This window comes from Euprymna scolopes, chromosome 46 (genome assembly GCF_053919585.1).
Source record: "Euprymna scolopes isolate OS-2025 chromosome 46, ASM5391958v1, whole genome shotgun sequence".
Classification (NCBI taxonomy): Eukaryota; Metazoa; Mollusca; class Cephalopoda; order Sepiida; family Sepiolidae; genus Euprymna; species Euprymna scolopes.
This window is the reverse complement of record NC_136527.1, coordinates 475,295-619,473: the sequence shown is the minus strand read 5'-3', so window position 1 is coordinate 619,473 and position 144,179 is coordinate 475,295. Positions and strand designations below refer to the sequence as shown.

Genomic DNA, 144,179 nt, shown 5'->3' with positions numbered 1-144,179 from the left:
AGCAGGCCAGAGGATTGGTTGGCCGAAACATGGTGAGACGACAACTGCTATGGAAGGCAGTAATTACTGAGGATGCAGTTAAGAGATTCAGCATTCCTATCCTGTCATGGTTAACCAACTGCAGAAGGCCAGAGGATTGGTTAGTATATTCTGACTGAGAAACAAATGTTTACTGTTATAGGAGCCAGATTTGTAGGGGAGAGGGCAATCTGGGTAGGGGAGTTGGACAGCAAGATGTTCGCTTACATTGCATGTAAATTTCTGCAAGTTAGTAATGTCAGGAAACGGGAAGCAGTTCAGGGAATTCCAAAAGTAAGCAGTTCAGGGAAAAGAAGCTCTATTAGTAGCATCTACAGGTGTCTACACTGGAGGGGTGAGATTTTGCTGCTAGTCGGGTGGATCAGGAGTATTTCAAGATCCGATTCAAACGAATGCTAAAATGCAAATTCAATCCTACCCAAAACCGACCAGAAGATTAGTTGTGAGACGATAACAACGATGGAAGGCAGTAATTACTGTGGATACAATTAAGAGACTCGGCATTTCTATCCCATGAAAGTAACAAATATTTGTTTAAAATTAATATTTCGGAGATAAACTCCATCCTCAGAATTTTAATCATTTTTTTTCCTTGCTATGATATGAAATTAGAAATTATTTATTTGTCGATTGTTATCCTCATCTTCATAGACGGAAGACCACATAAGAATGAAAACTTTGATTTATAAAACCAAAACATCCAACCTTGATCGCCTTTCAGGGCCCATATTACAGTAGATAGAAGCATTGAATCTCTATGGTTCCAGATGAGAATTGTCTGAAGATAGCAGTTTCAATCCTACCCAAAGCCGACCAGAGGATTAGTTGGCCAAAACGTGGTGAGACGACAACAACTATGGAAAGCAGTAATTACTGAGGATACAGTTAAGGGACTGAGCATTTCTATCCCATCGCGGTTAACCACGTGACGAAGGCCAGGTGAATAGTTGGCCGAAACGTGGTGAGACAACAATATTTATGAAGATGAGGATAACAGTCTGCAAATAAATAAATAAACATCTCCAAGGATTCCAATAAAAAATTAATAAATAACTTAACTGTTTTTTTTTTCAATTTCATATCATAGCGAGGAAAAAAAAATGAATAAAATTCTGAGGATGGAGTTTATCTCCGAAATATTAATTTTAGACAAATATTTGTTTAATTTCATAATATTGTGCTGTAATTTGCAAATGAATAAATAAAAAATATCGCGTTTACTCGTCACTAACTTCTGTATTTGATTTTCTTTTTCAGGTACATACTATGGTCGCAAGTTACGACGGAAAATTTCTCTTCACAACGAGCCGTCATGAATCATCTGTTCATATGTGGCACATCAACGCCAGGTATGCTGAAATTTGTATTTTTACTTTCTCACTACTATATATTGGGTACAATATAATAATCAATAAAGTTTTCTAATACAAAATCTTCACAAATAAAAATATATTTAAGCATATTTTATGACGAGACAACGCTGGGCGGCCAGCTAGTTAGTTTTTTTTTTTACACAGTGGTCACTACTTATCAAGGCCCGGAAGCCACTCAGGGATAAGGGTTATTGCAAGTACATTACGTTAGTGTGGAGATTTGATGAAGTGTTTACTTAAGGGGGCGGTTCATTAGGAATTTGTTAACGTTGGACTTGAAGACATCCAAGTTGTAGTCCGGTGGGAAGCAGGCAGACGGAACAGAGTTCCACAGGCGTGCAGTTCTAAAAAAGAAGCTTTGTTCATGGAATCCGCGTTTCGATTTAGGCACAGATATAGAGTGGGTGAAATTTTTCACAGTGGATTCAGCTAGACGGGTGTTTTTTGTGAAAGATTGGCGAAGGGGGAGCAGAGATTGGAGTTCAGACGAGCACCTGCCATGGAAATAACGATAGAATAAGAGTATGAATACATTAAGGAGTATAAATACATTAAGGAGTATGAATACAGTAAGAAGTATGAATACATTAAGGAGTATGAATACAACAAGGAGTATGAATACACTAAGGAGTATGAATACATTAAGGAGTATGAATACATTAAGGAGTATAAATATACTAAGGAGTATGAATGCAGTAAGGAGTATGAGTACACTAAGGAGTATAAATACATTAAGGAGTATGAATACATTAAGGAGTATGAATACATTAAGGAGTATGAATACACTAAGGAGTATGAATACATTAAGGAGTATGAATATACTAAAGAGTATGAATACAGTAAGGAGTATGAATATTCTAAGGAGCATGAATACAGTAAGGAGTATGAATACACTAAGGAGTATGAATACACTAAGGAGTATGAATACATTATAGAGTATGAATACATTAAGGAGTATGAATACATTAAGGAGTATGAATACAGTAAGGAGTATGAATACACTAAGGAGTATGAATACATTAAGGAGTATGAATACATTAAGGAGTATGAATACAGTAAGGAGTATGAATACACTAAGGAGTATGAATACATTATAGAGTATGAATACATTAAGGAGTATGAATACATTAAGGAGTATGAATACAGTAAGGAGTATGAATACACTAAGGAGTATGAATACAGTAAGGAGTATGAATACATTAAGGAGTATGAATACACTAAGGAGTATGAATACATTAAGAAGTATGAATACAGTAAGGAGTATGAATACATTAAGAAGTATGAATACATTAAGGAGTATGAATACAGTAAGGAGTATGAATACATTAAGGAGTATGAATAAAGTAAGGAGTATGAATACAGTAAGGAGTATGAATACAGTAAGAAGTATGAATACATTAAGGAGTATGAATACAACAAGGAGTATGAATACATTAAGGAGTATGAATACAACAAGGAGTATGAATACACTAAGGAGTATGAATACATTAAGGAGTATGAATACATTAAGGAGTATAAATATACTAAGGAGTATGAATGCAGTAAGGAGTATGAGTACACTAAGGAGTATGAATACATTAAGGAGTATGAATACATTAAGGAGTATGAATACACTAAGGAGTATGAATACATTAAGGAGTATGAATATACTAAAGAGTATGAATACATTAAGGAGTATGAATATTCTAAGGAGCATGAATACAGTAAGGAGTATGAATACATTAAGGAGTATGAATACAACAAGGAGTATGAATACACTAAGGAGTATGAATACATTAAGGAGTATGAATACATTAAGGAGTATAAATATACTAAGGAGTATGAATGCAGTAAGGAGTATGAGTACACTAAGGAGTATGAATACATTAAGGAGTATGAATACATTAAGGAGTATGAATACACTAAGGAGTATGAATACATTAAGGAGTATGAATATACTAAAGAGTATGAATACATTAAGGAGTATGAATATTCTAAGGAGCATGAATACAGTAAGGAGTATGAATACACTAAGGAGTATGAATACATTATAGAGTATGAATACATTAAGGAGTATGAATACACTAAGGAGTATGAATACACTAAGGAGTATGAATACATTAAGGAGTATGAATACACTAAGGAGTATGAATACATTAAGAAGTATGAATACAGTAAGGAGTATGAATACATTAAGAAGTATGAATACAGTAAGGAGTATTAATACATTAAGGAGTATGAATACAGTAAGGAGTATGAATACATTAAGGAGTATGAATAAAGTAAGGAGTATGAATACAGTAAGGAGTATGAATACAGTAAGAAGTATGAATACATTAAGGAGTATGAATACAACAAGGAGTATGAATACATTAAGGAGTATGAATACAACAAGGAGTATGAATACACTAAGGAGTATGAATACATTAAGGAGTATGAATACATTAAGGAGTATGAATACATTAAGGAGTATGAATACAGTAAGGAGTATGAGTACACTAAGGAGTATGAATACATTATAGAGTATGAATGCATTAAGGAGTATGAATACATTAAGGAGTATGAATACAGTAAGGAGTATGAATACACTAAGGAGTATGAATACAGTAAGGAGTATGAATACAGTAAGAAGTATGAATACATTAAGGAGTATGAATACAACAAGGAGTATGAATACATTAAGGAGTATGAATACAACAAGGAGTATGAATACACTAAGGAGTATGAATACATTAAGGAGTATGAATACATTAAGGAGTATAAATATACTAAGGAGTATGAATGCAGTAAGGAGTATGAGTACACTAAGGAGTATGAATACATTAAGGAGTATGAATACATTAAGGAGTATGAATACACTAAGGAGTATGAATACATTAAGGAGTATGAATATACTAAAGAGTATGAATACATTAAGGAGTATGAATATTCTAAGGAGCATGAATACAGTAAGGAGTATGAATACATTAAGGAGTATGAATACACTAAGGAGTATGAATACACTAAGGAGTATGAATACATTATAGAGTATGAATACATTAAGGAGTATGAATACATTAAGGAGTATGAATACAGTAAGGAGTATGAATACACTAAGGAGTATGAATACAGTAAGGAGTATGAATACATTAAGGAGTATGAATACACTAAGGAGTATGAATACATTAAGAAGTATGAATACAGTAAGGAGTATGAATACATTAAGAAGTATGAATACATTAAGGAGTATGAATACAGTAAGGAGTATGAATACATTAAGGAGTATGGATAAAGTAAGGAGTATGAATACAGTAAGGAGTATGAATACAGTAAGAAGTATGAATACATTAAGGAGTATGAATACAACAAGGAGTATGAATACATTAAGGAGTATGAATACAGTAAGGAGTATGAATACACTAAGGAGTATGAATACAGTAAGGAGTATGAATACATTAAGGAGTATGAATACACTAAGGAGTATGAATGCAGTAAGGAGTATGAGTACACTAAGGAGTATGAATACATTAAGGAGTATGAATACATTAAGGAGTATGAATACACTAAGGAGTATGAATACATTAAGGAGTATGAATATACTAAAGAGTATGAATACATTAAGGAGTATGAATATTCTAAGGAGCATGAATACAGTAAGGAGTATGAATACATTAAGGAGTATGAATACACTAAGGAGTACGAATACACTAAGGAGTATGAATACATTATAGAGTATGAATACATTAAGGAGTATGAATACATTAAGGAGTATGAATACAGTAAGGAGTATGAATACACTAAGGAGTATGAATACAGTAAGGAGTATGAATACATTAAGGAGTATGAATACATTAAGGAGTATGAATACACTAAGGAGTATGAATACATTATAGAGTATGAATACATTAAGGAGTATGAATACATTAAGGAGTATGAATACAGTAAGGAGTATGAATACACTAAGGAGTATGAATACAGTAAGGAGTATGAATACATTAAGGAGTATGAATACACTAAGGAGTATGAATACATTAAGAAGTATGAATACAGTAAGGAGTATGAATACATTAAGAAGTATGAATACATTAAGGAGTATGAATACAGTAAGGAGTATGAATACATTAAGGAGTATGAATAAAGTAAGGAGTATGAATACAGTAAGGAGTATGAATACATTAAGGAGTATGAATACAGTAAGGAGTATGAATACACTAAGGAGTATGAATACATTAAGGAGTATGAATACATTAAGGAGTATGAATACACTAAGGAGTATGAATACATTAAGAAGTATGAATACATTAAGGAGTATGAATACAGTAAGGAGTATGAATACAGTAAGGAGTATGAACACATTAAGGAGTATGAATACAGTAAGGAGTATGAATACAGTAAGGAGTATGAATACAGTAAGGAGTATGAATACACTAAGGAGTATGAATACATTAAGGAGTATGAATACAGTAAGGAGTATGAATACATTAAGAAGTATGAATACATTAAGGAGTATGAATACAGTAAGGAGTATGAATACATTAAGGAGTATGAATATACTAAAGAGTATGAATATATTAAGGAATATGAATATACTAAGGAGCATGAGGGTCACTTTGTGTGTGTGTGTGTGTGTGTGTGTGTGTGTGAGTGAGAATTCTTTCCTCATAGATTCCAAAACAGCTGAGCCTATTTTTTACAAATTATACACATAGTTAATTTATATGTCTGGCAGTGTTCTTAGATATGTTTTGTACAGAAATTCATCTGGTGAGTATCGAAAATCGAAAAAACCGATCTTTAAAATAGCTTTTCTCTCTAAAGATAAAAAAGAATAATTTTTACAGGGGAATAGTTTATGTTACACAGGCAAGGGAGATAATAAATTTTCAGCAAATCATGTTTTTTTAAAAGAACCGATTTATTATAATTTGGAGATTTTCCTAATGCCCTAAACTCTAAGGCCAAAACTGAAGAGCCATTGCTCACAACAACGAGATATTATAAAAAGGCTGAACAGTGCGCAAATGAGACCACTGAATGGTTCAAAATGACAATTGAAGCACATGTTCCTATGCAAAAATTTTATAGCAAGCCCCACTCTCCCCAATGGTTTATTTCTACTTGTGCAGCTGCCATTGCGCAAAGACAGCATGCGTACCAAAGATTTAACCGACATAAGTCCAGTTCAAACAGACAAAAGTATATAGAAGCCAGAAGTAACTGTAAGAAAAAAATAGTGATAGCTAAGAGAGAATTTACTGAAACCACCAAAAAACGCATCGAAGCACAGAAATTAGGAACTCATGACTTCTGGAAAATCTACAACAGTGCAGTAAATAATGGGCAATCAACAATTCCCCCACTATCCAACAATCGTGAGGTTGTTTGCTCAGCAACCAACAAGGCTAACATGCTTGCCAGTCGGTTTGCCTCCAACTCTACACTGGACCCTGCTAATCACCCCCTCCCTGACTTTCCTTTGTGGACAGATGCCACACTAGACGATCTGAAAATCACCCCTGCTCAGGTGCATGCTATCATAAGAAATCTTGACACTGCAAAAGCATGTGGGCCTGATCTCATCCCGGCTGTGCTATTAAAAAGGTGCTCCACCGAAGTAGCTTCAGTTCTATCCAAACTTTACAACAAATACCTTAATGAATCTTGCTTTCCTGTCTGCTGGAAAACTGCTTCTGTGGTATCAGTTTTCAAGAATTCTGGCGAAAGAACTGACCCATCAAATTATCGCCCCATTAGCCTCCTCCCACTTTTTGCCTCAATATTTGAGACCATAATTAATCAAGTTCTAGTTCATCACCTTACAGATGCTAAACTTCTGACTGAACAACAATATGGATTTAGGCAAGCGCGTTCCACAGCAGACATTCTAACTGTAATCTCTGAATGTATATACCATTCACTGGATAAAGCAGGGGAGGGTAGAGCGGTAGCTCTAGATATATGTAAGGCTTTTGACAGAGTATGGCATGAAGGTCTTCTCAGGAAAATCAGATCATACGGTATCACTGAAAGAATACTTAACATAATTAAATCCTTCTTAGATAAGAGAAAAATCCAGGTTGCAGGTTGTCCTCACCGGTCATACATCTAAACAATATGATATAAATGCGGGAGTGCCTAAGGGGTCTATCCTTGGACCTCTATTATTCCTAATATTCATAAATGACCTCCTTCTGTGAGATGGGTATATATGCTGATGACACCACGCTCTATAACAGACATGACAGGAAAACAAATGAACACATATCTAAAGAAATGGCAGAAACACTAGAGGATGACCTCTGACAGAATGTGGACAAAAATGGATGGTCACATTCAATGCTTGTTTCCTTCAATAATTACAAGAAACCTTCTCTACCACCAATAGCAATGGCCAATGACTCTTTATCTGAAAGTACATCTTTTAAACTCCTCGGCCTAACGTTCACAGGAAACATGAGTTGGAACAATTACATTGAGAGTATCACCAGAACCGCTGCAAAGAAGGTAGGTTCCCTCTACCGTGCTAGAAAGCTACTAACACCTGAAAGTATCCTGTACCTCTACAAGGCCACCATTCACCCATGTATGGAGTATTGTTATCATATTTGGGCTGGTGCATCTGTTACTAGTCTCTCGCTTCTAGACAGGGTTCAAAAGAGAGTCGCCAACCTAATAAGTCCTGAACTGTCATCTAAGCTTCAGCCTCTGTCTCATCGACGAAATGTTGCATTCTTCTGCCTATTCTACAAGTACTTTAATGGCGCTTGCTCTGACGAACTGCAAGCACTTGTACCCCCTTGATGTAAATATCCCCGACAAACCCAACAAGCAGCTAAATCCCACCCCTTCACAGTAGAAATCCCTAGATGTAAGGAAGCCTTCTACTCCAGTAGTTTCTTCCCCAGAACTGCTAGACTTTGGAATTCCCTTCCGGGTCCCTGCTTCCCCAACTGTACTGACATGCAGAAGTTCAAGTGTAACGTGAACAGACATCTTGCTGCCCAACACCCTACATAGTACCCTTGTAGCTTATGTCCCTGATAGTAGCCCCCTACATGAATGATCCCGTGTTCAAGCCCGGGTGTACCTCACCATTTAATTTTAATTTTTTCTTATTAATGAGTTTAATTTACAATAAAAGAAGAGATACCATTTAAAATCACTGCGAATCATTTCTTTGTTAGCATATTTTAAAATTAAACATTAATCAGAAGTGACTTTTCCAGGGCATTCATCGTCAAACCCAAATATCAGCTGACATGATATTGTAAACAAACACAGACGGAATTTGATGAACGACATTATCATTATTATTTTTTCATTTATTTATTTTTTTTGTGATTAGTCCATCGGGCAAATTATTCCTCATAATATAAAAAAATCAATAGAGGATTGATTCTATAATAATACATATGCAATCTGCATGAATTAAAATATCATGTTTAAGCGTATTGTACGACCGGGCAACGCTGGTTAACAGGTCCTGCTAGTATATAATAATCAATAGAGAATTGATTCTATAATAATACATAGGCAATCTGCATGAATTAAAATATCATGTTTAAGCGTATTGTACGACCGGGCAACGCCGGTTAACAGGTCCTGCTAGTATATAATAATCAATAGAGAATTGATTCTATAATAATACATGTGCAATCTGCATGAATTAAAATATCATGTTTAAGCGTATTGTATGACCAGGCAACGCCGGTTAACAGGTCCTGCTAGTATATAATATTCAATAGAGGATTGATTCTATAATAATACATATGCAATCTGCATGAATTAAAATATCATGTTTAAGCATATTGTACGACCGGGCAACGCCGGTTAACAGGTCCTGCTAGTATATAATAATCAATAGAGGATTGATTCTATAATAATACATAGGCAATCTGCATGAATTAAAATATCATGTTTAAGCGTATTATACGACCGGGCAACGCCGGTTAACAGGTCCTGCTAGTATATAATAATCAATAGAGAATTGATTCTATAATAATACATGTGCAATCTGCATGAATTAAAATATCATGTTTAAGCGTATTGTATGACCAGGCAACGCCGGTTAACAGGTCCTGCTAGTATATAATATTCAATAGAGGATTGATTCTATAATAATACATATGAAATCTGCATAAATTAAAATATCATCTTTAAGCGTAATGTACGACCGGGCAACGCCGGGCTGCCAGCTAGTTTATTTTAATTTTTTTTTTTTTAAGCTCTCTTTGCTTTGTTGGCCATTCTGTTTAATCTGCAGAAATTCCTCTTTTTCTACAGCTATTTGGAGGCTCAATTACGTCTTGGAGGAGAAGATCTGATTCCTTTTTATCAACTTTTAGAAGGAGGACGTGAAGGTGCGTTCATGGAAGAGTTAAAAGAATATTTTTACTACTGCCAACTGCAAAGGTAAGAATAATCAGGGTGCATCTGCAGTATTTCATGGGGTTTCAAATAAGTGCATTTTAGGTAAACATACTTACATGTCATGTCGAAATTAGTAAAACTTCCAAAAATTATGAAAAATGATTCCATAAAAAATCTGCTAGAATTATTTTTACAAAAGAAAATACAAGGTTCCTTCAATAATTTTCCAGACGTTTTTTGTACAAGCATTTAAAATTGTTGTAGATTCTTAAAAATTTAGTATTTCATTGCTATGCATCTTATGAGATGACCAATTTTTTATAATTTTAGGTTCAGATGAACGGCTACAGCAGGAATTGGAATACACCCTACTAAAGCCTGATTGTCACAGCTGGTGAATTTCAAAAATGCAATCTGGATGTGAGGACACTGTAGAAGAATGATTTGCAATAAAATTCTGTTTTAAACCTTGGAAAATACCATAGAAACAATTGTCCGAAGAATTCAAATAATCATCGCTCATCTCAAAAACTATGTTGATGTTTTGCTTATCAGCTATACTGACACGACGTTGTTCAGGATGCTATAAAGCAATTTTAGTCATATACTAGCAGGCCGCCTGACGTTGCCTGATCGTAAAATCTGCCTAATTCTTATAGTTCAATTAATCTGCAAACGAGCATTATGTTTTTCCTAAACAGTTCACTTCCTGTAAGTAAAAAAAAAATACTCGAGTTGAGATCAAAGCCTAAAGACAGTGACTCAAGTATGATAACCATTAGACCAGCTTGACACAGCATTTACAAAGTGATTTTAAAAAATCTAATTCTTAGCATAAAGAAGCTGTTATGTTTCTCAACCACGCGTGCACAGTCGTGAAACAGTTGACAAACAGATAAAAATTCGACGACCCCCAATCTTAAATCGCCAATCTTTCACGAAAAACACCCGTCTAGCTGAATCCACTGTGAAAAATTTCCCCCACTCTTTATCTGTGCCTAAATCAAAACGTGGATTCCATGAACAAAGCTTCTTTCTTAGAACTGCACGCCTGTGGAACTCTGTTCCGTCTGCCTGCTTCCCACCTGACTACAACTTGGATGTGTTCAAGTCCAACGTTAACAAATTCCTAATGAACCACTCCCTTAAGTAAACACTTCATCAAATCTCCACACTAACGTACTGTACTTGCAATAACCCTTATCCCTGAGTGGCTTCTGGGCCTTGATAAGTGGTGACCACTGTGTAAAAAAAAAAAAAAAAAAAAAAACCCACGTACCAATTTTCTAATTTTGACTGCTTAGTAGCCCTTTTTATTGATAAAACCTGAATAAAATGTTTTTCACATGTCTGAATATTCTATATACCAATTTTCAAGTTTTGTAGATCAAAAATTTGTTGAGTACATAGGTTGAGAAGTGTCCTCATATACATATTCTCACTTTTATAGATATACTAGTGAGGGGTACCCGGCGTTGCCCGGGTGTTTGGAGGTGTGTGTGAAAACTCCGAGGGGGGAGGGGTTAAAATAAAAATATGTTTTGGTAGGTAAGTATAAGGATCAAACCCGAACCGTTGAGGCAAAGTTGTAAATTAAAGTGTGAAAAAAAACGTGCGAGATGCTAACGGAAACACGTTTGAATTTATTCAATTTCTTAAATTAGCAAGTGCGCGTTTTAATGACTTAATGAGATCAACTTTTGACTGCGGGGTAGCATTTCATTTAGTGCGGGAATACTTTTTTTCTTTTTCCTCAAGACATTGGAGGTAGGGGGAAACATTATAGGAAAAGGCCTAACCTACATGCGGCGAGCAAAAACTGTTGAATATTTATCTTCCCGAAGTCGAACAAATTAAATAGACAGGCGAGCTCCGTTGTTAACTGTGAGATATTACGATTTACATGTGATATAAAACGTTTTAAAAAGTTGTGAACCGACTGACCGCTTCTCTGAAAAAAGCCTTTCTTGGACATACGCAAAAAGCGAGCACACATACAAATATTTTCGCTTTTATATATATAGGCTAGCAGGGCTACCCGGCGTTGCTCGGGACCGTATAAACAATGAAAAAACAAAAGCAGATATTGAACATATGTTTTATTCTTAGGGGAGAGGAATCTTTCATCTCAAGTTTTAGCGTTACAAACAAACATTTGTCTTTTATATATATAAATAACTAGCAGGGCTACCCGGCGTTGCTCGGGACCGTATAAACAATGAAAAAAAAAAAGCAGATATTGAACATATGTTTTATTCTTAGGGGAGAGGAATCTTTCATCTCAAGTTTTAGCGTTACAAACAAACATTTGTCTTTTATATATATAGATAATGACAGGTTTTTTGGGGGCCCCCCTCGAAGATAACTGATCAGTTGACCAACTTCTAGTGGTCTGTTTGACGTGAAATTTCGATATTTGTCATCCGGGTGATGGGGCTTCGATATGATACCAAATTTGTCAAGTTTGGTTCCGTCTTTCAAAAGTTTTAGCGTTACAAACAAACATACATACACACAGACGTTTGGCTTTTATATATATAGACTAGCAGGGCTACCCGGCGTTGCTCGGGACCGTATAAACAATGAAAAAACAAAAGCAGATATTGAACATATGTTTTATTCTTAGGGGAGAGGAATCTTTCATCTCAAGTTTTAGCGTTAATGACAGGTTTTTTGGGGGCCCCCCTCGAAGATAACTGATCAGTTGACCAACTTCTAGTGGTCCGTTTGACGTGAAATTTCGATATTTGTCATCCGGGTGATGGGGCTTCGATATGATACCAAATTTGTCAAGTTTGGTTCCGTCTTTCAAAAGTTTTAGCGTTACAAACAAACATACATACACACAGACGTTTGGCTTTTATATATATAGACTAGCAGGGCTACCCGGCGTTGCTCGGGACTGTATAAACAATGAAAAAACAAAAGCAGATATTGAACATATGTTTTATTCTTAGGGGAGAGGAATCTTTCATCTCAAGTTTTAGCGTTAATGACAGGTTTTTTGAGGGCCCCCCTCGAAGATAACTGATCAGTTGACCAACTTCTAGTGGTCCGTTTGACGTGAAATTTCGATATTTGTCATCCGGGTGATGGGGCTTCGATATGATACCAAATTTGTCAAGTTTGGTTCCGTCTTTCAAAAGTTTTAGCGTTACAAACAAACATACATACATACACACAGACGTTTGGCTTTTATATATATAGAAGACTAGCAGGGCTACCCGGCGTTGCTCGGGACCGTATAAACAATGAAAAAACAAAAGCAGATATTGAACATATGTTTTATTCTTAGGGGAGAGGAATCTTTCATCTCTATGTATTATTTGTTTTATCTACCCTAGGACTGGTATTGTTCATGTTTTATCCCTAGCATAGGTAATTTACAGCATGTATATGAAATTGTTTTACCTTAGGGAGAAGAGAACAGGTAATATACAACATAATGTGTCTATATAGGACAGGGTTTTTGGGGGCCCCCCTTGAAGAAAACTGATCAGTTGACCCACTTCTAGTGGTCCGTTTGACGTGAAATTTCGATATTTGTCATCCGGGTGATGGGGCTTCGATATGATACCAAATTTGTCAAGTTTGGTTCCGTCTGTCAAAAGTTTTAGCGTTACAAACAAACATACATACACACAGATTTTTGTTTGGCTTTTATATGTATAGATGGATTTCTATCAAATTTCCAAAACATATACAGAAGAATAAATAAAGTTTTAGTTGAAAGGTAAACTAGTATTATATTTGATATATTTAGGCAGCATTTTCTCGTTGAGGCAGATGTTATTGAAAAACCACCTAATTTTCTTGTTTGCTTATTGTCCTTTTTACCTTAATGCATTTTTGCCGGCAATGAACGATGGCTGTGCATGGGCGTCTGGAGCATACTTTGCCATATGAACATTATTCCAAAAGTTAAGCTTCCTATTTTTTTTTTTTTTTTACTCAAAAGTTGAAAAGCTATGAAGACGGGAGGGATACACTTAAAACGAGTGACCTTTTCTGCTCCAAAAATTATTTTTCTACATAGTCACCAGTATTCTTAATGCATTTTTACCAGTGATGAACACTGGCTGTCTATGGGCATATGGAGTGGGCTTTGTCATACAATGGTTATTCCAAAAGTAAAGCCTCCTATTTTTTCACTCAAAAGGTTGAAAAGCTACGAAGACAGTAGTGGTACACTTAAAATGAGCAACTTTTTCTGCTCCAGAAATTATTTTTCTACATATTTTTTTCTACATAGTCAACAGCATTCTTAATGCAGTGATGTACAATGGCTGTGCATGCTTTGTTCTGTGTTCCAAATATATAGCTTCCTATTTTTCTTTTTTGTTTTTTTTTTCAAAAAGTTGAAAATCCACAAAGACATAAGTGGTAAACTTAAAACGAGTGAGGGTCACCAGTAATGCATTTTTGCCAACGATGAACTGGAGTGCGCTTTGTCATACAATGGTCATCCCAAAAGTATATGCTCCTATTTTTTTTAACTCCAAAAGTTGAAGAGTTACAAAGACAGGAGTGGTACTATTAAAACGAGCAAGCTTTTAATGCTTAAAAATATATTTTTCTACATAGTCACCTGCATTCTTAATGTATTTCTGCCAGCGATTAACAATGGCTGTGCATGGGCGTTTTACATTTTTATATGAGTTTTACATTTTCATTTTTTACTTGACAATTTTGTTATTGCAGTTCCGACATTAACTTAACATCCGCGGAAATTATATCGAAAACCATTCCAGTGACGGAAATTCCAAACATGATGAGAGCGCTCGGATTCTATCCATCGGAACAAGAGGTAACGTTATATAATCCGGTCTGTATAACGAGTTTATTTAATGTGACAGATGCGGATGTGTTCGTCTCTAGTGTTCATGATCATACTCGTAATCTTTGTTGAAGGTGTGTGTTTTTTGTTTGTTTTTTTTTTTACACGATGGTCACCACTTATCAAGGCCCGGAAGCCACTCAGGGATAAGGGTTATTGCAAGTACATTACGTTAGTGTGGAGATTTGATGAAGTGTTTACTTAAGGGGGCGGTTCATTAGGAATTTGTTAACGTTGGACTTGAAGACATCCAAGTTGTAGTCAAGTGGGAAGCAGGCAGACGGAACAGAGTTCCACAGGCGTGCAGTTCTAAGAAAGAAGCTTTGTTCATGGAATCCACATTTTGATTTAGGCACAGATAAAGAGTGGGGAAAAAAAGTCTATTTTGTACTCTGTCAAGGCAGGATAGACTGTTTTTAGCAGTTCCTGCCCAGATATGGCAGCAGTATTCCATCCTTGGACGTACGTGGCTTTTATATATGTGTGTAGGTACATATTAACACGTATAATCCTTACTACCATATAAAAGTCACTTTGTGTGTGTGTGTGTGTGTGTGTGTGTGTGTGTGAGTTCCTCATAGGTTCCGAAACGGCTAAGCCTATCTTTTTGCAAACTTCACACAAAGCTAATTTAAATGTCTGGCAGTGTTCTTAGATATGTTTTGTACTGGCATCAATTGAAATAGATGGCTCTCGTCTAGAAGAAGCCCCATGTTTTGACAAGCTTCTGGGCTTGACCTTAACTCCTGATCTGAAATAGAACACGTACATCAAGTCTGTTGCCAAGGTCGCTGGAAAGATGGTGGGATCCTTCTACTGCTCAAGAAGATATCTCACTACTGATGCAATTCTCTATCTATATAAAAGCCAAGTACGTCCAAGGATGGAATACTGCTGCCATATCTGGGCAGGAGCTGCTAAAAACAGCCTATCCTGCCTTGACAGAGTACAAAATAGACTTTGTGGCTTAGTGGGGGATGCCCTTTTCTCTTCCCTGCAACCTCTCTCCCACAGAAGAGACGTTGCAAGCCTATCTTTGTTTTATCATTACTTCCATGGCAAGTGCTCGTCTGAACTCCAATCTCTGCCCCCCCCTTGCCAATCTTTTACAAAAAACATCCGTCTAGCTGAATCCACTGTCAAAAACTTTCCCCACTATTTATCTATACCTAAATCAAAACGTAGATTCCATGAACAAAGCTTCTTTCTTAGAACTGCACACACGCCTGTGGAACTCTGTTCCGTCTGTCTGCTTTCCTCCTGACTACAACTTGGATGTCTTCAAGTCCAATGTAAACAAATTCTGGATGACCCGCCCCCTTAAGTAGACACTTTAAATATCCACACTAACATACTGTACTTACAATAACCCTTATCCTTGAGTGGCTTCCGGGCCTTGATAAGTGGTGACCACCTTGTAAAAAAAAAATAAATAAACAGAAATTTATCTGATAAGTATCGAAAATCGAAAAAATCTGATCTAAAAAAAATCTTTTCTTTCTTATAGAAAAAAAGGGTTAGGGTTAGGGTTAGGGTTAATATTAATATCGATACACAAAAAACACAAATTATTTGGAGTTTAGATATATATATCTACTATTATATAAACGTCACTTTGTGTGTGTGTGTGTGTGTGTGTGTGTGTGTGTGTGTGTGTGTGTGTGTGTGTTCCTTTCTCATAGGTTCCGAAACGGCTGAAACTACCTTTTGCAAATTTCACACAAAGCTAATTTATATGTCTGGTAGTGTTCTTAGATATGTTTTGTACAGAAATTGACTGTAACATATATACGAGCATCGTTCCAAAAGTAAAGCTTTTTTTTTAAATCCAGAAAGTTGAAGAGCTACGAAGACAGGACTGGTACTATTAAAACAAGTTACCTTTTCTACTACGAAATTTATTTATTTCTGTAGACACTTTGAAATCGACAAGCCCATCTCCTAACTAAGCTGACATCAACTGCATCGACTTCATAAACGTTGAATGTTGATCGGGTCAAATTTTTTTCTGCATGAAGGAATTCAATGACACATCTTTGCTTGTGATGCACGTCCATGGCAAGGGTTGCTTTCTTGGAGTCTCACTTCGTCAATATCTGCAACAGAGAGATGAAACTTTCAGGTCATGAATGCATAAGTTCAGTCATCAAAACAATGCAATTTGGAATTCCCTTGGATCCATTTGGCTGAAATTAAAAAAAAAAAGGAGGCGCTACTTTTGGAACATCTCTCGTGTTTTGGGACATTTTGTATATATGAGTTAGGGTTAGAGTTAGGGTTAGGGTTAGGGTTAGGTTCTGAACTCAATTTATATTTTCTTTGTCTTCAATTTTCTTTTGTTTCAGTTGACGGACATGGTAAATGAAGTAAAATACAGTGAGTATGTCGACCGGGGTGAATTCAAGGAGAAGATAAATCTGGCAGAATTCCTAAAATGTAAGTTGGCATGTCACTGATTAGTTATTTTAAATATATATATATATATATATATATATATATATATATATATATATATATATATACATATATATATAGTAATTTATAAAATATATATATATATATATATATATATATATATATATATATATATATATATATATATATATAGTAATTTATAAAATATATATGGCGATTAAGCTACACTGAATATTCTGCGTTTCATCCACTCTAGGATTCGTCAGGCTTATGCGCGAATTCTGTGGTTGTTTCTCGGAAAAGGAAAATGTCTGCCTTAAACCACTAACCAGTGTTTCATGGTAAACAACTGATGATCCCTTGAAAAATAAATTATTGGTATTATAGTAAATTCGAGAGCGAGTTGATGCAGTGATTGCAGGTGATTAAATGACTTACTGAATAGATGGTTTTCTAACGAATGATAAAAAATATTTTTTTGTATAGTTTTAAAGGTTAAAAACTTCAACGACTATATATATATATATATATATATATATATATATATATATATATATATATATATATATATAACTACTTCATTTACTCACATAAAATTAATATACGAAAGTATAGATTTATGCGTAAACTTTAAGTATTTACTTCAAAAGTGCTCAATACGTAGGTAGAGCTAGTTAGTAATTTATAAAATATAAAATATATATGGCGATTAAGCTACACTGAATATTCACCATATATATTTTATAAATTACTATAGTTTTAAAGGTTAAAAACTTCCAAGACTATATATATATATATATATATATATAATTATTTTTTTACTATAATAATTAAATACCTACAGACACTAGTGTTTCATCCTTCCAGGAATATTCAGGGTCACGATTAATACCAGTCGAACGATTCAAACTCGGCAACACGAGACATCTCTGGCTCGATTAGCAAAGACCGTATCCATTCGGCTACCATTAACCGCGTGAAATAACATTGAATTTAAACATTTTAATTTTAAATGTTCTTTACATCAGTCAGACAGTGATCTAATCCTTATACGATGATATATATATAAGAACAAGTAGTTAATAAAACATGTTAAAAAACACTTTGAAAAGAGTTAAAAACATATTTAATTTTAAAAAGGAAGCACAAAATAAGTGGATAGTTTCAAAGAAATAATTTCCTTCTCATTAAATAGGATTTAGCAAAACGCGGGATCAGATTTTGCTTGCAAAAGTATTTGATGAAACTACAAGTAAGCCATAGATCTTACTTGGTAACAAATAGTGAAGGAGAAAGAATATGGTGAAGAAAAAGGTGATTTCACGTGAATGGATAGTCTGGTGAAGGGTAAAATGTCCAATAACGGTAAAATCCAAAAATCCAAATATATATATATATATATATATATATATAAGTAGGTTGTAGTTTGCTTGAAGCATTGTTGAAGAAAATTATAAGGTAAAATTAAAAGCCAAGAACAATGCGAGATTTTTTTTTTTATATAGAGTAAAATTAAATGCAAACAAAAGAAATAAAGTTCTTTTTTTTTGTTGTTTGTTTTTTCTTTTTCACACAAATTTTAACTCTAAACAACAGTAATTTTTTTTTCTGTTGTATTCAATGGTGATATATTATATATATTATATATATTATATCACCATTGAATACAACAGAAAAAAAAAATTACTGTTGTTTAGAGTTAAAATTTGTGTGAAAAAGAAAAAACAAACAACAAAAAAAAAGAACTTTATTTCTTTTGTTTGCATTTAATTTTACTCTATATAAAAAAAAAATCTCGCATTTTACTCTATATAAAAAAAATCTCGCATTGTTCTTGGCTTTTAATTTTACCTTATATATATATATATATATATATATATATATATATATATATATATATATATATATATATATATGTATATATATATATATATATATATATATGTATAGATAGATAGATAGATGGACATATACATATATAAAAAAAATTAAAGAAAAGTGGGATTCCCTTTCCCCGGAGTATTGCTGCAGTCTAATTCAAGGAATTCCCCCAGGCTGTCAAATTGCAGAAGGGCTATGCTACAAAATATTAACTTGCGTTCCTGTTGTATTTGTGTTGCATTAATGTCCTAAAGTTACATTTAAATAACAATTTTCCATTGTGCAGGCTTTCTTTTGGCCTTTCAATTTAGAATCCCACCCCCACACTGTAGAGATCCCTAGATGTAAAAGATCTTTCTACTCCAGTAGTTTCTTCCCCAGAACTGCTAGACTTTGGAATTCCATTCCAGGTCACTGCTTCCCCAACTGTACTGACATGCATAAGTTCAAGTGCAACGTGAACCAACATCTCGCTGCCCTAATCCCTACATAGTACCCCAGTAGATGTTTCCCCTGATAGTAGCCCCCTACACCAAAGTGGCAATGTGCCTTGTTTGGGGTGAAAATGTAATAAAAAAAAAAAAAAAAAAAAAAAAAGAATATTTCGATTAAAAGTGAAATATGAACAGGTAAAATTATAGAAGAATAAAAGGCGAATGAAATGAGGTATAGTTTGTTTAAACTTTTGACTACATGAACAAAGCTTCTTTCTTAGAACTGCACGCCTGTGGAACTCTGTTCCGTCTGCCTGCTTCCCAACTGACTACAACTTGGATGTGTTCAAGTCCAACGTTAACAAATTCCTAATGAACCGCCCCCTTAAGTAAACACTTCATCAAATCTCCACACTAACATAATGTACTTGCAATAACCCGTATCCCTGAGTGGCTTCCGGGCCTTGATAAGTGGTGACCACTGTGTAAAAAAAACAAAAAAAAAACAGTTACATTACATTTAGCTTAAATTTGCAGTTTCTGAAAAAATTACAAGTGAGGACTTTCTTTTTGCTGCCTGTGTGTATATATATAAATATATGATTAGTCTTTTTTTTGGAAAAAGAAATCCAGCAGAGTGCTCAATTAAAAGGAAAATCCGAAAAATAAGCGCGTATTTATGGATATCTAAAACAGTCCTAATTATCGGGCTTGAAACCGACGGTACCAATGACTTATCTCATCTAACAACTTTCTGTACACAAAATACAAAATATATATATATATATATATATATATATATATATATAGATAGATAGATAGATGGATATATATATATATATATATATATATATATATATATATATATATATATATATATATATAATACTTGTTTATTGTTATATAAACATGGTCACATCCTGCTGCTACAAATAGCCACTTGTTTCAATCAAACAACAGATATCATCAGGCAGCAACTTGACTATTCAAAAGTTCAATGAAATAGTCAAGTCGCTGCCTGATGATATCTGTTGTTTGATTGAAACAAGTGGCTATTTGTAGCAGCAGGATGTGACCATGTTTATATAACAATAAAGAAGTATTATCAGCTCTTTTTATTGAGCACTATCTAACAACCTCGTTGAATTCATTGGTCCATTACTGTTGAATAAAAAACCCCGAGTATATATATATATATATATATATATATATATATATATATATATATATATATATATATATATATATATATATGGATATTGATATCTTCTATCATATAAAAGTTACTTTGTGTGTGAGTTCTTTCCTAAGCTAAATGTCACACTTACCTATATCTATAACGTAGCTCCTTTCTCCTCTTCTGATGAGAAGCATAAGGCTTCAAAATGCCAAGGTATAAAAGCGTTTATAGCCCCTCCTCCCAATGATGTTTCTTATTGAACTGACAAATAAGTTCATATATACCTATATTTTATGTTGTCATTAACATATATATATATATATATATATATATATATATATATATATATATATATTTAAAGGAGATTAGAACAATAGTCTAAAGAGCTGAGTGTATTTTAATGTAACAGTGAAATTACTAGTTTAATTAAAATACAGGAAATATAGAAAGTGCCCGTTGTAATTTAGATATATAATAAGCTCGATAGTTAAATGTCCTAGAGCTAATACAATATTAAGTAATGTGATTGATAATTTAAAAACCCTTCAAAATTTGCTGATGAGGAGACCTTGCTTATCAAAAATCTATATATAATTATTGTACATAACTTGATGTATACCACAATAAAAAGCATTGTTTTCCGAAACGATCGTACAGATAATTGATTTTGTTGTTGTTCCTTCTTATGAAACGGATTTTTAATTTAATTATAATTTGATTTTTAAATTTTAAATTATCAATCACATTACTTAATATTATATATATATATATATATATATATATATATATATATATATATATATATATATAGAGAGAGAGAGAGAGAGAGAGAGAGAGAAGTTGCACTAATATACCATCGATGTGCATTTCAAGACGAAAATTATGTCATTTTAGGTATTGCCTGTGTATAAGTCGACTGTAGATTCTAGACAAGTTAAATGGTTCAACTTATGGATCTTTGTTGCACAGATAATTTCCTTCGTTGTGTTTTTTTTTTTTTGTAAGAAATATTATAAATTGTTTCTTGGTATCTGTGAGCGATAATATGTGCATTTATGCAAGTGTGGTCTTTTCGATTTTCGTATTTAGAAACAACCCACTGCACATTTACATGTAATGAACGTAAATGTTGCTAATCAAACATTCTGATCAATGATATGCTGTATATTTCAATTTATGTCATGTATACGTATAATAATGTAAACGCATACATAGCACAAGCCGTAATGTGAACGCATACATTGTGCCATTAAATGGTTTCATTAAATACCGTAAGAAGAAGTTGCACTAATGTACCATATATACTTGTGTATAAGTCAATCTTGTGTTTTTAAAGTCGATGTGCATTACAGGACCAAACATTGTGCCATTTTAGGTATTACCTGTATATAAGTCGATTGTACATTTTAAACAAGTTAAATGGTCTGTCTCATGGCTCTTTCTTGCACAGATAATTTCTATTTTGGTTGGTTGGTTGGTTGTTTTTGTTTTATGGCATATCAACCCTTTTCGGGTTATTTAATGCCGAATCCAAAGATTTTGAAGAAAAAATTTTTTAATAGAATATATTTGTTGTTTTCAAGTCGGTTTCTATTTAACCCATAGTTGGGACCCTAACAGGTACTATCACTCCGGGTCAGAGTGGACCTGGGAGCAATGGTAATTAAATGGTGGCTCCACACTCCCCAAAGCCCACAAGCTGGGGCTTCACCACTGGATATAGTTTAAGGTCATATCCAGGACCCCCATTGAGGGACTTTTACCCTCTGCAGGGGGGCAGTCGGTGTATTCTAATGCCCCACCAACATGGGGGTCACCACTTATCAAGGCCCGAAGGCCACTCAGGGATAAGGGTTATTGTGTGTACAGTAATCAATGAGATAGTATTGTAGTAATCATTAGTATTAGGGGTTTTGATAGAGTGTCTTACTTAAGGGGGCGGTTTGTCAGGAGTTTGTTTATATTGGACTTGAAGACGACCAAGTTGTAGTCAGGTGGGAAACAGGCAAGCGGCAGAGAGTTCCACTGGTGTGCAGTTCTAAGAAAGAAGCTTTGCTCATGGAATCTACGTTTGGATTTAGGCACAGATAAAGAGTGGGGAAAATTATTGGCAGTAGTTTCAGCCAGACGGGTGTTTCTTGTGAAAAATTGGCGAGAGGGGATGAGGGATTGGAGCTCAGATGAGCACCTGCCATGGAAATAGCGATAAAACAAAGACAGGCTTGTAACGTCTCTTCTGTGGGAGAGAGGTTGCAGGGAAGAGAAAAGGGCATCCCCCACTAAACCACAAAGTCTATTTTGTACTCTGTCAAGGCAGGATAGGCTGTTTTTAGTAGCTCCTGCCCAGATGTGACAGCAGTTAAAGATGGGGAGGGAGTGTCAGCGCTTTACATGGAGTTATCTCCCCATGGCGTTTCTAACATCCAAAACAAAATTTTTAAAAATCCAAAATGACTGCCTTCAACGTGCTGTCATAAAAACGTGATTTTTCACTGTAAAAAAAAAAAACTACTCAATCAATAACCCTTATCCCTGAGTGGCTTCAAGGTCTTGATAAGTGGTGACCACTGTGTAAAAAAAAAGAAAAGAAAAAAATCAAGAGATCTTCAGTCCATAACAGATACATGCAATATAAACCGTTTTCGATATTTTGATTTTTTTATGTCTTGATTAAACTGTACAAGTACCTTATATTATCTCTATATAAATAAAATGAACTCATTTTTTCCCGTCTGATTTTGACCTTAATAGGACTAAAAATCAAGATATTTCATGCAAATATAATATGCACAAACGGCAGAACAATATCTGAGGTGTGTTATAGGCTTATTATTTCTCAAATTCCTCGATAATCTTAGATTTCTATACTTTTTCTGCTGAGAAGTCACGGCCAAAATCGGTTAAGATCAATGGAAGTGGTAAAATATTTTTTCTCCTATAAATTCCTCCTCCCCCTGCCACCACTTAACACCATTTGGGGATCGTTCACAAGGAACAGTTGAGAAGAGAACACCGGTTTGGCTTCGTAGTTCTTTCATGTGAAGTTATTTAAAATCACTAAACTAAGCTGCAGTGCTCTGTGGCATAGTGGTTAGCGTGCTGGACAATTCACATTATATTTTCACGTTCGCGCCGACCTACCGTAGTCGTTTTTTTTTTTTGTTTTTTTTTCCTAAACAACTGGAATGGACTTTTCTTGGTGGCCGAACTGTTAACGTTGCAGATGTTTTTTTTTTGTTTTTTTTCACACTTTATTTTCCTACTTTTACTCATGACTCCGGGTTTGATCCTTCCTACTTACCTACCATAACATTTTTTAAAACTCCCCCCCCCGTCCCGGAAACAAATACTCGGGCAATGCCGGGTACCCCCGCTAGTCCAAAATATAAAATAGATATGAAAACATAAATGCAAATAATAATATAATGTATAATATAATATATAATAATATGAAACTTTTACTGTTAAAATACATTAATATGCTCATAATATTGCTGAAATTATTATTGTCCATCCAATTCGTCTCTTCGTAACTGCGCAATGCCACTTTAAATTCACTGAAATTTATGGGGTTGTCTTTTGCGTTATAACAGTTGTAAATGGTTTAAAATCGGCTGGAAGTCCCTTGAGGGTCATTGATATCAACAAGCTATCGCTTATTATTTCACCTGAGAGTTTAACATTTTTTAAAACTCCCCCTCCCCCCCGTCCCGGAAACAAACACTCGGGCAACGCCGGGTACCCCCGCTAGTATATTATATTATAGATTTTTAATAATATTTGCTATTTTTTTTCTGTCATTTTATTTTTGGTATCCTCTCAGTATACATCAACCATCGTCCGTACCGCAGCATGATGGTTGAAAAGCTGCAGTGGGCATTTAATGTGCTGGGAGAGGGGAAAGACGACTTAGAAGTTGACTCTCTTCGCACCGATGATCTCATGAACCTGATTCGGGCCAAAGGTAAGATGTTATGACATATATAAATTCTATATACTCTTTGAAAAACTCTGCTTGCTCATGCGAGCATCTACTGTATTAATTACTAGCAAGCCATCCTAGTGTCACTAGAAACTAAATCTAACCCTGAGTCCAATTCTCATTATCTATATATCTATAAAAGTTAACGTGGCTGTGTGTCTGTGTACATTTCCCTACGCAATAACTCTGTCAATTTTTAGTCTATAGACTCGAAATTTGATATACAGGTTACTGAGATTTGGGAAAATTGATGTGATCGGTTTTTGGCCAGAAATTTGGCGATTAAGGGGTCAAAGTTCAACGATTTGATCTTTGAGAACTCTACCAAACTCCTCCAGCAATTTTGGGTCTACACACTTGAAATTTTAGATATAGGTTCCTTGGACATGGATCTAACTTAATAACTTGATTTGAGCCCAAAATAATAAATTTTAAAGGGTCATAATAGGCGTCAAAGTTAAAAAACAATTGACCTCTGCGGTCACTTCCAAATTACTCAGACAATTTCTGGTTTAAATATTTGAAATTTTACATAAAGGGTGTTCAAAGATAGGGCAAGCTTTTTCATCAGTTTGGGTCGAAAATTGTTAGTTACCAATATATAAATGTATGTATGTATGTCTGTTTGTATGTCTGCCTTAAACTTTCAAAAGAGGCGACAGATTTTGCCAAGATCAGTATCATTTTAAAGTTCGATCTTTCATATGACAAATATCGAAAAATTGGCTAAAAATATTAATATCTTCCCATTCAACTAGGCATTTTTCTACAGGGGAGGGGGGGGCTCACTTTTTTCAATGATATTTTTTTAAAGTTATCCTCTCCTTTAGATTGTCTAGCCTAAATTTTAAAAAATGTCACTTCCGGTTTGGCGGTGGTCGTAACAGCATAAACGTTAGGTTTTTACCCCGTTCTTTTCCTCCTTTGCGGTACGGGTTCGAGCCTGCCTTCCTACTACCACTTTTTTTTTTTTTTTGCTCAACATACACATCCAAACACCCGAGCAACGCCAGGCGCCCATGCTAGTATATATATATATAATGAAATAAGTATTACAGTTAAGTTTACCAAAATAATCCAAGATGGCAAAACTAAAGTATATTATAAATACTGAAGAGTTAATATTTATAAAATTATCTCAACCAGATGTAAAAGCTCGATAAAACCAAATAGGAAATAGAGCTTATAATATGAACAAGTAGTTAATAAAACATGTTAAAAAAACACTTTGAAAAAGAGTTAAAAACATATTTAATTTTAAAAAAGGAAACACAGAATAAGTGGATAGTCCTTAATCCACAGAGTTTCGAAGAAATACTTTCCTTCTCAATGAGTGATCTTTAATGACCTGTGTGAAAGCTCCTTGTGAGTCAATAATAATAATAATAATAATAATAATAATAATAATAATAATAATAATAATAATGATAATAATATTAATAATAATAATGATAATAATATTAATATTAATAATAATAATAAAAATGATAATAATAATAATGATAATAATAATGATAATAATAATAATAATAATAATGATAATAATAATGATAATAATAATAATGATAATAATGATAATAATAATAATAATGATAATAATAATGATAATAATAATAATGATAATAATGATAATAATAATAATAATAATGATAATAATAATAATAATGATAATAATAATAATAATGATGATAATAATAATAATAATAATAATAATAATAATAATGATAATAATAATAATAATAATATTAATATTAATAATAATAATAATATTAATATTAATAATAATAATAATAATAAAAATGATAATAATAATAATGATAATAATAATGATAATAATAATAATAATAATAATGATAATAATAATAATGATAATAATGATAATAATAATAATAATGATAATAATAATGATAATAATAATAATGATAATAATGATAATAATAATGATAATAATGATAATAATAATAATAATGATAATAATAATAATAATGATGATAATAATAATAATAATGATAATAATAATAATAATAATAATAATAATAATAATAATAATGATAATAATAATAATAATAATAATAATAATAATAATAATAATGATAATAATAATAATATGCAGGGTGTTCCAAAAGTCAAGGGTAAAGTTTGAATCTCAAGTTTTTTTTGAAATGTCCAAAGATGTTCAAGGTGAGCACCATTGGTTACACAACACATGTCAAGTCGATAGTCTAATTCTTGCCAAAAGCGTCCCAGCATTGCGTTGTCAATGGTTGCTTCTGTTATTCGGACCTTCAGCTCATCCATGTCTCTTGGAATGGGAGACACATAGACCAATCCTTTCAGCCCCCCACTCTCCCAAAAAAATCGCAGAGTGTGAAATGCATATTGAACAAGTGTTTATAATAATAATAAATATAATAAAAAAATGCTCTGCTGAGGTTGCTCCAGTTCTGTCCAAACTTTACAATAAATGCCTTAACGAATCTTGTTTTCCCGACTGCTGGAAAACCGCCTCTGTGGTACCAGTCTTCAAGAATTCTGGTGAAAGAACTGACCCACTAAATTATCGCCCCATTAGCCTCCTCCCGCTTTTCGCCAAAATATTTGAGTCCTTAGTTAATCAAGCCCTAGTCCAGCACCTAACAGCTGCTAAACTCCTGACTGACAAACAATATGGATTCAGGCAAGCCCGTTCAACAGCAGATATCTTAACTGTAGTTTCTGAACGTATATACCGTTCATTGGATAAAACAGGGGAGGGTAGAGCGGTGGTCCTTGATATATCTAAGGCTTTTGACAGGGTATGGCACGATGGTCTTCTAAGGAAAATTAGACCATATGGAATCACTGGAAGAATTCATAATGTAATTAAATCCTTCTTAAGTAATAGAAAAATCAAAGTTGTCCTCGACGGACATACATCCAAACAATATGACATAAATGCGGGAGTACCTCAGGGGTCTATCCTTGGACCTCTATTATTCCTGATATTCATAAACGACCTCCCTAATAATATTGTTTCGGAGATGGGTATATTTGCCGATGACACCACTCTCTATAACAGATATGAGGGGAAAACAAATGAACACATATCCAAGGAAATGGCAGAAACACTAGAGGATGACCTCCAATCCGTAGTGGAATGGGGACAAAAATGGTTGGTCACATTCAATGCTGCTAAGACTAAGCTTGTTTCCTTCAATAATTACAAGAAACCTTCTCCACCACCAATAGCAATGGCCAAGAACACATTGCCTGAAAGTACTTCTTTTAGACTCCTCGGCCTAACGTTTACAGGGAATATGAACTGGAATAAATACATTGAGAGCATTGCCAAGGCTGCTGCAAGGAAGGTTAGCTCCCTCTACCGTGCTAGAAAACTACTTATGCCTGCCAGTATCCTATACCTCTATAAGGCAACCATTCGCCCATGTATGCAGCACTGTTGTCACATCTGGGCTGGTGCATCTGCTGCTTGTCTCTCGCTCCTGGACAGGGTTCAAAAAAGAGTCGCCAACCTGATAGGTCCTGAACTGTCATCTAGGCTACAACCTCTGTCCCATCGACGAGATGTTGCATCCCTCTGCCTGTTCTACAAATACTTTAATGGTGAATGCTCTGACGAACTGCAAACACTTGTACCTCCCCGACGTAACTACCCCCGACAAACCCGACAAGCTACTAAGTCTCATCCCTTTACAGTAGAGATCCCTAGGTGCAAGAAAGCCTTTTACTCCAATAGTTTCTTCCCCAGAACTGCGGGTCTTTGGAACTCCCTTCCGGGATTCTGCTTTCCCAACTGCAATGATATGCAGAAGTTCAAGTGTAATGTGAACAAACATCTTTCTACTCTTCTCCCTTCATAATTACCCCGCAGATTAATTCCCTAATAGTAGCACCCTGCTTCAAAGTGGCACTGTGCCTTGTTTGGGGTGAAAATTAAATAAAAAAAAAAATAAATAAAAAAATTTAGTTTTTGCAAATTCAAGCAAGCAAAACGCTTTTTTTCTGGTTGAGTGAACGCCATTACTGGATTTGAAAAGAAAAGAAATGAAAAAAAAAAAACAATAGCATTACAAAAAACTTACTGCATTTAGCTTTAAAATGACACCGTTTTCATCTTATTACCATTAATAGTTAAGCAGGTATGAGGACTTGAAATGTGACCAAGACTTTTGGAACCTATATATATTAGAATCTTACCATATACTAATATCAAAAGAAAAATTATTAAACAAACGACTAGATGTAATCAACGGAAACAAATATTTAATTTCACACACTAGAGCAGATTAGGAAAACAGAATACAAGGGAGGTAATCCTAGATATAAAAAATGATACCACGAGAGTGACCTCCCCTGCATTGGATAATATAATATGAATTCAAACAACAAGCAAAAAATAATATATGAATTCAAACAACAAGCAAAAAAAACAATATTAAAATAAACACGCATAAATATGAGAATAAAATTATATGATAATTGGTAAAAACAAATAGGAAAAAAAGGGAAAATTAAAACAAAAATAAATAATTAATAAATAAAAAATAAAAATACAAAAGTATGGGTTAAAACGGAAAACTATCTTTACATAACACCAAAAGATAGAGGAAGTGAGGAAGCATGGCTGTGGAAATCTTAATATATGGAATATATAAACCCATCAAAGCAAGAAGACTGGATATCATAATTGTTAATATTTGTTTCTGTTCAAACACCCGTGGATTACATCTAGTCTTTTGTAATCCATGGGGGTTTGCAAAGAAACAAATATTTAATTTCACGCATTAGAGCAGATTAAGGGGGGGGGGAAATGCAAGGGAAGTAATCTAGATAAAAAATGATACCACGAGAGTTACCTCCCCGGCATCAGGTAATATAATACGAATTCAAACACCAAGCAAAAAAACAATTTTAAAATAAACACGCATAAATATAGGAATAAAATTATATAAAATTATATGATAATTGGATAAAAACAAGTAGGAAAAAAAAGGGAAAATTAAAACAAAAATAAATAATCTATATATAAATTAAAAGCGAAAATGTATGTATGTGTGTTTGCTTTTTCTGTATGTCAACAAAAGGCTTTTTTCAGAGAAGCGGTCACTCGCTTCAGAACTTCTTAAAACTTTTTATATCACATATAAATCGTAATATCTCACAGTTAACAACGAAGCTCGCCTGTCTATTTAATTTGTTCGATTTCAGGAAGATAAATATTCAATATTTGTCGCTCGTTGCATGTGGGTTAGTCTTTTTCCTATAACCTCTTGGGGGGGGGCGTTCAACAGTAAATGAATACAATCCCGTAGTCAAACTTGACCTCATTAACTCATTAAAACGGGCACCTGCTAAATCCAAGTAATTAAATAAATTCAAACGTGTTTCCGTTAGCATGTCGCGGTGGGGCAATGGTTAACATCGCACATTTTTTTTTTCACACTTTAATTTACAACTTTGCCTCAAGGTTTCGGGTTCGATCCTCATACTTACTTTTTTTTTAAACCCCGCCCCCCCCCACACACACCTCCAAACACCCGGGCAACGCCGGATACCCCTCGCTAGTTAATAAATAAAAAATAAAAATACAAAAGTATGGGTTAAACCGGAAAACTATTTTACATAACACCAAAAGATGGAGGAAGTGAGGAAGCATGGCTTTGGAAATCCTTGTACCCGAATACGATGTCGAGCATGTTAAAAATATACCTTTTGTTATCAAAATCTAATGGATAAACATCTGTCTGTCTGCTTCCCACCTGACTACAACTTGGATGTGTTCAAGTCCAACGTTAACAAATTCCTAATGAACCGCCCTCTTAAGTAAACACTGCATTAAATCTCCACACTAACGTACTGCACTTGCAATAATCCTTATCCCTGAGTGGCTTCTGGGCCTTGATAAGTGGTGACCACCGTGTAAAAAAAATATATATAAATGTTTGAATAAAATACATATCAGATACGTTTGAAAGCCAAATCACAATGCAAATTACGAAAATAAACAAATATTTTACAATTTCTTAATTTGCGTTGTGATTTGGCTTTCAAACGTATCTGATATGTATTTTATTTTATTCAAATTAAATCAATGCTGCTATCAAGGAACTCACACCCTTGATATAAATGTTTTGTGTATTTATTTCCTATTTGTTGACGTGTAGGAATAAAAATGTCTTTTGAAAAAAAAAAAAAACGAAAACGTTTCTTTCAAAAGCACAAAATTTTCAATCGATCCTTCGGTCTACTTCAATGTGAATGTTAGAAACATGAGTATATAGTGGGCAGGAGAAGAACGGGAAGTGTAAGCCATGTTTAGCTCCAGAACAGTTTCTGATGGTTCGTTGTTCCACAGTAGACAGTTCCACAGAGTAAAAGATTCTTACTGTGTCGAGACGGAAAAAACATATACAAAATTGCTACAGAAAAGGTTTAATATTTATGGAGCAATTCTGGTTTCTGATTGGTTGGTAGCAGAACGTGAATTAATTCAGTTCATCAGGTCCTAGCAGCAGCGTTTATAAATAGAATCCCCCGACTGTGTGGTGATTATACCCCATTATTAAATGCGGCTTCAGCTGCAGGGAGACTGGGTGGAAGTACTCATCAAGGATCCGTTCTTGACACTCAGCCCGACAGATGAGGGGCCGGGAACTGGCCCAGCATCTGTCGGATTGAGATACACTTTTGAGATGCGAATTTCGATATTTCTCTCTGTGGAAACTATGTTGCTGCCCAGATACGTAAACTTAGCGACTTCTTTCAGTGTTGTTCCAACCAAAGCCCTGATCTCTCCTTTCACAAAAAAAAAATTTGAATTATGTTTAAATGATTTCGATTTTTCATTACAAAAAGGGGCCAACCTGTAGAAGCACATTATCGCTCACTCGACAACCACCAGCTCCCAATGCTGTTTCTGTTATTCTTTCTTTTGTCTTCTTTTTTGGCCATGATGTCATATTGGCATAATTATTCACTTCAATTCAACCACTTGTCCAGCACTTCTCACCTTAACTGAAACTTTAAATAAAATAAAATGACAGTTCAATCAAAAATTACGATTAAACCAGGCTTAAACTCAAATAATAAAAAATTTTCCTCCTCCCTTGAGGCTTGCATTTACGAATATCCGCAGGCTTAGAACTAACTTAGATGATGTTGAATCATTATTATTAATTAAATTAATTATTATTAGTAAATGATGGGATGTGTCTCCTAGCGGCTTCAGCTGCAGGGAGACAGGGTAGAAGTACTCATCAAGGATACGTTCTTGACACTCAGCCCGACAGATGAGGGGCCGGGAACTGGCTCAGCATCTGTCGGATTGAGATACACCGCCTGGGTAATACCTAGGAGGTCCACCCTCCCAGGCCTTGCCACCGGGCTTTCCGGTGGAGTAAGTTCATTGCTTACTGCCTGAGGCGCCTCCTTTAGAGGAGCCTGCTTAGTTCCCCACTTTTCCGGCCTTGTGCCAAATATTGCTGAGGTGGGCAGCAATTTAAATAACTACCCCATTATTAAATCAAAAATATTGTAGCAAGAAAAATTGGTATAGCCAATGAGGTTAAGATGTATCTGAATACGACCATCCCAATATTTTTTACTTAGATGATTTAGTGTATTTTTTTTTTACCTAAAAGTTATGCAAAACTTTTTGAATTGTCTCCCCCTGATAGTAGTTCTTCAAAAATGTAAGTACAAAAAAAAAAACACATCCAAAATAGCAGAAATGCATAAGTGCCTATAATTCTATTGTAAAGTTAACGTTCCTAATTAAAATTTATTATTAAAACAATGTTGGTACCTTAACCAAATTTGGGCATTTTAAAAAGAGCGCACACAACTAAAAAGGGGGAAAAATAGGTATAGAACAAATAAACGTTACCAAAGGCAAGCTAAGTTATTCTTTTACTTACATGGATAAGTATTTGTGTATTATTTTAAAGTGTAATAGCCAGCAGAACAAAAAAGGTTGAAAAAAAATTTATATATAACAAATAAATGTTGCCAAAGGCAAGCTAAGTTACTCTTCTACCTACCTGGATAATTTTTTAAAAATCTTTTATCTGTTTTTAATGCGAAAATGTTTTTTTCTCATGCAGGTGAACACATCACAAATGAAGAACTGAACGACATTCTCATGGACATCTGCTACATCGATGAAGAAAAAGATGACGTGCAATTGCCCGAAGTGTTAACAGCTTCATCGTTTGCCTACAATTTCCTCGGATTTCCAGAAGATCCTTAGCGGACAAATAACAAAAACAATTAAAAAAAGAAATAGAAGTTATTTCGTGGGTGAAGCAATAAAAGAAAATTTGAATTATGTTTTAATGATTTCGATTTTTCATTACAAAAAGGGGGCAATCTGTAGTGGTACACTATCGACAACTCAACAACCACCAGCTCCAATCATCATCATCATCATCATCATCATCATCATCATCAGGATGGGCTCCTTGCCCGGACCAATGTGACTCTTCCTCTCCAAAGTTTCCTGTCTTCCATCAGCTGCCTCAGATCTTCAGGTTCACAGTTGGCGTCGTGTGCTATTTGCTGGATGTACATGGACTTACGTCATCCTTTTCTTGCGTGTCCGTGTTGTGGAGTCCATAGCAATACATCACTCACCAATTCATGCTTGCTGCTCAGACAGTGACCAGCAAATCGTAGGCGTCTTTCTCTGATGGTATTAGATATGGCAGGTATGTTGCCATAAAGTTGCTGCTTCATGGGATGATTTTGCCAAGATATATTTAATATTGTTCTTAGCATACAGGTGTATGTGCCATCTAGTTTTCTTTCCAATCTTTTGGTGAGTGTCCAGGCTGTAGCACCATAAAAAGGGCAAACTCTACCACTGCACTGAAGAACTGCCTTTTCAGTTTGTCAGTTAACCCCGAAGTCCATACTGAATGCAGCCCATCTAGTGCAACCCATGCTTTTGAGATGCGAATTTCGATATTTTTCTCTGTGGAAACTATGTTGCTGCCCAGATATGTAAACTTAGCGACTTCTTTCAGTGTTGTTCCAACCAGAGCCCTGATCTCTCCTTTCACAAAAAAAAAATTTGAATTATGTTTAAATGATTTCGATTTTTCATTACAAAAAGGGGCCAACCTGTAGAGGCACATTATTGCTCACTCGACAACCACCAGCCCCCAATGCTGTTTCTGTTATTCTTTCTTTTGTCTTCTTTTTTGGCCATGATGTCATATAATTATTCACTTCAATTCAACCACTTGTCCAGCACTTCTCACGTTAACTGAAACTTTAAATAAAATAAAATGACAGTTCAATCAAAAATTACGATTAAACCAGGCTTAAACTCAAATAAAAAAAATTTTCCTCCTCCCTTGAGGCTTGCATTTACGAATATCCGCAGGCTTAGAACTAACTTAGATGATGTTGAATCATTTCTCCTAGCAAACAACCCAGATATCTTAGCGCTAAGTGAAACTAACCTACACTCCTTCATCTCCTCTAACCACTTTTATCTCCCTCTTTGCCATAAGGACTCAGACAGACATATGCAGGGATTTGGAGTCTATATTTAAAACACTCTTCCTTTGACTAGAGAAACAAAACTAGAATCAGACGACCAGGCCTTTATGTGCTTCAGACTTAACATGCAACATAATATTAGTTACTTTTATTTATGTGCTTCAGACTTAACATGCAACATAATATTAGTTACTTTTATTTATGTGCTTCAGACTTAACATGCAACATAATATTAGTTACTTTTATTTATGTGCTTCAGACTTAACATGCAACATAATATTAGCTACTTTTATTTATGTGCTTCAGACTTAACATGCAACATAATATTAGTTACTTTTATTTATGTGCTTCAGACTTAACATGCAACATAATATTAGTTACTTTTATTTATGTGCTTCAGACTTAACATGCAACATAATATTAGTTACTTTTATTTATGTGCTTCAGACTTAACATGCAACATAATATTAGTTACTTTTATTTATGTGCTTCAGACTTAACATGCAACATAATATTAGTTACTTTTATTTATGTGCTTCAGACTTAACATGCAACATAATATTAGCTACTTTTATTTATGTGCTTCAGACTTAACATGCAACATAATATTAGTTACTTTTATTTATGTGCTTCAGACTTAACATGCAACATAATATTAGCTACTTTTATTTATGTGCTTCAGACTTAACATGCAACATAATATTAGTTACTTTTATTTATGTGCTTCAGACTTAACATGCAACATAATATTAGCTACTTTTATTTATGTGCTTCAGACTTAACATGCAACATAATATTAGCTACTTTTATTTATGTGCTTCAGACTTAACATGCAACATAATATTAGCTACTTTTATTTATGTGCTTCAGACTTAACATGCAACATAATATTAGTTACTTTTATTTATGTGCTTCAGACTTAACATGCAACATAATATTAGCTACTTTTATTTATGTGCTTCAGACTTAACATGCAACATAATATTAGCTACTTTTATTTATGTGCTTCAGACTTAACATGCAACATAATATTAGTTACTTTTATTTATGTGCTTCAGACTTAACATGCAACATAATATTAGCTACTTTTATTTATGTGCTTCAGACTTAACATGCAACATAATATTAGTTACTTTTATTTATGTGCTTCAGACTTAACATGCAACATAATATTAGCTACTTTTATTTATGTGCTTCAGACTTAACATGCAACATAATATTAGTTACTTTTATTTATGTGCTTCAGACTTAACATGCAACATAATATTAGCTACTTTTATTTATGTGCTTCAGACTTAACATGCAACATAATATTAGCTACTTTTATTTATGTGCTTCAGACTTAACATGCAACATAATATTAGTTACTTTTATTTATGTGCTTCAGACTTAACATGCAACATAATATTAGCTACTTTTATTTATGTGCTTCAGACTTAACATGCAACATAATATTAGTTACTTTTATTTATGTGCTTCAGACTTAACATGCAACATAATATTAGCTACTTTTATTTATGTGCTTCAGACTTAACATGCAACATAATATTAGTTACTTTTATTTATGTGCTTCAGACTTAACATGCAACATAATATTAGTTACTTTTATTTATGTGCTTCAGACTTAACATGCAACATAATATTAGTTACTTTTATTTATGTGCTTCAGACTTAACATGCAACATAATATTAGTTACTTTTATTTATGTGCTTCAGACTTAACATGCAACATAATATTAGTTACTTTTATTTATGTGCTTCAGACTTAACATGCAACATAATATTAGCTACTTTTATTTATGTGCTTCAGACTTAACATGCAACATAATATTAGTTACTTTTATTTATGTGCTTCAGACTTAACATGCAACATAATATTAGCTACTTTTATTTATGTGCTTCAGACTTAACATGCAACATAATATTAGTTACTTTTATTTATGTGCTTCAGACTTAACATGCAACATAATATTAGCTACTTTTATTTATGTGCTTCAGACTTAACATGCAACATAATATTAGCTACTTTTATTTATGTGCTTCAGACTTAACATGCAACATAATATTAGCTACTTTTATTTATGTGCTTCAGACTTAACATGCAACATAATATTAGTTACTTTTATTTATGTGCTTCAGACTTAACATGCAACATAATATTACTTTTATTTATGTGCTTCAGACTTAACATGCAACATAATATTACTTTTATTTATGTGCTTCAGACTTAACATGCAACATAATATTAGTTACTTTTATTTATGTGCTTCAGACTTAACATGCAACATAATATTAGCTACTTTTATTTATGTGCTTCAGACTTAACATGCAACATAATATTAGTTACTTTTATTTATGTGCTTCAGACTTAACATGCAACATAATATTAGTTACTTTTATTTATGTGCTTCAGACTTAACATGCAACATAATATTAGCTACTTTTATTTATGTGCTTCAGACTTAACATGCAACATAATATTAGTTACTTTTATTTATGTGCTTCAGACTTAACATGCAACATAATATTAGCTACTTTTATTTATGTGCTTCAGACTTAACATGCAACATAATATTAGTTACTTTTATTTATGTGCTTCAGACTTAACATGCAACATAATATTAGCTACTTTTATTTATGTGCTTCAGACTTAACATGCAACATAATATTAGCTACTTTTATTTATGTGCTTCAGACTTAACATGCAACATAATATTAGTTACTTTTATTTATGTGCTTCAGACTTAACATGCAACATAATATTAGTTACTTTTATTTATGTGCTTCAGACTTAACATGCAACATAATATTACTTTTATTTATGTGCTTCAGACTTAACATGCAACATAATATTACTTTTATTTATGTGCTTCAGACTTAACATGCAACATAATATTAGTTACTTTTATTTATGTGCTTCAGACTTAACATGCAACATAATATTAGTTACTTTTATTTATGTGCTTCAGACTTAACATGCAACATAATATTACTTTTATTTATGTGCTTCAGACTTAACATGCAACATAATATTACTTTTATTTATGTGCTTCAGACTTAACATGCAACATAATATTAGTTACTTTTATTTATGTGCTTCAGACTTAACATGCAACATAATATTAGCTACTTTTATTTATGTGCTTCAGACTTAACATGCAACATAATATTAGCTACTTTTATTTATGTGCTTTGGACTTAACATGCAACATAATATTAGTTACTTTTATTTATGTGCTTCAGACTTAACATGCAACATAATATTAGTTACTTTTATTTATGTGCTTCAGACTTAACATACAACATAATATTAGCTACTTTTATTTATGTGCTTTGGACTTAACATGCAACATAATATTAGTTACTTTTATTTATGTGCTTCAGACTTAACATGCAACATAATATTAGTTACTTTTATTTATGTGCTTCAGACTTAACATGCAACATAATATTAGTTACTTTTATTTATGTGCTTCAGACTTAACATACAACATAATATTAGCTACTTTTATTTATGTGCTTTGGACTTAACATGCAACATAATATTAGTTACTTTTATTTATGTGCTTCAGACTTAACATGCAACATAATATTAGTTACTTTTATTTATGTGCTTCAGACTTAACATGCAACATAATATTAGCTACTTTTATTTATGTGCTTCAGACTTAACATGCAACATAATATTAGTTACTTTTATTTATGTGCTTCAGACTTAACATGCAACATAATATTAGTTTTATTTATGTGCTTCAGACTTAACATGCAACATAATATTACTTTTATTTATGTGCTTCAGACTTAACATGCAACATAATATTAGTTACTTTTATTTATGTGCTTCAGACTTAACATGCAACATAATATTAGTTACTTTTATTTATGTGCTTCAGACTTAACATGCAACATAATATTAGTTACTTTTATTTATGTGCTTTGGACTTAACATGCAACATAATATTAGTTACTTTTATTTATGTGCTTCAGACTTAACATGCAACATAATATTAGCTACTTTTATTTATGTGCTTCAGACTTAACATGCAACATAATATTAGCTACTTTTATTTATGTGCTTTAGACTTAACATGCAACATAATATTAGTTACTTTTATTTATGTGCTTCAGACTTAACATGCAACATAATATTAGTTACTTTTATTTATGTGCTTCAGACTTAACATGCAACATAATATTAGCTACTTTTATTTATGTGCTTCAGACTTAACATGCAACATAATATTAGTTACTTTTATTTATGTGCTTCAGACTTAACATGCAACATAATATTAGCTACTTTTATTTATGTGCTTCAGACTTAACATGCAACATAATATTAGTTACTTTTATTTATGTGCTTTAGACTTAACATGCAACATAATATTAGTTACTTTTATTTATGTGCTTCAGACTTAACATGCAACATAATATTAGCTACTTTTATTTATGTTCTTCAGACTTAACATGCAACATAATATTAGCTACTTTTATTTATGTGCTTCAGACTTAACATGCAACATAATATTAGCTACTTTTATTTATGTTCTTCAGACTTAACATGCAACATAATATTAGTTACTTTTATTTATGTGCTTCAGACTTAACATGCAACATAATATTAGCTACTTTTATTTATGTGCTTCAGACTTGACATGCAACATAATATTAGCTACTTTTATTTATGTGCTTCAGACTTAACATGCAACATAATATTAGTTACTTTTATTTATGTGCTTCAGACTTAACATGCAACATAATATTAGTTACTTTTATTTATGTGCTTCAGACTTAACATGCAACATAATATTAGCTACTTTTATTTATGTGCTTCAGACTTAACATGCAACATAATATTAGCTACTTTTATTTATGTGCTTCAGACTTAACATGCAACATAATATTAGTTACTTTTATTTATGTGCTTCAGACTTAACATGCAACATAATATTAGTTACTTTTATTTATGTGCTTCAGACTTAACATGCAACATAATATTAGCTACTTTTATTTATGTGCTTCAGACTTAACATGCAACATAATATTAGCTACTTTTATTTATGTGCTTCAGACTTAACATGCAACATAATATTAGTTACTTTTATTTATGTGCTTCAGACTTAACATGCAACATAATATTAGTTACTTTTATTTATGTGCTTCAGACTTAACATGCAACATAATATTAGCTACTTTTATTTATGTGCTTCAGACTTAACATGCAACATAATATTAGCTACTTTTATTTATGTGCTTCAGACTTAACATGCAACATAATATTAGTTACTTTTATTTATGTGCTTCAGACTTAACATGCAACATAATATTAGTTACTTTTATTTATGTGCTTCAGACTTAACATGCAACATAATATTAGCTACTTTTATTTATGTGCTTCAGACTTAACATGCAACATAATATTAGCTACTTTTATTTATGTGCTTCAGACTTAACATGCAACATAATATTAGTTACTTTTATTTATGTGCTTCAGACTTAACATGCAACATAATATTAGTTACTTTTATTTATGTGCTTCAGACTTAACATGCAACATAATATTAGCTACTTTTATTTATGTGCTTCAGACTTAACATGCAACATAATATTAGCTACTTTTATTTATGTGCTTCAGACTTAACATGCAACATAATATTAGTTACTTTTATTTATGTGCTTCAGACTTAACATGCAACATAATATTAGCTACTTTTATTTATGTGCTTCAGACTTAACATGCAACATAATATTAGCTACTTTTATTTATGTGCTTCAGACTTAACATGCAACATAATATTAGTTACTTTTATTTATGTGCTTCAGACTTAACATGCAACATAATATTAGTTACTTTTATTTATGTGCTTCAGACTTAACATGCAACATAATATTAGTTACTTTTATTTATGTGCTTCAGACTTAACATGCAACATAATATTAGCTACTTTTATTTATGTGCTTCAGACTTAACATGCAACATAATATTAGTTACTTTTATTTATGTGCTTCAGACTTAAAATGCAACATAATATTAGTTACTTTTATTTATGTGCTTCAGACTTAACATGCAACATAATATTAGCTACTTTTATTTATGTGCTTCAGACTTAACATGCAACATAATATTAGTTACTTTTATTTATGTGCTTTAGACTTAACATGCAACATAATATTAGTTACTTTTATTTATGTGCTTCAGACTTAACATGCAACATAATATTAGCTACTTTTATTTATGTTCTTCAGACTTAACATGCAACATAATATTAGCTACTTTTATTTATGTGCTTCAGACTTAACATGCAACATAATATTAGCTACTTTTATTTATGTGCTTCAGACTTAACATGCAACATAATATTAGTTACTTTTATTTATGTGCTTCAGACTTAACATGCAACATAATATTAGCTACTTTTATTTATGTGCTTCAGACTTGACATGCAACATAATATTAGCTACTTTTATTTATGTGCTTCAGACTTAACATGCAACATAATATTAGTTACTTTTATTTATGTGCTTCAGACTTAACATGCAACATAATATTAGTTACTTTTATTTATGTGCTTCAGACTTAACATGCAACATAATATTAGCTACTTTTATTTATGTGCTTCAGACTTAACATGCAACATAATATTAGCTACTTTTATTTATGTGCTTCAGACTTAACATGCAACATAATATTAGTTACTTTTATTTATGTGCTTCAGACTTAACATGCAACATAATATTAGTTACTTTTATTTATGTGCTTCAGACTTAACATGCAACATAATATTAGCTACTTTTATTTATGTGCTTCAGACTTAACATGCAACATAACATTAGCTACTTTTATTTATGTGCTTCAGACTTAACATGCAACATAATATTAGTTACTTTTATTTATGTGCTTCAGACTTAACATGCAACATAATATTAGTTACTTTTATTTATGTGCTTCAGACTTAACATGCAACATAATATTAGCTACTTTTATTTATGTGCTTCAGACTTAACATGCAACATAATATTAGTTACTTTTATTTATGTGCTTCAGACTTAACATGCAACATAATATTAGCTACTTTTATTTATGTGCTTCAGACTTAACATGCAACATAATATTAGCTACTTTTATTTATGTGCTTCAGACTTAACATGCAACATAATATTAGTTACTTTTATTTATGTGCTTCAGACTTAACATGCAACATAATATTAGCTACTTTTATTTATGTGCTTTAGACTTAACATGCAACATAATATTAGTTACTTTTATTTATGTGCTTCAGACTTAACATGCAACATAATATTAGCTACTTTTATTTATGTGCTTCAGACTTAACATGCAACATAATATTAGCTACTTTTATTTATGTGCTTCAGACTTAACATGCAACATAATATTAGTTACTTTTATTTATGTGCTTCAGACTTAACATGCAACATAATATTAGTTACTTTTATTTATGTGCTTCAGACTTAACATGCAACATAATATTAGCTACTTTTATTTATGTGCTTCAGACTTAACATGCAACATAATATTAGTTACTTTTATTTATGTGCTTCAGACTTAACATGCAACATAATATTAGCTACTTTTATTTATGTGCTTCAGACTTAACATGCAACATAATATTAGTTACTTTTATTTATGTGCTTCAGACTTAACATGCAACATAATATTAGCTACTTTTATTTATGTGCTTCAGACTTAACATGCAACATAATATTAGTTACTTTTATTTATGTGCTTCAGACTTAACATGCAACATAATATTAGTTACTTTTATTTATGTGCTTCAGACTTAACATGCAACATAATATTAGTTACTTTTATTTATGTGCTTCAGACTTAACATGCAACATAATATTAGCTACTTTTATTTATGTGCTTCAGACTTAACATGCAACATAATATTAGCTACTTTTATTTATGTGCTTCAGACTTGACATGCAACATAATATTAGCTACTTTTATTTATGTGCTTCAGACTTAACATGCAACATAATATTAGTTACTTTTATTTATGTGCTTCAGACTTAACATGCAACATAATATTAGTTACTTTTATTTATGTGCTTCAGACTTAACATGCAACATAATATTAGCTACTTTTATTTATGTGCTTCAGACTTAACATGCAACATAATATTAGTTACTTTTATTTATGTGCTTCAGACTTAACATGCAACATAATATTAGCTACTTTTATTTATGTGCTTCAGACTTGACATGCAACATAATATTAGCTACTTTTATTTATGTGCTTCAGACTTAACATGCAACATAATATTAGTTACTTTTATTTATGTGCTTCAGACTTAACATGCAACATAATATTAGCTACTTTTATTTATGTGCTTCAGACTTAACATGCAACATAATATTAGTTACTTTTATTTATGTGCTTCAGACTTAACATGCAACATAATATTAGCTACTTTTATTTATGTGCTTCAGACTTGACATGCAACATAATATTAGTTACTTTTATTTATGTGCTTTAGACTTAACATGCAACATAATATTAGTTACTTTTATTTATGTGCTTCAGACTTAACATGCAACATAATATTAGTTACTTTTATTTATGTGCTTCAGACTTAACATGCAACATAATATTAGCTACTTTTATTTATGTGCTTCAGACTTAACATGCAACATAATATTAGTTACTTTTATTTATGTGCTTCAGACTTAACATGCAACATAATATTAGCTACTTTTATTTATGTGCTTCAGACTTAACATGCAACATAATATTAGCTACTTTTATTTATGTGCTTCAGACTTAACATGCAACATAATATTAGCTACTTTTATTTATGTGCTTCAGACTTAACATGCAACATAATATTAGTTACTTTTATTTATGTGCTTCAGACTTAACATGCAACATAATATCAGTTACTTTTATTTATGTGCTTCAGACTTAACATGCAACATAATATTAGCTACTTTTATTTATGTGCTTCAGACTTAACATGCAACATAATATTAGTTACTTTTATTTATGTGCTTCAGACTTAACATGCAACATAATATTAGCTACTTTTATTTATGTGCTTCAGACTTAACATGCAACATAATATTAGTTACTTTTATTTATGTGCTTCAGACTTAACATGCAACATAATATTAGCTACTTTTATTTATGTGCTTCAGACTTAACATGCAACATAATATTAGTTACTTTTATTTATGTGCTTCAGACTTAACATGCAACATAATATTAGTTACTTTTATTTATGTGCTTCAGACTTAACATGCAACATAATATTAGCTACTTTTATTTATGTGCTTCAGACTTGACATGCAACATAATATTAGTTACTTTTATTTATGTGCTTTAGACTTAACATGCAACATAATATTAGTTACTTTTATTTATGTGCTTCAGACTTAACATGCAACATAATATTAGTTACTTTTATTTATGTGCTTCAGACTTAACATGCAACATAATATTAGCTACTTTTATTTATGTGCTTCAGACTTAACATGCAACATAATATTAGTTACTTTTATTTATGTGCTTCAGACTTAACATGCAACATAATATTAGCTACTTTTATTTATGTGCTTCAGACTTAACATGCAACATAATATTAGTTACTTTTATTTATGTGCTTCAGACTTAACATGCAACATAATATTAGCTACTTTTATTTATGTGCTTCAGACTTGACATGCAACATAATATTAGTTACTTTTATTTATGTGCTTTAGACTTAACATGCAACATAATATTAGTTACTTTTATTTATGTGCTTCAGACTTAACATGCAACATAATATTAGTTACTTTTATTTATGTGCTTCAGACTTAACATGCAACATAATATTAGCTACTTTTATTTATGTGCTTCAGACTTAACATGCAACATAATATTAGTTACTTTTATTTATGTGCTTCAGACTTAACATGCAACATAATATTAGCTACTTTTATTTATGTGCTTCAGACTTAACATGCAACATAATATTAGTTACTTTTATTTATGTGCTTCAGACTTAACATGCAACATAATATTAGCTACTTTTATTTATGTGCTTCAGACTTGACATGCAACATAATATTAGTTACTTTTATTTATGTGCTTTAAACTTAACATGCAACATAATATTAGTTACTTTTATTTATGTGCTTCAGACTTAACATGCAACATAATATTAGCTACTTTTATTTATGTGCTTCAGACTTAACATGCAACATAATATTAGCTACTTTTATTTATGTGCTTCAGACTTAACATGCAACATAATATTAGTTACTTTTATTTATGTGCTTCAGACTTAACATGCAACATAATATCAGTTACTTTTATTTATGTGCTTCAGACTTAACATGCAACATAATATTAGCTACTTTTATTTATGTGCTTCAGACTTAACATGCAACATAATATTAGTTACTTTTATTTATGTGCTTCAGACTTAACATGCAACATAATATTAGTTACTTTTATTTATGTGCTTCAGACTTAACATGCAACATAATATTAGCTACTTTTATTTATGTGCTTCAGACTTAACATGCAACATAATATTAGCTACTTTTATTTATGTGCTTCAGACTTAACATGCAACATAATATTAGCTACTTTAATTTATGTGCTTCAGACTTAACATGCAACATAATATTAGTTACTTTTATTTATGTGCTTCAGACTTAACATGCAACATAATATTAGTTACTTTAATTTATGTGCTTCAGACTTAACATGCAACATAATATTAGCTACTTTTATTTATGTGCTTCAGACTTAACATGCAACATAATATTAGTTACTTTTATTTATGTGCTTCAGACTTAACATGCAACATAATATTAGTTACTTTTATTTATGTGCTTCAGACTTAACATGCAACATAATACTAGCTACTTTTATTTATGTGCTTCAGACTTAACATGCAACATAATATTAGTTACTTTTATTTATGTGCTTCAGACTTAACATGCAACATAATATTAGTTACTTTTATTTATGTGCTTCAGACTTAACATGCAACATAATACTAGCTACTTTTATTTATGTGCTTCAGACTTAACATGCAACATAATATTAGTTACTTTAATTTATGTGCTTCAGACTTAACATGCAACATAATATTAGTTACTTTTATTTATGTGCTTCAGACTTAACATGCAACATAATATTAGCTACTTTTATTTATGTGCTTCAGACTTAACATGCAACATAATATTAGCTACTTTTATTTATGTGCTTCAGACTTAACATGCAACATAATATTAGTTACTTTTATTTATGTGCTTCAGACTTAACATGCAACATAATATTAGTTACTTTTATTTATGTGCTTCAGACTTAACATGCAACATAATACTAGCTACTTTTATTTATGTGCTTCAGACTTAACATGCAACATAATACTAGCTACTTTTATTTATGTGCTTCAGACTTAACATGCAACATAATATTAGCTACTTTTATTTATGTGCTTCAGACTTAACATACAACATAATATTAGTTACTTTTATTTATGTGCTTCAGACTTAACATGCAACATAATATTAGTTACTTTTATTTATGTGCTTCAGACTTAACATGCAACATAATATTAGCTACTTTTAATTATGTGCTTCAGGCTTAACATGCAACATAATATTAGTTACTTTTATTTATGTGCTTCAGACTTAACATGCAACATAATATTAGTTACTTTTATTTATGTGCTTCAGACTTAACATGCAACATAATACTAGCTACTTTTATTTATGTGCTTCAGACTTAACATACAACATAATATTAGCTACTTTTATTTATGTGCTTCAGACTTAACATGCAACATAATATTAGTTACTTTTATTTATGTGCTTCAGACTTAACATGCAACATAATACTAGCTACTTTTATTTATGTGCTTCAGACTTAACATGCAACATAATATTAGCTACTTTTATTTATGTGCTTCAGACTTAACATGCAACATAATATTAGTTACTTTTATTTATGTGCTTCAGACTTAACATGCAACATAATATTAGTTACTTTTATTTATGTGCTTCAGACTTAACATGCAACATAATATTAGTTACTTTTATTTATGTGCTTCAGACTTAACATGCAACATAATATTAGTTACTTTTATTTATGTGCTTCAGACTTAACATGCAACATAATACTAGCTACTTTTATTTATGTGCTTCAGACTTAACATGCAACATAACATTAGCTACTTTTATTTATGTGCTTCAGACTTAACATGCAACATAATATTAGTTACTTTTATTTATGTGCTTCAGACTTAACATGCAACATATTAGTTACTTTTATTTATGTGCTTCAGACTTAACATGCAACATAATATTAGTTACTTTTATTTATGTGCTTCAGACTTAACATGCAACATAATATTAGTTACTTTTATTTATATGCTTCAGACTTAACATGCAACATAATATTAGCTACTTTTATTTATGTGCTTCAGACTTAACATACAACATAATATTAGTTACTTTTATTTATGTGCTTCAGACTTAACATGCAACATATTAGTTACTTTTATTTATGTGCTTCAGACTTAACATGCAACATAATATTAGTTACTTTTATTTATATGCTTCAGACTTAACATGCAACATAATATTAGTTACTTTTATTTATGTGCTTCAGACTTAACATGCAACATAATATTAGTTACTTTTATTTATATGCTTCAGACTTAACATGCAACATAATATTAGCTACTTTTATTTATGTGCTTCAGACTTAACATACAACATAATATTAGTTACTTTTATTTATGTGCTTCAGACTTAACATGCAACATATTAGTTACTTTTATTTATGTGCTTCAGACTTAACATGCAACATAATATTAGTTACTTTTATTTATGTGCTTCAGACTTAACATGCAACATATTAGTTACTTTTATTTATATGCTTCAGACTTAACATGCAACATAATATTAGCTACTTTTATTTATGTGCTTCAGACTTAACATACAACATAATATTAGCTACTTTTATTTATGTGCTTCAGACTTAACATGCAACATAATATTAGTTACTTTTATTTATGTGCTTCAGACTTAACATGCAACATAATATTAGTTACTTTTATTTATGTGCTTCAGACTTAACATGCAACATAATATTAGTTACTTTTATTTATGTGCTTCAGACTTAACATGCAACATAATATTAGCTACTTTTATTTTCTCTACTGCTGTACCTCAACCCAGGATTGTACCCTAATAAACAAAGTCTCTGACATCATAGATACAGCACTCTCCTTCGATACTAGCGCACAAGTACATGTATTTGGTGACATTAACTGGCTTTGATTCTCTACTTACACAAATGCAATCCTAACTGTAATCTCTGAACGTATATACCATTCACTGGACAAAATTGGGGAGGGCAAAGCGGTAGCTCTAGATATATCTAAGGCATTGGACAGGGTATGGCATGGGGGTCTCCTCAGGAAAATTAGATCATACGGTATCACTGGTAGAATACTTAACATAATTAAATCCTTCTAAGATAAGAGAAAAATCTAGGTTGTCCTCGATGGTCGTACATCTAAACAATATGATATAAATGCGGGAGTGCCCCAGGGGTCTATCCTTGGACCTCTACTGTTCCTGATATTCATAAATGACCTCCCCGACAAAATTGCCTCTGAGATGGGTATATATGCTGATGACACCACACTCTATAACAGGCATGACAGGAAAACAAATGGAAACATATCTAAACAAATGGCAGAAACACTAGAGGATGACCTCCAATCTGTAGTGGAATGGGGATAAAAATGGATGGTCACATTCAATGCCGCCAAGACTAAACTAGTTTCATTCAATAATTACAAGAAACCTTCTCTACCACCTATAGCAATTGCCAACGACTCTTTATCTGAGAGTACATCTTTCAAACTCCTTGACCTAACGTTCACAGGAAACATGAGTTGGAACAATTACATTGAAGGCATTGCCAGGGCCGCTGCAGGAAAGGTGGGCTCTCTCTACCATGCTAGAAGACTACTAACACCCGAAAGTATCTTGTACCTCTATAAGGCCACCATTCGCCCATGTATGGAGTATTGCTGTCATATTTGGACTGGTGCATCGGCTACTAGTCTCTCGCTCCTTGCCAAGGTTCAAAAGAGAGTCGCAAATCTGATAGGCCCTGAACTGTCGTCTAAGCTTCAGCCTCTGTCCCATTGACGAAACGTTGCATGCCTCTGCCTGTTCTACAAGTATTTTAATGGTGAATGCTCTGAAGAACTGCAAGCACTTGTGCCCCCACGACGTGAACACCCTCAACAAACCTGACAGGCTGCAAAATCCCACCCCCAAACTCTAAAGATCCCTAGATGTAAAAGATATTTCTACTCCAATAGTTTCTTTCCCAGAACCGCTAGACTTTGGAATTCCATTCCAGGATCCTGCTTCCCCAACTGTACTGACGTGCAGAAGTTCAAGTGCAACGTGAACCGACATCTTGCTGCCCAAATCCCTACATAGTACCCCAGTAGTTGTTGCTCCTGATAGTAGCCCCCTACACCAAAGTGGCAATGTGCCTTGTTTGGGGTGAAAAAAATGAAAATGTCATAAAAAAAAAATTAAAAAATGTAATAAAATGTAGCTTCTTTATATTTCATTCTCTAATCTCAGACGATTAGGTTTCCCAGACTAAGTATTCAGTCCGATCCAATTTAATTTATTCAGCACAAGCAAAAGAAAAAAAAACAAAGCAACTCCAAGAATACAAAACCATCTACGGAATCATTAACTTTTTTCCTTTCTTTTCCAAGATGACGACCAATCAAAACAGGTAATACAAACAATGTAATGTTTTAACTGTTTGCATTACCTGTTTTGATTGGATCATTATTCTTATCTTGAGTGTTATTTGTGCAACGTTTCTGTCAGTGTAGTCTCCAACCTTTGTTACGCACACACACATACATACATACTCTTGAGTTGTATGCCATGTTTAGTTTCTGATGGTTAGTTATTCTATACAAGTCCTGGAGATGACGAATTCTCAGTGGACAGCTGTTGTACAGGTCCGGACTTTATAATTTTGCAGCGAAAGAGCAAAAAATTCTTCTCGTGTTGAGAAGAAAAAAAAATATGTGCAAGGTTGCTAAAAAAGGTTTAATTTTTATAGAGCAATTCTGGTTTCTGATTGGTTGATAGCAGAACGTGAATTACTTTGATTCGTCAGTTCCTAGCAGCAGCGTTTATAAATAGAATCTCCCAACTCGGAGGGACCATATCCCCATTGTGAGTCAAAAATACTGCCCCCCCACACACACACACATACATACGTATATGATGATTGCAACATCTTGTCAGACGAGCGCCACTCCCTCAGACACTTAAAGTCCATGAGCCTAAAAATGATTTTTTTTAGTCCTACCGGTGAATTCACACACTCAAGCAGGCATGACACTGAAGACTGTCATTGAGATCAATTATTACATGCTTCCAGCATTTCAAGCCTCCACACGTCACAACTTTTCCATTGCCACAGGACCATTTTAATAGACAAATGCCTGAGGGAGTATCTATACACAGATGATGTTACAGAGTCTTAGCTTTGTACGACAGCTAAGTCTCTCTCTCTCTCGGTTCAAAATGTTGAGATCCAGCAACAAGCAAGAGCAAGATAGTCAGCAACAAGTTAAACTGCAGAAAAGCTTAATGCTGGTACAAGTCTCCTGCTTTACGGTTTTTTAAATCAGAGATTTGCTTCTCCTAGAAAGGTTGCCTTCACCACAGCTTACGGGAGCCCTCTCCACCCCAGCACACACATGCATACACACCAGCACACACGGTGTTAGTTGGCCGTTGACCCTGAAGAACGATTCATTCGCCCTTTGGAAGGTCTTGTTTTTAATCCTTCAGGGAGACTAGCCACCCTCCTCACCAAACAAGTCTGGTGGGGGAACCAGTTTAGTCGCCGGTGACCCGACCATGAGGCAGGTAGTACTGGGTTACATGGTACCAATAGCATATGACATGACCTGACACTAACATACATATATACATACATACATACATCTACTGCTGTATTTATATCAATTGGAATCCTATTCTCGAGTGGCCTTCGGGCCTTGATAAGTGGTGACTCCTTTGTAGTATATATATAATGATAATATTTTATCTGTGCCTAAATCAAAACGTAGATTCCATGAGCAAAGCTTCTTTCTTAGAACTGCACGCCAGTGGAACTCTCTGCCACTTGCCTGTTTCCCACCTGACTACAACTTGGACGTCTTCAAGTCCAACATAAACAAACTCCTGACAAACCGCCCCTTTAAGTAAGACACTCTATCAAAACCCCCAATACTATCTCATTGATTACTGTACACGCAATAACCCTTATCCCTGAGTGGCCTTCGGGCCTTGATAAGTGGTGACCTCCATGTAAAAAAATAAAAATAAATAAAAAAATAAGTATTAATAGTTATTTTTGTAACTACCGACACTAGTATTTGATGCTTATTTTTAGGGGTTAATGAGACAGCAGTGTAGTGATTGTTAGAAATTTGATTATCTTAGAGGATAGCTTAACAAAAACTTGTTTTTTTTTAAATTTTTTTTTACATAGGTGTCACCGCTTATCAAGGTCCATACGCCACTCGAGGATAAGGGTTAATAGGTATACATTAGTCATTGTGATTTTAGCATAGTAAACAGTGGGAATTTTGTAACTTGGATTACTTGGGGGACGATTCAATTAGAACTTGTTCACATTGGACTTTTTCTTTTTTTTTTTTTTTTTTCATAGGCATCAACACATTATCAAGGCCAAGAGGCCACTCAAGGATAAGGGTTAAAGAGTGTACAGTAGAAATTGGACAATATAATAATCATTAGTAATGAAAATTTGTTAAGTTTGATAACTTATATGGAACGGCTCATTAAGAACTTATTTACGTTAGACTTGAAGACAACCATATTGTAGTCAGCCGGAAAGCAGGAAAATGGAAGACAATTCCACAGGCGTGCAGTTCTAATAAAAAAGCTTTGTTCATGGAATCTATGTTTAGGTTTAGGCACAGATAAAGAGTGAGGGGAATTATTGATAGTGTTTACAGCTAGACGAGTGTTTCTTGTGAAAGTTTGGCGAGGGGGGACCATAGATTGAAGCTCAGTCGAACACTTTCCATGAAAATAACGATACATCAGAGACAGACTCGCAACATCTCTTCTGTGAGATAGAGGTTACAAGAAAGAGAAAAGGACATCTCCTACGGGGCTACGAAGTCTATTTTGAACTCTATCAAGGCAGGACAAGTTGACTTGAGGATAAGCGGGTGTTTGGAGGAGTAAAAGAAAAATAAAACGTGTAGGGAGGGAGGCTAGAACCCGTGATGAACCTGAAGGCGGAAAAAAAAGTGAAAGAAAACGTGAGATGCTACGCTACAAAGGAAGTGAAAAGCGTTCAAATTTAGCAATCAAAAAGTTCACTTGCTAGCAGGTGCAGAAACGAACGTTGGCTGAAGGCCAGTTCAGTTTTCTGCTGTTTCATTTATTTGTTTCGCTCTGACGAACTACAAGCCCTTGTAACCCTTCAACGAAAACGCCCCCGACAAACCAAACAAGCAGCAAAGTCCCACCCCTACACAGTTGAGATCCCTAGATGTAAGAAAGCCTTTTATTCTAATAACTTCTTCCCCAGAACTGCAGGACTTTGGAATTCTCTTCCGGTTTTCTGCTTCCCCAACTGTACTGACATACAGAAGTTCAAGTGTAATGTGAACAAACATCTTGCTGCTAAACTCCCTACATAGTACCCCTGCAACTTAGGTCCCTGATAGTAGCCCTCTACATCAAAGTATCAACATGCCTTGTTTGGGGTGAAAAAAAAACAAAAAGGGAGTGTCCAAATGAATATCAATTGTCTGATATGATTGTTTTCCTCCACAATGATCAAAGCTGATTGTTTTCCTCCACAATGATCAAAGCTGATTGTTTTCTGGACATCCCAGCATGAAAGGCCAGGAAGCTGCCTTCGCTTTCAATTAATTTCACTTTTATACGAAAAAGTTGAACAAACCCGCGAGAGGAAGGAATAGCATGAATTTTAAAAAAAGTCTATGTACATAAATGTAGATATAATGTCCGTTTGTAAATCATAGATATTATAATCTAGGAAGTATATAAAAAGTTCTAAAGAATAGTAACCCTCCCTCCCCCCGAGAAGTCTGGACACACAAAAACACACGCGCCACTTTTGCCTTTTATATATATAGATGATTTTTGGAACATGCAAATTCCCCCCACTCTCTATCTGTGCCTAAATCTATATGCAAATTCCGTGAACAAAGCTTACTACAAGTCGTACATACACAATTTCTACCCAGTTTTCACCACAGACGATCACTATGCTGTTTAAGACATTAAAATAAAGCAGGTTAACGTCTTAAAACGGTTGAAATATTAAGGAAAATCCTTGAGTGCAGAAATTAATGCTTATGGCGTGAAACACAAAGAAACACCACATGGAAGCAAGAAAATTAAAACTATAATTTTAAGTTAAAAAAAATGTCGACATCAATTGGCACCATACCAAATAGTTGAGGAGGGTCATGAAGGATGGAAAAATCGAAGAGAGAAAGCACTAATCAGACCTCCACTGGATGAGTGCAAAGAGGATTGGGACCTTGAGGAGGCTTATTGCTATTCAAATTCCAGTGAAGACCAATGATCATGGGAATGAGAGGGATGGCTGAAAAGATACGATGATTAACAATAATAAAAATGTCTGAAATATTAAGAAAATCTTTGAATGCGGAAACTAACGCACATGAACAACAGGCACAAACTGGACCTACAGAAAATGCTACAGATGTAAAGCACAAAGGAACATCACAGTGAATCATAAAAACTGAAACTGTATTATTGTTAACTCCCTGTACCCCTACCTTACCCCTGTAGCATCTACCCCGGAACTAAAATTTGACGGGCCACTTTTTGATGTGTCACCATTTCCAGAGAGCTCCCATAAAGAGGACAAAAAACATGTAGCACAAAATTTGAGTTGTCACTCTTCCTCTTTTTCTACCAGACCGTCGATGAGGTGAGACGTGCTTTTCACTGCTGCGGACTTTCGCACGCACTTGATATACACCAAAAATTTACCCAGTCAATAAGGTTGGTTGGTTGTTTTTGTTTTACGGCATATCAACCCTTTTCGGGTTATTTAATGCCGAATCCAAAGATTTTGAAGAAAAATTTTTTAATAGAATATATTTGTTGTTTTCACGTCGGTTTCTATTTAACCCATAGTTGGAACCCTAACAGGTACTACCACTCTGGGTCAGAGTGGACCTGGGAGCAATGGTAAATCAAAACGGTAAATAAATTTACTCTTCCTTTAATAAGCCAAGTCTGAATATTTGTTTTTATTAATTTTTCTAAAACTTATTTTAAGGGAGCCAAGTACATCCAAGGATGAAATACTGCTGCCATATCTGGGCAGGAGCTGCTAAAAACAGCCTATCCTGCCTTGACAGAGTACAAAATAGACTTCGTGGCTTAGTGGGGGATGCCCTTTTCTCTACCCTGCAACCTCTCTCCCACAGAGGAGATGTTGCGAGCCTATCCTTATTTTATCGTTATTTCTATGGCAGGTGCTCATCTGAACTCCAATCTCTGGTCCCCCCACGCCAATCTTTCACGAAAAACACCCGTCTAGCTGAATCCACTGTGAAAAATTTCCCCCACTCTTTATCTATGTCTAAATCAAAACGTGGATTCCATGAACAAAGCTTCTTTGTTAGAACTGCACGCCTGTGGAACTCTGTTCCGTCTGCCTGCTTCCCACTTGACTACAACTTGGATGTCTTCAAGTCCAACGTTAACAAATTCCTAATGAACCGCCCCCTTAAGTAAACACTTCATCAAATCTCCACACTAACGTAATGTACTTGCAATAACCCTTATCCCTGAGTGGCTTCAAGGCCTTGATAAGTGGTGACCACTGTGTAAAAAAAAAAGAAAGAAAAGCTGCTTGTCATTTTTGTCTGGCGAGCAGCTCGCTTCACCCCATTTATTTTTTTTTGTGTGTGTGTCACCAAAAACTGACGCCACACCAAATAAGTGAGGTGGTCAAGGAGGATGGAAAGACCAAGGAGAGAAAGCACTAGCCAGACTTCCGTTAGATGAATGCAAAGAGAACTGGAACCTTGGGGAGGCTTATTGCCACCCAAATTCCAACGAAGACCAATGGTCGCCGACAGCAAGAAACCAATGGTAAGCAGCTGTTACAATAATGTAAATTGATTTGCAATGGTTATCGAAAGAGGTAGAGAGTACTGGAAATCTGGGGAGACTTGTTGTCACTTAGACTCCAGAGAATGCCACAAATTGTTCTAAAAGAGAAATCTTTGATGTCGGCCTGTGTGACTACTCCTAGTGAGTAAAAATAATACATGGAACCGGGCAGGTAGGTGAAAGGAATAAAGAAAGTCAACACTAATAATATAGGATCAACGAAAACAATCTCTTCGGAAAACATGGGAGAGATTGGAATCAGAGGGATGGCTGAGAAGATACAACGGATAACAATAATGAAAATGCTTGCATATTAAGGAAAATCCTGGAATGTAGAAACTAATACACATGAATTACAAGCAATAATCAGCTGTATAGAAACTGAAAAACACAAAAAAAAAAAAGGAATCTAGAAAACCGAAACCATATAATTGCAAGCTACACCCCCAAATAAATTGTACTGTCAATATCAATTGTGAGAGTGTACAAATACAGATGATGATGATGATGATGATGATGATGATAACAACAACAACAGTATTTTTTTTATTGCTAAGGATCCACCATTTTTTTATACAACACTTTATTTAAATCTCACCTGTATGTATGTATGTATGTATGTATGTATGTATTATTTGTGTGTGTGTATATTTGTGTGTGTGTATGTGTATTGTATTTGTGTGTGTGTATATTTGTGTGCGTATGTGTATTGGGGTGGAGAGGGCTCCCGTAAGCCGTGGTGAAGGAATACCTAATGGAATCTAGAAAACCGAAACCATATAATTGCAAGCTACACCCCCAAATAAATTGTACTGTCAACATCAATTGTGAAAACTCCTAGAGAGTTCAAATACAGATAATAATAACAACAACAACAGCAACAACAACAACAACAATAATAATAATAATAATAATATCAGTAATAATAATAATAATAATAATAACAACAACAGTATTTTTTTTATTGCTAAGGACCCACCATTTTTTATACAACACTTTATTTAAATCTCACCTGTATGTATGTATGTATGTATGTATGTATGTATGTATGTATGTCAGGTCATGTCATGTGCTACTGGTACCATGTAACCAAGTACTACCTGCCTCATGGTCGGGTCACCGGCGACTAAACTGGTTCCCCCACCAGACTTGTTTGGTGAGGAGGGCGGCTAGTCTCCCTGAAGGATTAAAAATAAGACCTTCCAAAGGGCGAATGAACTCCTTTTCTGGGTCAACGGCCAACTAGCACCGTGTATATTTGTGTATGTGTATATGTGTATTGGGGTGGAGAGGGCTCCCGTAAGCCGTGGTGAAGGCAACCTTTCTAGGAGAAGCAAATCTCTGATTTAAAAAACCATAAAGCAGAAGACCAGTACCCGCATTAAGCTGGTCTGCAGTTTAATTTGTTGCTGGCTATCTTGCTCTTGCTTGTTGCTGAATCTCAACATTTTGAACCGAGAGAGAGAGACTTAGCTGTCGTACAAAGCTAAGACTCTGTAACATCATCTGTGTATAGATACTCCCTCAGGCATTTGTCTATTAAAATGGTCCTGTGGCAATGGAAAAGTTGTGACGTGCGGAGGTTAGAAATGATGGAAGCATGTAATAATTGATCTCAATGACAGTCTTCAGTGACATTTGGGCTCATGGATTTTAAATGTCTGAGGGAGTGGCACTCGTCTGACAAGACGTTGCAATCATCATGTATGTATGTATGCTGAAAACTTTTGACAGAGGCGACGGATTTTCATGAGATTGGTATCATTTTGAAGCTCCGCCCTTTGGACAACAAATATTGAAAAACTAGTTAAAACATTAATTTCTTCACTCTCAACTGGGCTGTTTTCTACAAGGAGGGGGTTGCTTTTTTTCGTCGATATTTTCGAAAGTCATCCCTCTTTTTCGATTGTACTAGCCTTAATTTAAACGTTCACCACTTCCAGTTTGGCGATAGATTTAACAGCAAAGCCGTCACAATTTTTTTCACATTCTTTTCCTCCTTCGAGCCTGCCTGCCTACTATCACTTTTTTTTTTTTGGACAACACACACCTTTTCGGGTCAAGATCAAAGTGTAGTATCTGTTCTTCAGATACTGCACTTAAGATAATTTGTACCAGTCAATGGAGGGGAAACCCTCTATACTGGGACAATTATTATTTTTGGTAACCAGAGTGCCCCCTTTTTGCCTACTTTTAGGGGAGCTGGTTTTTACCTCACATTAAAAACGGCCTTGTGCCTAATTTGCTCAGTGGGGGAGCAAATAAATACCATCTGTTCTTCGGATGCTGCAAGCTATGACTAGCTATGACTAGCAAAGACCAGATGTGGGGGCAACCCCACATGCCTGACCATTAACCAGCTCCCATTTCCCACCTCTCGGGAGCTGGTCCCCTTTTTCCCTTCCCCCTCCCTTCACTTCTCACATTAAAAATCGGCCTTGTGCCTAATTTGCTCGGTGGGGGAGCAAATAAATACCATCTGTTCTTCGGATGCTGCACTTCAATTTCTTGTTCTCTGTCAGTGGAGGAGAAATCCTTCACGACTGAGACAATTTTAATTTTTGTTCCTTTTCTCCACATTAAAAAACGACCCTGGTGTCTAACTCTGTCCCGTGGGGAGGCATTGTAAATAGGAACACACACCTCCAAACACCCGGGCGACGCCGGGCAACACCAGGCACCCAGGCTAGTTTTATATAAAGAATGAAATTTTATACATTTTATAAAAGATTAGGGAGGAGAGAATGGGTGTCATCCACTTTGTCTATTCCCTGTGGTCGGGCGCCTGGAGCGGTGAATCTACGCTTCCGGGCAAATTCACGTTCTCGGTGTCTGGTTTGGACCGGGTCTACAGCTGAATAAAAACTGGTCAGAAGTACTGACAAAGGTCGAATCGTCAGTGGAGACTTGGATTTGAAGGAGATCGTCCTTGAAGGGTCGCGTGGAGGCATGCGCTACTTATGTCTTCCTGCTCCTCTATCTGTTGTCTGCACTATTCCTTCCTTTTGTGGGAGAAGGGAGAGTATTATGTTCACAGGAAGGTCTGTACTCAAAATCTGAGCGAGGGAGGCCTGGGACTGCCTAATCTCAAATGTCATAGACATGCCGAGAGGTTGGCTTTCCTAGGTCAGTCACTAGAGGAGGACATTCCATGGGTCCTTACAGTTGGAAGCGCTTTTCCCAACCTTAAACCCGACCCCTCAGTCGAAGGTTATTGTAGACTGAGGAGGGAATCAAAGTTCTTTGCCAAATGGCAAGGTGTGCTTAGAGCTGTGCCAGAGATTAGTGTCCTCTCGGAGCCTAGGAAGAAACTTTATTGGGTATTAATGGTGGGTATTGCTTTCGATCCTCCCAGGGAGCAGCTGAGATGGTCAAAGAAGATCTACTCACAGTGGAATTGGGCCCTGGCATGGGACTTTCTTAATAATTCTGATTTTCTTAATAATTCTGACTTTCTTAATAATTCTGACTTTCTTAATAATTCTGACTTTCTTAATAATTCTGACTTTCTTAATAATTCTGACTTTCTTAATAATTCTGACTTTCTTAATAATTCTGACTTTCTTAATAATTCTGAGTTTTCCCTTATCTGGCAACTGGTCCGGAACGCACTACCCTCTTTGCCAAACTTTGCAAAGAAGACAGAGCATCGCTTTCTGGTGTCTGTGCTGCAATGACCATGAAATTGAAATGGATGAACACGCTTTTTTCTATCGCGGTTGACTTCGAGGACTCATGGAGTATGTCAAAGAGGTAACAGCTCATATCGATGCCACTTTTCCTTGATGCAACATACCTTATTGACAACATAGATCTGCCGCTGTCCAGGGAGAAAAGAATGGTTTTCATAGCTGTAGCGAGAATGGTGATTTGGATCACCCGCCTCAAAAAGGTCTACGAGGGAACATCTGTTCCAGATCAGGATTTGATTTTTCACTTTAAACATTTGCTTAAAGCGAAAATCAGATGTGATTGGAGGAGGTTGCCTTTTTTTAGGTGTTTTTTAGCTCCTCCCCACTCCCCACCACACACTTTTAAAAAAACAAATTCAAAGACTTTTTAAAATGAACTCTTCCCCAAATTTCTTATAGGGCTTCATATCAAAGTTTATTGTTTGCAATCTTAATTTTTTTGTATAAAGTCAATTGTAATTTTTCATCCCCTCTTTCCCTTCCTAATTTTTTTTCCCCACATTATTTAGTAAATAACCCAAATCTCAACTAGAGATCGTCCTGTTTGTTTTTGGTTTTCCAGAAAACAGTGGGCGATCTAAAATTTAGATTAGGGTCGCGCGGGGGGGGGGTATACTAATACACCCCAATAGGCATTTCATTTGTTTCAAACTTTTCTTTTTTTAGGTGTTTTTTAGCTCCTCCCCACTCCCCACCACAAACTTTTAAAAAAACAAATTCAAAGACTTTTTAAAATGAACTCTTCCCCAAATTTCTTATAGGGCTTCATATCAAAGTTTATTGTTTGCAATCTTAATTTTTTTGTATAAAGTCAATTGTAATTTTTCAGATCAATAAACTATATAAACAAGATCACAGTGTAGTATCTGTCCTGATGCTGCACTTCACCTTTTCTGTCCTCGGTCAGTGGAGGAGAAATCCTTCATGACTGAGACAATTTTAATTTTTTCTTCCTATCCAGAGTGTCCCGTTTTGGGGAGATGGATTTTCCTCACATTAAAAACTGACCTTGTGTCTAACTCGGCCTTCGTCGGAGGGGGGGAGCACATAAATAGGAATTAAAAAAAAAAATGAACTAAACAAAATGCTAACTATATTATGTATCTGTTAGTGGGGGGGGGCTCACAATCTATTCCAGTTGTTGAAGTGCTCGTTGTTTTCCGGCTATTGCCGAAAACAAGAAAGAATCATAACAGTAATTTGTAAATTTTTAATTTACACGAATTACATAAAGGGATGTTAGAAATTTATTATAAAAGTTGTCGGACCTTTTTTCAAGAGGGGACACTTTCTACTTTGTCACCGCCGGACCTTGTGCTTAGTTTTTCATCATGGCGAACATAGGAGACGCTTTTCGTCACTCGTTCCATTATTTGCTGTTTCCTTTCGTTTGTCTGAGTTTATTTCTGTATTTCCTCCTGTCACACTTTCACCTGGATCAATGGAGGAAACGATCCGACAAGAAATGGAATCATTTGTTGGTCGTCTCGGCCCATCCCGACGACGAGTCCATGTTTTTCGCACCAAGTATCTTACATTTCCGGCGGAAAAAGAAAAACATTTCGATTCTGTGTCTTTCTACCGGTAAAAACAAGCAAACAAATTTTCCTTTTAATCTTTTTAGGGTTTGTACCTATTTACTACGCCTCCCCACGGGACAGAGTTAGACACCAGGGTCGTTTTTTTAAAGTGGAGAAAAGGTACAAAAAATAAAAATTGTCTCAGTCGTGAAGGATTTCTCCTCCACCGAGAACAAGAAAATGAGGTAAAACTATACAAACACCGTGACAGCGAATTACCCCTACCCCTAACCCTAACCCTAAACCTAACCCTAACCCTAACCCTAATCCTAACCCTAACCCTAACGCTGTCACGGTGTTTGTATAATAATACCGAAAATGAAGTGCAGCAGTGCAGCTGCAGCACTGCAGCATCTGAAGAACAGATACTACACTTTGATCTTTATATTTAATTTATTTTGTTTAAAGAAAAAATTACAGTTAAAAAAAAATCCAATATAAAATTAAAACATTTAAAAAAGTAAATTCTCCAAGAGACAAAACAAATTTAGGCACAAGCCCCTGGGGAGGGGAGTGTTGCAGGGTCTTTGTAACTAAAGTAAGAATGGCGTCTGTGGCGACTTTACTCTTGACTGGCAACATTTACCACAATACCTCATTCACTCTGTGGAATCTAAAGCTAACTAATGAAAACCCCAGCGTTTTTACAAAAAGGATATATACTACACTCTGATCTTGACCAAGCTCTTTTTTCATTTTAGGGTTTGTATTGTGCACATATATTCGAAAAAGTTGTCAAAAAAAAACAAATATATAACAAATAAATGCTATCAAAGACAAGATAAGTTACTTTTCTACCTAACTGGATAATTTTCTAGTGTTTTTATTTAATGTAACATGCTTATAAAAAAAAAAAGCTAGGCAGAATATGGTTAAAAACTCGCTCAATATATGTTACCGTGACATAGGCTGACATATATTCGGTGGGTTTTTAATAGTATTTTGCATATTTTTTTTAATTTTTAACTCTTTTTCCTAAACTTACCGTGCCAAAGAGACAGTCGGGCGCCATTTTAATTTTTCCAATACATCGGTAAACATTGTGTATTTTTCGAGCTGAATAAATATGTTACATTGAATAAAAACGCTAAAAACATATCCAGTTGGGTAGAAAAGTAACTTGTCTTTATTTGTTATATATTTGTTTTATGACAACTTTTTCAGATCTATGTGTACAGTAATACAAACCCTCATTTTGATTCCTTGGTACGTTTAGAATAAATGAACAATAATACTTGAGGGCATTTGGTAAATTTTTACCTGTTTTTTTTTTTTTTTTTTTTTTTTTACATAGGCATCAGGCATCACTAGGTGTATCAGAATTTTTTTGTAGGAATTTTTGACACCCCTAACACGAAACTGCGAATAAAATATAAAAATCTTGTAATTTCTCTTTTAAAAGTGGGTTGTTTATTTTCTTTATGGATTATACTTCCAAAATAAACTATTAAAGTAGTTTTAAAAGTAATAGAAATATTTTTTTTTTTTTTAAACAGTAATGAATTTTCCCAACTCAATATTTTTCAATTTTTAAACTTTAAAAATCTATCAATTTTTCTATTGATTCTATTTTTACAATATTTTCAGGGTCAATGTGAAATTTTATGTTCTTTCCAATAAACCGAATATAATATTTTAGACAAACGTTTTTTTTTAATTCACGTTCCCCCCCCCCATTTTCAAGTGCCTATTAAAAAGTAAATAATTAATTTACTCACAAATTGAAGAGAAAAGGTCAATAAATAATATATTCAAATTTAAAACAAAACAAAAACGTACTGTTTTTTAGAATTTTACCTGTAAAGTTTGAAGTTTAAAACCTTTTTTTTAACCACGTTATTTGTTTTTTCTTTTTTTTTTTTTTAAATGGAACCTTGATCCTTGCTCCTTTAATTGAAAAAAAAATTAGGGCTTGAATTACATTTTTCGAGTAGTTATAAGCTTGGAAAGACAGGGGGTCGAATAATTCACGCCTCACATTTTGAAATGTCTATTAAAAAGTAAATAATTAATTTATGTACCAAAGTCTTATATATCACAAATTGAAGAGAAAAGGTCAATAAATAATATATTCAAATTTAAAACAAAAAAAGTACTGTTTTTTAGAAATTTACCTGTAAAGTCCGAAGTTTAAAACCTTTTTAAAAAAAAAAAAACACGTTTTTTTTTTGTTTTTTTTAATGAAACCTTGGTCCTTGCGCCTTTAATTGAAAAAAAATTAGGGCTTGAATTACATTTTTCGTGGAGTTATAAGCTTCGAAAGATGGGGTGGAATTATTCACTATTTTTACGAAATTTCTGACACACCTAAGGCATCACTACTTATCAACGCCAAGAGGCCACTCGAGGATAAGGGTTAAAGAGTGTAGAGTAGTCAAAAGGACAATATAGTAATCGATAGTAATGGAAGTTCGGTAAATTTGTTAACTTAAGTGGAACGGCTCATCAGAAACTTGTTCACGTTGGACTTGAAGACAACCATATTATAGACAGCTGGAAAACGGAAGACAATTCCACAGGCGTGCAGTTCTAAGAAAGAAGCTTTGATCATGGAATCTACACTTGTTCAGATAAAGTGGGGGAAACTAGTGATAGTGTTTTCTGCTAGACGGGTGTTTCGTGAGGGGGGACCATAGGATGGAGCTCAGTTGAGCATCTGCCATGAAAATAACGATAAAGCAGAGACAAACTCGCAACATCTCTTCTGTGAGGAAGAGGTTGCAGGGAAGAGAAAAGGACATCCCCCACAAAGCTACGAAGTCTATTTTGTACTTTGTCAAGGCAGGAAAGCCGTTCTTAACATGGGGGATGTTTATTCTGAAAGTTGTTCTTAACATAGGGAGGTAGGGGCTGTTTATTCCGAAAGAAATGACGTTGAACAAACGTTTGCATCTCGTAGACTTAACTACACACATCGCATGCTCACTACCCCATTTCATTGAAACAATAAAGATGGCGGCCAATTTAAACTACTAGAAATTACGATGCGTAACACAGGTATTTATATCTCGAAAACTATTTGTCTGCGCTAATTTTCCCTGCGATATTTGTGTTCAGCATAGTCAAAAACCTTTTAAAAGTTATGGATTTATCGAAAAATGTTGAGGCGCCTTCAGCTGAACATTAACCCTTTAATTAAACTTGAAAATACGATTTAAAAAAATAGCGTGGATCAATAAGTGCACTAGCACCCAAAAAAGACGTTTTGGCTGGGGGTTCTCGCGTCGGTTCGCATACTTTCCAGATTGTAATATTTTGGATTCTCAAATGGACATTGTCTCTATTTTTTTTTTTTTGGATTGAGTTAAACAAAATTCCCACCATGCTGTCATATCAGCTGTTTGTCTTTTTTGTGTAGATAAAGACAAACTATTTGAACGCCAACACCTGGCCTTTGCCCGGCTAGTATCTGTTCTGTAATTGGTCCTTGGTCAATATAGGGGAAACCCTTCATATTGAAACGATTACTATTTATTCGAATACTGCCAGAGTGCCCCCTTTTTGTGGCAGCTGGTTTCCGACACCATTAAAAACGACTTTGTGTCTAATTTGCTTTCATGGGAGTTTTAAAATCAACGCCATCTTCTGTTTTTGATTGACTACGTTAAATTTGAACGCTTTACACTTCCTGTTGCGTCATGGCGTAGCGGTGAGACGTCATATTTTCTTTCACTTTCGTGTCACAGGTTTCGAGCCTGCCTGCCTACTACCACATTTTTTTTTTTTTTTTTTGCTCAACACACACCTACAAACACCCGGGCAACGCTAGGCTAGTCTTCACATATATTAAAGGCTGGTTTGTCTTTTTTATTCTGAACTAGCATGGATACCTGGCGTTGCCTGGGTGGACATGAACTTCCGTTTGGACACGGCTGCTATACTAAGGATATCGAGAAACCCCCACAAAAGAATGGAATCCTCCAAAGGAAAGAAATAGATGACAACTTCCCCTCCAGATATTTCAACAGCCTGTGCGTTGCACTCCCCCCACCACCACCACCACCAATAATTGAATCAAATTTAAACATTATTTAAAAATGTTCCAAAAATAGTTACTCTTTTGTTGTCTTGATTTGTGAAAAAAAAAAAAAATATATATATATATATATATATATATATATATATATCAAATTTTAGTCGTTCAATAAATTTAAAAATTTATGACGTGAAATGGTTAAATTTCAAATCAAAATTTTTTTATTATTATATGTAAGACAAAGAATACATTTGAAATATTATAACTCCTTATCCTATAGGATTTCGATGTCTACCATCTCTTCAGAGGAGAAAATATTAGCAAATAATTATAATGGTTTACACCTTATTTGCTAAAGTCAGTGAGACATGGAAAATCACTATTAAAAGTTGTTTAAGTATTTAAATGTCATAGAGTAAGGGAAGTTAATGAAAAGGATATAAAAGTTCACATCCAAATTGCATGGCAAAATCCAAAGTGAATGTCTTTGATAGCAATGAGGTAAAGTGATCCAATCTGTATTTTGAGTAATCCGCATCATAAGGTAAAAGTCCGAAGTAGGCATTTCCCGGGAGAAATTTTCTTTGTTTATATAATGAGTCCGGTAAAAAAAATTTTTATATAGGATCTGTTTATTAATAAACATATAATTTTATATATTTAATATTTTTATAAGTCTAGAACATGAGTTGCAAATTCCACTCGAAAATAACTTCAAATTGTTAATAAATAAAATAAAACCACTTTCAGTCGACAGACTACGGAAATTAAGAGAAACTGAACTAATATGAAAAATGAAAAATTGCTCTATCTTGTATATCGAGCAATTTTTATTTAGATGGGATAGTACTTATAGAATATTACTGCCAATAATATTTTGTAAGACCTATAATCACAGGTTTCCATACCAGTTGATTGTTAGATAATTTTATTCTGAAGTATATATATACAGTCCTGGTCAAAATCATAAGACCACTTAAGAAAGTAAGCGTTTACACATATTATCGAATTTTTAATCAAACAAATGGTTGAAACCATTGCCAAAAGGGAAAATATGATGGAAGAAAATGAACTCTGTTTCATTCGAAACCTTAACCATACTCTAATAATGTTTTTTTAAAATGTCAACAAATATTTCACTCTCATATTTTTTTTTTTTTTTATTCAATTTTCACCCCAAACAAGGCACAGTGCCACTTTGAAGCAGGGGGCTACTATCAGGGACTTAATTAGCAGGGTCATTATGAAGGGAGATGAGTAGAAAGATGTTTGTTAACATTACACTTGAACTTCTGCATATCAGTTATTGAAGGAAACAAGCTTAGTCTTAGTAGCATTAAATGTGAGCATCCATGATACAGGTCCAAGGATAGACCCCTGAGGTACTCCCGCATTTATGTCATATTGTTTAGATGTACGACCGTCGAGGACAACTTGGATTTTTCTCTTACTTAAGAAGGATTTAATTACATTATAAATTCTTCCAGTGATTCCATATGATCTAACCCGGACCTCTATTATTCCTGATATTCATAAATGACCTCCCTGATAAAATTGTTTCGGAGATGGGTATATTTGCCAATGACACCACTCTCTATAACAGATTTGAGGGGAAAACAAATGAACACATATCCAAGGAAATGGCAGAAACACTAGAGGATGACCTCCAATCTGTAGTGGAATGGGGGACAAAAATGGATGGTCACATTCAATGCTGCTAAGACTAAGCTTGTTTCTTTCAATAACTACAAGAAACCTTTTCCACCACCAATAGCAATGGCCAAGAACACATTGCCTAAAAGTACTTCTTTTAAACTCCTCAGCCTAACGTTTACAGGGAATATGAACTGGAATAGATACATTGAGAGCATTGCCAAGGCTGCTGCAAAGAAGGTGGGCTCCCTCTACCGTGCTAGAAAACTACTTACGCCTGAAAGTATCCTATACCTCTATAAGGCCACCATTCGCCCATGTACGGAGTACTGTTGTCACATCTGGGCTGGTGCATCTGCTGCTTGTCTCTCTCTTTCCTGGACAGGGTTCAAAAGAGAGTCGCCAACCTGATAGGTCCTGAACTGTCATCTAGGCTTCAGCCTCTGTCCCATCGACGAGATATTGCATCCCTCTGTCTGTTCTACAAATACTTTAATCGTGAATGCTCTGACGAACTACAAACACTTGTACCTCCTCGACGTAACTACCCCTGAGACACCCGACAAGCTACTAAGTCTCATCCCTTTACAGTAGAGATCCTTAAGTGCAAGAAAGCCTTTTACTCCAATAGTTTCTTCCCCAGAACTGCAGGTCTTTGGAACTCCCTTCCGGGATTCTGTTTTCCCAACTGTACTGATATGCAGAAGTTCAAGTGTAATGTGAACAAACATCTTTCTACTCATCTCCCTTCATAATGCCCCTGCAACTTATGTCCTTGATAGTAGCCCCCTAATTCAAAGTGGCACTGTGCCTTGTTTAGGGTGAAAATTGAATAATAAAAAAATAAATTTAAAAAAATTATCGGTAATTATCGGGGGTATACTGAGATAAAACTTAACTAACATCACTCCCAGACTTAGACACTAAAGTTCTGTAAATTTTAAAGAAAATCTGTTCAGCTGTTTCAGAGTCTATAAGGAACGAACTCACACGCAAACAAAGTTGCATTTATATAATTGTAGAGATTAATAAAAGGTGAATCTGCTTCTTTAATCGTTACGTCTGCTGAATCATCTTTAATTTCTCCAAAACTCATGGTGCCGGGATGTGGGGATGAAAAATAACACAATAATGTTGAATTATATCGTGACGCAAGAATTGCCTAATTTCTAATATACTCAACGAATTTTTGATCTACGGATTTGAAATTTGGTATCCAGAGTATTCAAGCATGTGAACATTTTTTTATCCAGAAAAAGAGGGCAGCTAAGGGGTCAGAATTGGTACGTGGGGGTGATGGGATTTTTCTCTCTCAACTGTTTCATGAATGCGCATGTGCGGCTGTAAAACCTGACAGTTTCTTTATGTAAAGAATAAGTAGGTTGGAAAACACTTCGAAAAGATCATGTCAAGCTGCTCGAAAGGTTATTGTGCCTGACCTGACTCACTGTCTTAAGGTTTTGGTTTCAATCTCAGCTTGGGTAGTTTTTTTTTTAGTTTTTAGTTGTTTTTTTTTACTTGCAAGAAGTGAACTGTTTAGAAAAACATAATACTCGAATGCACATGTCTCATTTTCTGTATTAATTGAAATATGATATTTATGCATATTTTATGACCAGGTAATGCCGAATGGCCTGCTAGTTTTTGTATAAATTACACTATATATACACTAAACAATGCTTCAAGCAAACTATATTCACTTCTTATGTGTATTTTTTCTCTTTCTCTAGGAAATTATTATCATCTTGGAAGTCAGCGTAAGTTGGAATTAGTCAACAGTTGCAACATTCTTGGCATACCTGAGAAGAATGTAAAAATAATTGACGATAGGTAAGTTTATTTCTCACCTTTTCACGGGTGTTTTTTTTCTTTTAGATCTAGAGTTAACTCCCCTATTCTGAGTTCAAGGCTAGTGTTACCAGATTTGGTTGTCTGGAGATACTCGCTTCCTGGCCTAAAATGCACCAAATATTGTTTTCGTTTCCCTTTGCAAAACTCAATCATGTTCTGTACAACCAAAAACAAAAATGCAGTTTAGCAAAAAAAAAAAAAAGATGCCGATAAAGAATAATCTCTATTTCTATGCAGGTTGGAACGATAAAAGTTTGTCATCCTAAAACAACACTACTGCTTTATTTTAAAACTTTTATTGAAAAAAATCAATTCAGTCGCCTTCAGCCTCAATCACTACCTCAATACGGGTCTGGAACTGGAAGCATACCTTTTCCATAAGTTCCGGTGGGAGCGTGGTGAATACTCAGTGAATGGCGGCGATCAGACTGCCTTTGGTGTTGTGGGAGGTCGTGTTGGTGATGTTCTCGACGTATGACCAAACAAAGTAGTCCAACAGATTTAGGTCAGGAAGGAAGGAGGTGCAGTGTATAAAGTTTTAGCTGAAGCCAAGCCTGAATCTTTCTGGCTTTGGTGTTGTGGGAGGTCGTGTTGGTGATGTTTCTGGATTTGTGGGCCGGTGCCAAGTCCTGCTGCCACACCCAGTGTCTGCCAGCAGCCACCTGATTGCATCAGAGGATCACCACACTCTTCAGCACATCCAGGTACACTTTGGTGTTGATTTTCAAGCCAACTTTGAAGCTGAAGATGGTTACATTTAATAGATGTCAGCCATACAACATAATCTAGTTACCTAAATTTACTTTTTTCAATAAAAGTTTTTAAATAAATCTGTAGTGTTGTTTTTTTAGGGCAACACTTTTATCATTCCACCCTGCATTATGGTATGTTATGATTTATTTGTGCAAATTTCTGGATACCTATTCCAAAAAAGCAGCAAAATTCTTGTAATATGAAGTCTTAGTTACCATATATTTTGACGTATAAGGCGACCGTCAGATAAGACACAATACAAAGTTGGATCAAATTTTAATAAATCTTATCATATATCGGTTGTATAAGACGACTGCTAAACCACAAAATCATGTTTGTTTAGCCTTGGCTAGAGATTGCAACACCTGGTATCTTATGAAATATTGGTTTTTAAGATGATTTTTTTTAACTTTAAGGGCCGTCTTATACGCCGAAATATACAGTACTAATTTTATTTTCATTTCAGACTATTATTCTCATCTTTATTAGTTGTTGTTTTTCATCTTTTATTGGTTATTGGTTTTTCACAACGTTTCGGCTACTATTCGTTTGGCCTTCGTCAGGTGGTAACTGCGACGGATAGGAACCTCGAATCTCCTAACTAAATTCTCGGCCCTGTCGGTGAGGCATTAGAATACGCCGACTGCCCCCCTGCAGAGGGTAAAAGTCCCACAATGGGGGTCCTGAATATGACCTTAAACTATATCCAGTGGTGAGGCCCCAGCTTGTGGGCTTTGGGGAATGTGGAGCCACCCTTTAATTACCATTGCTCCTAGATCCACTCTGACCCGTTAGGGTCCCAACTATGGGTTAAATAGAAACCGACTTGAAAACAACAAATATACTCTATTAAAAAAATTTTTCTTCAAAATCTTTGGATTTGGCATTAAATAACCCGAAAAGGGTTGATATGCCGTAAAACAAAACCAACCAACCAACCAACCAACCAACCAACCAACCAACCAACCTAACTACATTCTCAGCAATCGCTGCCATCTGTAGTTGTTGAATAATAATAAATAAAATTAGTATATATAATGCTAATCTCAAAAATGAATTCCAATTAAGGAATAATATGAACGATACAGTATTTATTTTTTATTGATTTATTTATATTTTTTTTTCAGTTGCTTTGCAGATGACCCATCTCGGATTTGGAATGAAGAACTTGTGGCACGGACAATTCTACAACATATTGGAAATATCAATCCCGACGTGGTACGTGTTGTTTTTAAGATTTAAAAAAAAAACATGCATTTTATTTTTATTTTTTTTATCTTTTTGTTAATGGAAATCGCTCCAGACAAAGCGTAAAGCCACTTGATGTAAGGAGCTAACAAGGACGGAGGATGATTAGCGAAAAGACAGGAGATGCCTATTGACCTTAGAAATGGAACTGTGGTGGAGGATGCTTGTTCGCTTCGACCTGAGAAATGGAACTGTGGTGGAGGAGGCTTGTTCTCTGCGATCTGAGAAATGGAACTGTGGTGGAGGATGCTTTTTCGCTGCGACCTGAGAAAAGGAAGAAAACGGTCAGCAGGAAGAGAGTTCCAAAAGTTTGCAGTTCTTGTGATGAAGCGACGAATAAGAAGTTGTATCAAAATAGTGAATTGATGAAGACCACTAGACAAATGAGTCAAACGAACTGGAACAAAGGAAGCAGAGACTAGATCAGATAATTCTGAAGAACACATGCTTTACAAGTCACCACTTAACAAGGCCCGAAGGCCATTTGAGGATAAAGGGTTAACGAATATAAGGTGGTAGTGTAGTAATCATTAATGTGGTGTAAGTTGGGTAGAATTTTCTTATTTAAAGAGACGGTTCAACAAAAACTTGTTTACATTAGACTTGAAGGCTACCATGTTGTAATCATCCAGGAGTATTTATAGAAACGACTGAGATTAGCAGGAAGGGGCCAATTAAATTGGAGATATATTTTGGTACTTTATCAAGAACTCTCAAATGGTACAGAGATTTACTAACCTAAATATGATGATGATACTGATGCTGATGTGTTGGCCGTGTTGATGATTTTGTTGGTGGTATTGTTAGTGATGATGATGATAGTAATAATGATTTTAGTGGTGGTATTGTTAGTGGTGATAGTGATGATGGTGGTAGTATAGTTGATGGTGGTGGTGATGGTAGTATATTTGATGGTGATGATGGCCTGCCTGTTCTACAAGTATTTTAATGGTGGATGCTCCGACAAACTATAAGCCCTTGTGTCTCCTCAATGAAAATACCCCCGACAAGCAGCAAAGTCCCACCCCTACACAGTAGAGATCCTTAGATGTAAGAAAGTTTTCTACTCCAATAGTTTCTTCCCCAGAACTGCTAGACTTTGGAATTCCCTTCCGAGTTCCTGCTTTCCCAACTGTACTGACATGCAGAAGTTCAAGTGTAATATGAACAGACATTTTGCTGCTCAACTCCCTACATAGTATCCCTTCAAATTATGTCCCTGATAGTAGCCCCGTACATCAAAATGGCACTGTGCCTTGTTTGGGGTGAAAGCGAAATAAAAAATAAACAAAAAAATGGAAGAAGTACCTTGATTTGTGAGTAATTTGATTGGACTAAAATGAAACAGAAAACTATTTAAAAAAAAACGTCACAAATTCTTATTCTTTTTTTTTTTTTTTATTCCAGGTTTTAACATTCGACCAATTTGGCATCACTGGACATAATAACCACATTTCGGTTTATTCTGGTTGCAGGTATGTTGTTTTTTCTATTTGTTTGTAGGCGCGTGTTGAGCAAAAAAAGAAAAAATTGTAGTAGGCAGGCAGGCAGGCTCGAACCCGTACCGTAAAGGTGGAAAAGAAAGTGGAAAAAAAAAAAAAATGTGATGTGTTTGCTGTTGCGTCCATCACCAAACTGGAAGTGACATAGGTTTAAATTAAGGCCAGACCATCAAAAAGAGGCAATGACTTTTGAAAATATTGTCAAAAAAAGCGATCCCACCCTGTGGAAAGTTCTTAGTTGAAAGTGAAGGAATAAATGTTTTTGGCCAATTTTTCGATATTTGTCATCCAAAGGGTCGACCTTCAAAATGATACCGATCTCATGAAAATCCGTTGCCTCTGTCAAAAGTTTTAGGTGGACATACAAGCATGCATACATTCATATATTTAAACAGATTGTTGCTCTTTATATTATAGACTAGCAGAGGGTACCCGGTGTTGCCCGAGTATTTGGAGGTGTGTGTGGTTTTGGGTGAATCAAAACACCCGGGTGTTTGTTTGTGTTGGGGGGGGGCAAAATAAAAAAAAAAAGTTTTGGTAGTTAAGTATGAGAATCAAACCCGAACCCTTAAGGTAAAGTTGGAAATTAAAGTGTGAAAAAAAACGTGCGACGTTAACCACTCGGCCACCACGAAATACTAACGGAAACATGTTTTAATTTATTTAATTATTTAGAATTGGCAGGTGCACGTTTTAATGACTTAATGAGGTCAACTTTGACCGCGGGGTAGTATTTTATTTTCTGCGGGAACGCTTTTTTTATTTTTATTTTCCCAAGATGTTGGGTGGGAGGGGGAACCAACTCCCCATAACAAGGGGATTGTCCAAATTGAATAGCAATTGTCTGATATAAGGAAAATTTCCACATTGATCAAAGCTGATTGCTTTCGGACATTTCTGACGATCTTAACCCGGAAAAATACCGCCAGAATTAGTGTCGCTTTTATTATACGAAAAAGCCTAATCCACATGTGGCAAGCGAAAAATGTTAAATATTTATCTTTTTAAAGTCGAGCAAATTAAACAGATAGGCGACCTCCGTTGTTAACTCGTAGATGTTATGATTTATATGTGATATAAAAAGTTTTAAGAAGTTGTGTGCCGACCGACCGCTTCTCGGAAAACAGCCTTTCTTGGACATACACAAAATGCGAACATACATACACATATTTTCGCTTTTATATATATAGATATATAGACTAGTAGGGGTACCCGGCGTTGCCCGGGTGTTTGTAGGTGTGTGTGGTGTTAAATAAAAATGAATCCGGGGGGGGGGGATCGAACCCGAAGCCCTGAGGCGAAGTTTGAAAATAAAATCGGCCAGCCAGAATGAGTTACTGAAAGATGTTTGAATTTATTTAAGTAAGAACCAAATTGACAGGTGGTGCCCGGAAGTCGTCGAGCGTTACGACGACGACATAGGTTTGTTTGTTATAAGCGAAGTAAAAGAAGAAAACAACGTCTTAATTAAGCGGCGGGGGGGGGGGGTAGTAAAAAAATCGAAAAAAAAAAAACTAACGTAAGGCAAACGAACAATGAAAACAGAAAAACGAACATGTGAAAAATGGCTTAAATAAGCCTGTTTCGATATTAAAATTTAAAAAATTGGTGCGTACCCGGGTATTTTTGGGTGTGTGTTCGGGGGTGGATAAGCAAAGTAAAAAAAAAACAGAAAAACGAACGTTACGTGAAAAATGGCGTAAATAACACTGGTTCAATATTTGAATTTAAAAAAGTCATAAAAAAAAAGAAGACATCTTACACCACGATTCGAACCCTAAACGTTTAGATAATGAACCAACGCACTAATCGACTGAGCTAACGCGACGTACATGAATGAAATTTGTTCAGTTTTTCGACTATTTAAAGTAAATCAGGTCATGACGTCATCTGGCGCATGCATAGAACTGTACGTCGTCATGAGAAGACCGTTTTTGTTGATCCCTTCCTGTCGAAAATTGTCGATTTCAGGGTGAAGAAAAATGAACGATTTTGGCCAATTTTTCGAGCGAAGGAAGGGGCTTCGATATGATACCGAGTTTGTGAATTTTCGTTGTGTCTGTCAAAAGTTTTTAGCAGACACACAAACATACACGCACACATACATACATACATTTTCGCATCTATATATATAGACTAGCTCTCAACCATCTGTATATGTGTGTTTGTATGTCTGCTAAAAACATTTGTCATTCACATCGTACAGGCGCGAATGCAGCATCATTCGAAAGAACTTCTCTCAGACAAAAAACATCGAAAAATTGGAAAAAATCATCAGTTACTTAAAAAGTTAGATTTGTGACAAAGCCACCTCTTCTCCCACTGTACCAGGCGCTCAAGATCAGAGGAGAGAGAATCAGAGAGAACTTTGTCATTTACGGCCTTTGATGTGTTGCCGTAGATGGTCGTGTCATCAGCATAGATGTCAACAAATGATTTAAGTATGTGTTTAGGGAGATCATTGATGTAGATCAAGAAGAGAGTTGGGCCCAGGATGGACCTCTGGTGGACTCCAGCATTAATACTTTGGATCAAATTTTGTTCCTGTTGTTAGTTTTAGAAAAAATATTCAAATTTTATTCACGCACGTGTACATAGTGTTGTCTTAAGTTAAGGAAACAGAAGTCTTATTACGTGTATGAGTCGATGTTGTGCGATAAAGATAGAGATTAATGATTGCGTCTGTGGTTTTATAGGCTGTGGTCTCGCGAAATCTCATCACACACACATACTTAAATCATTCGTTGCCATCTATGCCGATATAAAGTTTCGCATGGGTTTGAAAACTCTATGTATGAAGTTCCATGTTTGTAGACCTAAAACTGAGTTTGGTAGGCAAAATTTTTTAACAAAATATATATATATATATATATATATATATATATAAAAAGATGTTTGTGTTTACTGTAACCTTTTTACGCAAGTATAAATCATATAGAATATCTGCATGAATATAATTACACGTAATAGTTAACTAAAGATGATCATTCCATAAGAAACGGTATAACTGGAAATGTTTTCTCAATCATTAAATCATTTCTCTCCGATAGGCTCATAAGAGTAGTGGTAGATGGACAAAAATCGGAGGCCTGCAATATAAATGCTGGAGTCCCTCAGGGATCAATCCTAGGCCCAACTCTCTTCCTGATCTACATCAATGACCTCCCTAAACACATACTTAAATCATTCGTTGACATCTATGCTGATGACACGACCATCTACGGCAACACATCAAAGGCTGTAAATGACAAAGTTCTCTCTGATTCTCTCTCCTCTGATCTGGTAGTTCAGTGGGGGAAGACGTGGCTGGTTACCTTTAATGCATCCAAAACCAAGCTCCTATCTTTACACCATCAACGCTCTGATTCCCATCTGGCATCAATTGTAATGGATGGCTTTCGTCTTGGGGGGGGGGCTCCATGTTTTGACAAGCTTCTGGGTTTGACCTTTACTTCTGATCTGAAATGGAACACGTACATCAAGTCTGTTGCCAAGGATGCGGGGAAGATGATGGGATCCTTCTACTGCTCCAGAAGATATCTCACTACTGATGTACAATTCTCTATCTATATAAAAGCCAAGTATGTCCAAGGATGGAGTACTGCTGCCATATCTGGGCAGAAGCTGCTAAAAACAGCCTATCCTGCCTTGACAGAGTACAAAACAGACTTCGTGTCTTAGTGGGGGATGCCCTTTTCTCTTCCTTTCAACATCTCTCCCACAGAAGAGACTTGCGAGCCTGTCTTTTTCTTATCATTATTTCCATGGCAAGTGCTCATCTGAGCTCCAATCTCTGGTTCCCCTTCGCCAATCTTTCATGATAAACACCCGTCTAGCTGAAACCACTGTCATTAATTTCCCCATTCTTTATCTGTGTCTAAATCAAAACATAGATTCCATGAACAAAGCTTCTTTCTTAGAAGTGCATGCCTGTGAAACTCTGTTCCGTTTGCCTATTTCCCACCTGACTACAACTTGGATGTCTTCAAGTCCAACATAAACAAATTTCTGATAAACCATCCACTTAAGTAAGACACTATCAAATCTCCAATACTAACGATTACTACGATACTATCCCATTGATTACTGTACATGCAATAATCCTTATCCTCAAGCCTTGATAAGTGGTGACCTCCACGTAAAAAAACAAAACAAAAAAAAAACAGTTGAACGTTAAAAAACATTATTTTTGTACCAACCTAATATATAAATATGTAACCCATTTTGACTTATTTCAATGCTTCTTTAAATATTCTTTGGTTGTAATTATAATACCGGCATATTTTGCGTCTTTTTTCAGAGAAGCAGTCGCTCGCTTCACAACTTTTTATATCACATGTAAATCGTAATATCTCAGTTAACAACGAAGCGCGCCTGTCTATTCAATTTGCTCGATTTCGGGAAGATAAATATTCAAGATTTGTCGCTCGCCGCATGTGGGTTAGTCTTTTTCCTATAACATCTTGGGGAGGGGGGGAAATAAAGCGTTCAGCAGTAAATGAAATCCCGCAGTCAAACTTGACCTCATTAACTCATTAAAACGGGCACCTGCTAAATCCAAGTAATTAAATAAATTCAAACGTGTGTCCGTTAGCATCTCGCGGTGGAGCAATGGTTAACATTGCACGTTTTTTTTTCCCACTTTAATTTACAACTTTGCCTCAACGGTTCGGGTTCGATCCTCATACTTACTTTTTTTTTTTTAAAAACCCCCCTACCCCTCCAAACACCCGGGCAACGCCGGGTACCCCTCGCTAGTGAAAAAATAAACCTGTGATGGAAAGAAAATACTATACACTAAAAATCACGAAAATGGATCAGGTATTTTATTAATTTTATTGATACTACTTTTGCAAATAGTTTGAAGAGCAAGGGAGATAATTCGAAATAATTCAAACTTTTGTTAGATTTTAGAAAATCATTCGGTGCTTTTTAAGCTATAGTTGACAGATCGAATTTTTAAATATATTGTTTTAAGCAAAAATAATATTACAATTTATTGTCATATCGAGAAAAAAAAAAAAAAGGCAGATTTGATGTTTAGTTGTACAAATATCCTTGAACCATGTAATCATTAAAAGGGAGTCTTTGTGTTCGACACTGGTATCGCTTAATGTAAACAGAAGTTTGTTTATGGCTATATTAGAAATGTTTCACAAACTTTAAATGGATAAAATTTATTTCAAATGTAAGGATGTGGTTAAAATTTGTTTAACAAATAAAAAATAATGCAAGATGAAGTTTTAAAATGATTAAATGTGCTTTATTTCATAATTTAAAATTAAAAACATTGAAGTACAAATTAAAATTTTGGGTGCTTATGTATTTTTGGTACCGTGCTCAAATAATGCTATTATTCTGAAAGTCATTCTTAACACGGGGAGAATTTTTTGTAACTAATATATCCAAAAATTATGATAATTCATCAAGGAGTACAACTGCTATTGTGTTTTTGTAAAAATAAGTCTATTGCTATCGAGGAAACATAACGGCAGCCATTAAGAATAGGAAAAGCTGGCAGAAAGGGAGATAAGCCAAGTCAGTTTAGGCGGAAAGGAGATAAGCCAAGTCAGTTTAGGCGGAAAGGGAGATAAGGCAGTTAGAAATGGTGTCAGTCGCTGGATTGAACTTATTTCCCCCCTATTATTTGCATATATTTATGTAGTGAAAATTGTTTGAATAAAATTAATTCATTAGTTAGTTAGTTAGTAGATGGAATTAATATTTTTATAATTTACATAAACATTGATAATTTTATTATATCATAATTAGGATCATTTAATTCTTTCTAACTCAACAATAAACAACAACATATGCAAATAATAAATAAAATATTTATCAATATTCAAATTTTATTTTTAGCTGCAATATTTTAAGTCTAAAAAATTCTTATTTTTTACTTTACTAGAATATCTTGTTCTTTACTTTTCCAGGTTGAATTTTTTGTCCTTTACTTTTCCAGGTTTAATAAAATCTTAAGAATATTACTTTTCATGCGCGCATTTTTCCATATAATCCATGATCTTTCCAGGCATTGCTATTGTATTAATATATAAATTTATAATATTTATTAATGATTGTCAAAAAAAATTAGCTCTCAAACACACATTTATGCAATATTTATCATTCAATCACAGTAGTTCCGAGCCAGGGTCTCTACCGAGACTGCGGTTCATGAATTTGTGATCTGTATAGAGCGTAAACTAACAAAAAAGAAGATGGCACTCGGTGTCTTTTTAGATATCGTTGGAGCTTTTGACAACATACCCTTCAGTAGTATGTTCAAGTCGCTACGACCACCAGTACTCATCCACCAGTACTCATCCGATGGATTGAGTATATGGTGAGGCACAGAACAGTTCAAGTAGAACTACTGAGGGCAACTGTTAAAAGGGAAGTAGTTAAATGAAACCCCCAAAGTGGGATTTTATCACCTTTACTATGGAACTGTATGCTGAATCCTCTTTTAAAGGAGTTTAAAAATAGGAATATTTATGCCCAGGCTGCTGCTGATGACATCGCAGTGCTGGTCGCGGGTTCAAAAGCATCATTGGTCAGACGCATTGCCAAAATGGGACTACATTTTTCATCAAATGTGATAACGAAAAATTTGAGTTCATTCAAAGAATATGTATATCATAGAATTCACTAATGTTTTTAATCGATAAATTCACCATTTTTTGCTATTTTTTGCTATAAAATCATAAGGAGAGTTAAAAAAAGTAGTTATTAAAAAAAAAGTTCGGTTTTTTAATTATAAAACAAAACGATACACGGGATTGAACCTAAAATCTTTCCACCAACCCCCGGTACTCTAACTGTTACGCTAACATGTCATATTGGCAAAATCGCAGTAAAAAATATTTATATACAAAAAAAGTTATGCAAAATAAAAAAAAGCGTTAGTCACTTATGTACTTACTCTCCTGTTTGTGAACCCACATATTTAGTTGTAACTTTTTTTCTACTGAACCAATTTTCGAAATTTTTTTTTCAAAATGTAGCTAATGAGGTGTTCTATCCAACTATATAACCTGTTTGAAATTTGGTTGCGAACGGAATTAGTGGTGGGGGTTTGAATGTGTCTCGATTCATTCAATTTTGGACTTAAGCATATATTCAACCACTACCGTGGTTGAATGATATATATATATACATATATATATAGTGTGGCCCACTTAAAAGTAGCCCAGAACATGTAGTAGAGAGGAGAAACATTCTTTTATTGTTTAAATTACATTTAATTTTATAAAAGATGCTGGAAGTGCAACCCATTGTCATCTATGCATTTCTCGGCATTTAACGACAGTTGCAGATACTGACTGTAGATCTTCTCTGGTGATTCTCCTGATAGCGTTGGTAATGTTCTCCTTTAGTTGTGAGGGTTATTTGCATAAACTTTTTGTTTTAAAGTCCCCCAACGATAAAAATCACATGACAAGTCTGGGGAACGTGGTAGCCATAATTCTTTGCTTATTGTTCTCTCTTCCGTAAACATGTCATGAACTCGTGTCAGTGATCTGTGAGACGTGTGGCATGTACCGCCATCTTGTTGGAAAAAGAATTGCATTTTGTCTTGTGGTGTCAGTTGGTCAACAAGAGAAAGATTAGATAGATTGGGCTATTTTTAAGTGGGCTGTCATGTATATATATATATATATATTATTTTTAAAATGTAATTATCCACTATAATATATATATATATATATATATATATATATATATATATATATATATACCGCTCCCCATGTGGGCGTACCAAATTGGTTAAAAGGGAAAATTATTCTCAACTCGCATTTAGGTAAAAATGCACTTTCGTAAATGGTTGAATTCATTCAAAACATATCGTTAAAACAAAAACAAAAACAACATATATATATATATATATATATATATATATATATATATATATATATATATATATGAATATGTTGGATGTGATAACTAATGGTTACACATATGCAAACAAGTTTCAGTGACCACCCTGCCAGGGAAAATCACCATCAGAATATCCACGATATATATATATATATATATATATATATATATATATATATATATATATATAAAATAAAATAAAACTAGGACTATCCACTTATCTAGTGTTTCCTTTTCAGATTAAATATGTTTTTAACTCATTTCAAAATGTTTTTTAACATGGTTTATTAACTGTTTGCTTGTATATATATATATATATATCAGTTGAACTCTGGTGCATGTGTGACACCATCAGTGGAACAACTTTCTAAGCGCAAAGGTCCACACTTACGTCTTCTGTGAAGGTTGTGTTCTCAGTTGATGTTAGCTTATTTCAATCTGCTAAACTTTCCCAATCTTATCCAAGATGCAACCTGTTGTCAATAGTTTTTACTAGCAACCATCACAAACCCTAGGCTGTTCGTAAACTGTTCCTAACTGTTGCAAAACTCGTTGTCACTGCTAAAATTGTTTGTAAACTAACTCTAAATATATTGACCTCTATTGTCTGGCAATTTTATCCCAATCATTGTCACACCTTGATTAACAATCCCATTTCAGCTTTTTTTTGTGTGTGTGCTTCGGTGAACAACTTCTTATACCTTTGTTCGGCTGATAAACTTATTTCTTTGATTTTTTGATTTTTACTTTTTAACACTTGCTACTAAAATCGATGGTGATGCAGCAATTTGCTTCATTTAATTTTTTTTTTATTTTTATTTTTTAATTTAAAAAATTTTTTTATTTTAATTTTTCTTCCAGAAAAATCCTTCAAGAGGGAAGAGTGCCCAATGGTAGGTCCATATTTTTTGCATTTTTTAGGCCAGATGGACCATAAATTGGTTATGGCCCGGCTGAAGCTAGGAAATAGGCCTAAGTTAGCGGGGTACTGGAAGTTAAACACCTCCCTTCTGGAGATACAAAACTTCCGAGATCAGTTAAGAGAATTGATTAAAAAGGCACTAGTGGGGGCGGTTACCAGGAGTAAATGATGGTTAGGTCTCAAAGCCAAGGTCAGAAGCTTCTCCGTCAAGTATGCCCAGCGCCTCACACTAGATAAGGCCAAGACGAAGAAGCAGCTAGAGCAGAAACTAGCCCGGGCTACGGGGGAGGGTGATAGGGTTAGTCAGGAACTAGCTAAGCAGGACCTTCTATGCAAGACTAGCAAACGTTACAAAGGCCAAGTAGTTAGAGCTAGGCTTAGAAAGATAGGCAACGAAGCAGTCAATTCCGATGCAGACGTGCGCCGTGAGGTTTCTAGGCGTGGCTCGGACAAATACATTGCGAAAGTTAGACATCCGGATGGACGCACCCTGGAATCGACTAACCTATTTCTGCCAGGTCTTTACTTATCCCTCTTTCCTTTGTTCCATTTTTATCTCCCCCCCCCCCATGTTTTCCTTGGCCTTACCCTGTGAGCTGAACCATCTACCTCAACTGTTGTACATTTACCAACATAAGAACTCTTGTTCATTCTTTCAATGTGGCTAAACTATCTAAGGTGCTTGTCTATAAATGGGCCGAAAAAAAATTTTTTACAAAAAAAATCCGAAAAAAAATCTTTATAATGTACATACTTGTCGCTGCATGAAGATGTCATATTCCAAAAATCACGTAAATCAATCAAGTAGTTTTTTTTTTTTAATTTAAGAAAATCAAAGATTATCACACATTTTAGCGAAGATTTGCTTCACGCCATCTTGTTTGAGACCTAACGATACTAACGACACTTGTCGGAAATATGGGATCAACAAGGGCAGACAATCGACTTTTTTTTTTTCTTAAATGTTGAAAACACTTTTTTTTATAATACAAATACAAAATAATAAATTAAGTTATTTAATAAATAAATGAATTGACTTCTTTTAATAAAGAATCAATGACCTCCCTAAACACATGCTTAAATCATTCGTTGACATCTATGCTGATGACACGACCATCTACGGCAACACATCAAAGGCTGTAAATGACAAAGTTCTCTCTGATTCTCTCTCCTCTGATCTCGAGCGCGTGGTTCAGTGGGAGAAGACGTGGCTGGTTACCTTTTAATGCATCTAAAACAAAACTCCTATCTTTACATCATCAACGCTCTGATCCCCATCTGGCATCAATTGTGATGGATGGCTCTCGTCTGGAAGAGGCCCCGTGTTTTGACAAGCTTCTGGGTTTGACCTTTACTCCTGATCTGAAATGGAACACGTACATCAAGTCTGTTGCCAAGGTCGCTGGAAAGATGGTGGGATCCTTCTACCGCTCCACAAGATATCTAACTACTGATGCAATTCTCTATCTATATAAAAGCCAAGTACGTCCAAGGATGGAATACTGTTGTCATATCTGGGCAGGAGCTGCTAAAAACAGCCTATCCTGCCTTGACAGAGTACAAAATAGGCTTAGTGGGGGATGCCCTTTTCTCTACCCTGCAACCTCTCTCCCACAGAAGAGACGTTGCGAGCCTATCCTTGTTTTATCGTTATTTCCATGGCCGGTGCTCGTCTGAACTCCAATCTCTGGTCCCCCCTCGCCAATCTTTCATGAAAAACACCCGTCTAGCTGAATCCACTGTGAAAAATTTCCCCCACTCTTTATCTGTGCCTAAATCAAAACATAGATTCCATGAACAAAGCTTCTTTCTTAGAACTGCACGCCTGTGGAATTCTGTTCTGTCTGCCTGCTTCCCACCGGACTACAACTTGGATGTGTTCAAGTCCAACGTTAACAAATTCCTAATGAACCCCCCCTTAAGTAAACACTTCATCAAATCTCCACACTAACGTAATGCACTTGCAATAACCCTTATCCCTGAGTGGCTTCTGGGCCTTGATAAGCGGTGACCACCGTGTAAAAAAAAAGAGAATGTCGAAAATACTGGGCTTTTTTTTTTCGTTTGAAAACAGATTTAATAAGCGAACATGAAAAACGTGTTAATTTATTTTTTTGTATTTGTATTATATAAAAAAAAAAGTGTTTTTGACATTTAAGAAAAAAAAAAAAAATTTAAAAAGTCGATTGTCTGCCCTTGGGATCCCATATTTCTGCCAGGTGTGGTTAGGTCTCAAACAAGATGGCGTGAAGCAAATCTTCGCTAAAACGTATGATAATATTTGATTTTCTTCAATAAAAGGAAAAAAACTACTTGATTGATTTACGTGATTTTTGGAATATGACCTCTTCATGCAGTGACAAGTACGTACATTATAAAGATTTTTTCAGATTTTTCTTGTAAAAATTTTTTTTCCGCCCATTTGTAGACAAGCACCCTATCTAAGTCTCCTGTTCTTCCTATATCTCTTTATACTGTTCAAATTTAATTTACATCAGAGATAATCGGCTCCAAGCCTGCCTCATCGCACTACATATACTCTTTTCTTGGTTGACACTGGTAATGTGCTGCTAGTTAATAATGGCAGAAGTTTCCTGAATTTCACTCATTCTTAATTCTTACAGTCACACTAGCACCTTCATATATATATATATATATATATATATATATATATATATATATATTGTATTTTGTGTACAGAAAGTTGTTAGTTGAGACAGATCATTGGTACCGTCGGTTTCAAGTCCAATAATAAGGCCCGTTTAAGGTATCCTTATTTAAACGGGCCTTATTATCAAGCTTGAAACCGACGGTACCAATGATCTGTCTCAACTAACAACTTTCTGTACACAAAATATAAATACGCTCTTACAATTTGGATTTTCCTTTTTAATTGAGCACTCTGCTGGAATTCTTTTTCCAAAAAAAACTAATCATATATATATATATATATATATATATATATATATATATATATATATATATACACATCTATATGGTAAAACTGGTAATTAGTAAAAGATCTTAAGAGAGTGCTCAATACTATTGCAGAGCAAATATGTGTTTTATTTTTTTATTACCGTTTTATCTGTTTGGTTACATATGTTTCGGATGTTGGATCATGTTTACGGTCCAACAGCCTCGTCAGACCTTACAGAAACCTAATCGAGGCTGTTGGATCGTAAACATGATCCAACATCCGAAGCATATGTAACCAAAATGATAAATTGGTAATAAAAAAATAAAACATTATAGATATATATATATATATATATATATATATATTGGATGGTTACATACCCAGGCACTTCAAAATGTTACTATTTTCAAAATTTACATTGTTTATTTTTTTGGTTGCTTACTTTTTTTTATATATAGTGCTTCCAGTATTTTAAATCTTTTAACATTTGAATCCATATGCATAAGTTTTGTATTTTCAACTAAGACCTTTCTAAATTATAATATATATATATATATATATATATATATATATATATTTTATATATATATATATATATATATATATATATATATATTTTATATTGTTGTAGTCTTTTGTTTCTTAAGTTTGTGTTTTGGATTGTTTTATCTTTTATACTCGTGGGCTAGCTAGTTCACGCCCACGGGGTAGTCATTAAGAAAAAATGAAACAGAACACCATGGAAAGAGTGTTTGGAATCGGCGATTACTGTAGAATGGGGGAGGGTGTGGTCTCACAGTATCAGATGGTAGCAGCAGACTGAAGTTGCTGGCTCAGTAGCCTTCACAAAGGAAATACTTAATTATACTAATAATAATAAAAAAAAGAAAGAGTGTTTGGAATGTTGATTGGTTTTCTGTTTAAATCTAATACTTAATTATACTAATAATAATAAAAAAAAGAAATATTGTTTGGAATCTGCGATTACTGTAGAATGGGGGAGGGTGTATCAGATGTTGATTGGTTTTCTGTTTAAATCTAATACTTAATTATACTAATAATAATAAAAAAAAGAAAGAGTGTTTGGAATCTGCGATTACTGTAGAATGGGGGAGGGTGTATCAGATGTTGATTGGTTTTCTGTTTAAATCTAATACTTAATTATACTAATAATAATAAAAAAAAGAAAGAGTGTTTGGAATCTGCGATTACTGTAGAATGGGGGAGGGTGTATCAGATGTTGATTGGTTTTCTGTTTAAATCTAATACTTAATTATACTAATAATAATAAAAAAAAGAAATATTGTTTGGAATCTGCGATTACTGTAGAATGGGGGAGGGTGTATCAGATGTTGATTGGTTTTCTGTTTAAATCTAATACTTAATTATACTAATAATAATAAAAAAAAGAAAGAGTGTTTGGAATCTGCGATTACTGTAGAATGGGGGAGGGTGTATCAGATGTTGATTGGTTTTCTGTTTAAATCTAATACTTAATTATACTAATAATAATAAAAAAAAGAAAGAGTGTTTGGAATCTGCGATTACTGTAGAATGGGGGAGGGTGTATCAGATGTTGATTGGTTTTCTGTTTAAATCTAATACTTAATTATACTAATAATAATAAAAAAAAGAAATATTGTTTGGAATCTGCGATTACTGTAGAATGGGGGAGGGTGTATCAGATGTTGATTGGTTTTCTGTTTAAATCTAATACTTAATTATACTAATAATAATAAAAAAAAGAAATATTGTTTGGAATCTGCGATTACTGTAGAATGGGGGAGGGTGTATCAGATGTTGATTGGTTTTCTGTTTAAATCTAATACTTAATTATACTAATAATAATAAAAAAAAGAAATATTGTTTGGAATCTGCGATTACTGTAGAATGGGGGAGGGTGTATCAGATGTTGATTGGTTTTCTGTTTAAATCTAATACTTAATTATACTAATAATAATAAAAAAAAGAAATATTGTTTGGAATCTGCGATTACTGTAGAATGGGGGAGGGTGTATCAGATGTTGATTGGTTTTCTGTTTAAATCTAATACTTAATTATACTAATAATAATAAAAAAAAAGAAAGAGTGTTTGGAATCTGCGATTACTGTAGAATGGGGGAGGGTGTATCAGATGTTGATTGGTTTTCTGTTTAAATCTAATACTTAATTATACTAATAATAATAAAAAAAAGAAATATTGTTTGGAATCTGCGATTACTGTAGAATGGGGGAGGGTGTATCAGATGTTGATTGGTTTTCTGTTTAAATCTAATACTTAATTATACTAATAATAATAAAAAAAAGAAATATTGTTTGGAATCTGCGATTACTGTAGAATGGGGGAGGGTGTATCAGATGTTGATTGGTTTTCTGTTTAAATCTAATACTTAATTATACTAATAATAATAAAAAAAAAGAAAGAGTGTTTGGAATCTGCGATTACTGTAGAATGGGGGAGGGTGTATCAGATGTTGATTGGTTTTCTGTTTAAATCTAATACTTAATTATACTAATAATAATAAAAAAAAGAAATATTGTTTGGAATCTGCGATTACTGTAGAATGGGGGAGGGTGTATCAGATGTTGATTGGTTTTCTGTTTAAATCTAATACTTAATTATACTAATAATAATAAAAAAAAGAAATATTGTTTGGAATCTGCGATTACTGTAGAATGGGGGAGGGTGTATCAGATGTTGATTGGTTTTCTGTTTAAATCTAATACTTAATTATACTAATAATAATAAAAAAAAAGAAAGAGTGTTTGGAATCTGCGATTACTGTAGAATGGGGGAGGGTGTATCAGATGTTGATTGGTTTTCTGTTTAAATCTAATACTTAATTATACTAATAATAATAAAAAAAAGAAAGAGTGTTTGGAATCTGCGATTACTGTAGAATGGGGGAGGGTGTATCAGATGTTGATTGGTTTTCTGTTTAAATCTAATACTTAATTATACTAATAATAATAAAAAAAAGAAAGAGTGTTTGGAATCTGCGATTACTGTAGAATGGGGGAGGGTGTATCAGATGTTGATTGGTTTTCTGTTTAAATCTAATACTTAATTATACTAATAATAATAAAAAAAAGAAATATTGTTTGGAATCTGCGATTACTGTAGAATGGGGGAGGGTGTATCAGATGTTGATTGGTTTTCTGTTTAAATCTAATACTTAATTATACTAATAATAATAAAAAAAAGAAATATTGTTTGGAATCTGCGATTACTGTAGAATGGGGGAGGGTGTATCAGATGTTGATTGGTTTTCTGTTTAAATCTAATACTTAATTATACTAATAATAATAAAAAAAAGAAATATTGTTTGGAATCTGCGATTACTGTAGAATGGGGGAGGGTGTATCAGATGTTGATTGGTTTTCTGTTTAAATCTAATACTTAATTATACTAATAATAATAAAAAAAAGAAATATTGTTTGGAATCTGCGATTACTGTAGAATGGGGGAGGGTGTATCAGATGTTGATTGGTTTTCTGTTTAAATCTAATACTTAATTATACTAATAATAATAAAAAAAAAGAAAGAGTGTTTGGAATCTGCGATTACTGTAGAATGGGGGAGGGTGTATCAGATGTTGATTGGTTTTCTGTTTAAATCTAATACTTAATTATACTAATAATAATAAAAAAAAGAAATATTGTTTGGAATCTGCGATTACTGTAGAATGGGGGAGGGTGTATCAGATGTTGATTGGTTTTCTGTTTAAATCTAATACTTAATTATACTAATAATAATAAAAAAAAGAAATATTGTTTGGAATCTGCGATTACTGTAGAATGGGGGAGGGTGTATCAGATGTTGATTGGTTTTCTGTTTAAATCTAATACTTAATTATACTAATAATAATAAAAAAAAAGAAAGAGTGTTTGGAATCTGCGATTACTGTAGAATGGGGGAGGGTGTATCAGATGTTGATTGGTTTTCTGTTTAAATCTAATACTTAATTATACTAATAATAATAAAAAAAAGAAAGAGTGTTTGGAATCTGCGATTACTGTAGAATGGGGGAGGGTGTATCAGATGTTGATTGGTTTTCTGTTTAAATCTAATACTTAATTATACTAATAATAATAAAAAAAAGAAAGAGTGTTTGGAATCTGCGATTACTGTAGAATGGGGGAGGGTGTATCAGATGTTGATTGGTTTTCTGTTTAAATCTAATACTTAATTATACTAATAATAATAAAAAAAAGAAATATTGTTTGGAATCTGCGATTACTGTAGAATGGGGGAGGGTGTATCAGATGTTGATTGGTTTTCTGTTTAAATCTAATACTTAATTATACTAATAATAATAAAAAAAAAGAAATATTGTTTGGAATCTGCGATTACTGTAGAATGGGGGAGGGTGTATCAGATGTTGATTGGTTTTCTGTTTAAATCTAATACTTATACTAATAATAATAAAAAAAAGAAATATTGTTTGGAATCTGCGATTACTGTAGAATGGGGGAGGGTGTATCAGATGTTGATTGGTTTTCTGTTTAAATCTAATACTTAATTATACTAATAATAATAAAAAAAAGAAATATTGTTTGGAATCTGCGATTACTGTAGAATGGGGGAGGGTGTATCAGATGTTGATTGGTTTTCTGTTTAAATCTAATACTTAATTATACTAATAATAATAAAAAAAAAGAAAGAGTGTTTGGAATCTGCGATTACTGTAGAATGGGGGAGGGTGTATCAGATGTTGATTGGTTTTCTGTTTAAATCTAATACTTAATTATACTAATAATAATAAAAAAAAGAAATATTGTTTGGAATCTGCGATTACTGTAGAATGGGGGAGGGTGTATCAGATGTTGATTGGTTTTCTGTTTAAATCTAATACTTAATTATACTAATAATAATAAAAAAAAGAAATATTGTTTGGAATCTGCGATTACTGTAGAATGGGGGAGGGTGTATCAGATGTTGATTGGTTTTCTGTTTAAATCTAATACTTAATTATACTAATAATAATAAAAAAAAAGAAAGAGTGTTTGGAATCTGCGATTACTGTAGAATGGGGGAGGGTGTATCAGATGTTGATTGGTTTTCTGTTTAAATCTAATACTTAATTATACTAATAATAATAAAAAAAAGAAATATTGTTTGGAATCTGCGATTACTGTAGAATGGGGGAGGGTGTATCAGATGTTGATTGGTTTTCTGTTTAAATCTAATACTTAATTATACTAATAATAATAAAAAAATTAAATAAAAAAATACTTAATTATACTAATAATAAAAAAAATTAAATAAAAAATACTTAATTATACTAATAATAAAAAAATTAAATAAAAAATACTTAATTATACTAATAATAAGAAAAATTAAATAAAAAATACTTAAGTAGACTAATAATAATAAAAAAATTAAATAAAAAAATACTTAATTATACTAATAATAATAAAAAATTAAATAAAAAATACTTAATTATACTAATAATAATAAAAAAATTAAATAAAAAAATACTTAATTATACTAATAATAATAAAAAATTAAATAAAAAATACTTAATTATACTAATAATAATAAAAAAATTAAATAAAAAATACTTAATTATACTAATAATAAAAAAAAATTAAATAAAAAAATACTTAATTAGACTAATAATAATAAAAAAATTAAATAAAAAATACTTAATTATACTACTAATAATAAAAAAATTAAATAAAAAAATACTTAATTATACTAATAATAATAAAAAATTAAATAAAAAAATACTTAATTATACTAATAATAATAAAAAAATTAAATAAAAAAATACTTAGACTAATAATAAAAAAAATTAAATAAAAAATACTTAATTATACTAATAACAATAAAAAATTAAATAAAAAATACTTAATTATACTAATAATAATAAAAAATTAAATAAAAATTACTTAATTATACTACTAATAATAAAAAAATTAAATAAAAAATACTTAATTATACTAATAATAATAAAAAATTAAATAAAAAATATGTATTATACTAATAATAATAAAAAAATTAAATAAAAAATATGTATTATCCTAATAATAATAAAAAAATTAAATAAAAAATACTTAATTATACTAATAATAAAAAGAAATTAAATAAAAAAATACTTAATTATACTAATAATAATAAAAAAATTAAATAAAAAATACTTAATTATACTAATAATAATAAAAAAATTAAATAAAAAATACTTAATTATACTAATAATAATAAAAAATTAAATAAAAAATACTTAATTATACTAATAATAATAAAAAAATTAAATAAAAAATATGTATTATACTAATAATAATAAAAAAATTAAATAAAAAATACTTAATTATACTAATAATAAAAAAAAATTAAATAAAAAAATACTTAATTAGACTAATAATAATAAAAGAATTAAATAAAAAATACTAAATTATACTAATAAACTTAAAAAAAATTAAATAAAAAATACTAAATTATACTAATAAACTTAAAAAAAATTAAATAAAAAAATACTTAATTATACTAATAATAATAAAAAATTAAATAGAAAATACTTAATTATACTAATAATAATAAGAAATTAAATAAAAAATACTTAATTATACTAATAATAAAAAATAATTAATTAAAAAATACTTAATTAGACTACTAATAATAAAAAATACTTAATTATACTAATAATAAAAAAAATTAAATAAAAAATGCTTAATTATACTACTAATAATAAAAAATTAAATAAAAAATACTTAATTATACTAATAATAAAAAAAATTAAATAAAAAAATACTTAATTATGCTAATAATAATAAAAACATTAAATAAAAAATACTTAATTATACTAATAATAATAAAAAAAATTAAATAAAAAATACTTAATTATACTAATAATAATAAAAAAAATTAAATAAAAAATACTTAATTATACTAATAATAATAAAAACATTAAATAAAAAAATACTTAATTATACTTATAATAAAAAAAAATTAAATAAAAAAAATACTTAATTATACTAATAATAATAAAAAATTAAATAAAAAATACTTAATTATACTAATAATAATAAAAAAATTAAATAAAAAATACTTAATTATACTAATAATAATAAAAAAATTAAATAAAAAATACTTAATTATACTAATAATAATAAAAAAATTAAATAAAAAATACTTAATTATACTAATAATAATAAAAAAATTAAATAAAAAAATACTTAATTAGACTAATAATAATACAAAAATTAAATAAAAAATACTTAATTATACTAATAATAATAAAAAAAATTAAATAAAAAATACTTAATTATACTAATAATAATAAAAAAATTAAATAAAAAATACTTAATTATACTAATTATAATAAAAAAAAATTAAATAAAAATTCTAAATTATACTAATAATAATAAAAAAATTAAATAAAAAATACTTAATTATACTACTAATAATAAAAAAATTAAATAAAAAATACTTAATTATACTAATAATAATAAAAAATTAAATAAAAAACTTAATTATACTAATAATAATAAAAAAATTAAATAAAAAATACTTAATTATACTAATAATAATAAAAAAATTAAATAAAAAATACTTAATTATACTAATAATAATAAAAAAAATTAAATAAAAAATACTTAATTATACTAATAATAATAAAAAAATTAAATAAAAAATACTTAATTATACTAATAATAATAAAAAAATTAAATAAAAAAATACTTAATTATACTAATAATAAAAAAAAAAAATAAATACTTAATCATACTAATAATAATAAAAAATTAAATAAAAAAATACTTAATCATACTAATAATAAAAAAAATTAAATAAAAAAATACTTAATTATACTAATAATAAAAAAAATTAAATAAAAAATACTTAATCATACTAATAATAAAAAAATTAAATAAAAAAATACTTAATCATACTAATAATAAAAAAATTAAATAAAAAAATACTTAATCATACTAATAATAAAAAAAATTAAATAAAATAATACTTAATTGTACTAATAATAATAAAAAAAACTAAATAAAAAATACTTAATTATACTAATAATAATAAAAAAATTAAATAAAAAATACTTAGTTATATTAATAATAATAAAAAAATTAAATAAAAAATACTTAATTATACTAATAATAATAAAAAAATTAAATAAAAAATACTTAATTATACTAATAATAATAAAAAAATTAAATTAAAAATACTTAATTATACTAATAATAATAAAAAAATTAAATAAAAAATACTTAATTATACTAATAATAATAAAAAAAAAATAAATAAAACATACTTAATTATACTAATAATAAAAAAAATAAAAAAAATACTTAATTATACTAATAATAAAAAAAATTAAATAAAAAATACTTAAGTATACTAATAATAATAAAAAAAATTAAATAAAAAATACTTAATTATACTAATAATAATAAAAAAATTAAATAAAAAATACTTAATTATACTAATAATAATAAAAAAAATTAAATAAAAAAATACTTAATTATACTAATAATAAAAAAATTAAATAAAAAAATACTTAATTATACTAATAATAAAAAAATTAAATAAAAAAATACTAAATTATACTAATAATAATAAAAAAATTAAATAAAAAATACTTAATTATACTAATAATAATAAAAAAATTAAATAAAAATTAAATAAAAAAATACTAAATTATACTAATAATAAAAAAATTAAATAAAAAATACTTAATTATACTAATAATAATAAAAAAATTAAATAAAAAATACTTAGTTATACTAATAATAATAAAAAAATTAAATAAAAAATACTTAATTATACTAATAATAATAAAAAAATTAAATAAATACTTTATTATACTAATAATAATAAAAAAATTAAATAAAAAATACTTAATTATACTAATAATAATAAAAAAAATAAATAAAAAATACTTAATTATACTAATAATAAAAAAAAAAATAAAAAAATACTTAATTATACTAATAATAAAAAAATTAAATAAAAAATACTTAAGTATACTAATTATAATAAAAAAAATTAAATAAAAAATACTTAATTATACTAATAATAAAAAAAATTAAATAAAAAAATACTTAATTATACTAATAATAAAAAAATTAAATAAAAAAATACTTAATTATACTAATAATAAAAAAAAATTAAATAAAAAAATACTTAATTATACTAATAATAATAAAAAAAATTAAATAAATAAATAATTAATTAGACTAATAATAATAAAAAAAATTAAATAAAAAAATACTTAATTATACTAATAATAAAAAAAATTAAATAAAAAAAATACTTAATTATACTAATAATAAAAAAAATTAAATAAAAAAATACTCAATTATACTAATAATAATAAAAAAATTAAATAAAAAAATACTTAATCATACTAATAATAAAAAAAATTAAATAAAAAAATACTTAATTAGACTAATAATAAAAAAAAATTAAATAAAAAAAATACTTAATTATACTAATAATAAAAATAAAATTAAATAAAAAAATACTTAATTATACTAATAATAAAAAAATTAAATAAAAAAATACTTAATTATACTAATAATAAAAAAATTAAATAAAAAATACTTAATCATACTAATAATAAAAAAATTAAATAAAAAATACTTTATTAGACTAATAATAAAAAAATTAAATAAAAAAAATACTTAATTATACTACTAATAATAAAAAATTTAATAAAAAAATACTTAATCATACTAATAATAAAAAAATTAAATAAAAAAATACTTAATTATACTAATAATAAAAAAATTAAATAAAAAAAATACTTAATTATACTAATAATAATAAAAAATTAAATAAAAAAATACTTAATCATACTAATAATAAAAAAATTAAATAAAATATACTTAATTATACTAATAATAATAAAAAAATTAAATAAAAAAAATACTTAATTATACTAATAATAAAAAAAAAATTAAAAAAATACTTAATCATGCTAATAATAAAAAAAAATTAAATAAAAAAATACTTAGTTATACTAATAATAAAAAAAATAAATAAAAAAATACTTAATCATACTAATAATAAAAAAATTAAATAAAAAAAATACTTAATTATACTAATAATAATAAAAAAAATTAAATAAAAAATACTTAATTATACTAATAATAAAAAAATTAAATAAAAAAATACTTAATTAGACTAATAATAATAAAAAAATTAAATAAAAAAATACTTAATTATACTAATAATAATAAAAAAAATTAAATAAAAAATACTTAATTATACTAATAATAAAAAAATTAAATAAAAAAATACTTAATTAGACTAATAATAATAAAAAAATTAAATAAAAAAATACTTAATTAGACTAATAATAATAAAAAAATTAAATAAAAAAATACTTAATTATACTAATAATAAAAAAATTAAATAAAAAATACTTAATCATACTAATAATAAAAAAAATTAAATAAAAAAATACTTAATTAGACTAATAATAAAAAAAAATTAAATAAAAAAAATACTTAATTATACTAATAATAAAAAAAAAATTAAATAAAAAAATACTTAATTATACTAATAATAAAAAAATTAAATAAAAAATACTTAATTATACTAATAATAAAAAAATTAAATAAAAAATACTTAATCATACTAATAATAAAAAAAATTAAATAAAAAAATACTTAATTATACTAATAATAATAAAAAAATTAAATAAAAAAATACTTAATTAGACTAATAATAAAAAAAAATTAAATAAAAAAAATACTTAATTATACTAATAATAAAAAAAAAATTAAATAAAAAAATACTTAATTATACTAATAATAAAAAAATTAAATAAAAAAATACTTAATTATACTAATAATAATAAAAAATTAAATAAAAAAATACTTAATCATACTAATAATAAAAAAAATTAAATAAAAAATACTTAATTATACTAATAATAATAAAAAAATTAAATAAAAAATACTTAATTATACTAATAATAATAAAAAAATTAAATAAAAATTAAATAAAAAAATACTAAATTATACTAATAATAAAAAAATTAAATAAAAAATACTTAATTATACTAATAATAATAAAAAAAATTAAATAAAAAATACTTAATTATACTAATAATAATAAAAAAAAATTAAATAAAAAAATACTTAATTATACTAATAATAAAAAAATTAAATAAAAAAATACTCAATTATACTAATAATAATAAAAAAATTAAATAAAAAATACTTAATTATACTAATAATAAAAAAAAATTAAATAAAAAAATACTTAATCATACTGATAATAAAAAAATTAAATAAAAAAATACTTAATCATACTAATAATAAAAAAATTAAATAAAAAAATACTTAATTATACTAATAATAATAAAAAAAATTAAAATAAAAAATACTTAATTATACTAATAATAAAAAAATTAAATAAAAAATACTTAATTATACTAATAATAAAAAAATTAAATAAAAAAATACTTAATTAGACTAATAATAATAAAAAAAAACTGTCTGAATGAATTAAACAAATTTTGTTCCTGAACCATTATTTATTGGCAGAAGTTTCCTGAATTTTACTCATTCTTAATTCTTAAAGTCACACTAGCACCTCCTCCACTCTGTGCTCCATTTGTAAAATTCAGTTGTAAGTTGTTAAACCTTCGGTGCGTACAAAATTCAAAATACAATTGCTGGTTATTTAGGACTTTTACCCGGTCGTGGTTGATGGAACAAGAATATATTAAAACCCACGGATTAAATAAATGGTTTCATTTGAAATTTTGTGCAAATTCGTCTGGATTAAACCAGAGGTTTGTCCTTGTTTAAACAAGTACGATTCGTTCAGATTGGACAAAATACACCCGAAGAAGGTCGGAGGTTCCATTGATCGAAAAATTGTGAAAATAATGTTCAAGATGAGAACAGTAGTTCAAATAATACAGATTACCATTCCCCATCTCAAAAAATTTAGAAACATAAATTTTTCTCAATAACTACTCCTTGAATATTTTTTTTAATTTTGCACAAACGTAAGTCATGGTGAAAGTAAATTTTTCTCTTGTAGAGAGGGACCTTGCATGCTTGGTTTGTTTAAAAGTTAAATGTGATAGATGAATTAATAGTCGAAGTTTGTTAAAGAAATATTTCGTAAGGATCACAATTGTAAGTTGTTTTTATTCAGAAAAAGATCTAAAATCAATTTCCAGGGAAAGATTTTATTTTTTTACGCAGGTGTCACCTTTATGACTTTGGAAACCAGCAGTTTGTTTAAAAGTAAAATGTGATAGATGAATTAATAGTCAAAGTTTGTTAAAGAAATTGGAGAAGTGTAAGCCATTTTGAGCTTCAGACGGTTCGCTGTTCCACACAAGTCCTGGTAGGTGACTTGTTTGTAGTAGACAGTTCCACAGAACAAAATATTCTTACCATGTCGAAACCCGGGAAAGAACATGTGAAATTGCGCCAGAAAAGGTTTAATATTTATGAAGCAATTCTGGTTTCTGATTGGTTTGTAGCAGAACGTGAACTAATTTGATTCGTCAGTTCTTAGCAGCATCGTCGTCCGACTGTGTGAGATCATACCCCATTATATCTCCAAAATATTGCAACATCCTCCCTATTTTTTTTGGTGAAGTCCCTTGTGTTTTTTCTGCTCAAAAATAAATATATATTTTTATATTTACTTAGACATAACAAAAATTAGAAATCATTTGGATCTTAGAATTTTAGCATTTAAAAAGACGCCATTTTTAATTGTGTTCAAATGTCAAAAAGGAAAATTACAAAGATTTTTTTTTTTTTTTCTTCTAAGCAAAAGTATTAGTAGGTTAAAGTGTTAATACAAAATAAAATGGATACAGTTTAATGTCTTGTCCAGGACTATTTTTTTTTTTTTTTTTTTTTTTTTATATATAGAAAAATCTATATACTGAGCATTATCCCTAGGGTTTTCCGCTGATATTCATGCAAAAAAGTAATAGCCTTCTCATAAGTGGAACTTCGCTGGTCTGTATTTTTAATATATAGAAATCTATATACATACAGGGCAGTGAAAAAAAAATATTCAGTCGAATTCACCAACAAGTTTTGAGAAAAACCTTGTAGCTTTATCTCGTTTTCTACGAAATGGCATTTTATATCCATATGCCTAGATCTCTCGTTTTCTACGAAATGGCATTTTATATCCATATGCCTAGATCTTTGATTGATCATCCGTGCTCTGTGCTAAGACTATACTGGCTTGATTATCACAATTAATTACCAGGGGGCTTGTAATCAATTCTGGCTCTAAAATAGTCTTCAGGATATTTTTAAGGTAGAGTGCTTCCTGGGTCGTGTGTGTGATCGTGATAAATTCTGCTTCACACGTAGAGAGAGATACAATCTGTTGCTTTTTAGATTTTCATGAAATAATAGGCCCATTTTCTGAGAGTCTGAAACAATATCCAGATACACTCTTGCGATCCTCGTCGCTTGCCCAGTCTGAATCCGAAAAACCTTCTAATTTTAGGGGATTTCTTGATTTTCTAAATACTAACTCCTGCTCCTTAGTTCCTTTTAAATAAAATAGGACTTGTTTAGCTCTGTCCAAATCCTTCATTGTCGGTCGTGATAATCTCTGTGACAGTTTTGTTACTGTATAGCATACGTCGGGCTTGGTTGCAGTCATCAAATATATAAGACTACCCATAATTTCGCGATATTGTGTGTCATTCATTATTTCAGACTGTGTGTATACTTTTTATTAATATCATTTTCGACCGGTGCAGAGCGTTTCTTGCACTCTCCCATTCCAAATTTTAATAGTATTTTGTCGATGTATCTCGATTGAGTCATCGTAACAAGTCCTTTGCTTTGAATAAATTCTATCCCCAGAAACCAGGATATTTTGCCAAGATCGGTCATTTTGAATCTTTTACTCAATTTGTTCTTAACATCAGTCAACATTATGTCACAATTTGATGCGATTAAAATATCCTCGACCCACAAAACCAAAATCAGTAGTTTATCGTCTTTGTGTTGGGTATATAAACAGGGGTCTACAGCGCATTGTCTAAATTGTTGTTTAATAATATAATCATGGAACACTGTGTTCCAACACTGAGCACTCTGCTTTAGACCATATAATGACTTGTTAAGTCGCCACACGCTATTTTTATTTTTCATTATAAATCCCTCTGGAGGGGTCATATAAATTTCACAGTATTGGGGCATTTTCCACTGAATAGCAATAGTCGATTTGATAATCTTTTATATTGTCGACCCCCAAAAAATCGGGTCGTCTTCTATTTCTTTTTGGGATATCTCTCGACTTTATCATCATCATCATCGACACTCGTCTCCGTCATTTTTATTGTTTTTGTTTGTTCTAATTATTTGAGGTAATATAATTCCATCCTCTTCATATGACGGGTTTTCGTCTTTACAATTAAACGTGTCTGTGCATTTTACACACCGGATTCTTTTTATTTTATTTTTTTGGGGAAAAAATATTAAATTGGCTGGACTGTTTTTATCGTATCCAAGAAATATACCTTTGTCAGCTTTAATATTCAATTTACTCTTTTTCTCTATATATGCGAAGCAAGTTGAACTAAATATATGCATTCTGCTTAAATTTGGGTTTTTTTTTTACCGCAGAAAGATTCATATGGAGTTTTAGATAGTGTTTTGTTAAAACACCTGTTGCGTATACATAAGTGCATACGTCCAGAGGTTTTTAGGGAGTTTTGATTCAATGAGTAGGCATCTTGCCATTTCAAAAAGTGTTCGCCACACACGTTCAGCAGTCCCGTTTTGGTGTAGCAATCTAGGAGCTGATGTTTCATGCCTGATATGATGGTTAATTAGTAAAAGTTCAAAGTCTTTATTGGTGAATTCCGTACCGTTGTCAGAGCGAATACACTTGATTTCACCGTAGGGGGCCATGTCGGCTAGATATTTCTTAGTTGCTAGCAGGGTATCAGATTTGTTCTTTAAAAAGTAAACCATTATTAAACCTGAATGGTCATCTACGAAATTCAACACATATCTATAATGTTCTCTGGCCATCGGTTCTACGGGACCGTTCAAGTCACAATGCACCATTGATAGGATTTTTTTGGCCTTTTTGTCTGGTATCTTGTTTTGATAGTTTGTCATTTTTCCTTGCGTACAGACGTCGCAGTTGAAGGTTTTTGATGTTTGTATTCTCATTCCATCAACTACAGTCGGCAACTTTTTGATATCAGGAATATTGCAGTGTCCAAGAATTTTATGCCATGTCTGTAGATCATGGCAGGCGATTTTTGATGGGACTACGCTATTTAAATAATATAGTCTTCCATTTTCTTTAATGTCGAATACAGTTCCATTCGGGTATACCAGTTTTGATTTATTGGGGCTAAAGTTTATATTTGCACCTTGTTTTGTGGCAACTTGTACAGAAAATATGTTTTGTTTAAATTTTGGGATTAGAAGAGCGTTTTCTAGAATACAGAAACACTGTTCACCTTTATTGTTCTTTCGCAAGATTTTCGCATTGCCTCTTTTCAAAACGATATCATTGACTCGACTCCCGTCAGCTAGTTCTACAAAATGATTTTGTGGCTTAAAGTTGGGGTCAAAATTGATAAAATCAGATTCCTTTGTAATCACATGTGCCGTGGCCCCACAATCGACAAGAAAATTATTATTGTTTGTTGAAGCATCAAATGTACACGAAAATAAAAATGTATGTTCGCTAACAGAGCTCTCTACATTTTTAATGTAGTCGCCATTTTGAGTCCTGTATCTACATTGGAAACTCTTGTGATTAGGCCGTCCACAATTATAATAAATAACTTTTGTACTTTTCTTAGGAAAAAACCTGCTTCTGGCAAAGTTGCGTTTTTTATTCCTGGCATGGGTATAATTCGATTTTGGTGTTTTTATGTGCGTATTTTTAAATTTCATGATATTTGTGGATTCGTTTTTTTTTGTGATCATTTTTTCAGTTTCTTCGTAACTTCTGAGTGCCACCTTGAATTGGCTAAAAGTCATGGGTTTTTCTTTCTGGGTTATCACGGTGGTAAATGGCTTGAAATCACTCGGTAATCCCTTAAGGACTATGGAAATTCAGACATTTTTAAAGAATTTGCAGTTGTCTCGGCTCTTATAATATAAACAGTAATAGTTTCAGCTTCTATTCGTTTTAGAGAGGTCAGTTCAGTGTATAAAGAAATAATTTTGGGTTTTCCTTTCGATCAATAATGCTCTCTCAATATGTTTAATGGTTTGCAGCCGTCGTCCAGGGCTTCTCTCATTACCAGTGATAGACTTCGGTCATCTAAACACTGTATTAATTCCGCAAAGACAGTTGCGTTCTTTTCAATGAAGTCGGGGTCATTTCTGTTTTCTAGTACTTTGTGTAGCTTTTGGATTCGTAGATATCCCAGAAATTTAACTTGCCACAATTCTAATTTTGATTCGGATCCATCGAAATAAAGACGCACGCTGGGCCCATAACCTGTAGAAGTGTAAGCCATTTTGAGCTTCAGATGGTTCACTGTTCCACACAAGTCCTGGTAGGTGACTTGTTTGTAGTAGACAGTTCCACAGAACAAAATATTCTTACCGTGTCGAAACCCGGGAAAGAACATGTGAAATTGCACCAGAAAAGGTTTAATATTTATGAAGCAATTCTGGTTTCTGATTGGTTTGTAGCAGAACGTGAATTAATTTGATTCGTCAGTTCTTAGCAACATCGTTTATAAATAGAATCGTCCAACTGTGTGGGATCATACCCCATTATATCTCCAAAATATTGCAACAGAAATATTTCGTAAGGATCACAATTGTAAGTTGGTTTTATTCAGAAAAAGATCTAAAATCAATTTCCAGGGAAAGATTTTATTTTTTTTTTATTTTTTTACGCAGGTGTCACCTTTATGACTTTGGAAACCACCAGTTTGTTGCGCAAATACATCTCCTTCTTGGATATACCGTTATCGATTACTCTGGCATCAAATTTCTACATTGCTCCACTCGCGGACGTTATTTGTGCACAGGTAGGTGTATCAGAATTTTTGTATGAATTTTTGACACCCCTAACACGAAACTGCAAATAAAATATAAAAAAACTCGTAATTTCTCTTTTAAAAGTGGGTTGTTTATTTTCTTTGCCAATTGATGACTTTCGTAAAAGAAAAATTTGTTACCATTTCTCTGTCTACTGTATCGTAATATTGACTGAAGAGACATAATACAAGGATTAATCTATTTATGCTTATAATAATCCAAGGGAGATAACTTTCTTATGATGATCCAACTCTGAGTAACTGCCATTAATATATTTATTTAAAAAAGGTTTCATTTTGTCTTCTCTGTATTCATAGGTGTATCAGAATTTGTGTAGGAATTTTTGACACCCCTAACACGAAACTGCGAATAAAATATAAAAAAACTCGTAATTTCTCTTGGGTTGTTTATTTTCTTTATGGATTATACTTAAAAAATAAACATTTAAAATTGTATAAAAAAGTAATAGAAATAATTTTTTTTTATTTTTTAAAAAAACAGTAATGAATTTTACAAACTCAATATTTTTTAAACTTTAAAAATCTATCAATTTTTTCTATTGATTCTATCTTTACGATATTTTCAGGGTCAATGTGAAATTTTATGCTCTTTCCAATAAACCGAATACAATATTTTAGACAAACGGCTTTTTTTTTAATTCACGCCCCCCCCCATTTTCAAGTGTCTATTAAAAAGTAAATAATTAATTTACTCACCAAAGTTTTCAATAAATAATATATTCAAATTTAAAACAAAAAAAAGTAGTGTTTTTTAGAAATTTACCTGTAAAGTTCGAAGTTTTAAACCTTTTTTTTTTAAACCACGTTATTTGTTTTTTTCTTTTGTTTTTTTTTAATGAAACCTTGGTCCTTGCTCCTTTAATCGAAAAAAAAAATTAGGGCTTGAATTACATTTTTCGAGTAGTTATAAGCTTGGAAAGACAGGGGGTCGAATAATGCACGCCTCCCATTTTGAAATGTCTATTAAAAAGTAAATAATTAATTTACTCACCAAAGTTTTATATATCACAAATTGAAGAGAAAATGTCAATAAATAATATATTAAAATTTAAAACAAAAAAAGTAGTCTTTTTTAGAAATTTACCTATAAAGTCCTAAGTTTAAAACCTTTTTTAAAAAAAAAAACACGTTTTTTTTTGTTTTTTTTTTAATGAAACCTTGGTCCTTGCTCCCTCCTTTAATCGAAAAAAAAAATTAGGGCTTGAATTACATTTTTCGAGGAGTTATAAGCTTGGAAAGATGGGGTGGAATTATTCACTATTTTTCACAAAATTTCTGACACACCTAGTACACAGGTGAGGAAAAATCAAATATTTTATTAACTTTATCGCAATGGGTATTTATTTCTACTTTACATCAACGAAGTCTATTTTGTACTCTCTCAAGGCAGGATAGGCTGTTTTTAGCAGCTCCTACCCAGATATGGCAGCAGTATTCCATCCTTGGACGTACTTGGGTTTTATATAGATAGAGAATTGCATCAGTAGTAAGATATCTTCTGGAGCGGTAGAAGGATCCCACCATCTTTCCAGCGACCTTGGCAACAGACTTGATGTACGTGTTCCATTTCAGATCAGGAGTAAAGGACAAACCCAGAAGCTTGTCAAAACACGGGGCTTCTCCTAGACGAGAGCCATCCATCCCAATTGATGCCAGATGGGGATCAGAGCGTTGATGATGCAAGGATAGGAGTTTGGTTTTAGATGCATTTATTTCTACTTTATATCAAGTGACTTTTTATAAATTATTTCAAGTCAATGTTTTATTTTGAGAGACATTACAATGATGCTAGTTTTCTTTGGCTGAACATAAAATTTGTTGTATATTTAGAATTACACTTATTTAAAAATATACAGAAAAATCTTTATGATGTACATATTCGCCAGAGAACTAAGATGTCATATTCTAAAAATCATGTAGCTAAGTTAATTTAACAAATCCTAATATTACCAAAATGGCAACTGCTTTTTTTTTTTTTTTTTTCTAAATTTTGACTAATGTATTTTAACTATATGCGCATATATTGTCTTTAACTCTTTGCTTCCATGCGAGTCGTTTCTTATTACTTTATTTTTTATTTATTTATTCACTTTGTTTATTTCTTTCTCTTTTTGCTTTTACCAACTGTGTATACCTTCTCTTTAAATGTATTTATTTAATGCATTTTAATTACATATGCGTAAAAATGGTCTCTAACACTTAGTCCCACGCGAGCCGTTTTTAAGGTCAGAAGAACTCTACTCGAAAACGAATAGCCTATGCAAGAATATAGAAGAGCTAGGACCACCTTTCTTTCTACTATAGAAGACAGAAGATTAACCTAAATAAAAAAAAATAAAAAAAAATAAAGAATAAAAGAAAAAAAGAAAAAAGTAAAATTACCATACACATGTGCGCACTATAAACTATAAATAGATATAAAATCCGGGGAAAGGAAGTGAAGCCGTCACACTAACAGGGTTCGCTCGCTGACAGACGCGAAAATTTTGAAAATGGGCAAACAATATAAGCTAAGTTAATTTAACAAATCCTAATATTACCAAAATGGCAACTGCTTTTTTTTTTTTTTTTTTTTTTTTCTAAATTTTGACTAATGTATTTTAACTATATGCGCATATATTGTCTTTAACTCTTTGCTTCCATACGAGTCGTTTCTTATTACTTTATTTTTTATTTATTTATTCACTTTGTTTATTTATTTCTCTTTTTGCTTTTACCAACTGTGTATACCTTCTCTTTAAATGTATTTATTTAATGCATTTTAATTACATATGCGTAAAAATGGTCTCTAACACTTAGTCCCACGCGAGCCGTTTTTAAGGTCAGAAGAACTCTACTCGAAAACGAATAGCCTATGCAAGAATATAGAAGAGCTAGGACCACCTTTCTTTCTACTATAGAAGACAGAAGAACTTTTATTTAAGTAGTATACTTAATATATGCAATCACCGTACGCTTGCTTGTATGTAAGTGTCCTCCATGATACCCATACCATACCAAACCACTGCACGTGGCTCATAATTTGACTGGCACTATATTTTTAACTGCAATATACATAATCCCAGCTGTGATACTAGGGCTAATTTTCTGAATAGATGCAACACTCTGCGCCTGACCTTAATGACTACAATTCCAAATCCCAACGAATTAGCTGTCCCTATAACTGGGAGGGAAAAACCTAATAGCTAGCTACGAAATCCTATACATTTTACCTCCAAGACGATTGCGTTTGTCTTACCTGCATGCATAAAAAAAAAAAAAAAAAAAAAAAAAAATTTCCTCCCTTCTTCAGACTAAACCTTACCTGTAACTCAAAAATCCTAATGGAAATCCATCTGTAAATAAATAACCCCTCTTCTCTTGAACGCTAACAATCTACTCCTTCCAACCTATCCGCCACTAAACTCCCACATTGCTCCGCATCTGTAGTTGAATCGCTAACTTCCAGCCCCTAATCCCTCACATGCAAACTGTTTTAATAACCATCACTAAACATCTATACATTTCTACCTCTAAGGCATGCATTACAGCTCATTCCTATCCAGTAAGGGACTTAACAGCCTATGCACACAAAGGCAGGTACTTAACAGCCAAAGTACCCAGAAACAAAGCGATATGCACTTCACAACTGTCTCGAGTTTTGCAACGATTAATTACGTTATTGAAACGACACTCCTTGTTATGCAAAACGCCCCATGACTCTTACTAAAAAATACCTACAACTCCAACTCTATTCGCACCTACTGAAAACCTGCCCATATATATCTATTCACCTAATTACGCATGACTCAATACTTGCTGTCTTATCCATGCTATATTGCACTTACATCTTAACCCTCCTATCATCTAAAATAGCTCGGGCACAACTCGTAGCTCAATTCTTAATACCTACTCATACTGTAACACTATACTAGACCTAAGCTAACATTAATAAAATAAAAAAAAAGGGTACGACTAAAATCACATTATGTCCTCCCTAACAAGCCCTCTTACAAACATAGACGCTTACACTGCATGAACTTCACCCACCCCCTTTATCCATTAACAAGTAAATAGCATGTCCCTAAATCACTTTGAGGAGTGTAACTAATCAGTAGATATAATCCCCCACAAACTAACCCAGTAACACTAACAACGCGGGGTCACAGAAATACCTGGATTAGAACCTAGGCGCGGAGAAAACCCTCTCAGGGCTGACGGACCCAGTAGGTCTTCCCAGATCATCCGTCTAGGAGAAGGAAAACTCTGAAACTAAACCAAAGGGGAGAGAGGCCTCTTCAGTCTTGGATGACAACCTTCCTAGAGCTGGTGACTCAAACAAATTCACCGGTTTGCAAACCTAAATTGCTTAAGGAGTAGATAGGCTCTGTCTATCGCCCGGCTTCCATACTCCTTCTTTGCCTATTAGTCAAGCGCAGAGACACTATCTTAGTGATTCGACAGAAACACCCAGCGGTAGATCTTGTTTCCTGGCTAGGGCAATGAACGCCGTTCTTCCCCATTCCCAGCATGCCCCACCCCTAAAACTGAACATTTGGGAGTGCTTGAGTATAAGATATGCCTGAGCGGTTAGATTGGGTTGACCTTCTTCTAAAGGGTTGAGGGTACCGGATTGACAGTTCCTGGCTGCTGTTCCCGACTGGTAGTACAGGAGCCCTAACTCTTTGGTAGCGCTTAGAGCGGCTGCTCCATCAACAGTTGAATAATATCGGGTTGTTTGCAGTGCCATGACGCGCATGGAAAGGGACCCTGCACTCATCCCCGGTGGGCTTTCCTGAGGCCACAATCCTAATTGGAGAAAGGTCAGCTGATGGTCTACTTGTGATGCATGTCTGAAGCTCCGCATAACCTCTTGTTTAGCTCCCCCTTACCGAAACTCTTAAAAAAAATATGACGACAGTACAATCTAAAAATAAGCTTAAACCAGGATTAGGGACAAACAAATTCAACTTGCCTCCTCCCTTGAGGCTCTCATTCACAAATATCCGTGGGCTTAGAACTAACTTAGCTGATGTTGAAGCATTTCTCTTAACAAATACCCCGGATATCTTAGCACTAAGTGAGACTAACCTACACTCCTCCATTCCCTCTAACCACTTTAACATGCCTGGATATCTCCCACTCTGCCGTAAGGACTCTGACAGACATATGCACGGACTTGGAGTTTACATTCGTAATACCCTTCCCTTGACTAGAGAAACAAACCTAGAAACAGATGATCAAGCCTTTATGTGCTTTAGACTAAACGTGCAACACAGTATTAGCTACTATTATTTTCTCTACCGCTCTCCCTCGACTCAGGACTGCTCCATAATAAACAAAGTATCTGACAGCATAGACACGGCACTGTCCCTCGACACTAGCGCACAAATACATGTGTTTGGTGACTTTAATGTCCACCACAAAAACTGGCTTGGATTCTCTACTCACACAGATGCAGCGGGCAGCACAACCCATAGCTTCGCTATATCTCACTCCCTATCACAAATTGTTACGTTTCCAACCCGTTTCCCTGACCAGGAAGAACAACACGCATCACTTCTAGATCTGTTTTTGACCACAGTTCCCGATGACTGCATAGCGAAGGTTTGGCTAGTAACTTTTCTAATTGGCTAGTAAACGAAAATATTTAGTTGTCAAAAGTCACCTACAGATAAATGTGTCCATAGAGCCCTGAATGCCTGTTATGTGAAGTTCTAGAAGGTTCACCCTCCCAGGCATTTTTTTTTGTCCCCCGATCCTGTAATTCACTCCCATTCGTTTGTTTGCACTTTTTTTTAATAATCACGCCTTGGATTTTAGTCATGGTGAAAATATTAAGTTGTCCAAGGTCAACCAAAGATAAATTTGTCCATTGGTTTCTCAAGTTTAGTAGCAATAAAGACAAAGGCCAGAAACTACTTGAAAACCAATAATGAAAGTAACCTTGTCGGAAACGGCTCTTCACATAAAGTTTAACTTGCAAATCGAGACAATCCATTGGTTTAGGCACACAAAACCCAACTGACTGTGAAATTTTCAAATGAACAGCTACAGTAGGAATTGGAATACACTCTACTAAAGCCTAACTGTGAAAGCCAACTGATTTCCCTTGAACTTGTGCCTTCGATAAGTTTCCAGACTTTTTTTGTACAGGCATTTAAAATTGTCATAGACTCTTGAAAATTCAGTATGTTGTTGCTATAGATCGGTGGTTCCCAACCTATTTTGGGCCATGCCCCACCCAGGCATTTCTAAAATCCTGATGCCTCCCCTTTGTGATATTTAATTTTTGTTATTAAAAATCCCTCTGTTATTCAGTGAAGTAAGCTTAAAAGGCCATTAAGATTCACTATAAAACAATTCACTGTTAATATAATAATAATAATAATAATTAATAGTAATAATAATAATAATAATGAAACAAATAACTCATTCTCAAATTGCCCTATAGTCTTTGGTATAGTAAGCCCAAGGGTGCATGTTCTTCCCATGCCCCACCAAAATATTGCCATGCCCCACGGGTGGGGCATGCGCCCCACGTTGGGAATGACTGCTATAGATCTTATGAGATGACTGATCAATTTTCAAATGAACAGCTACAGTAGGAATTGGAATACACGCTACTAAAGCCTGATTGTCACAGCTGGTGAATTTCAAAATGCAATTAGGACGTAAGGACACTTTAGAAGAACGATATGCAATAAAATTCAGTTTTAAACTTGGAAAAAAAAATGTCACAGGAACGTATGGAATGCTTCAAACTGCTTTTGGACAATCTTGCATGAATCGAGTGTTTTTGAGTGGCATAAGAGATTTAAGGAAGGCAGGAAGTTTGTGGGGTATGATGAGAGGTGTGGTAGGAGTAAAGAAGTGAGAATACCAGAGTTGATTGGTCAAATAAAGAATTTCATAGATAAGGACTGTTGTGTTTCGGGTTTGTATTACTGTACACACAGATTCGAAAAAGTTGTTAAAAAACAAATATATAACAAATAAATGTTATCAAAGGCAAGATAAGTTACTTTTCTACCAAAATGGATATATTTGTCGTGTTTTTATTCAATGTAACATGCTTATTCAGTTCGAAAAGCATACAGTGTTTAACGATGCATTGGAAAATTCAAAATGACGCCCGACACTCTCTTTAACACGGTAAGTTCAGGAAAAGATGTTATAAATAATAAATTAGACAAAATACTGTTAGAAATTCGCTCGTTATATATTACCGTGACATAAGTTGACATATATTCAGTGTTTTTTAATAGTATTTTGTCTAGTTTATTATTTATAACACTTTTCCCAAACTTAACCATGTTAAAGAAAGTGTAGGGCGCCATTTTGAATTTTCCAATACATCAGTAAACACTGCATGTTTTTCGAGCTGAATAAACATGTTACATTGAATAAAAACAAAAAAAAATGTATCCAGTTTGGTAAAAAAGTAACTTGTCTTTGATAATATTTATTTGTTATATATTTGTTTTTTTGACAACTTTTTCGAATCTGTGTGTACAGTAATACAAACCCTGTGTTTCTATAGAGATAATATGTGCACAGTTTGGTGTCAGTGTGGGAACTGTACACAAAATTATTCACTATGAACTGAAGATACGGAAGATTTGTACAAAGTTTGTTCCAAAGGTGCTCAGAGAAGATCAGACTATTTGACCAAGATGAGCATCAAGACAGTTCTTCACCATAGGGTTAAGATCTGTCTTCTTGTGTCTTTTGGTTAATCCCTAAGCTCAAGGAAAACCTTAGAGGCTGTTGTTATGAAACAATTGGGGAGATGAAAAAGGCTGTGACAAGTGTTATTGACACTCTCCCACAAAAGGACTTCTTTCTGTGGAGCCTTCAAAAAGTTGCAGCTGGAGTAGATTTTTTTTTTTTGCACAGTGATCACCACTTATCAAGGCCCGGAAGCCACTCAGGGATAAGGGTTATTGCAAGTACATTACGTTAGTGTGGAGATTTGCTGAAGTGTTTACTTAAGGGAGCGGTTCATTAGGAATTTGTTAAAGTTGGACTTGAACACATCCAAGTTGTAGTCCGGTGGGAAGCAGGCAGACGGAACAGAGTTCCACAGGCGTGCAGTTCTAAGAAAGAAGCTTTGTTCGTGGAATCCGCGTTTTGATTTAGGCACAGATATAGAGTGGGGGAAATTTTTCACAGTGGATTCAGCTAGACGGGTGTTTTTCGTGAAAGATTGGCGAGGGGGGGGACCAGAGATTGGAGTTCAGACGAGCACCTGCCATGGAAATAACGATAAAACAAGGATAGGCTCGCAACGTCTCTTCTGTGGGAGAGAGGTTGCAGGGTAGAGAAAAGGCCATCCCCCACTAAGCCACAAAGTCTATTTTGTACTCTGTCAAGGCAGGATAGGCTGTTTTTAGCAGCTCCTGCCCAGATATGGCAACAGTATTCCATCCTTGGACATACTTGGCTTTTATATAGATAGAGAATTGCATCAGTAGTGAGATATCTTCTGGAGCGGTAGAAGGATCCCACCATCTTTCCAGCGACCTTGGCAACAGACTTGATGTACGTGTTCCATTTCAGATCAGGAGTAAAGGACAAACCCAGAAGCTTGTCAAAACATGGGGCCTCACCCAGGCGAGAGCCATCCATCACAATTTGTTCACATTGGACTTTTTCTTTTCTTTTTTTTTTTTTTTTCATAGGTATCAACACATTATCAAGGCCAAGAGGCCACTCAAGGATAAGGGTTAAAGAGTGTACAGTAGAAATTGGGCAATATAATAATCATTAGTAATGAAAATTTGTTAAATTTGATAACTTATATGGAACGGCTCATCAAGAATTTATTTATGTTAGACTTGAAGACAACCATATTGTAGTCAGCCGGAAAGCAGGAAAACGGAAGACAATTCCACAGGCGTGCAGTTCTAAGCCACTCCTTTCCCCATTGTACTACATGCTCAAGATCAGAGGAGAGAGAATTGGAGAGAACTTGGTCGTTTACTGTCTTAGATGTGCTACCATAAATGGTAGTGTCGTCAGCATAAATGTCTACAAATGATGCAAGGATGTGATTTGGAAGATCATTAATGTAGATCAGGAAAAGAGATGGACCCCTGAGAGACACCGGCATTAATACTGTGGGCTTCTGATTTTTGCCCCTCAACTACTACTCTTATGAACCTATCAGAAAGAAATGATTTAATAATTGAGAAGACATTTGCAGCTATATCATAGCTAGAGATCTTATGAAGTAAACCTTTATGCCATACCCTATCAAAGGCTTTAGATATGTCAAGAGCAATTGCCCTAGAAAGGTTGCCTCCGTCGAGAGATTTGCTAATCCTATGAGATATAACTGTAAGCACATCTGCTGTAGATCTAGCAGAACGGAAACCATATTGAGTGTCACTAAGAAGGTTATTTTTGTTGAGATGGTTGATTACTTCTGTATTTAACACAGATTCCAGCAACTTACTCATGATGCACAGGAGACTTATTGGCCTGTACTGAGAGGGGGATGAGCGATCACCTGAATTCTTAAATACAGGGCATACTAATGAAATTTTCCAGGGAGATGGGAAACTATTCTCCTTAAGACAACGTTTAAATAGTTTTGTAAGTATGGGCGCTAGTTCAGGTTGAAGTTTTTTGAGTACTATAATTGGAATACCATCAGGGCCAGTTGCTTTACTGGAATCAAGGTTTTTGATTAGATTGGCAACATCACGTACAGATATAGGTATATCACATAGTGTGTTTTCAGATACAGGAGGAAATATTGGGGGTTGGCGGCCTTGATCGCAAAAGGTAGAATTAGCTGCAAAGTTCTTGACAAAGAGTTTGGCTTTGTCTGATGCTGACGAGATTACCTCAGGTCCATTGATGATAGTTGGGATGGAGCACACGCTTCTGTTCAGAATTCTGTTTGCTATTTGCCAAAACTGGTGGGAACCAAACCGCTGCTCAGCTACTTTGGACTTAACAGATTGAGCATACAACCATCTTGCGCTCTTTATTACTTTCTTACAATGGTTGCTGGCAGTCCTGAAAGTGGCTTTAGTTTCCATACATCTATTACGTTGGAAACAGTGGAAAAAGTGATTTCTGTGCGCAATGGCAGCAGCACATTCTGGAGAGAACCATGGCTGGCTGTTAGGTTTTTGCTGAAACTTTTTCGAGGGTATGAAACGGTCAATACCTACAATTAACCATTCAGTTAGGTCTAATACTATAGAGGACACATCCTTTTTAAATATGGAATGCAGAGGTAGATCAGTTATAAATGTACGGAAGCTATCCCAGTCAGCCTTAGTGTATCGATATACTGTACGATGGAGAGGTACGTCTGGGGACTTATTACATTTCATTTTTACCTTAATTGATACAACAGAGTGGTCGGAAGATCCAAGAGGCGACAGAACAGAAACTGAACATAGTTCAGGGCAAGTTGTGAGAAAAAGGTCTAGTAGGCTCGCATACTGGCCGTCATTGTCGGGCACACGGGTGGGTTCCTGAACAATCTGAGTGAGGTCATAGGCAATGGAGAAATCATGACAGAACCTCCCCTCATCATCGGTCTTGTTTGAGTGGGTCAACCATTCAACGTTGTGAACATTTAAGTCTCCACATACGTGAATGTTAGCTGAAGGATAAGCAGATAGGACTTGGTCAATTTTCTCAGATATGCTTTTAAAGATAGTAACTCCGCTGTTGTGGGGGCGATAGAGAGTAAATAAAAATGCCGTAGTGTGAGCTAAAGCAACCCGGAAGCACATATAGGGTAAGTTAGGATCTTCCCTGGAGATGTCCCTACCACATGGAAAGCTATCTTTAATATAGGCACATATTCCATGCCCATGGCGATCTTGGGGGTCAGATTTAAAAGTTAAGTTAGAGTATCCTTTAATTGCGAACTCTTCTAGGGAAATAGCCTGTCCAATGCCAGTTTCACTTAAAAATAAAAGGTCTGGTTTAGTCTCCTGTAATTGGGTTTCAACCTCTGGAAGGTTAGAACGTAGACCCCTGATGTTGGAGAAGGAGACACGATAGTAGGGGTCTACGTTGGAAGTTGGAGAACCGGGTTATTTAAATGTACTTTACAACCGGGCAATGCTAGGTGCCTCTACTAGTTAAGAAGAAACTGGAAAAAAGATCCAGTTATGTGGTTATACTAGTTATCAAACAAACAAAAAACATGTTGAGTTTTAATGGTTGCCCTTAACCCGTCAACAAGATGGGACATACAATTTTTCTCTTCTGGTGACAACCGTCCCCGAATGTACACCGACAAAATGAAATGGAAACAAAAAAGAATTGTATCTATCTATTCTTATATAAGTGTGTGTATGTTCCTTCCTTATAGGTTCCGAAACGGCTGAGCCGATCTTGGTAAAATCCATTGAAAGCGGTCGGTGGTTCTATGAGAAAATAAAGCTGTGTACGCATTATAAATGTTTCTTTTCTGTGTCTTATGTTATACATTAGTACATTAGGGGTCATTTCGAGTTAAAAGTTTATTTACTGCACCCATCTGGACTAGAGACAATCATGATTTAAATGTGTGTGTCTCGTCTAAATAACTAACGATAATTCTCTGATATGGCTGACCAGACGGGTGATCAAAAGGTCAGATCAAGCGTACCGCGTACCGGAAAACGAAATGAGATCAAATTGACAATTTGCCTTTTTTTTTTTTTTTTTTTTTTTTTTTTTGCTTGAACTTTGCGTTTTTCAGATTAATTTGTTATGTTTTATTTTCTTGGATAATTTTTTTTTTTTTGCCCATATTTTTTTTTTGGGGGGGGGGGTTCTTGAATAAAAAAAAATAACTCGACTGTTTTTTATTCAAACGTAAATCAAATTCAATTTCGATTTGGCTCATTTCGTTAGTCTCATTTCGTTTTCCGGTACGCGGTACGCTCGATCTGACTTTTTGATCACCCGTCTGGTCGGCCATATCAGAGAATTATCGTTAGTTATTTAGACGAGACACACACATTTAAATCATGATTTTCTCTAGTCCAGATGGGTGCAGTAAATAAACTTTTAACTCGAAATGACCCCTAATGTACTAATGTATAACGTAAGACACAGAAAAGAAACATTTATAATGCGTACACAGCTTTATTTTCTCATAGAACCACCGACCGCTTTCAATGGATTTTACCCCGATCTTTTGCAAATTTCACGCAAAGCTAATTTATATGTCTGGCAGTGTTCTTAGATATGTTCTGTACAGAAGTCCATCTGATAAATATCGAAAATCCAAAAAAAAGAAAAAATCCGATTTTAAAAACAGTTTTTTTTTTCTTATAGAGGTGGTAACCGCGACGGATAGCAACTCTGAATCTCCTGACTGCATTAACTGCAATTACTGCCTTCCGTTGTTGTTGTCGTCTTACCACGTTTTTGGCCAAGTAAGCCTCTGGCCAGCTTTTGGTAGGATTGAAACTGCTATCTTCAGACAATCATCACCTGGAACCGTAGAGATTCAACATCTCTATCAACTGCGCCACGGACCCTGACAAAGGCCAGAGGAATAGTTGGTCAAAATGTCGTTAAACAACTAATGAGGATAATTGTTCGCAATAAATAAAATTAATAAATCATTTCTTCTTAAAAAATATATATATTTATTACAGTCTGGAGATATAGCTTAATGGTAGACTACTTAGTAATGGTAGACTACTTAGTAATGGTAGACTACAAATCGGGGGGTCCCTTGTTCAAGCCTGGTGTACCTCACCATTTTATTTAAATTTTTTCTTATTAATGAGTTCAATTTACGATAAAAGAAGAGGTACCATTTAAAATCGCTGCAAATCATTTTTTCGTTTGCATATTTTAAAAATAAACATTAATCAGAAGTGACTTTTCCAGGGCATTCATCGTTAAGTCCAAATATCAGCTGACGTGATATTGTAAACAAACACAGACGGAATTTGATGAACGACATTATCAAATATGATAATTTAATTTCTGCAGATTGCGTATGCATTATTATAAAATCATTGATTATTGATTATGATGCAGGTAGATTGCAAAGTAACCTTTATTGAATGGGAACATTTGTTTGTTGTACGAGGGGCGTACAATAAGTAATGTCCCTGACCCACTTCCAGTTGTCTGATCTAGCTAAAATTTGGCATGTGCAATGATTTCTATCTCTACGGGTTATGTGGTAAATTACAGCTCTGAACTAATTGTGGTTTCTATTTTACAGGTGTTTGAACTGAGTCAGATGTGAAATGGAGCCTGTTGAATGTCGAGCAGTGATCCGGTTTTTGTATTTGAAAGGACGCACACAATTGGAGACTTTTGATGAAATGAAAGAAACTTATGGTGATAATGCCCCATCATATGACCTTGTAAAACGCTGGCATCGTGAATTCAAACATGGCCGGAAGTCTGTGGAAACAGCTCCCAGACCTGGTTGCGCCCCTTCTGCCATTGATGAGGCATCTGTCCGTCAAGTTGAGGCTGCCATTTGGGAAGATCGGCGCATTACTATTCGCCAAATAGCCTAAGATGTCAAGATTAGTACAGGGTCTGTGGAAACTATCATTCATGACCATTTGCATATGCATGTGTCTGCCAGATAGATTCCCAGGTTGCTCACACCATTCCAGAAGTGAGAACGTGTCGAGTGCTCGAGGATGAATTTGGAGATGTGCCAAGAAGATGAGTCAAAGTTTTTCAAAAGACTGATTACACAGGATGAAACCTGAGTCCATCACTATGATCTAGAGACCAAAGCCCAATCAATGCAGTGGAAGCACTTGGACTCACCACCTCCAAAGTAGGCAAGGGTGCAGCCCTTCGCTGACAAGGTCATGCTCACAGTCTTCTGGGACCAGAACGGAGTAGTGATGACAGATTTCCTGGCAAAGGGTACCACAATTACAGGAGCCTATTATGCTTCACTTTTGAGGAAATTAAGGGAAGCTATCAAAATCAAGAGGCGGGGCAAAATCAGCAAAGGTACCCTCCTCCTGCAGGACAACGCTCCAGTCCACAACTCGCATGTCGCCATATCAGAAGCACGGGCGTGTGATTATGAAATCCTTCTCCATCCGCCCTATTCTCCTGACCTTGCACCCTCTAACTTTCACCTCTTCCCAGCCATGAAGTTGTTTTTGAAAGGAAAGCGTTTCCCAGATGATGCAGCCTTGATTTCTGAAGTCACATCATGGTTGGAGGACCAACCTGGGGTGTTCTACAAAAACGGTCTCCAGAGCTGCATCAAACGATGGGAGAAATGCATAACTCTGGGTGGTTCCTATGTAGAGAAAGCCTAATAACTGTGCCAAGTTTCGTTGCTCTACTGCTATGGGAAGTGGGTCAGTGGAATTACTTATTGCACGCCCCTCGTATGTTTGATTTTTTTTATCACTTTTTAGAATTGCTGTGGATTGTAAACTAAACCCCAAATTTTGTTTTAAAAACTTGAATTTTGTATGGAGAAGGCCTTGAAAATTTTTGAAAAGTCCCTGAAAATGGACTTTGAAAATCTGTATGAACACTGATAATGTCAAAATTAAGGTAACTTCTAATTTCTTATCCGTGACCTCCCGGGCAACACCAAATAACCCTATTAACATTTCTTTTTCTTTATTTCTGTTTTCAGCGTGCAATGGTTTTGCACTGGACGCAGCTGACCTGGTACCGCACACTCTACATAATTTTTTCCCGCTACATGCTTATCAACACCGTTACCGTGTTGCAGCCTCCTGTTGCTGAGAATGTACTGAGGTGACCTCTGGTCAGCTTCTGATCTCCTTTGCATCATAAACAGTGCTCATTCCAACACAGCGAGCCATCTCTTTTTATCACGTGGGGTTTTCTTTTTTGCTTCGTTGAAGAAATCCTGGTGCTTGTGTAGATTGGTAATCTTTTAAACGAACGCATTTCAGGTGAAAACATTATTGCATATTCATGTTTCATGTCAATATTAGTATGAGTTTTTTTTTGTTTTTTTTTACATAGGCATCACCACTTATCAAGGCCAAGAGGCCACTCAAGGATAAGGGTTAAAGAGTGTACAGTAGACATTGGACAATATAGTAATCATTAGTAATGAAAATTTGGTAAATTTGATAACTTATATAGAACGGCTCATCAAGAACTTATTTACGTTAGACTTGAACACAACCATATTGTAGTCAGCCGGAAAGCAGGAAAACGGAAGACAATTCCACAGGCGTGCAGTTCTAAGAAAGAAGCTTTGTTCATGAAATCTACGTTTAGGTTTAGGCACAGATAAAGAGTGGGGGGGAATTATTGATTGTGTGTACAACTAGACGAGTGTTTCTTGTGAAAGTTTGGCGAGGGGGGACCATAGATTGAAGCTCAGTTGAACACCTTCCATGAAAATAATGATACATCAGAGACAAACTCGTAACATCTCTTCTGTGAGATAGAGGTTGCAAGGAAGAGAAAAGGACATCTCATACGAGGCTACGAAGTCTATTTTGAACTCTATCAAGGCAGGACAAGTCCTTTCTAGCAGCTCCTGCTCAGATGTGACAACAATAGTCCATCCTTAGACGTACCTATCTCTTATATAGATAGAGAATAGCATCAGCAGTGAGTTCCAAAAGTTTGTAAAATGATCCAGTAGAAAAATAATTACAAGTAAAAATCTACATATTAATTTACTTGTCCGACGTTTAGTGTCACAAAAAAACCATCATCATTGTACCTATTTACTACGCCTCCCCACGGGACAGAGTTAGACACCAGGGTCGTTTTTTAACGTGGAGAAAAGGTACAAAAATAAAAATTGTCTCAGTCGTGAAGGATTTCTCCTCCACCGAAAGAGAACAAGAAATAGAAGTGCAGCATCTGAAGAACAGATACTACACTTTGATCTTGACCAAAAGGCCAAGGATATGATGTAAACATTAATCAATGAGAAATGAATTACCTCCCTTTATACTCACTCTTTATCTGTTAAAAATTGTTAAAACCATTTCTTCTCCAAAAATTTTCAAAACCAAAAAATTATGTAGGTTTACGGTTTCAAATTGGCTATTTTATTTTATAATTAAAAAAAGGTCAAGTTGTGAGGAGACTGTAAGTTATTTTTATTATAGACTCTTTTTAAAATAAATTATTATAGACTCTTTTTAAAATAAATTATTATAGACTCTTTTTAAAATTAAATTATTATAGACTTTGTTTAAATTAAATTATTATAGACTCTTTTTCAAATTTAATTATTATAGACTCTTTTTAAAATTAAATTATTATAGACTCTTATTAAAATTAAATTTTTATAGACTCTTTTTAAAATTAAATTATTATAGACTCTTATTAAAATTAAATTATTATAGACTCTTTTTAAAATTAAATTATTATAGACTCTTTTTTAAATTAAATTATTATAGACTCTTATTAAAATTAAATTATTATAGTTTTTTTTTTAAATTAAATTATTATAGACTCTTTTTAAAATTAAATTATTATAGACTCTTTTTAAAATTAAATTATTATAGACTCTTTTTAAAATTAAATTAGTATAGACTCTTTTTTAAATTAAATTATTATAGACTTTTTTAAAATTAAATTATTATAGACTCTTTTTAAAATTAAATTATTATAGACTCTTTTTAAAATTAAATTATTATAGACTCTTTTTAAAATTAAATTATTATAGACTCTTTTTTAAAATTAAATTTTTATAGACTCTTTTTTAAATTAAATTATTATAGACTCTTTTTTAAATTAAATTATTATTTTTTAAAGTAAATTATTATAGACTCTTTTAAAAATTAAATTATTATAGACTCTTTTTTAAATTAAATTATTATAGGCTCTTATTAAAATTAAATTATTATAGTTTTTTTTTTAAATTAAATTATTATAGACTCTTTTTAAAATTAAATTATTATAGACTCTTTTTAAAATTAAATTAGTATAGACTCTTTTTTAAATTAAATTATTATAGACTTTTTTAAAATTAAATTATTATAGACTCTTTTTAAAATTAAATTATTATAGACTCTTTTTCAAATTAAATTACTCCTTTTAAAATTAAATTATTATAGACTCTTTTTCAAATTAAATTATTATAGACTCTTTTTAAAATTAAATTATTATAGACTCTTTTTAAAATTAAATTATTATAGACTCTTTTTAAAATTAAATTAGTATAGAATCTTTTTTAAATTAAATTATTATAGACTCTTTTTAAAATTAAATTATTATAGACTCTTTTTAAAATTAAATTATTATAGATTCTTTTTTAAAATTGAATTTTTATAGACTCTTTTTTAAATTAAATTATTATAGACTCTTTTTAAAATTAAATTATTATAGACTTTTTTAAAATTAAATTATTATAGACTCTTTTTAAAATTAAATTATTATAGACTCTTTTTAAAATTAAATTACTCCTTTTAAAATTAAATTATTATAGACTCTTTTTCAAATTAAATTATTATAGACTCTTTTTAAAATTAAATTATTATAGACTCTTTTTAAAATTAAATTATTATAGACTCTTTTTAAAATTAAATTATTATAGACTCTTTTTAAAATTAAATTATTATAGACTCTTTTTAAAATTAAATTATTATAGACTCTTTTTTAAATTAAATTATTATAGACTCTTTTTAAAATTAAATTATTATAAACTCTTTTTAAAATTAATTTATTATAGACTCTTTTCAAAATTAAATTATTATAGACTCTTTTTAAAATTAAATTATTATAGACTCTTTTTAAAATTAAATTATTATAGACTCTTTTTAAAATTAAATTATTATAGATTTTTTTTAAATTAAATTATTATAGACTCTTTTTAAAATTAAATTATTATAGACTCTTTTTAAAATTAAATTATTATAGACTCTTTTCAAAATTAATTTATTATAGACTCTTTTTAAAATTAAATTATTATAGACTCTTTTTAAAATTAAATTATTATAGATTCTTTTTTAAAATTGAATGTTTATAGACTCTTTTTAAAATTAAATTATTATAGACTCTTTTTAAAATTAAATTATTATAGACTCTTTTTAAAATTAAATTATTATAGACTGTTTTTAAAATTAAATTATTATAGACTCTTTTTAAAATTAAATTATTATAGACTCTTTTTAAAATTAAATTATTATAGACTCTTTTTAAAATTAATTTATTATAGACTCTTTTTAAAATTAAATTATTATAGACTGTTTTTAAAATTAAATTATTATAGACTCTTTTTAAAATTAAATATTTATAGACTCTTTTTAAAATTAAATTATTATAGACTCTTTTTAAAATTAAATTATTATAGACTATTTTTAAAATTAAATTATTATAGACTCTTTTTAAAATTAAATTATTATAGACTGTTTTTAAAATTAAATTATTATAGACTCTTTTTTAAATTAATTTATTATAGACTCTTTTTAAAATTAAATTATTATAGACTGTTTTTAAAATTAAATTATTATAGACTCTTTTTAAAATTAAATTATTATAGACTCTTTTTAAAATTAAATTATTATAGACTCTTTTTAAAATTAAATTATTATAGACTGTTTTTAAAATTAAATTATTATAGACTCTTTTTTAAATTAATTTATTATAGACTCTTTTTAAAATTAAATTATTATAGACTGTTTTTAAAATTAATTTATTATAGACTCTTTTTAAAATTAAATTATTATAGACTCTTTTTAAAATTAAATTATTATAGACTCTTTTTAAAATTAAATTATTATAGACTCTTTTTAAAATTAAATTATTATAGACTCTTTTTAAAATTAATTTATTATAGACTCTTTTTAAAATTAAATTATTATAGACTCTTTTTAAAATTAAATTATTATAGACTCTTTTTAAAATTAAATTATTATAGACTCTTTTTAAAATTAAATTATTATAGACTCTTTTTAAAATTAAATTATTATAGACTCTTTTTAAAATTAAATTATTATAGACTCTTTTTAAAATTAAATTATTATAGACTCTTTTTAAAATTAAATTATTATAGACTCTTTTTTAAATTAATTTATTATAGACTCTTTTTAAAATTAAATTATTATAGACTGTTTTTAAAATTAAATTATTATAGACTCTTTTTAAAATTAAATTATTATAGACTCTTTTTCAAATTAAATTATTATAGACTCTTTTTAAAATTAAATTATTATAGACTCTTTTTAAAATTAAATTATTATAGACTCTTTTTAAAATTAATTTATTATAGACTCTTTTTAAAATTAAATTATTATAGACTGTTTTTAAAATTAAATTATTATAGACTCTTTTTTAAATTAAATTATTATAGACTCTTTTTAAAATTAAATTATTATAAACTCTTTTTAAAATTAATTTATTATAGACTCTTTTCAAAATTAAATTATTATAGACTCTTTTTAAAATTAAATTATTATAGACTCTTTTTAAAATTAAATTATTTTAGACTCTTTTTAAAATTAAATTATTATAGATTTTTTTTAAATTAAATTATTATAGACTCTTTTTAAAATTAAATTATTATAGACTCTTTTTAAAATTAAATTATTATAGACTCTTTTCAAAATTAATTTATTATAGACTCTTTTTAAAATTAAATTATTATAGACTCTTTTTAAAATTAAATTATTATAGATTCTTTTTTAAAATTGAATTTTTATAGACTCTTTTTTAAATTAAATTATTATAGACTCTTTTTTAAATTAAATTATTATAGACTCTTTTTAAAATTAAATTATTATAGACTCTTTTTAAAATTAAATTATTATAGACTCTTTTTAAAATTAAATTATTATAGACTCTTTTTAAAATTAAAAGAAAAAATGTGCAAGTGAATTGACATTTGTTTCTTTTATTAATTTATATAAAAAAATTATTCAGAAAAAAAAAAGCAATATGTTGTGTTGAATTTTCATTGAAAAAGATATACATTTTTTTTTTAAATCAATTCTTTTTAGCTTTAAAAGGATAAAAAAGAATTTACTAAAAAAAATTGTTTTAAATTCGTTGTTATTTATTCTATTTTACTTTTTATTTTATTTCTGAACTACCACAAAATTTCCACTGGATCTGTTCGTAGAATTTATTGAATTATCAAGTATTTTTTCATATGTTTTCATGTGGAAGAGTTGTGTGGCCAAGTCCGTATGACCAACTGACTTATCTCCCTTGATGTCAATTAAGGGTGCACCATTTTTATACAGAATATAATTGTGGATGATTTAGCACATTGACTGGATCATTTTTCATAATCTTTTGAGTTCATACTAATTTCAACATGACATGTAAGTGCGTAATAATGTTTTCACCTGAAATGCGCTGGTTAAAAAAAAAAATCACTAATTTACACAAACACCGAAATTCCTTATGTTCTACATAAGGAATCAATGATTTTGGTATAATTCTGAACAGATGTGTAGAACACTTAGCCCTGCTCTAAAAATCTTTTGACTAAATTTGGTTCTTGTCCAGAATTCGCCTTATATTAAAAACCAAAAAATACCTATCATGAAATGAAAAAGTCATATTCTACAAATCATATAAAGTGATCAGGTAGTTTTTTGGGTAAATAATAAAATCAAATTTTATTCAGTAACCAAGGAGCGGCCGTATTGTCGGGCATTTTGAAAACAATCTAAAAAAAAATAATAGGTAAGGGGAGATAACTCAATAATTCAAACTTGTAAAGTCTACAAATTCCTATTAATTGTTTAAAAATGATTTTCTTTATAAAAACAAAACTACTTAATCAGTTTGTAATTTTTGGAATATGATATTTTCGTTTCATCAATGGTACATACATCATACAGATTTTGTTTTTTTATATATTGGGAGAATTTTGGTTAAGAACACAAAATTCTTTTTCTTGACTATGTTTACAATAAGCTCCTTCAAAGCAGTTTTATTTTTATTTTTTTTATTCATTTATTTATTTTTTTATTTAATTTTTATTTATTTATTTTTTATTCATTTTTTATTTTTTACATTTTTTTATTTATTTATTTTATTTTTTATTTATTTATTTTTTTTAATTTTTAATTTTATATTTTTAATTTTATTTATTTATTTTTTTAATTTTTTATTTATTTATTTTTTTGCTGTTGATTTATAAACAGTGTCACTTCACTGTTTAAAAAAAAAAAAAAAAATCTGTCATTTATGGTAACGGTAAAATTCACCCTTCGCCTTCCTTTGTTTACAAAACCATTTGGCGGAAGTGACGTCCGACATATTTTTAGCTACGGATGACCAAAACTGTATAGAATGAACCTTTTTTTATTTTTAGAAGTTTTATTTAAAGTCTTTATTTGAACTTAATGGACTGTTTCAAAATATTTTAAAAAAATATTTCAAGTTTTACGTTTTCTTTTATTACACACGACAAAGTTTCAGTTTTTAAAAAAAATATTTTTTATTTAATTTGATTTATTAATCTGAAATATGAAAATTGCATTACTTCAGATTTTATTTTGTTCGTTTTCCAGAAAAATGTACATTTTGTTTGTTTACTTTATTTAATCAAGTGGTTACTTCCAATTCGTTCAATATAATTTTCTTAAAATAACACATGGTTTTATTTTTATTCATTTATTTATTTATTTTATTTTTTATTTAATTTTTATTTATTTAATTTTTATTCATTTTTTATTTATTTATTTTATTTTTTATTTTTATTTTATTTTTTTTATTTTTTTTATTTTTAATTTTATTTATTTATTTTTTTAATTTTTTATTTTTTTAAATTTTTTTTATTTTTTATTTATTTATTTATTTTTTTGCTGTTGATTTATAGACAGTGTCACTTTATTTTGTTTGCTTACTTTATTTAATCAAGTGGTTACTTCCAATTCGTTCAATATAATTTTCTTAAAATAACAGATGGTTTGACAGTGTAAATACTGATCTGGCCCTTCTAGAGTTGTTGAGCTGACCTTCGCGTTTGCCAGAAAAAAAATATCCCAAAAAGAAAAACACCTCGTTTTTTTTTTTGTTGTTGTTGTTTTTTTTTTTTTTTAAATAAAACTAACTTTAATTTTAAAATTTCGATGTTTGGAAACAGTCCATAATATATATTTCATTATAAAAGTTCTATTTTTGTTTGATAAAAAGAATAAAACAGTTCATAAATATATAAAAAAAACAAAAAACAGTCCATTAAATTCAAATAATGACTGTTTGAATAAAACTTCTTTAATAAAATAAAAAAGGTTCATTGTATACAGTTTTGGTGACCCGTAGCTAAAAATGTCGGACGTCACAAAGGAAAAAGAAAGGTGAATTTTGTCATGGTAACTATTTCAATTTAATATATCATATGTACGCAATCGATATAAACTTCTGATTTTTTATTCAGAAAAAAATATGAATCCAACTTTTTCAAATTTCATTTGAATACATATCAAGTGAAACATATACGTGCCACACTATCGACAAATAAAACCATAAAAAAAAAATTTGCTTGCAGCAAATTTTCAGAATGGCAGCTCATCATACAGACATTTGGAATTGTGTTGCGCAGATAAAACATAGCAGCAGTTCATTCTCTCTCCTCTGCCATGATACCTTTTTTTTTATTTATTAATGCTGACATTTGCAAATAATGACACCATGAAATCAGTTTGAATTTAATATTGTTTTCAGGAGTTTTTTTTAATTTTTATTTTCAATGCATGAGACTTCCAGCCCATCCTCCTTAAGGAAATGGAAGCAGTTGTTCCAAAACCAACTGCTCTCTCTCTCTCTCTCTCTCTCTCTCTCTCTCTCTCTCTTACGATTCAGAAAAAAAAGTGGAATATCCCATCAGCTTACCTGCTGTGTCACCACCAACTTCTTGCATAGCTCTCATACTAATTTTACTTCTAAATGAATTTTCCACTATTCCAACCTTCTGTGAAAAAATACTGTTTTGGTCCTCCAATTTATCAGAGAGGGACCTATGTTTTCAGTGGCGTCCATCCGTGCATCTGTTAGTCCGGACGATTGCCAGATAACCATCCATCAGTTTTTCCTGAAATTTTGCCACAAATTGTATTTCATTAAATAGATGCACACAGTAAAAAAAATTTTTTTTGCAAAAATTCTCATTGCATCCCCAGGGACTCAAAAGAGGTTAAAAATGCCCCAAAATAGGCAAAAATTACACTTTTTTTTTTTTTTGATCCATCCATTAGATTTTTCTTAAATTTGGCCAAAGTGTGAAGGCCATTGTTCTTAATATAAATCCAGTATGGGTGACCCTGGCAAAATTCTTGTTCGTATCCCCCAGGAACTTTTAGTGCTAAAAACGCCCCTTTTTGTGGTTCTTTTTCATATTTCTCAACAAAAACTTGTTATATCTGACTATATAATGGTTTTTCACGGTGGTCAACTCAAATATATATGTGTTAAGGCTTGAGACTGCACTGTTTGTCCATTTATACTGGGATTTGGCATCCTCAAGGGATCAAAAGAGATCAAAAATGACACTTTTTGCTCCATAGCATTTGATCCATCCATTAGATTTTCCTAAAACTTAGCCAAAATGTGGAAGCTATTGTTCTTAATATAAATTCAGTATGGGTGACTCCGGCAAAATTCTGGTTTGCATCCCTCTGGGACATTTAGGTCTAAAAAAACATGCCTTTTTGGAGCTCTTTTTTCATATTACTCAAAAACTTGATATGTATGTCTATATAGTAGTTTTCCATGATGCTGAATTCAAATATACGTGTCTTAAGATGCAAAATTTAAAAAATTCCAAGGTATAGTTATTGAGAAAAGTGCGGACAGACAAACGGACAAATGGACAAGAGTGAATTTACAGGTCCACCCTCCTTTTGTTGGGGGACCAAAAAAAAAAAAACGATTTTATTTGGGAATCTTAAGTAGGCAACCCCCCCCCAATGTGCATGCGGTACTGTGGCGAATGAAATGACAACCCTAGCTAGGACTAACATAGACCAGCAAAGGTACAGTGATGAGGAGTGGTCTTGTGCCTAATGTTTTGTTTTTTATTGTCTTCTTTCTGCAACTTTACATATCTTAAGATGCAAAATTTAAAAATTTTGTATCTTATCGAGAAAAGTGCGGACAGACAAACAGACAAGGGTGAATTTACAGGTCCACCCTCTTTTTGTGGGGGGGGGGGGACCAAAAAAAAAAAAACGATTTTACATGAAAAAAAAAAAAAAAAAGACATAACTCAACTAGCTCTAGTTTTAAATAAGAAAATCAAATTCATACTAGTTGACATAATCTCTATCTATTGGCATAGGGCCTCAGTATATAACAGAAGCTGATTACTGCCAGCATCAATTATAGAAAGACTATTCTGAAGGTCACAAAAATGATAAACGAAAAAACTCTTCACTATTTCCCTATTTCTAATCCCGGCCGACATCAAGCTACTTTGTTGGCAAACTAGGAGTTAGATGTGGTTGACACTTGGCAAAAAAAAAATCCAGATGTCCTGAATTCCTGTACGTCCAAGAATGGAATACTGCTGCCATATCTGGGCAGGAGCTGCTAAAAACAGCCTATCCTGCCTTGACAGAGTACAAAATAGACTTCGTGGCTTAGTGCGGGATGCCTTTTTCTCTAGCCTACAACCTCTCTCCCACAGAAGAGACGTTGCGAGCCTATCCTTGTTTTATCGTTATTACCATGGCAGGTGCTCGTCTGAACTCCGATCTCTGGTCCCCCCTCGCCAATCTTTCACGAAAAACACCTGTCTAGCTGAATCCACTGTGAAAAATTTCCCCCACTCTATATCTGTGCCTAAATCAAAATTCGGATTCCCAGAACAAAGCTTCTTTCTTAGAGCTGCACGCCTGTGGAACTCTGTTCCATCTGCCTGCTTCCCACCTGACTACAACCTGGATGTGTTCAAGTCCAACATAAACAAATTCCTATTGAACTGCCCCCTTAAGTAAACACTTCATCAAATCTCCACACTAACGTACTGTACTTGCAATAACCCTTATCCCTGAGTGGGTTCCGGGCCTTGATAAGTGGTGACCACCATGTAAAAAAAAAAAAAACATCAGAAAAGGATGTGAAGCTTTCTCCAAGGACATCTATGTCTTGCGGAGGCAAGCCAGATAGCATGAAAGGACCAAGGAGGGGTGGGGGGGCACAAAATCTCTTCACTCTTCTTTCTACTTTGCATAATGATCACGTCCGTGTTATATCTTGTTGATCATTTAGTTTTAGTTTTAAACAAGAAAATCAAATTCTATGAGTAACTGAAGAGCAGCTGTCTTGTCCGCCATTTTGAAAACAATCTTTAAAAAAAAAGTTCCTTTTTTTTTTTTTAAATTTTGACCCCTTAGTGGCTTTTTTTACCAGCCAAAAACCAAATCGAATCCCCTATATATTAAATTTCAAATTTGTACATCAAACATTGACTGAGTAGTCTGATAGAGACCTTTCCTCACACAGATAAAGTTTGTTCAACTGCACGGAGCCTTTCCAGTTGGATTCTACGCACTTTCAAAACGAGACAAAAAAACCTAATGCTGACACTGGAAGTCGCTGGTGTTGCCGCACATTGATTACTGTTGTCAGCTGTGGACTCCGGACAGAAAAGGTCATATTCAAGCATTAGAGGCCATCCAGAAGTCGTTTCTAAGAAAGATAACTGGTTATAGTCAATTGAATTATTGGCAACTGCTGGATATGTTGAATATCAAATCGATTCAACGCAGACAAGAAAGATATTCAATCATCTATACCTGGCGTATGGTGGAGAACCAGGTGCCCAACGCTGGTATACAGCACCATATCTCAAAATGTGGCAGAAGATGTGTGGTACCACCCCTAACCAGTGCCAGAGACAACTGGATCCGACGGCTCAGGGAATCGAGTTTAAATTCTCGGGGTCCTACGCTCTTCAATTGCCTACCACGTAACATCAGCGAGATCACGAACTGCAAAACAGAATCGTTCAAGTCGGCGCTGGATACCTGGCTGAAGTCTGTACCAGACGAACCTCAGATCCCCGGTTATACCGCTATGAGACGCAGTGAATCCAATAGCTTACGCCACATGCTTGTCTGTGTAAAGAGGGACAGCGAAACAGTGCAGCGGTCTATTGATTCGACGCCGCCTATACTGTCCCAACTGGAGGCTGCTTGCCGCAGTGACCTTGGAGGGCTCTGACCGCCGAAAGACATCACACAAATCACACAAAAGATAAATAAGGTCACTTATATATATTTTTATCGGCTAAAAACCAAATCGAATTTGTTACACAGGTCTGAATCCTCTATGCATATTACACTATTCATGTTCTGGGCAGAATTCACTAACCTTGCTTGTCAAAAACTCTGGCAGTCGGCAGTCGTTTTTATGCCATTTAAAAAAAAATAAAGACGTTGAAAAAACTGGAAATTTGTATTTTCGGCTGCACTCATTCCTTGCAACTATATATATATATATACAGTCGTTTTTATGCCATTTTGAATTTTTTTTTTTTTTTTTTTTTTACACAGTGATCACCACTTATCAAGGCCCGGAAGCCACTCAGGGATAAGGGTTATTGCAAGTACATTACGTTAGTGTGGAGATTTGATGAAGTGTTTACTTAAGGGTCGGTTCATTAGAAATTTGTTAACGTTGGACTTGAACACATCCAAGTTGTAGCCCGGTGGGAAGCAGGCGGACAGAACAGAGTTCCACAGGCGTGCAGTTCTAAGAAAGAAGCTTTGTTCATGGAATCCGTGTTTTGATTTAGGCACAGATATAGAGTGGGGGAAATTTTTCACAGTGGATTCAGCTAGACGGGTGTTTTTCGTGAAAAATTGGCGAGGGGGGGGGGACTAGAGATTGGAGTTCAGACGAGCACCTGCCATGGAAATAACGATAAAACAAGGATAGGCTCGCAACGTCTCTTCTGTGGGAGATAGGTTGCAGGGTAGAGAGAAGGGCATCCCCCACTAAGTCACAAAGTTTATTTTGTATTCTGTCAAGGCAGGATAGGCTGTTTTTAGCAGCTCCTGCCCAGATATGGCAACAGTATTCCATCCTTGGACGTACTTGGCTTTTATATAGATAGAGAATTGCATCAGTAGTGAGATATCTTCTAGAGCGGTAGAAGGATCCCACCATCTTTCCAGCGACCTTGGCAACAGACTTGATGTACGTGTTCCATTTCAGATCAGGAGTAAAGGTCAAACCCAGAAGCTTGTCAAAACACGGGGCCTCACCCAGACGAGAGCCATCCATCACAATTGATGCCAGATGGGGATCAGAGCGTTGATGATGTAAGGATAGGAGTTTTGTTTTGGATGCATTAAAGGTAACCAGCCACATCTTTCCCCACTGAACCACGCGCTCGAGATCAGAGGAGAGAGAATCAGAGAGAACTTTGTCATTTACAGCCTTTGATGTGTTGCCGTAGATGGTCGTGTCATCAGCATAGATGTCAACAAATTATTTGACATACTTGCATATATATATATATATATACATATACATATATATATACACACATATATATATATATATATATATATATATATATATATTGTTACGTTTCCAACCCGTTTCCCTGACCAGGAAGAACAACACGCATCACTTCTAGATCTGTTTTTGACCACAGTTCCCGATGACTGCATAACGAAGGCCCACAGCCCACTCGGGAACGCTGATCATGCAGTGATAATGGTTAAATCACCCTAAACTCTAGACCCAAAACTGAAGAGCCAGTGCTCAAAACAACGAGATATTATAATAAGGCTGACTGGGAAGCCATCAGGGAACTAATTAGAGATGCTCCATGGAAAAATATTTTCTCTCTCCCTGCTGAACAATGTGCAAACGAGACCACTGACTGGTTCAAAACTGCAATCGAAGCGCATGTTCCCATGCGGAAATTTTATAGTAAGCCCCACTCTCCCCAATGGTTTACGTCGACTTGTGCAACTGCCATTACTCAAAAGCAGCATGCATACCGTAGGTTTAACCGACATAAGTCCAGTTCAAACAGACTGAAGTATATAGAAGCTAGAAATAACGTTAAGAAAGAAATAGCGACAGCTAAGAGAGAATTTACGGAAACCACTAAAAAGCGCATCGAAGCACAAAAACTAGGAACTCGAGACTTCTGGAAAATCTACAACAGTGTAGTAAATAATGGGCAATCAACAATTCCCCCACTAACCAACAATCACGAGGTTGTCTCCTCAGCAACCGACAAGGCTAACATGCTTGCCAGTCGGTTTGCCTCAAGCTCAACACTGGACCCTTCCAACCACCCCCTACCTGACTTTCCTATGCGGACAGACGCCACACTAGACGATCTGAAAACCACCCCTGCTCAGGTGCATGCTATCATAAAAAACCTTGACACCTCAAAAGCATGTGGACCCGATCTTATCCCAGCTGTGCTATTAAAAAAGTGCTCAGCCGAAGTAGCTCCAGTTCTCTCCAAACTCTACAACAAATGTCTTAATGAAGCTTGCTTTCCGGGCTGTTGGAAAACTGCTTCTGTTGTACCAGTATTCAAGAATTCTGGCGAAAGGACAGACCCATCAAATTATCGCCCCCATTAGCCTCCTCCCACTTTTTGCCAAAATATTTGAGACCATAATTAACCATGCTCTAGTCCATCATCTTACAGATGCTAAACTACTGACTGACAAACAATATGGATTTAGACAAGCCCGTTCCACAGCAGACATCCTCACTGTAATCTCTGAACGTATATACCATTCACTGGACAAAGCGGGGGAAGGCAGAGCGGTAGCTCTAGATATATCTAATGCTTTTGACAGGGTATGGCATGAGGGTCTCCTCAGTAAAATCAGATCATACGGTATCACTGGTAGAATACTTAACATAATTAAATCCTTCTTAGATAAGAGAAAAATCCAGGTAGTCCTCGACGGTCGCACATCTAAACAATATGATATAAATGCGGGAGTGCCCCAGGGTTCTATCTTTGGACCTCTATTGTTCCTGATATTCATAAATGACCTCCCCGACAACATTGCCTCTGAGATGGGTATATATGCTGATGACACTACACTCTATGGCAGACACGACAGGAAGACGAATGAACACATTTCTAAAGAAATGGCAGAAACACTAGAGGAAGACCTCCAATCTGTAGTGGAATGGGGACAAAAGTGGTTGGTCGCGTTCAATGCTGCCAAGACTAAACTAGTTTCATTCAATAATTACAAGAAACCCTCTCTACCACCCATAGCAATGGCCAACGACTCTTTATCTGAGAGTCCATCTTTCAAACTCCTTGGCCTAACGTTCACAGGAAACATGAGTTGGAACAATTACATTGAAGGCATTGCCAGGGCCGCTGCAAGAAAGGTAGGCTCTCTCTACCGTGCTAGAAAACTACTAACACCCGAAAGTATCCTGTACCTCTATAAGGCCACCATTCGCCCATGTATGGAGTATTGCTGCCACATCTGGGCTGGTGCATCTGCTACTAGTCTCTCGCTCCTTGACAAGGTTCAAAAGAGAGTCGCAAACCTGATAGGCCCTGAATTGGCATCTAAGCTTCAGCCTCTGTCCCATCGACGAAATGTTGCATCCCTCTGCCTTTTCTACAAGTATTTTAGTGGTGAATGCTCTGACGAACTGCAATCACTTGTGCCCCCACGACGCGAGCACCCTCGACAAACCCGACAGGCTACTAGATCCCACCCCCACACTGTAGAGGTCCCTAGATGTAAAAGATCTTTTTACTCCAATAGTTTCTTCCCCAGAACCGCAAGACTCTGGAATTCCATTCCAGGTCCCTGCTTCCCCAACAGTACTGACGTGCAGAAGTTCAAGTGTAACGTGAACCGACACCTTGCTGCCCAAATCCCTACATAGTACCCCAGTAGTTGTTGCCCCTGATAGTAGCCCCCTACACCAAAGTGGCAATTTGCCTTGTTTGGGGTGAAAATGTAATAAAAAAAAAAAAAAAATATATATATATATATATATATATCTTCTTCAAGGGAGATAATAAATAAAAAGTCAGAGTTATCTACCTTTAGGAAACAATAAGAAAATATACTTACACCAAATACATATGTATATATATGTATATATGTGTTTTTTTTTTGGCCTTTTTTACATGGGGGTCACCACTTATCAAGGCCCGAAGGCCACTCAGGGATAAGGGTTATTGCGTGTACTCTATGAGATAGTATTGTAGTAATCATTAGTATTGGGGGTTACTTAAGGGGCCGTTTGTCAGGAGTTTATTTATGTTGGACTTTGAAGACATCCAAGTTGTAGTCAGGTGGGAAACAGGCAAACAGAAGTTCTACTGGCATGCAGTTCTAAGAAAGAAGTTTTGCTCATGGAATCTACGTTTGGATTTAGGCACAGATAAAGAGTGGGGAAAATTATTGACAGTAGTTTCAGCCAGACGGGTGTTTCTCGTGAAAGATTGCCGAGGGGGGGGGACGAGGGATTGGAGCTCAGACGAGCATCTGCCATGGAAATAACGATAAAACAGAGACAGGCGAAAAGGACATCCCCCACTAAGCCACGAAGTCCATTTTGTACTCTGTCAAGGCAGGATAGGCTGTTTTTAGCAGCTCCTGCCCAGATATGGCAACAGTATTCCATCCTTGGACATACTTGGCTTTTATATAGATAGAGAATTGCATCAGTAGTGAGATATCTTGTGGAGCGGTAGAAGGATCCCACCATCTTTCCAGCGACCTTGGCAACAGATTGATGTACGTGTTCCATTTCAGATCAGGAGTAAAGGTCAAACCCAGAAGCTTGTCAAAACATGGGGCTTCTCCTAGATGAGAGCCATCCATCCCAATTAATGCCAGATGGGGATCAGAGCGTTGATGATGTAAAGATAGAAGCTTGGTTTTGGATGCATTAAAAGTGACCAGCCACCTCTTTCCCCATTGTATCATGCGCTCAAGATCAGAGGAGAGAGAATTAGAGAGAACTTTGTCATTTATGGCCTTTGATGTGTTGCCATAGATGGTGGTGTCATCAGCATTTTTTTTTTTTTTTTACACGGTGATCACCACTTATCAAGGCCCGGAAGCTACTCAGGGATAAGGGTTATTGCAAGTACAGTACGTTAGTGTGGAGATTTGATGAAGTGTTTACGTAAGGGGGCGGTTCATTAGGAATTTGTTAACGTTGGACTTTAAGACATCCAAGTTGTAGTCAGGTGGGAAGCAGGCAGACGGAACAGAGTTCCACAGGCGTGCAGCTCTAAGAAAGAAGCTTTGTTCATGGAATCCACGTTTTGATTTAGGCACAGATAAAGAGTGGGGGAAATTTTTCACAGTAGATTCAGCTAGACGGGTGTTTTTCGTGAAAGATTGGCGAGGGGGGATCAGAGATTGGAGTTCAGACGAGCACCTGCCATGGAAATAATGATAAAACAAGGATAGGCTCGCAACGTCTCTTCTGTGGGAGAGAGGTTGCAGGGTAGATAAAAGGGCATCCCCTACTACAAAGTCTATTTTGTACTCTGTCAAGGCAGGATAGGCTGTATTTAGCAGCTCCTGCCCAGATATGGCAACAGTATTCCATCCTTGGACGTACTTGGCTTTTATATAGATAGAGAATTGCATCAGTAGTGAGATATCTTCTGGAACGGTAGAAGGATCCCACCATCTTTCCAGTGACCTTGGCAACAGACTTGATGTACGTGTTCCATTTCAGATCAGGAGTAAAGGACAAACCCAGAAGCTTGTCAAAACATGGGGCTTCTCCTAGACGAGAGCCATCCATTTCAATTGATGCCAGATGGGGATCAGAGCGTTGATGATGTAAAGATAGGAGTTTGGTTTTAGATGAATTAAAGATAACCAGCCACGACTTCCCCCACTGAACCACGTGCTCGAGATCAGAGGAGAGAGAATCAGAGAAACCTTTGTCATTTACAGCCTTTGATGTGTTCCCGTAGATGGTCATGTCATCAGCATAGATATCAACGAATGATTTAAGTATGTGTGTAGGGAGGTCATTGATGTAGATCAGGAAGAGAGTTGGGCCCAAGATTGACCCTTGAGGGACTTCAGCATTAATACTGCAGGGCTCTGATTTTTGTCCATCGACCACTACTCTTATGAGCCTATCGGAGAGAAATGATTTAATGATTAAGAAAATATTTCCAGTTTTACCGTAGCTGGAAATCTTGTGAAGTAGGCCCTTATGCCATACTTTGTCGAAGGCCTTTGATATGTCAAGAGCTATTGCCCTAGAAAGGAAGCCTTTGTCAGGAGATTCACTAATCCTGTGAGATATAACCGTTAGCACATCTGCGGTAGATCTTGCAGAGCGGAAACCATATTGTGTGTCACTAAGAAGGTTATTCCTGCTGAGGTGGTTGACTATTTCTCTATTTAATATGGATTCCAGCAACTTACTCATAACACACAGGAGACTTATTGGTCTGTACTGAAAGGGAGATAACTTATCACCTGAATTCTTAAATACAGGGCAAACTGATGAGGTCTTCCAGGGAGTCGGAAAGCACTTCTCCTTAAGGCAGCGCTTAAATAGTTTCGTAAGTATGGGAGCAAGTTCTGGTTGAAGCTTTTTTAACACTATAATTGGGATGCCATCAGGGCCAGTTGCTTTACTGGAATCTAGGTTCTTGATTAGCTTGGCGACCTCATGCACAGATATTTGTATGTTTCCTAGCGTGTTCTGTGTTATAGGAGGAAATATGGGGAGTTGATGGCCTTCGTCGCATAGGGTAGAATTAGCTGCAAAGTTCTTGGCAAATAGTTTGGCCTTGTCTGATGCTGACGAGATGACCTCAGGTCCATTGATAATGGTTGGGATAGAACACACTCTTCTGTTCAGGATCCTATTTGTTATTTGCCAAAGCTGGTGGGAACCAAGCCGCTGATCAGCTACTTTGGATTTAACAGGCTGGGCATATAGCTCTCTTGCATTTTTTTTATAAATCTTTTGCAGTGGTTGCTGGTATAGATGTCAACGAATGATTTAAGTATGTGTTTTGGGAGATCATTGATGTAGATCAGGAAGAGAGTTGGGCCCAGGATGGACCCCTGGGGGACTTCAGCATTAATACTGTGGGCCTCTGATTTCTGCCCATCAACCACTACTCTTATGAGCCTATCAGAGAGAAATGATTTAATGATTGAGAAAACATTTCCAGTAATACCGTAGCTGGAAATCTTGTGAAGTAGGCCCTTATGCCATACCTTATCGAAGGCCTTTGATATGTCAAGAGTATTGCCCTGGAAAGGAAACCTTTGTCAAGAGATTCACTAATCCTATGTGATATAACCGTTAGCACATCTGCTGTAGATCTTGCAGAGCGGAAACCATATTGTGTGTTACTAAGAAGGTTCTTTCTGTTGAGATGGTTTACTACTTCTTTATTTAATATGGATTCCAACAACTGACTCATGACACACATTTGTCTGTACTGAGAATGAGATGACTTTTCACCTGAATTCTTAAATACAGGCCATACTGATGAGGTTTTCCAGGGTGTTGGAAAGCACTTTTCCTTAAGGCAACGCTTAAAACAGTTTTGTAAGTATAGGGGCAAGTTCTGGTTGTAGCTTTTTCAGCACTATAACTGGAATGCCATCAGGGCCAGTTGCTTTACTGGAATCAAGGTTCTTGATTAGCTTGGCAACCTCACGCACAGATATTTGTATGTTGCATAGCGTGTTGTCTGTTATAGGATGAAATACAGGGAGTTGATGGTCATTGTCGCATAGGATAGAATTAGCTGCAAAGTTCTTAGCAAATAGTCTGGCCTTGTCTGATGCTGACGAGATGACCTCAGGTCCATTGATGATAGTTGGGATAGAATGCACGCTTCTGTTCTATCAAGATGTACATATATATATATGTACATATATATATATGTGTATATATATATATATGTGTATATATATATATTTATATATATATATATATATATATATATATATTTTAATTTTATTATATTTGCTCTTCAATAGTATTGAGCACTTTCTTTAGGTTTTTACTAATTATTGTGCACTTTCTTCAGGTTTTTACTAATTACCATTTTTGTTAAAGATATATATATATTTTTTTTTAATTTTCTAATAAAAAACTATATATTTGCTCTTCAATAGTATTGAGCACTTTCTTCAGGTTTTTACTAATTACCATTTTTGTTAAAAATATATATATATATATATATATATATTTATTTATGCAATTTCCGTGTTATATTTTTATGTTATTGCTCTGTTTACCACATTGAGCTCTCATACCCGTATTTCCTCCTGGAATTATTCCATTATAACACTATATATATATATATATATATATATATATTAAAAGATAAGGAATAAAAGTTACATAGAAAGGGACGAAAATGAGAAGAAAGTGAAAAATTACCTTTTTAGGCCATGACATTTCGAAGCTAAATGCTTCTTGTCAGAAGAATAGAAAACCCGGCATTATAACATTATAAGGCTATACAAAAATAAAACCGGCTTGAGAACATTTAGATTAAAAATGAAAAACAAAAAAAAAAAAATAGGGGTCAATTAATGGGGATTATTAAAGGGGACGAGGATGAAAGCCAAGGAGCATGGGTAGGGAAAGGGGTAGGTAGTGAGAAAAAGAGAAGAATTCACGAAAGAGGAAGTAAAATAGTAAGCATATAATAAAAGTGAAGAAAAATAAAAAAAGAAATTTTAAGAAGAAAAAAGATTGAAAAAATTTAAAGCATAATAGATCGTCCAATCAAAGTCCTTGGAACAGTAATATGGGATAGACAACAGTGGTCCAATAGAAATTGGTTCAAAAATAAATTCCAATGTAAGAAATCTTTTATTTTTCTTTCTTTTTTCTTCTTTCTTTTTTTTTTTCTTTTTTTTTTTTTTTAAATTGCATTTTCACCCCAAACTAGTGCCACTCTGATGTAGGCGGCTACTAACTGGGACATAATTGCAGAGACACTATTTAGGGAGTTTATGTTTACGAGGGACAACAGTGGTCCAATAGAAATTGGTTCAAAAATAAATTCCAATGTAAGAAATCTTTTATTTTTCTTTCTTTCTTTTTCTTTCTTTTTCTTTCTTTCTTTTTTTCTTTCTTTTTTTTTTTTTTTAAATTGCATTTTCACCCCAAACTAGTGCCACTCTGATGTAGGCGGCTACTAACTGGGACATAATTGCAGGGACACTATTTAGGGAGTTTATGTTTACGAGGGACAACAGTGGTCCAATAGAAATTGGTTCAAAAATAAATTCCAATGTAAGAAATCTTTTATTTTTCTTTCTTTTTTCTTCTTTCTTTTTTTTTCTTTTTTTTTTTCTTTTTTTTTTTTTTTAAATTGCATTTTCACCCCAAACTAGTGCCACTCTGATGTAGGCGGCTACTAACTGGGACATAATTGCAGAGACACTATTTAGGGAGTTTATGTTTACGAGGGACAACAGTGGTCCAATAGAAATTGGTTCAAAAATAAATTCCAATGTAAGAAATCTTCTTTTTCTTTCTTTCTTTTTTTTTCTTTTTCTTTCTTTCTTTTTTTTTTCTTTTTTTTTTTTTAAAATTGCATTTTCACCCCAAACTAGTGCCACTCTGATGTAGGCGGCTACTAACTGGGACATAATTGCAGGGACACTATTTAGGGAGTTTATGTTTACATTACACTTGAACTTCTGCATGTCAGTACAATCAAGGAAGCAGGAACCCGGAAGAGAATTCAAAGTCTAGCAGTCTTGGGAAAGAAACTATCAGTCTGGAAGACTTTCCAGCATCTAGGGATCACTACTATATAGGGGTGGGTATTGGCTGCTTGTCAGGGGTATTTACGTCGAAGGGATACAAAGGCTTGTAGTTCATCAGAGCATCAACCATTAAAATACTTGTGAAGCAGGCAGAGGGATGCAACATTTCATCGATGAGACAAAGGTTGAAGTTTAGATGACAGTTCAGGACCTATCAAGTTGATGACTCTCTTTTGAAACCTGTCCAGGAGCGAGAGACTAGTAGCAGGTGCACCAACCCGAATGTGACAACAATACTTCATACATGGTCGAATGGTTGCCTTGTAGAGGTACAGGATACTTTCAGGCGTAAGTAACTTTCTAGCATGGTAGAAAGAACCCACCTTCTTCGCAGCAGCTTTGGCAATGCTCTCGATGTATCTGTTCCAACTCATGTTCCCTGTGACGTTAAGCTGTGGAGTTCGAACGCAGTACTTTCAGGTAATGTGTCTTTAGCCATAGCTATTCGTTTCTTCAAGGTTTCTTGTAAATATTGAAGGAAACAAGTTTAGTCTTGGCAGCATTGAATGTTACCTTCCATTTTTGTCCCCATTCCACTACAGACTGGAGGTCGTCCTCTAGAGTTTCCGCTATTTCCCTAGATATGTGTCCATTCGTTTTCCCCTCGTGCTGGTTATAGAGCGTGATGTTGCCAGCAAATATACCCATCTCAGAGACTATTTTATCAGGAAGGTCATTTATGAATATTAGGAATAATAAAGGTCCAAGGATAGACCCCTGAATTACACCTGCATTTATATCATACTAGCATTTTAGCCTGGCGTTGCCCGGATGTTTGGAGGTGTATATTGAGCAAAAAAAAAAGATCAATTTTTTTAACTTTGATCCTTATTATGACCCATTAACATTTGCTTTGGGCTCAAATCAAGTTATTAAGTTAGATCCATGTCTAAGGAACCTATATCTAAAATATATAGTGTTTAGACCCAAAATTGGTGGAGGAGTTTGGTAGAGTTCTCAAACGTCAAATCATCGAACTTTGACCCCTTAACAGCCAAATTTCTGGCTGAAACCGGATTACAAAGATTTTCCCAAATCTCAGTACCCTGTATATCAAATTTCGAGTCTGTAGACTGAAAATTGACAGAGGTATTGCATGGGAAAATGTACACAGACACCACACACACAGACACGTTCACTTTTATATATATGTATAATAGATAGATAGATTGTTTTGATATACGACCATCGAGGATAACTTGAATTCTTCTCTTAAATAATTAAGAAGGGTTTAATTATTTTTTTTTATTTTTTTTTTTACACGGTGGTCACCACTTATCAAGGCCCGGAAGCCACTCAGGGATAAGGGTTATTGCAAATACAGTACGTTAGTATGGAGATTTGATGAAGTGTTTACTTAAGGGGGCAGTTCATTAGGAATTTGTTAACATTGGACTTGAAGACATCCAAGTTGTAGTCCGGTGGGAAGCAGGCAGACGGAACAGAGTTCCACAGGCGTGCAGTTCTTAGAAAAAAGCTTTGTTCATGGAATCCACGTTTTGATTTAAGCACAGATATAGAGTGGGGGAAATTTTTGACAGTGGATTCAGCTAGACGGGTGTTTTTCGTGAAAGATTGGCGAGGGGGGGCCAGAGATTGGAGTTCAGACGAGCATCTGCCATGAAAATAACGATAAAACAAGGACAGGCTCGCAACGTCTCTTCTGTGGGAGAGAGGTTGCAGGGTAGAGAAAAGGGCCCCCCCCACTAAGCCACGAAGTCTATTTTGTCCTCTGTCAAGGCAGGATAGGCTGCTTTTAGCAGCACCTGCCCAGATATGGCAACAGTATTCCATCCTTGGACGTACTTGGCTTTTGTTAATGTTAAGTATTTGACCAGTAATACCATAGGATCTGATTTTCATGAGAAGACCATCATGCCATACCCTGACAAAAGCCTTAGATATATTTAGGGCTACCGCTCTACTCTCATCTGCTTTGGGTAAGGGAATCCTCAGTCAAACATCAAAAGTCAATAATAGTCAGGAGGATGAAATGCAATGTAATATTCCAAGAGAAAGATTTTTTTTTTTTTTTTTTTTTTTTACATTTTCACCCCACACAAGGCATATTGCCACTTTGATGTAAGGGGCTACTATCAGGGACCTAATTTTAGATTTTAGATATAGGTTCCTTGGACATGGATCTAACTTAATAACTTGATTTGAACCCAAAACATTACACTTGAACTTCTGCATGTTTTTTTTTTTTTTTTTTTTTTTTCAGTACAGTTGGGGAAGCAGGAAACCGGAAGAGAATTCCAAAGTCCTCTTTTTTTTTTAATTTATTTTTTTATTACATCTTCACCCCCAAACAAAGCATATGACCACTTTGATGTAGGGGGCTACTATCAGGGACCTAAGTTCCAGGGATACTATGTAGGGAGTTGGGCAGCAAGATGTCTGTTCACATTACACTTGAACTTCTGCATGTCAGTACAGTTGGGGAAGCAGGAAACCGGAAGAGAATTCTAAAGTCCTTCTTTTTTTTTTTTTTTTTTTTTTTTACAAGGTAGTCACCACTTATCAAGGCCTGGAAGCCACTCGGGGATAAGGGTTATTGTGTTTACAGTACGTTAGTGCTGGAGATTTGATAAAGTGTCTTACTTAAGGAGGCAGTTCATCAGGAATTTGTTCACATTGGACTTGAAGATACCCATGTTGTAGTCAGGAGTTCTGGGGAAGAAGCTATTAGAGTAAAAGGCTTTCTTACATCTAGGGATCTCAACTGTATAGGGGTGGGACTTTGCTGCTTGTCGGGTTTGTCAGGGGTATTTTCGTCGAGAGGGTACAAGTGCTTGTAGTTCGTCAGAGCATTTCAGGAGAGTTCCACATGTCTGGAATTGATCCGTAGAGGTCCTGAAGACTAATGTGAATGTAGTGTATCACAGAATTTATTGTTATTATATATTAGCAGGGAGACCTGACGTTGCCAGGGATTGAATGATAATCAATGAATGATTTCACATTCCCATATTTTTATTGTCATGGAAGTCAGTGAAATTGTCCATTTTGTAATCAAATCAATTGATTGCCTGTTTTAGTTGAAGACCCATTGCAATGCACCGAGAAGAAGCTTCACATACCTCTCTACAGTGCCTTGGTCCACAATACGTTGTAATCTACATTGCACTGTAGAGAACATGCAGTTGATTTTATAAAATTATTTTTAATATGTAAGGGTTTGCATTCAAGTTTAAAATGCAAAAGTCAAGTATCATGCTTCAGTTGTGCTCTAAACAGAAGTATCCATTTTGAATGTGCCCCTGTCATATGAAAGAACCCCAACCCTAACCCACTGCTGAGTTTATATGTCTTCTTTTTTTTTCTTTTTTTTTTTATTACATTTTCACCCCAAACAAAGCACATTGCCACTTTGATGTAGGGGGCTACTATTAGGGACATATGCTACAGGGGTACTATGTGGGAAGTTGGGCAGCAAGATGTCGGGTCACGTTACACTTGAACTTCTGCATGTCAGTACAGTTGGGGAAGCAGGGTCCCGGAAGGGAATTCCAAAGTCTAGTGATTCTGGGGAAGAAACTACCGGAGTAGAAAGCTTTCTTACATCTAGGGATCTCAACTATGAAGGGGTGGGATTTTGCTGCTTGTCGGGTTTGTCGGGAGTATTTATGTCGAGGGGGTACAAGTGCTTGCAGTTCGTCAGAGCATTCACCATTAAAATACTTGTAGAAAAGGCTGAAGGATGCAACATTTTGTCAATGGGACAGAGGTTGAAGCTTGGATGACAGTTCAGGACCTATCAGGTTGTCGACTCGCTTTTGAACCTTGTCTAGGAGTGAGAGACTAGTGGCAGATGCACCAGCCCAAATATGACAACAATACTCCATACATGGGCGAATGGTGGCCTTATAGAGGTACAGGTATGTCTGGCCTTACTGCTTGTGCTCTGATATGGCTGGAATTTAAGTTTAAAATGGAAAAGTCAAGTATCATTGTGCAATTGGGCTTTAAACAGAAACGTTTATTTCAGACGTGCCCCTGTCATATCAAAGAACCTACTGTTGATTTTATGTGTTGAGCCTTTTCGCTTGTGTGGTAATAAAACTTCTCAAATGCATTTGTGATGTTAGGCTGTGTAAGGTGTTAACATTGGTGAAAATCACCTGTTTTGTCTTTCATTGGATTATTTTGATTATTGATACTTGTCAAAGACATTCTGATAGAAACCCTATCTAAGAACACTGCCAGGCACATAAAGTTTCATAAAAATGGACCCAGCCATTTTGGATTCTTAGAAAACTATCTCTCATGCACACACATTATAGCGTGTATTTTATTCTCATATATATCATAAAATGAAATGTCATGGAAAAAAAAAAGACAAATTAAACACTGAAATAAACGAGATTTTTACCGGTTTTATTCGAACATCTTCAGAAAAAGTTACTTAATTTTTTCCATTTGTCTTTCTCTCTCTCTCTGTCTCTCTCTGTCTCTCTCTGTCTCTCTCTGTCTCTCTCTCTCTCTCTCTCTCTCACACACACACACACACACACACACACACACACATAATCAAGTTGTGTCAAAAAGGGAGACGCTGGATGAAACCTATTAGCAATCCCCAGTAGGGGGAACCTTAAACGACCCCCCCCCCGGAGAGGAGGTAATGCCAGGGAGGAAGGGCTCATGAGACTGAGCAGAATCATATTCCACTGTTTTAGACTGAAGCTAAAAAAAACTCACCCCTACCAGGCATTACCCCCCCCCCTCCCCCGCCCTAGGCATTATATTTTTTGGGGAAACGACGAAAAGATTTTTTTTTTTAATTTTTATATATATATATATATATGTGTGTGTGTGTGTATTCTCCTCTCACTTATCCTCACAACTCTCCCATGTCCATCTCTTTCAACTATTACTGCTAGTTGACCCCCACTCCGACTCTCTCTCCCTCTTTGTACCTTTCGATCTGCTCCTCCTTCTCCCTCTTATTTTTCTCCTCCTCCTCCTCCTCCTTCTTGTCTATAAAGCTGTACATGCATGGCTGTGTGCTTGCGAATCATAAAGAAAAGCAGTTACAGAAACGTTTTGTGACCAACGCGATCCGAATGAATAAACGTAGCCAAGTTCTTTGATTCGACAGGGGCGCATGCGAAAATTGCTTTGTTGTTTTTAGAGGAGAGAAACAAAGTGAAATCCATAACTTGACGTTTTTTTTTTTTTTCATTTAAACTAATTCTAATTAGAAGTTACTTTCTGCAAATTTAAAAGATAATTCCAAATCACGTTTCCTACGAAAAACGTGTTTGCTCTTTATCGTTGGTTTTATGGGCACAAATGAACCATGATACTTGACGTTTTGATATTTAATTTTAGCCACATATTGCGATTCTTATTTAAAATTGGACTTTACAGAAAAAAAAAAAAAAAGAGACAAATTTTCACGGAATGAAAATTTCATTTTCCAAAAATTCACGTCAAGTAGTTTTTTTTTTTTTCAACTTTAATCAAGGTGCTTATTCAAATTAGCACTTAGGTCAATGTCTAGAATCCTTCCACTTCCAAAAAAAAACCTTTACAACGACGACTTTAATTGGTTTTCGGGGGTGCTGAAAACGAATATATACTTTAAAAGTGGCGCAGAGATATAGTTTTCATGATATGACCAAATTATTTTTTCAAAAAGTGGGGGATCACTTTTCTATATAAATTTAGCATAAAATGAGCACCCATTTCTGGCCACCCAGTGAGCAGGGCATTTTTTTGCTTTTGTTTTTTGGTTAAAAGGTTTCTGTTTTATCTTTCAATAAACACACGAGGACATTAAAAAACAAAAATAAATAAAATCTTTATACAGATGCGTGTAATTCCTTATGTTATCAATGATGGCCATTTCTGTTACTGCAAGCATACAGAAATGGCCGCCACTGATAATATAAGGAATTACATGGGTTAATATCTGGAAAACTACTTGTTTGCGGCAAATTTAAATGTGATATTCGTTTTCAGCATACTCGAAAACCTACCACAGTCGTCATGCTAAAGGTGATTGTTAAGATGGAAAGTAAGTAGACAAGGTTCAAAAGAGAGTCGTCAACCTGATAGGTCCTGAACTGTCATCTAAACTTCAGCCCCTGTCCCATCGACGAAATGTTGCATTCCTCTGCCTTTTCTACAAGTACTTTAATGGTGAATGCTCTGAAGAACTGCCCCCTTGACGTAAATACCCCTGACAAACCTGACAAGCAGCTAAATCCCACCCCTTCACAATAGAGATCTCTAGATGTAAGAGAGCCTTCTACTCTAGTAGTTTCTTCCCCAGACAGCTAAACTTTGGAATTCCCTCCCGGGTCCTGCTTCCCCAACTGTACTGACATGCAGAAGTTCAAGTGCAACGTTCAACCGAAATCTTGCTGCCCAACTCCCTACACAGTACCTCTGATGCCCATGTCCCTGATAGTAGCCCCCTACAATAAAGTGGCAATGTGCCTTGTTTGGGGTGAAAATGTAATAAAAAAGTAACAATTTACCAAAACGGTTTTCGGGCAGCCCAAAAACAACAACAAAAATTATCACGAGGTGGTCAGGAAGTGGGTGCTCTATTTATGTTAACTTTACATAGAAAAGCGATCCCCCACTTTTTGAAAAAGTAATTTCTACACATAATGAAAACTATTTCTTTGCTGCACTTTTAAAGTACATATTCATTTTCAGCACCCCCCAAAACCTACAAAAGGCGTCAATGTAAAGAGCCTCTCTTTGCGTGCCAAGTCTTCCTCGTCGTGCATTTTTGAAAAGGAAAATTCTGTAGCTATTCAGACTTCGAGAGGAAAGGGTTAAATATGTCAAGGTCAACCGATATGTTTAATCGAGGTCTCGGGCAAAGAAAAAAGACCAAATGACTTTGTGAATAATTTCTCTATCGTGACTAGCCATTAAAATAGTTGAAACAAAAAGAATTGCTGCTTCTTTTGGGAGATAAAAGAACCTTTATGATGACCTTATGTCAGAACGAGTCTCTGGGAAATTCAAGGCAATGGAAATTTGTGAGAGAATCAGCTTTTTATTGAAACCATCTGCCTTTCATACGCATATTAGATGCCCTGATGTCTCATTATGAGTAAATGCAGCAGTATTTTTTACTTTTATTCGTCTTGCCTGATGCGAACACTGCATGCTGTACAAAACCAGGTTTGTACTAATTTTAAATCACACCTGTGATTTTTGGAGAATCTATAATAGTGTTATCAGTAGTGACAAGTCTGCTATTCCTCCTCTTTTAATGATCTTCAGGCCATTTCATCTTCTAAGGATAAGGCTGATCTCTTTGCTCATCTTTTTGCTGACAATTCTTCTATTGATAAACATGGTGCTGTTCTTCTGGATCTTCCTTCGAAAACTGATCAGACTCTTGATTCTGTAATTATCACTCCAAAGATGGTTGCTAGAATTCTTGCTGGTCTCGACCAATCGAATGCTTTCGGTTCTGATTTAATTCCTGTTACTGTTTTCAAATGTTGCCTGCAATGCTATTACTTCAGTATTAACTTTGGTAAGTTTTGAAGGTTAATCAAGAAGTGCCCAAAGTCATAGACAGAACATACACGTTTAAATGCTGCTTTGCATAAGATCAATGACTTCAATCCCTTTTCCTTTAGTGTTGCCCAGGAACAAGGAAAATAAATAATACTGCATTACATTTGATAAATTGTTTATTTTCATCCAAAAGTGCTGAAATCCCTAAATAGAGCAAGCATGTTTTAATGTTATGTTACACGGGAAAATAATCACTGGACTTTAAAACAGTTGAAATATGCGGCAAATTCAAAGGCATTATCTCAGGATAAAAGGAACACAAAAGATACGTCACAGATTTCTAGTTACCTACAAATGTAAACTGAATGTGATTCTGAAATGTGAATTTTATATTGCCTTTTCTATATATACTAGCGGGGGAGAGGCGTTTCCTGGGTGTTTGGAAGTGTGTGTGTTAGGGGGGATAGATCAAAACAACCATGTTGAACAAAAAACGTTGGCCGGGTGTTTGGAGGTGTAAAAGAAGAAAAAAGTTTTGGCAGGAAGGTAGGCTCGAACCCGAAGCCTTGCCGTGAAGGTGGAAACGAAAAGGAAAACCTTGACATCTAACCCGCTCGGCCACGAGGGGAGAGGAAGTGAAAGCTGTCTTAATTTAACATTTATAAAGGGAAATTGACAGGTGTGAGAATTTAATAAGGTCAAACATCACGCGAATTAAGTTTGTCGCTGCAAGCCAATTTCTGCGTATTTGCTTGTTTTCCCTGCCAAATAAATAGCAATTGTCTGATATGACTGGGTTTTTTTTCCAGCATTGATCAAACCTTATTTGCTTTCTGGACATCTAAGGCCGAAAACACAAATTCGTTTTCCCAGTTTCGCTTTTTTATACTGAAAAATGAAACGAAGACGTGGCAATCAAAAAAAATCTTGAAAATAGCGCGTAAAAGTCGGGCAAATTAAAGATAGATGCGACCCCTGTTCATAACTCGTAGATATTATGATTTAAACAGTATATAAAAAGTTTTAAGAAGGAGTGACCCCACCGAGCGTGCCCCCCCAAAAAACCCTTTGCCGGACACACATACACACACACAACACATTTTCACTTTTATATATATAAATAAACTAGCGGGGATGCCCGGTGTTGTCCAGGTATTTGTAGGTGTGTGTGGGGGGGGGAGGGTAGATGGAAAAAAAAGTAGGTAGGTAGGTAGGATTGAACCAGAAGCCTTGAGGTGAAAGTGGAAAAAGTGTGAAAAAACCTGACACGTTACTCACTAGGCCAGGAAGGGAGAGTAACAGAAAGACATTTGAATTTATTTAAGCATTAAAAACTGAATTGACAGGTGTGCGTATTTAATGAGATTAGATAGAAATGGCGCAGTTAACTTTTACTGTGGAGCAGTATTTTGGGGTTTATTTACCCAACTTTGGCTGGTTTTGTTTCCCCAAGATGTTGGCGGGGGGGGGGGGGCAGCTCCCCATAAAAAGGGGATTGTCCAAATTGAATAGCAGTTGTCAGATATAAGGGGTTTCCCCCACATTGATCAAAAGCTAATTGCTTTCTGGACGTTCCCGCCACGAGGCCCGGGAAAGATGCCTTCACTTTTATAAGAAAAAGCCGAATCAACACGAGAGGGTGGAATAGAAAGAATTGTGTAAGAGTTGATGTAAATAAATCTAGATGCGACGCGGGTTCGCAAATCTAGATGTGAGGAGAACACACGTTTGAGCACGTTCCTGACGTCACAAAGAAATATAGATTTTAATACATTCAGTTAAGAGGGTTCAAAACCAGTCATTTCGGGCAC

At 33.3% G+C, this 144,179-nt stretch overlaps 2 protein-coding genes across 2 annotated transcripts in view; both read left to right on the top strand.

Annotated features, from left to right (window-relative positions):
* Positions 1 to 32,797, top strand: part of LOC145270880 (cilia- and flagella-associated protein 251-like) — a 185,684-nt gene extending 152,887 nt beyond the window's left edge. Inside the window, exons 20-25 of the mRNA XM_080126434.1 lie at positions 1,297 to 1,388; positions 9,654 to 9,782; positions 14,442 to 14,547; positions 16,923 to 17,013; positions 24,311 to 24,451; positions 32,572 to 32,797. Of these exons, the coding sequence (XP_079982560.1) occupies positions 1,297 to 1,388; positions 9,654 to 9,782; positions 14,442 to 14,547; positions 16,923 to 17,013; positions 24,311 to 24,451; positions 32,572 to 32,717 (705 nt within the window). The 3' untranslated portion in view covers positions 32,718 to 32,797. The remainder of the gene's footprint in view (positions 1 to 1,296; positions 1,389 to 9,653; positions 9,783 to 14,441; positions 14,548 to 16,922; positions 17,014 to 24,310; positions 24,452 to 32,571) is intronic.
* Positions 32,798 to 59,209: 26,412 nt separating this feature from the next.
* Positions 59,210 to 113,997, top strand: LOC145270758 (N-acetylglucosaminyl-phosphatidylinositol de-N-acetylase-like). The gene is made up of 7 exons (XM_080126357.1): positions 59,210 to 59,500; positions 66,856 to 66,955; positions 68,857 to 68,947; positions 70,385 to 70,452; positions 79,219 to 79,250; positions 99,042 to 99,172; positions 113,793 to 113,997. Exons 1-7 carry the CDS (start codon positions 59,248 to 59,250, stop codon positions 113,919 to 113,921), a joined length of 804 nt encoding a protein of 267 aa, XP_079982483.1. The 5' UTR covers positions 59,210 to 59,247; the 3' UTR covers positions 113,922 to 113,997.
* Positions 113,998 to 144,179: the final 30,182 nt, after the last annotated feature.

What these genes read in the sequence shown, in the direction of transcription:
- LOC145270758 (XM_080126357.1), top strand. Translation starts at nt 59,248, where the DNA reads ATGGCGAACATAGGAGACGCTTTTCGTCACTCGTTCCATTATTTGCTG. An exon ending in AGAGGGAAGAGTGCCCAATG is followed by an intron (nt 79,251 to 99,041) that starts GTAGGTCCATAT and finishes TTTTTTACGCAG; the next exon opens with GTGTCACCTTTATGACTTTG. An exon ending in CGGACGTTATTTGTGCACAG is followed by an intron (nt 99,173 to 113,792) that starts GTAGGTGTATCA and finishes TTCTGTTTTCAG; the next exon opens with CGTGCAATGGTTTTGCACTG.